Source organism: Cibotium barometz, chromosome 11, assembly GCF_041138505.1.
Source record: "Cibotium barometz isolate CiBa-2024 chromosome 11, ASM4113850v1, whole genome shotgun sequence".
Lineage (NCBI taxonomy): Eukaryota > Viridiplantae > Streptophyta > Polypodiopsida > Cyatheales > Cibotiaceae > Cibotium > Cibotium barometz.
The window spans coordinates 35,355,817-35,499,995 of record NC_141056.1 but is presented as its reverse complement, the minus strand read 5'-3'; the positions used below and the strand labels follow the sequence as shown (position 1 = coordinate 35,499,995).

General features: G+C 45.2%; 1 protein-coding gene across 1 annotated transcript; it reads left to right on the top strand.

The window, feature by feature from the left end:
* The first annotated feature begins 24,441 nt into the window (after positions 1 to 24,441).
* LOC147634120 (fanconi anemia group D2 protein) lies at positions 24,442 to 136,421 on the top strand. Its single transcript, XM_086805234.1, is given in 35 exon segments — positions 24,442 to 24,790; positions 37,995 to 38,451; positions 38,601 to 38,858; positions 38,968 to 39,180; positions 39,297 to 39,428; positions 58,096 to 58,225; positions 58,339 to 58,385; positions 58,490 to 58,594; positions 58,689 to 58,805; positions 76,072 to 76,214; positions 76,584 to 76,681; positions 76,760 to 76,841; positions 76,930 to 76,981; positions 77,104 to 77,184; positions 93,352 to 93,447; positions 93,548 to 93,651; positions 129,804 to 130,017; positions 130,019 to 130,201; positions 130,203 to 130,274; positions 130,368 to 130,409; positions 130,489 to 130,708; positions 130,788 to 130,913; positions 130,916 to 130,944; positions 131,017 to 131,146; positions 131,149 to 131,202; positions 131,320 to 131,552; positions 131,647 to 131,742; positions 131,836 to 131,925; positions 132,028 to 132,060; positions 132,176 to 132,310; positions 135,065 to 135,125; positions 135,212 to 135,267; positions 135,384 to 135,440; positions 135,516 to 135,636; positions 135,739 to 136,421. Coding segments are annotated over 35 exon segments (4,503 nt in total). The 5' UTR covers positions 24,442 to 24,518; the 3' UTR covers positions 135,903 to 136,421.
* The last annotated feature ends 7,758 nt before the right edge of the window (positions 136,422 to 144,179 follow it).

Genomic DNA, 144,179 nt, shown 5'->3' with positions numbered 1-144,179 from the left:
TCAAACCTGCAAACTTCATGTCCTCTCTCACCCTCTCCACCTTTGCCCTCTCCTTCCATCTCCATTTGCTCTCATATCTACTCTACATCCATATCCCATCTCTATTTCTCTCTCTACTACTCCCATATTACTAAATTATTTTTCCAATCTCAAAAAATAGATAAAAATTCAGCATGAATGTATCATATTAACCTCTGCAAATATGGGGTTTCCATCTACAAAAACCCCCATGTTCTTTACTTCAATCAACTTTTGTGGCGTCAAATGTAAGAAAGAGATCGGCGGTTAACTTAAAGATCTACACATGGGAGAATCCAAGCTTCTTCGAGCTTTCAACCACACAAAGGATCTTTCCAAATCTTTACTCCTCTCACTCAACCTCTCAGCCCTTCTCACCTATTTTGTACATTGTATTACTAACCTTTTATAGTGATTACTAACTACTAACCACTAACATTTGTAAATAAGCACCCACTCTACTACTTTTGGAGTAGGCATTACTACAAGTTATTTGCTCAAACCTCTACATCACACTCTCCTCTCATCTTCAATAATTCTCTCACCTTGAGCCCACATCCATGTGACTCAAGGGATAAGAAGAGGCCCACTCTCATTTCAAAATAAAAAATCCATAATCTATGATTTCTTATAATAAGATTGATTAGGCTTAATCCTAATTGGGGCTTCTCAAACCTATAAATAGAGCCTCCTCCATTCCTTGTAAAATGGGGAGATTACACACATTGTACACCACTCCCAACTCTAGTGTGTAAGGAGATAGTGAACTTGTGAGCTTTCTCTATACATCAATACCTTTGATTGTATAGAGAAGCTTAAAGCTTGAAGCTTGAAGCTTGAAGCTAGTTATGTCATTTTGTGAGGGCTTGAGTGATGCCATACTCCCTATCATAATTGTATCTTGCCTTTGTGCATAAATAAGATTAGTAGTTTGGATGCAATTGTGTACAAATCTTGGACTCCTGCATCTCCAAGTTATTTTACCAAAGCGGTACAATGTTGGATTTAAGGTAAACTCGATCCTTATATTTTGTGGTGTGATTTTATACTTAGCGGCTTGAGGGCCTGTTTTTGATTTGTTGCCTTTCATTCCGTGGTAAGAGGGTTGTATGGTGAGAGGGCTCCCGTAACCTTAAGACCATGTGTATACCGACAACAAAATCAAGCTTATATTGTCTCTCTAAGTTCTTCTCCAAGTTTGGTGTACATCCATTTGTGTTATGCTAGTCTCCTCCACACATAATATCATATGTTATGAGTGTTTGTTGAGAGTGTGTGTGCCTTTTGATTGATGTATATGGTAAGCTTGTATTGATTGGCCACAAGGAAAGATCTTTGGTGTCCTAGTTCACACACATAACTAGGTGGTGCCCCTTTTCTTGTTGGGTGTATGGTTTTGGGGTTCTTATGTTTGTGTTGCGTTGTGTCCCAAGCCCATTGAGCAACACGGGAGCCTTGAGGAGTACTTAGAGGTCGCTCTTCTTGTTGCCCGCCCCCGGACTGCCTCATTACGTTTGACAGAAAGTGCAGTCAAGGCATGAGCTTGCGCATCTTTACCATCCCAACGAGCTTGTTCAGCAGTGGGTAAAATAGCAGCAACAGTAGAGCTGCTAGAACTTGCAACATCCTCAACAGATCCTACATCCACAGAACCTGGACGTACATCCATACCCTGCACAATGTTCCACACTCCTTTTGCAACCAAAACATGCTGCATCATGTATGCCCAAAGTGGGTAGTTGCTGTCTCCATCCAGTTTGTCTTCAGTAGACAACATGCGAAATATATCATTGCTGTTATCAGCCATTCCACTGACTGAAACTGATGCAAAAGCTACCTGTAATGAAGCAAAGACTGAACAGAAGACAACTTGTGCTATGTAGCACGGTAGAGTACGTATGCCTGTTTTGCAAAAAACTGCACTGTCGAAATTTCTGCAGCAAATGACGAAAACACCTGTGCAGAACTTGAAATGCAAAAACGGAGCCCGAAACGACCTGGAAACGCTCGTGAAAGCTCACCTCAATCGGAGAACGTGAGTCGGAGGGTGCTGGCGGCGTAGCCCTGGGAGCCGATGCCTGCTCTGATACCAATTGTTGGAATTAGGGTTGCAGGAAAGCACACAAAGCTTGGAGAAGAAGAAGCAAGAATGCACACAACACACAGTGTATTAGATTGTGTCAATGTACAAAAGATAAGTTAGCCCTAGAAGGATGGGCGTATATACAAGCCGGGGGAAAAAACCTCCTAAAGAGGAAAAAAGTGCCCCGACGGTCCTAAGTGTGTTCACACATATCACTGCCTATATATATATATGGCAACAATCCTTCCTTCTCTTCTCCCCTATTATTAACATCTCTTAGTTTCCCAACTAACATAAATCCCATGTAACTCTACTTATGATTGCCAAAAAACAAAGTGAGCAAAAAAAAGGGGGGGGCTCACAAAAATATAAAAATGAAATCATTCGCAAATATCTCCACTCACCCACCCCAATAGGAATTTTCGCTAACCTCTAACCTTTCCATTTACTAACTAACCTTTCTTATTTCTCCCAGAGGGAAAAAAAACTATTGAACATCACTCAACATCTAAACCATCAACAAAGCTTGCCAATTCTCCCCACACAATGGTCTTCAACGAGATCATAGGGACACGATCGACATCAGGAAGGGGAAAATGTTAACCTATTCTTAGAGTTAACAAGAGCTACTACCATTATCTTATAGCAAGGAGTCAAGGTAGATATACCAAAAGTCATACATTCAAGATATGAAGTAATGGTGTCTAAATCTACAACTTGGACGGGAGCTTGTAATGGTCCAACGGAATATCTATGGTAATTTCCACTTCAAGAGCGTAAGGTAGTGAGTTAGGATAAAGTCTCAAGTGATGTACTTCATGGATATATTATGAGAGTAGTCATTGTAATAGCATTAGGCCTCTTATGAGCCTAAAGTGCCCGGCCGGCCACAGTTTAAGTGAGTGTGAATACTTATGGTCATGTATATAAGTGAATATCTCTCATAATACAAGGACTTTTCCATTGTGCAATAGAGTTTTACTCTTGCTAATCCTCTTATTAATCTCTCTCTCTCTCTCTCTCTCTCTCTCTCTCTCTCTCTCTAATGCATGCTAGTGAGTGTGATGCATGCTAGTGAGTGTGTGTGAGTGATGTGAGGTGAGAGGAGGGATGAGTACACATAGTGCAATGCGGCGGTGTGACAACGCTCGCGAGAGATGTGGTGAATTGCTTCTCAAGGAGTTGTAGAGCTTGGAGACTTTGAGGGTTATAAACTTGGCCATGAAAGATCCTCACGAACGACAGTTGCAGTTTACCAGGTAATCTCTTGTTAGATGTGTTTCAAGGAGGGTTAGGGTGAGCCATAACAATGTCCAAGTTCAAGTAGTCCAAGTTCCCATGAGTAATCTCCACAACTCCTATACCCTTCTCGATGAAGAAAACCATAGAAAAGCTCTTTCTGGCAAGAAAACAAATATAAAACATATTTTAATGGTTTTGGGCGATAAAAACATCCAAAAAGTAGTTTTTTTGGAGCGATTTTATGGTTTTTGAAATTTTTAAGGTTTTTGAAATTTTTGTCCATACATGTTCGTATAGCTCCGTATAGGCGTTCATATCGCCCATACATATGCCCATACAAGTCTAGGGCTGACCGTACATCTAAAAAGCAAGTTGAAGAAGGTGTTGATGGTGAAGAAGAAGCTCTCCATGATCATAATGATGTCCACACACACTCCACGATCTCCTTCATGATGCTACAAGAGAGGTTCAAGCCTTTTTATACTTGAAAATGGCTCTGCTTTTTTGCCAAAAGGTTGTCCATGCTTTTGCTTTGCCTTTTTTTTAATGCTTTGCTTTTCCTTTTTGCCTTTGCTTTTGCTCTTTTTACTTTTATTAATAAAATATTACTCAACTTTTGGTGCTTTGCTTTTATGGCTTTAAGGCCTTGCTTTTTGGCCTTAGAGGAGCAGCTTTTTGAGAAAGCATCTTTGAGCTTTTTGGTCCGGCTCAGTCTTCTCTTTCCAATGGTGCCCTTGGCTCGCGGTCAACTTGTTTGACTTTTTTACTTTTTTGACCAAGAATGGTGCTTTTTCTTAATCAAATCTTATGGACCTTGTCCCCATGTCTTCTTTCACTTGTCTGATGTCCAGGCATGGATTTCATCATGTGAAATAGAGCTAGGAGGGCCAAATAGTTACACACTCCGATCGACGAGGACTCCCTGCTGGAGAGAAAGGCAACCGTGTTACCCCTAAGTCTCACAATGTCTAGTACAACCAATTGGGAATATGCGATCCCCCCTCAGATGTTGAACCCTGATCTTGAGGTGTAGCTTGCTATGGAGAATCCACCGAAATCTCCCTCGATTTCGGATGATTGCTCTGCCTGAGGTGCTCGAAGACGTGCCGTGTCAAGTCCAAGAAGAGGAACAAGAGGATCCAACAAGGAACCAAGGAGAGGCTGAGTCGAATTATCCCCAAAAGATGAAGAAGCCTCCTCTGCAATGGAAGATGAAGTCTCATCAACCACCACGTCTATGTTGATGATGACCTTCAAGGTTGTAGGATTGTAGAGCCGATAACCTTTGGATTATGAGCTGTAACCAACCAAAATATGGTGCTTGAACTTTACGTCCAGCTTCCCCTTGTCACCGTCAAGTACATGAACAAATGCATCTGACCCAAAAATCGAAAAGTGAGAAACCGTGGGTTTTCTACCGAGATAGGCTTGAAAGGGGGTTTGCCCTAGAACAACAGTGGTAGGGGACCAATTGAGAATATAAACAGTAGTAGCAATTGCCTCCACCCAAAGCTTTTGAGGAAGACTCTGATGTTACTCCATTCCAATACTAGATCTAATTTGAATAGAGTAGCATCTGGTAGTTCATTATCTACACCAGTGTGGGTAGGTTTTCCATTAGGTATTTGCGACATGTGGTCTACCACCAATACATGTTGTAAACCTTTCTTTATTGTGATAGTAAAGTTAAACTCCATAAATAGCAACAACCCCAGTAAGTAATTTGCCCAATCATGCAAGGTTTGTTGACAAGATACAAAAAGGCTTGATGACACGAAGAAAACTCCATATCAAAGCTTTGGAGTGGAAACTCCTTTGTAGACTTGATAACAGAGATGACATAAGTAGAATGCAAGTGTTTAAAAGTTTTTTTCATATTATCTTTGATTGTCATTTACACTTGAAAACTTTACTTTTTGAACTAGCAGAATCACAAATCTTGGTGTTTGTCCCATGTACACCTCCTCCTTGAGAAGTTCATTTAAAAAGGTTGACTTTACATCCATATGTATAGCTTACCACTCGTCTTGTGCAACTAAGGCCAAGACTATTGTGGTCAATTGAGAGGTTGTTACACATGGTTGCTCGCTCTTTCAACAACATTGTCGCTAGCATCCAAGATGATTGCACCATCTTGATCAAAGTGAATCATCAAGTCACGATCTATGATGGTCGTGATGATGATCAGTAGGTTCCTTCTTTATGTCTGGTACATAGAGAACATTTGAAACCTTTTAAATAAAACCATTATTTTAATGTAAAATAAATAGTACATGTGCCTTTGGTTAGGCATATGACTCATTCTTGACCAATACCAAGATGTCAATTCCTATTGGGTGTAGAGGCGTATAAAGGGGGTCTTATAAAATAAAGCTAGCCAATATCCACCACCGTACAATAATAATAACAAGGGTGAATCACTAATTTCCAATATCTCTTTCATTTATTAGAACCCACATGTTTTTTACATTAGATTAAATTTCATTTTTATCATTGCAGCAGTAAGAAATTTCTCTCTATTGCTTTTCTACAAGTAGTGGTGCGGACATTTGTGTTGATAAAATGAGAGGCCCCAACTCTTTTAGTATTATGTGTATATCCCTTAAAAGGTTTGTTTTAGTGATGAAGGCTCACCTATCAATTTTTCTCTCCAAGGAAGATATGAGTGGTGCTTCTTTATGCATGTGAATACTCCCTTATTTGTTTGTGATCGATTTAACCCCTTTTTTGAAAGCTCTTCATACCATCACTTTGAATGTCTAAGGTCTTAATAAAGGGTTTTAACCCTAAGACACCCAAAAGAAGATTTTGAAGGTAATGTGCTTTCATGATATTGATTCTCACAAAGAGCTCTTGTGGAATTATAGCAGATCTAGTTGTTGAAGAAGGCATTGCTAGTTTTGTCCTTCCTCGTCGACTAAGAGGATAATACCCATATGAGAGCCATTGGTAGATGCTATATTTTGCAGATGCTACTCATGGTTTGAATTGCTTGATGTGATGATATATTAAATACGTCACTCATAATGAAGTACAAATTTGTAGCTCTCTATTTGAAAGCCTTTGCCTTCTACATTGTTGTGACAATTGCAATGATGAGCTAAAATTTCTCTCTTGTTAAAAATGTGGTGATAAAGAGCGGCCATATGGTTTATTGGCTCTTACAATTGTGAATGTAGATGTGGAAGCGGTGAACTCCTCTCTAGAACGGGGAGAAGGTTGTGTATGTCTTGTTATGATTTACGACCACTTATTTATTCATGATTTAGATCACTTGTTTGTGTGATTAGAGCTATAAAGTGATTGTACTTGTGAACATTTATATGAGATCTTGATTGGTGGAATGGTTTAATTTTTTAGTCTCACTTAATCTTATGTCCATCGTTATCCTTGATTAGTATTTTTAATCGTATGTTTTGAGCTTCCCAAGATCCTAGGTCTCTAAGTTGGTATCACTTCAAGCTTCTGCCTACAGAGTCCACTACTTGCCTATAGGATGGTTGCATCCATCTTTTCTCGGGGATTAGTGCATTAGCATTTTGCTATTTTCTCTCATGTCTCTTGGAGCTTCAGCGTTTTTGTCATTCATCTGTTGCCCTCTGACATGGCATTAGAGCCCAGAGGCATCTAGACCTGGAATTGTTGATTGGAGGCTAATTGGTGTTGTATTCACGCAAGCTTCGTGGCTGTTCTCGCAGTGTTTCAAACTTGCATTTCCCTTCTCCAAAGGGGTAGATCTACCTTTTTGTGTTTTTTTTCTCCTCTCCACTCTCTTTCTACCCCGCCCACCCTCCCTACAAGTGTAGAGAGCAGGTCTTGGGCTGATTTGGTGGCTACATTTTTCAAAGGATGTACATCATGACACTCATCCAACCTCGGGCAATTCAAAACCCACTCTTTTGACTCTCTTCAGATGCCAAGTTGGATGGCACAAACTACGAATTTGGAAAGTCATAGTGGAAGCAATCTTCAAGACTTACAATTTTTTGGAGTTCATCACTTGACCATTGCTCTCCGGACCAACCTGGACACTATAGAGGATGAGGATACGAGGGATGCCCTTACACATGAAGTTGCTCTATGGGATCAACTTAATGCCCATTCTAGGTCATTCATTCTTCTCTCAACCCTTAGTCATCGCTCACATCAAACAAAATACCCAGACACATGTTGCCTAGAAGAGACTCTTTGGGATCTACAACCGGAAGACACCCATGAAAAGAGTTTCCCTGGAGATTCAAATGTTGAAGCTTTCACCCACTGATACTTTTTCCATGCGAGATCACATCAACAAATTGGAGTCATTGTGATCTAAGATTTCTGGGTGCGGGAAGGAGATTTCCATTAAGGATATGGCCATCCGGCTACTTGCTGAGTTGCCTTGAAAATATGAGAGCTTCCTTTCTTGACTTCTTACCTCTGGAAGAACGGAAAATATTACCTAGAATGAGCTAGTGCCTATGGTCCTTGATCACGAGAGCAAATTCATGGATTCTTCTTCAAAGAAATGTAACCAGGCTTAGCAAAGGCAAAGGTGGGGCATCTCCCTTTAAGGACTCTAAGGATGCAAAGCCGAAGGGGTCTTCACTCAACGTCTAATTCTTGTGGGAACCAGAAGGTTTGTGGCTACTGCTCTAAGTAGGGCACTTATGGTGACAATGCCAAAGTTGCATGCGGGATTTGGAAGAAGGGAAGTAAAAGGACAAAAGGGCAAGCTCATCCACCAAATTTTTGGAGGGGTTAGCTTTTGTCACCCTAATTGATCTTGAGTCAACTTTTGTTACCTTGATTGATCTGGAGTCCAATACTCCTTATCCAATGGTTGAGCAGGCTTTTCCTTCTTGTTCCCACTCTCCTCGGTGGATTTTGGACAGAAGTGTGTCACATAGCACATGACTTATGGCAAGATTGGATTGATGAGCTGCAACAATGCCACAATAGAGTTGCCATTGGAGATAACTCTACTACCCCCATTCTTAGCGAAAGGACATTGTCCCTCATTCTTGATGGCAATGGAGGGAAGTACACCTCGAGAGTGTTATATGTGCCAGATTTAGGATTCCTTTCTGTACATGAGATCTGCAAATTGGGAACTAAGGTCAAATTTATGGAGGACTTTGTGATCATTCGAGAGCCTCTCACTCGACAAGATCCTACGGCAAGGCATAGAGGACCATGGCCTCTACAAACTCATGGCTCTTTACTCTCATGCAGGTACCCGCACATAGGTGATCTTTGGCATGCTAGATTTGGACATCTTCATTTGGATGTCTTGCTATGGAAGACTTTGAGAGAGCAGCTGGTGGATGCATTGCTAGATGTTGGCACATGTGAGGGCCCTTGTCACTCGTCTCAAAGAGAAACAACATCAGGAGGCCTTTCCAAAGAAGGCTACATGACGAGCTACAACACCTCTAGCGTTGGTTCATGTAGATTTGTGCGGCCCGATGCGCACTTCGTCTCTTGGTTCTACCAGTTATGTTTTCCTTTTGATTCATGATTTTAGCAGGTATACCTGGGCCTATTTTCTCAAATCCAAAGATGAAACTTTTGACATATTCCAAACATGGAGAACCTTGGTGGAGAAACAGTCGAGACACTCTTTCTTGACATTACAAGCCAACAAAGGAGGCGAGTTTACTTCTCACCAGTTTAACCAATATTGTGATACATGGCATTTAACGGGAGTTTGCCAACATAGGCACTCCTTTAGAGAATGGTGTGGTGGAGCGGAAGAGCCGAACGATGATTGATATGGCTCGGTGGAGATTATGCGAAACTTTAATATCACATTAAGACACTCAAACTAAAGACTATCTAGAGAAAGTCATGTAGTTGGACATGTTGGCCATGCTCTTATCTGAAGGCCTTTCTTTTTATCCCTAGTGTTTTGACTGTTGAGTTTTTATAGCAACTTGTCTTTTTGTTGTTATTTTTTCTCTTACCGTTTAGGAAGTTGCCAAGCTGTATATTAATCCTTTTAAAATATAGCATGAACTTTCATTGATTCTCACTTCAATGTGAGACCAGGTATACACATTGATTATGTCACTTCAAAGTGAGACCAAGTATACATATTATAGCTTAATGAGCATTGATCACACATATGCTCCAAGTGATTGGCATAGCCCATTGTTAACCACACTAGATAACATTATTTTTAAGCGTGGTTATGCTTCTTGTAACTCATTATTATATAACCGAGCTAAGCGCTTCATGTAAATGATAAATGGGATGATCGAGCTTACGACATGTGTAATGCCAGCCTAAGAATAAGCCTAGGTGTAAATAGAGCTAGGAAATCAGTTTGGGGCCCTCAATTGTTGAATGAGCGACCGGCCATTGTAACAAGTGAGCTCATGTATATAAGTGACTTATGAAATATGAAAAGAGACAATCCCATTACCACAATTGAGTTTGCCTTCTCTCTCACACACACACACACTCTCGTGTGGCTATGGTGGTAGGCTTATATGTGTTCATGCTTGTTTGCTTGATTGTGGTTATGTGCATGTAGGTGATGGTTCTTGTCTTGCTTCCTCTTCTCCCTTTTCTTGTCTTTTTCTTGATATCACTCTTGCACACACAAAGGCATAGAGTAGAGGTTTAGCTCTCCATAGCTCTCTTCCTCTTTTCTCATTACTTAGCTTGTGGAAGCTCCATTTGAGTGACACAAGTGGAGGTAGAGTGAGCCCCTAGTGGCCTTACATAGAGGAGTTAACCCTCATTAGGGCAAGGAAGTTGACCCACTCACATAAACCTCAATCTTGGTATTTCCTCCTCCGTGCAAAACCAACACACAAGCACTTCAATGTCAACCTAGATGCTCACCAAGCACCATGAACCAAGTAATTCCAAGAAAGCACAACACAAGAATGGAAACAAGAAGCAACAACACGAGGGAATGTAGAGTTCAAGAGTTCCCAAAGTTTAAAGTAGCATGTAGGGTCCATTGAGTGTTGAGAAGTTGGCTTCTATACATGCCCATAAATTAAGTTGATTTCTATACATGTCCATGAATTAAGTTATGGCTATTTCACACTTGTATACATCCCATAACTCCCTTATAACTTAGTCCATCCTCTAAGTCCTTATTCACCTAACTTCTAAAGTTGAAACTATTGGCCTAGGCACATCATCCTAGTGTCATTTTCAGCTATATTCTAATCTGTAAAAATTTAAAGGACACCACGTAATTTATTTCCACCCAAAATCTTAAAAATGTAGTCCATCTTCTTCTTATGAAAGGCAGTACAATAGTTCTTCCCATTTTTGTGCTCCTTATTGGTGTCTCTTCATCCGTTGTCACCCAAAGTTGTTGTCTCGCTCAAAGAATTGAATGGGTTAACATCACTTCCTTCCTAACTAACATGTAGTCTCTTATATGTAAAGTAAGGGATGGCAAGCCATCTCTTCTTGATGCGAATAGAATTACCAGTGTTTTTTTGGTGAGGGTAGGTTTCAAATAGTTGTTCATGGTGGTATGACAATCTCTCCATTAATGAGACCAACAACCAAACAAATAGTGGAGATTATTGATCCACCATTGATCTACATACCCAAGGGCATGTTGTAGAGTTGTTGCAAGCTTGTAAAGGTAAAGGCATTATGAGGTGCGGATAGGTGGGATTCTATAATTTGGGATAATCACTAGTGTGCCTTACGAAGTGTCAATGAACTGAATGAGTGCCTCCATGATTGCTATGTCCAAAGTCAGTAGCTCATCATTTGAATGGAGAAGTTGAATTCCTACTTTGAAGCTACAAAAAGTGTCCAAGTTTGCGTTGTGGAATGAGAAAAAATGTTGGGCTGATGGGTATGATCTCATGAGCATTCCAGTAGAACTTCATGTAGAAGAAAAGGTAGATCTTAACGTGCCAGGACTATTAGTAGATTCATTTATGATTTTTAAGGAAGGGTGGCCATAGATAAAGCCATCTTATTGCTCTAGGAGGTACTATAGTGGAATGCTCCTACTCTAAGAAGCCTTTACATATAACGGGTCCATGTGCTTGCTCATTTATGTATGTTGTGTGTAGGCATCATTTAGTCTAATTTTTTCCCTTTCTTTATTCCTCTTCCCGTCTTTACTTTCAATCCCCCCTTTTTGTATTTTCTTCTTTCCTTTTATCCAAATTTTTTGCGCTTCCTCTAACCTTTTTTCTTTGTTTTTTTCACTCTTTCACTCCTTCCTTGTTCTAATCTCCTTTGGTATTTTTTTTGGAATACACATTCTCCTTCTTTAAATTTCCTCTTTCTCTTTTCTATTTTTCTCTCCCATTGTCCTTGCACTCCACTATCTTCATATTTTTATTTAATTTATTCTCCTATTTCTTCTATTTTTTCATGCATTTTCTTCTATGGAATGAAATTTTACTAAAGAGGGTCAACAAGGGTCATGGAGGATTCCTAATTATCTTATGGTCACACATTTCAGTTTGATCAAAAAAGAGAGTGGCTATTGACACATTGTTCCATTCTCAAGGAAGCAAAAGCTAATTTAGCCAATTGTTTGTAATGGAGTCGCCTTATATATCTCCAGTCCAAGGTTGACCAATTGAACCACCTACGCATCAGAATAGTGTGTAATGGAAGATGGAGCTTCTGATTAAGAAATAAATGAAGTTGAACAAGAAAATAGCCTACAGTGTCCAATCGAGGAAACCTACTGCTAATGCTTCCTGTCAAGAATAGGGGAAAACCCAAAGCCATATTATCATCCCTAAAACAATCTCTCTCTCTCTCTCTCTCTCTCTCTCTCTCTCTCTCTCTCTCTCTCTCTCTGTGGACACCCCCTTCACTGATGTATACCATTTTATACCCCTAGTATGGTACAGGATGGAGCTAGCTAGGTTGCATATCATGATTGTATACTCCATGCATATAGCTTTGCATTCTCCTAGTAGTAGAGCTCTTCTCCTAGTAGTAGAGCTCCACCCAGATTCAGCTTTTTTTTATTCAGTGCTTTTTCATTTTGTTGGGATGACAGAGGATACCCCATACAGGTACTCCGATTTGTCTCATAGGCCGAGTTCGGTCTTTTGGAAGACGTTAATAAAATCTTTCTTTCTTTCTTTCTTTCTCTCTCTCTCTCTCTCTCTCTCTCACACACACACACACACACACACACACACACACACACACACACACACACACCAACATAAAACACATTCACATGTCTACATACCCCCCTCTGCCCCACTTTGAGATAAGTTGAAACTATTGCTCAAGTGTCCATTGAATCCATTTGACTAAATTCTTTTAGTTCTAAGAAATTGTACAAAACTTCAATTGGATACATCAAGATTGGACTTGTTCGAATCCGTTGGGTTAAACAATTGAATCCACCATCTTTTATATTGCTCATGTCTCGATTAGAATCCATTGTATAACCAACATTAAATCTTGTAGTATGATAGACACCATTGATTTTAAAGTTTTAATCCGTTTGCGTTTAAATTCCATGGTGTATGATAAAATATGCCATGAGAAAACTTTAAACTCAACGAGAGAAAAGTTTCCTCATGTAATCTTTCCTTGTGCCTTGTCCTCTTTTTAGACAATTTTACATGATGTGCCCAAAAATCTTTAGCACATGTTTGTAAAAGCTAATTGGATTTTTCTCCTACTATGAGAAAACCTTCCCTCATTTGCACGAGAAGACCTTTGAATTCATATATATGGCTATGATAACAACTTGTAGAACTTATATAAAACTTATGTATAAGCAGCCATGAGAAAACCTTTCCTCATTCCATGAGAAAAAAATTGTTAACTTAATTGTTTGGTGATGTCCCTTGCTTTCATGCCTACAATTGACCAATGAAAAAGCCTAAAATCGATTGGTTTTCCCAATAGAAATGCACCTCCGATCCAAGAAAACTGTTGGAAATAATGATCTACTTAGCTCTAGTGCTTTAAACGGCATGAATGCTTCAGTGTTGGGTCTCACCAATCCAATGATACTCAACAAAGTAGGTTTAGATTTATACTTAGAAGGCAAGAAGAAATCCTTAAAGTTATCTAGCTAGGAGTCCCTTATTAAAATGAGCCAAGGAAGTTCCAATATGGATAAAGTGTTGGATCTCACAAAATGGAGAGACACAAACACACAATGCTCAAAGACAAGAACACAAGGGTGTAGGGAGCTCAAAGGCAAAAGATGAAAGCTCTCTATAAGTACAAAGAGAAAGTACAAATGAGCGAGCAAGACTAAACTGAAAATGAGGTTACTTATAGCTAACCCTATGGTGCCCATTCACACCTGGATGGCCATGGGAAAAAACCCAGTGGGACAAAAGTGCCCATGGCATGAGTGTATGACCTCATGATGGTAAAGTACTACTACCAAATATCTAGCAAAACCCCTGTAGAATAAATGTGAGGTTTACACAAACTGCATGTCACTCTCTAAAAGGGAAGAGGCCCAAACCTTTGCGGAAGGCCTTAAACTTTTCATGTGATAAGGCTTTAGTGAAAAGCTTTATCACATTGTCATGTGTACTGCAATAGATTCGATTGATCTCTCTTGCATGGAGCCTCTCTTTGATATAGTGATAATGCACTTCAATGTGCTTGGTCTTGGCATGAAAAATAGGATTCTTAGCAACTACCATTACAATGTCAGTGAGAATAGGAGTAGGATTGTCTGAAGGGACATAAAGATCCTCTATCAATCTTCTTAACCATACACATTCAATTGTCATAGTGAATGCTATGTATTTTGATGTTGCCATAGTTGGTTGTTTCTTGCTTAGCCAAGATATGCATGAATTGCCAAGAAAGAAATAGTTTCCAAATGTGGAATTTTGTGTATCATAATCACCTACCCAATCAAAATCACTAAAGGCCTACAGTTCTAAATTACCCCCCTTGGCAATAATCCAAAATCTCGCGTGCCTTGCAAGTATCTTAAGATATGTTTAACTACCTGCCAATGCTTAGTGCCTGGGCAATGCTTAAATTTTAAAAGTTGTGACACACCATACATGTCTGGCCGTGAGTTTCCATGATGGACTACCAAAGTAATAACAAATTGGATAATAGTCATACGAGAAGTGTGGGAGCAAAAGTTTCATCATAATCAATCCCTTTCTATCGGGCATAACCTTTTGCAACAAGTCTAGCCTTGAATCTATCAACCGATCCATCTACCTTTCTCTTGACTTTAAAAACTTAGTACCAATAGCTTTCTTGCCAAGTGGTAGATTCAATAAATGCCAAGTACTATTTTTTTTAATGGAATGAATATAATCTTCGTGGCTTTCACTGTTTTGGATCTTCTTGAACCTTTTGAAAAGACTCAAGTTCATCTACATCATGTAGAGAACTAAGAAATGCAAACTCAGCAATATATTTTGAAGACGTGGTTCAAGCACCGGATCTGGTTCTACTCTTTAAGGGACAGACAATTTGCTATCCAATGCAAGGTGCTTCTAACCCATCTAGGTGTAACCCTAGATTCATTGATTGTTGATCTTTTAGCATTTATTGCAACTTCTAACAAATCTAAAGTTGGTGCTTCAATTCCTTGAGCATTTCCCCTTTATAAAACAAACAAGAATCTATAGGCAAAAAATCTATTGAGAATTAACAAAAACTGGTACAAGTAACAACCCATCAAACATGTCTAGAGAATTGGCATAGGCATGCTTGTTGAATTCTATCATTGTGGGTAGATAAAATCCTGTGCAAAAACAACGTCCCTACTTGCAATAATCTTCTTACTGAGAGGATTGTAGAGATGATAATCTTTACTTTTAGCACTATAGCCAATAAAAATACATTTCACTACCTTATAATCAATCTTATTTCTACTTGTTGTCATTTTCAAGTGCATCGTGTAATACATGTATAAATTCATCCTCTCACGGACACACCTCCATAGAATATCATGTTTACCTAGCTTATATAATTGTAATGCTATTAGTTGTTGATATGGTGTTGCTAGCTTGATAAGCTACCATATCTTATCCTTATTTAATAGTCAATCTTGCATAAAACTATATGCGAGGTATCAATATATTGTTTCACTCCAATCAAGCACATCATCTAGGAGATCATCATCGATTCCAATGCAATGAGTTCCTCATTAGGAATTCGTGACATATGATCAGCTAAAACATGTTTCGTTCCCTTTCTTACAATGGTTGTGAAGTCAAACTCCAAGACAAGAAGTAACCATTATGCAATTCAACCCATGGTGCAAGGTTTATTAACAAGACATAACAATGCCTGGGCCATAAGGAATATAAATTTGTTGGTTAAAAGATAACGTATGTATTTCCTCACCACATAAACCATGACCAAGCCTTCTCATTCTATGATTGTCTAGTTCATCTCATCTTCATCTTCAGCTTCAACTTCATTGACTTACTTGCCGGCAAAAAGAATAGTTTAATTTGTGCTTCACTGGTTGTGCCAACACACACCCAATAGAAAAATTTGATGCATTAATATTCACATAAAGATCATGTCCCAATTTGGGGATCTTAAGATTGGTACACTTACCAAGGCCTTCTTCAGTTCATCATATGCTTGGCATTCCTCAATCCATTCAAAGGCTACTAGTAGTCTATACAATGGCCTTGTAATCTCTCTACATAGAATACAATGATTCCATGGAGATTCCAAATATGTCCTAGCAATAGATCCGCAAAAGGTGGAGGTCATTATATCATTAAGTAACCCAAGAAATGCAAAGCATATTAGTAGGTTCCTTGGGCAAATCTGATGGTATAATCGATTTCTACAATACTTGGCTAATGTGGTACACCCATTGCATGCTCATATGAAACAAGATATAGTCTTTGTGTGGTTAGTGGAGTGTGATGAAGCCTTCCAAGGCTAAAGTTGATACTAATGGTAGTCCTAATCTTGCAAGTGCTAGACTAGTCTAGGACTTTTCATATGTTTGTAGATGCCTCGAATGTAGCCATAGGCTATGCATTAATGCAAGAATCTGAGAATAGATGGTTTCGGCCTATCTATTATGCAAGTCGCTTACTTGCTTAGTTACTCTACCAATGAAAGAGAAGCCCTTACGATGATTTATGATGTTAACAAGCTTTGACACTATTTGGGGAATGAATTCACTTTTCATGTGGATCATCAAGCTCTTTTATACTTGATTAATAAGCCAAATTTGATAGGCAAGCTGGCCAAATAGATGTTGCTTCTTCAGGAATTAAACTTTCACATCTGCCACACTCCTGGGAAGGAGCATGTAGGCTAATTTCTTGTCAATAATTGAAATAGGGGAAGCTCCCACATTTGTTATTGATTTCTTGATGTGGGTGTGTTTTAGTGGCCCGCCTCTCCTGGATTGGTATGATGAAATGCTTATGTTTTTAACACAAGGGAATTTTTTGCCTACCTTATCATAGGATCAACAAAAATGATTGACCCTAAGGAGCAATACTTTCGTGATAATTACTAGGCAATTGTATAAAATGGGCATTAACCCAAGTTTTTAAAAGATATGTTTCATCACACGAACAACAAGCTGTCTTGGGGGGCGGAAGCCCATCAAGGGTATTGCCATTGAACATTTCTCCTGAAATATCACAGGGTGGTGGAAAGTATTCCAAGCCAGATTATGGTGGGCCGACACTTTTTAAAGATGCATGGTGGATGGCTAGGGAATGTGATGTATATCAATGCCTAGGCCAGCCTCCTATAGCAACAAGAAATTAAATGCCTCACAGCCCAATTTTGCCCTTAGAGACTTTTCAAAAGTGGAGATTGGATTTTGTAGGCCCTTTTAAATCATTAGCATGTAATACTGGTAAATAAGTATATCTTGGTGGCTACTAATTACTTCACCAAGTGGGTGGAAGCTTGTGCATTACGAGCTAACTGGGTGGATTTGGTGGCTAAGTTCCAGTATGAAATGATTATGACCCCTTTTGGGTGCCTGATTAAATTAGTAAGTGATCAAGGAGGACATTTTCTTAATGCAATAATTTGCAGTTTGACAGGTGTATTATTCATAGGCCAATGGCTAGGAAGATTCTACTTGGGATCAAAAGCTCTATTCTGCATTATGGGCCTTCCAGAGACTACTTTACAAAGTGGCAACTCGGCTTACCCCTTTCTCTTCAGTGTATGGCATGGAGGTAGTGGTACCCATGGAGTTCATTGTGCCAAGTATTCGAGTAGCTATTTCCACTTGCTCTCCTCTAGAAGAGTCCTGTACAACATAGATTGAATCAATTAATGGCCTTAGATGAAAATAGGTTTCAAAGTTCCTAGTGGGCAGAAGTGGTTCAACGAAGGTGAAAACTCTAGGTGGGCACGAATACTAAATTTAACATATTTGAAGTAGGTGACCGATGTTACTTTTCTAGTGATGGGCGTAGATTGTGTGGTAAGTTGAAACTCAGATGGGTAGGCCCTACCGCATTTGGCCAAATTTGGTCTAGGTACATTTTCTTTGGTTATAATAGATGGAGTTCCCTTACCCAAACCAGTTAATGGGTTTTGGTTGAAAAAATATTATGGCAAATTACTAGATGATGAGATATAGGCAGCTCATTCAGCCACACAACAGATTATAATGATGGCTAAAGAAGTTAGAATGATGGCTAAAGAAGTGCCGAACCCTCAGTATCTTCTTAGCAAATGTTATGATGGTGGAATTCACCTAGGCAGATTATGTTCTGAAAAGATCCATGTGGTCGGTCATGGTGGCTAATAACACAATTACTCTCTGCACATGGACAAAACAATCATATGCCTTACACACAGGTGAAATTAATAGACCCTCGAGAAGCGGTCAAGTTGAGGCCACATTTTGCCATGCATTGGTAGTTATTTATGGCTCTCCTTTACAAGCATATGCCCACACCAAGAGGAGTAGTCGCCCTCTTGCCCATCAAAACATACGAAAGGAGCAATATGAGGTGTGGATTTTAGTGGGACCGCCTTGGTCTACTAAATGTAGAGAGGTACATGTAATCATCAAAGAAGAACGCACCACGGTCCTCGAGGGGGAAGAGGAGACATGGAAGCCGTTCGAAGATCTTGGCAATTTGGGCGACTTGCGGTAAGTCCTTTTCCCTTGAAATATTTCAATTTTCTTGTTTCTTATAGTACTGCCATTCAGACGACCTTCTTTGCAATTCTATCTTTGATTCCTCACCTTCCATGTCACTCACACCATCTCCAAAGATGGTGGAGTTCACGAGCCTTGCCACTTTGGCCAGCATCACACGAGAGGGGGGGGGCAAATCAACAATGGCTAAGGTGGGTCCAATTGGATAATTTCCTCTCCTTGCCTTGAAGTGCATAGGAGGTGGATCCCATGCATAGTATCAGCTCAAATCCTTGTTGCATGATTTGGTGGTAGTCTAACCAGATGGAAGCAATACGCCTCCTCTCGCTATGGTGGCCAAGGTATTCTCTCTGCCGCTCGATGGTGCACATCTCACGCACGCCATGGAGGAGGATATGATTTCCTGGTTTGGAACTTTAAAGAAAAATGAGCCTGCTATTCAGAAGTGTGAGAATGTGTAGATTTACTTGCGGGTCTGGTTTTTTGTGGAGATGATGTCCCTGACCCCAAACTCTCCAATGCTTCAAGATAAAGTGGTCGACTAGATATTGCCAATTTAATGGTGGGGAGATGTTGTCCCCGGGGCAAAGTTACTTCACCATCAACTTACCCAAGAGGTTAGGAAGCTTTTGGAGAAAGCCCATACATAGATTGTTTCATATTTAGCAACTTTACATGGTGTCCCCCCACTAGTGTGTTACCACCTCCTCTAGCACTGTGTTTGACACGACCATCACCATAAAATGTAAGCCATGGTGTGATCCCAGCGGTGGCCAACAATGGAAGAGATCTAAGTCTTGCCTTGTTTCGAATCAAGATATTAAAAATTACATGGGCAGATGAGAAGTAGAAAAGCCTATGAAAATTGAGACACTTGTAGAAGCATAAACATTTACAAAACCCAAGAAACTTGGAGAGATTGAAACAGCCAAGTCTACCAAAGGGGAGAAGCTGGCTATGCCGTTTTATTAGAAAATCAAAAGAACAAAGTAGCTGTGCAAGCTAAGTAGGTCAACCCCACTTCCACCGAGGATGTTGGCCTCTCTAACGTGTCTTTTTATTGATTTAGTGAATGTAACTGTGGTGGAGACAAATCTAACCCCCATGGATGTTAAAGCTGAGGTGCCTAAATCGGATGGGAGGCCAGCCAAGTAGAGGTTCTCATTTGATTACCCCAATCCTCCCAATTTTATTTGTGAAATCCAATAGTCATGGGTTGAATAATCTTTAAAATATTTAGCAATTATGGCCCATGCATCGCTAAGTTTAGAGAAAAGCAAATCCATTTTACAAATTCAACTAGCAAATGTGGTGGGCCACAAAGCTTTCCTTGAGCAACTTCATAAAGCATAGGCATTGGAGTTAAGCACTGCATTAGGACTAAAAGGATGATATGTCAAAAACTCTAGCATCAGCTTTGGCAAAATGCCATGATAAAATTGTCCACATCTTTGACTTACAAGAGCAACTTCGGAACAAGGAAGTTGAGCTCGAGAGATCTAAGAGTAGTAAAGTAAAAAAGGGTGGTGAATGGCATGATTGATATGTGCCTCAAGCTTACACAAGTAGAGCAAGAATTGCAATGTCTTTCTAATGCCAAAACTCAAGATGAGCAGCGGGTCAAAGTAGTGGTGACAACTCACCTTGAAACTTTTTCGGAGATCCGTGCTTCAATGGATGTGGATAATTGGGAGCGTAGGGGGTGGCAGATGTAACACAACTTTATAACATGGAAAAACGCCTATTAAAGGCAATGAAACAACCTCCGCCTACCTGAAAAAAAAGCCATGGTGGTTTATTAGCCATTTTAGGCTTGTTCAAATGGTGATAAGGGTAAAGGCAATGATGGAAAAGCCATCCACCCAGCAACTTTTGGTGGAAGTCCACAACTTGTAAGGGCGAAAATGCCCAAACCATAAAAATCCTCTACTAATGGATTGCAAGACTGTGGAAATTTGATAAAAACAACTGGCTTTATTGAAAGGGAAGCTAAAAACTTGCCAACACGGCACCTTCAAAACAACCAATGGAGGAAGGAACAGGTTCAAAGGATAAGCGTAAGCTCATTTTGACCGTCTCGTCAATTACTCTTTGGTGGTTTTAGACATGTCTACTTTAAGAGACCATGCCCTTGTCCTATAAAAGAAGCTTCAAATGACAACGGATGAGAGTGTTTATCTTCATCTACAACTCAAGGAGTATGAGGATGAAACTGAAGAGCTCTCCAAAGAGAACAAGCAAGCAACTGGCAGAGCAAACAGACAGCTTAAAGAACTTGGTCAAGAGCGAGCAAACTCGCAAAAAAGGGATTCCAGACGTTCGCAAGGAGCTCACAAAAGAGAAAGCTACTTTGGAAGCAATAAACATCAAGAATGAGGAGGAACACAAGCTCCAATTAACCCATTTTCAAAAAACTTTTGATTAATTTGATAACTCAACTTAAATAAAGGAGCAAAGAGTTGGTGAGCACAAAGATTAAATTCAACAAGTTCTAGTTCATCCTCAGGAGCTTCTTTCTGTTATACGTGGTTAATACATTAGCTTAAGAAAACAAGTGAACATTTAACACTGCAAACAAGGCAAAGTATCTGAACAAGGAAAAGCAACTAATTGGAGCTTATAGTGTAGAGGGAGGAAAGACTGTCAGGTCTTAAAGACGATTGCTTCCATAGGCAGAATATTTGCAACAATTGGTCCATACATTTATCAAAAGCCTATGTTGCTTTAACTCACAAATTGGAGTGATATCAATGCATTTTTATTGTAATATGCCTAATCTACTGGGGTGATAAGAAAAATGTGTTGAAAAACATGAGTATCTTAAGCCTTTATTTATTACCTTGTAAATTGGAGTGATATTAATGAGTTTTTATTGCAATACGCTCGATGTATTGGGGCGATTAAAAAAATGTGTTGAAAAACATGAGTATCTCAAGCTATGGCTATGAAAGCTTGTGGGCTAAAAAGACGATCTAAGACCCTGGGCTAGGGTGGATGTTGCCTAAGTACACACATAATGATGAAAAGCTGAACTAAATAAGCTTTGGACTCAAGTTCAATTAGGTTACAAGATTGAGACTTATAGTCATATAAAGATTGCTTAAAAGTGACCCCTTTTAAATGAGGTGGGTATATCTTGGCCTTTTTAGCTCATGTGGGACAATTCTTGTTTGTACACGTGGCAACTTGTTAGACTTACCCTCACTCCCTACCTACTTTGTGGTCCATGGCACCATATTTCTCAACACCCCCCCTTGAAGCCATATTCTTATGCTACTACAAGAGGTGGTTGGGATGTGACGTTTACAACTCCAATGTCCCTCTTGGGTGCTTGATTTGCTCCTCTTAGGTGGTAAGGTATGGTTACAACATGTTATCACTCCCCAATAGTGCCATTATAGCTACTTAAGGTGGTAAGGTGTGGGCGAAACAATGTAAGTGAGATGAGATGGGTGTTTACGCATATGGTTGTCCATTTTTACAACACGTAGGTTTAGAAAAAGGCTTGGGTAGTGAGGTTTATTAATGTAGCTTTTAGAGGAGTCTGATGTTGGGAATATCCTCTTTGCTCGATGAAGACTCCATATATTTGGCTTCTTAGTTCTTGAATCTATATTCCTCTTCTTTGTGTTGCTCTTTCTTGTAATGGTCACTCACACTTGGCTTGTGCTTGAGTCTACATTCACTTTGGTAATGACCAATCCTTCGACAGTGAAAGCATTTCTTAGTTGTTGAAGAGTGCATGTTGCACATTGTGCTTCCTTCATTTAGCTCTTTTTCTTCTTCAAGAAGAGAGGAGACACATCCTTCAAAGGTTGGTTCTAGTAAAAAGAATTAGTGTAGTCACACCAATGCATTGTTCTCTTTTGGCATGCTTTTTAAGAGAATGGTTAATGCAACTTTATCTTCTATCTTGGCATCTATGCCATCTAGTTGTGTCATTATGCTTTTCATCTTGCTAATAAATTGTGCTAGTGACTTACTAAATTTGTTGTTGCTCATAGTGAAGGAAGTGCCAAACGCATGGCCTTTGCTTCTCTTAGAGAGATGAAATTGCTCATGAAAGTAGCATTCAGGGATCTTCTTGCAACTTTATAGCCTTTGATAAATAATGTACTCCCACTATTTTTCTTCAAGGAACATTGTAAAAATCAATTTCCCATGTCAATGTTGACTAGAGCAAAAGAAAACTACCTTTTTTTTCTTCCCTAATTCTAATGCCATGTGAATTGATTTTTTTTGGTGGCAAAATTGAAATTGTGCTTCCTTGCTTTCCATAAGCTTTGTTATGCCCACCAAGTTAAGAGTTGCATGAAGAATTGATTGTGATGTCATACATTCACAAAGTTTCTTTCACATTTTATGGTTTAGAGTCAATAGTGAACACAATGCCATACAAAAAAAAGCTAGTAATGCAAGTGCTCACCATAAAAATCTATTAATGTAATTGCTCAATTGCTCATTATAAAAATCTATTAATGTAATCTCTCACTATGTTTCAAAGGACTATGTGAATGTGCAACTATTTATAAAAGAGTGAGAAATACAATCCTTTTCTATTCATGATAACTCTCAAGATGGAGAACTCTTGAGATATATGGATCACAAGTTGTGATAGGGAGATTTTTACTAGTCGTGGATCATAAACTATAAGGTGGATCTTTGTATGGCTTATGCTTTTCATTAAGAGGAGATAATTTTTTTTGGACAAAAGATTGAATGCGAGATAGTTGGTGAGAAGAATCAGGGATGAGCCTTACAACGTCAATTAGTTTTTTCTAATTACTAACTTGGAGAAAAAGGTTTTATGAGAATTCAACATAGGGATGCATGAAAATTATTGCCTTAGCTTAACATCCAACACATGAAAGATTGCTTAAAAAACTTCGGTTTTGAAGAGCGAGAAACTATTGCAAATTTTTATGAAATTCAAACAGTTGTGAATTGGTTAAAGTTTTGAACCTTTGATTAATGGTGACTGATTGAAGAATGAATTAAAGATGTTTAAGTGTCAAGCTGTGATGATTGGATGGGCACACATAAGCTTGGCAGATGTCTCTGCAATCATAGCTAGCAATGAAATGTGGAGGGAACATATCCAAATTTCTTCATGTATTTGGAATTGCTCTTGTACAATGTTGTTACATTACTACACGTGAAAGATGGGTAAGTTGTTGAACCAAAATAAAGACAATGTGGTGAAATAGAATGGAAATAACTAGCTTGGGTGCATTGATGAAAATTGTCTTGGAGGGCCTATATGACATGGGTATAAAGAGGATGCTAGTTTGTGGAAAAATGATGCACAATATAAGCATCTATATTCTCTTTATATTTTGTCCTTGGTTTGAGAAAGTTGTAATGTTTTTTAAAATTTTACAATTATATAAATGTTTTAATCAGCACCACCTCAGTTTCCAAATTTGTACTATAGGGGAGTTGACTCTTTCTCCTTGCATACAATAAAAAAAAGTTAAATATGTTTATTGATAATGCTATCTATTATTGAAGCATTGCTTTTTTCTTAACAATGGTCTTCACTTGCGCAATGTTTGAGAAAGCACCTTGACGTCTTTAGGTGGGATTGAGAATATAAGCTAATAGGTTTATACACTAGGCTGGCAAGAAACTAGAGGAAACTAGTGTGCCAAAGTTTCAAAGGAAATGTGTGTCTCCCAAAGAAAAGTTTCATGAAAGTTGGTTGCAACTCAACCTGATTGTCCATGATCTTGCACGAGAATGGTCAGAACTGCTTGTTTGCCCTCAGATTTCTTCTTTAAATCTCATTGCATGAGTCAAGTTTCAATTGGAAACATGTCATGCAATATTCTTAGGTAGCGCGATGAGAGTAGTACCCTTGTAGTATCCTTGTATGGTTTTTACCTTTCCTTGAGTGCTTCTTGAATGAGAGTTAATTGGGCCATAGGAAAACGGTCTCAACAACTAAAACTTATGAACTCGTGAGTTCATTGGACAATGTGAAAAGGGCTTTAACTAAAATAGCTTAGAACTTTAGCAAGCATGTGTAAAAACAATTTTGAAAATGGCGGGAGAAATACAGTTGTTGATGATGTTGTGATCATCATCTACACACAAGAAGAATCTGGAGCTTCCACAGCTATGGCGTCCTCCACCCCTGCCTCACGGCCTTCGTCTCTTCGAAGGCCTCACAATAGCTTAACCCCGCAGGCCCCCAGCCCTACCGCAGCCTTCCTGTCTCTGCTGGCCGAGTGCGGCTGCACCCTGTGCCGTGAAGGTCTAGTCCTCCCCGCTTGCGATGCCCTCGTCTTCCTGCACAAGCTTGAGCACCGCCTCAAAGCCGACTCCGCCCTGCTCGAGAGCTTCATTGCCGGCCTGCAGGACTTTATTTCCGGCGACGCCAACCTTCGCAGGTTAGAGTTTCTTGCCACCATTCTGTTGAAATCGTCTGCGATGGTTTAGTGTAAAGGGATAGAGGTCAGGTTGAGGGCTCGGTTAGGTCTTGCTATCATTCTGCTTATTCTGCTCAGGTTATCTTTCTCCGATATCATTCCTCGCTGATTAGGGTTTTCCCTTTTCTGCCAGAAGTCACGTTTAAAGCTGCGAAGCACAAAAAAACATCTACACTGTCGAATTAGGGTTTCGTCAGGGTAGGCTTATTGTTAATTGCCCGTATTATGTCAGGGTTTAGCAGCTAACGGATTAGGCTTTGGGCTTACTAGCTAATCGTGTAGGGTGTTTACCAGTCAATGGCTGTTTTCTTGCTTAGGGTAAGTATTTTCTAGCTAATTCCCGGACTTCTACCTAGATTTCAACAGTTCGTGTTTTCAAGTTATTCAATGGGATAGGTTTCTTCAGTGTTTTTTAAAATTAAATTTGAGATTATCCATTATGATACACTTCTCCATACGTTGAAGGCCTGCGAAGCATAAGAACCTTAAGCATTTTCCATTTCCAAAACGGCATGTTTTGGGAATTTTAGCCGTTTCCTTCTATTGTTTTGGTCCTTTTCCTGCAGCTGGTGTTTCTCCTCTATAACTTCCATTCCAACAGGCCACGTGTAGGCCAAATGACTTAGATTTTTCTTTCTTTCTTCTCGCAAGACTTTTTTTTTTTCTCTTCCTTTCCCTCTTGAATCCATTACTTCCCTCACTGCAGATGCTACCTCCGTTGCTGATTATGTTGCCCAACAGAGGCAGCTGCTGGAATAATTTTGGCAAAAATATGAGAAAGCCGAGTGATATATTTGAGAAGAGGGTTTTAACTGTGGGAAGCAAGCTATAATTGAAATGAAAGTGCGGGAAGATTAAATGGCCAAGATCTAGAGAGAAAGGTCAGCTAGACACAGGAAGAATGCTTCTATAGAGCCAATGAGGTGATAGCCCAAGTGGTGAAGGTGTTTGCCTAGGGCCAAGAGGTCTTGGGTTCAAAACCCCACAAGGTGCTTCCTTGGCGGCGTCGCCTACGAGCAGATAAAAAGCTCCTATGGACGGTGACAAATGGTGGTCTTGGGTCTGAGGCTAGTCGGGGGGAAAAGAGAAAAGAATGCTTCTATAGAAGGAAGCCATAAAAATCCTTTGGCTACAAAAGGAAGAAGTCAAGGAAGCCCAACAATTCTTGCAATAAGATCCGGACACGATGATGTTCGTGTGATTCTCTTTCATGTTGGCATATCCTTCCCATTACAAAGCATTGATAGAGTGGCTCTTGCTTAGCCAAAAAAATTATTCGGGTACATTACATGCTTTTCATGTGCTTTAGGAAGGGATATATTCGATACTACCTACAGAGGTGCGACGTCAAGATACCCTTTGCCACATTCTTTGAAGGCTTGGAGGGTTTCACTAGGTTAATTGAGACTATGGAGGATTGCTCGATGATGATGAGTGTGACTGAGATATGTAATACAAGTAGGGGGGTTGATCCCGTTCAAAACAAATTATGAATTGTACAATGTTAGGGTTGTTCCCATTTTTCAAATGCTCATATGACAAGCCTTGCTCTTTGGTATTTCTATTACCCATGCTAGGTGGAAAACACGGCACAAAGTCCATGCTGATCTCAAAAGGATGATTTGGAATCTCTAATGGCATCAACATATTAGGTGTCTTTCCATGAGGCACCTTTATCTTCTAACAAAGTCCATGGTGATCTCAAAAGGATGATTTGGAATCTCTAATGGCATCAACATATTAGGTGTCTTTCCATGAGGCACCTTTATCTTCTAACAAACGTGCGATATTTCTTTTTTTGCAAGAAAGAGACTTCTATTAAGTATGAAAGAATCAATACAAAACCATGGCTAGAAGTCGAAAATCCTCATCACAAAGTGTAAGGTAATTGCAGCCAGTTAGGGACGCGGTAATGCCAAGAGATTTCGGGGGGTGTCGAAGAGAAGATCCCATGATCCCATTCCCTTACGAAGAAAACGCGCTTTGCTTGCATTGATCTACTAGAAGGTCCCTCCTCGTATACGGGCCCAAGTGGCCATAAGGGTATGAATAATATCTCCCCAAATGGTACAAATGCACTGAGTGTCATAGATGTGGGTGCCCTTGATCTTCTTGATACATCTAGCCCTTGATACCACCTAGGAGATTATTGCTGGCATTACTTCTTGGCCACTTGCAATATTTTGACTCAATCATGCAAAAGCTTAGAATTCTGGCAAAGCTTGTGAACAAAGAAGGGATGAAGTCTCTTCTTTATGATGATGCTTAAAGATGTGTTTCTAGCTAACTATTGTCTCTTAAGATCTCAACTCTTTTATGCAAGAGAGGTTAAGGCTAAGTAGAAGGGAAAGCATTTGGTGAAGCGTGTCACGCGCACATTCTATCCATTAGCCAACTCAGAGGTTGAGTGCGTGGTCGAGGCATTTGTTCCAATTCATTCTATTCTTGTCCAAGTGCCCAATGAGGAGCCAAGTGTGGACAACATTATTATTATTATGGTGTGAACACCCTACATTAGGGTTGGCCAGCCAACTCTAGCCCAAAAGTCACAAAAAATAGAGGGCTATCATTCATTCATCATTGAATTATTGAGAGCTTAGGAGTTGTGCTACCATTGAGTATTTTTATTCCATTGTAAATAAGTCATGCATATGAATACATTAGTAGGTTAGGTCATCTCTTTATCTACTGTGTTTGTAGCCACCAAGGGTGCCCACATTGCATTGGGCCGGACCATCTCTGGGCATCACGCCGTAACAACGTCACACCGCCATGCTGTAACGTTGCCATAGTGGGTCAGTCCTATAGGAACCATCGCGGAGCATTCGGTGGACTATCCAGAAGCGGAGGCACACCACCAACGGATACATGAGAGGTGCACGGACCGGCATTGAAGGCATCAAACCGACACTCCAACATAGAGATAGGAGATTCTAAGTCTTAAAGGGGATTGCTAATCTCGCGAAACTCAGGATACAGAAGACGGTGTGAGCATTTGTGTGACAGGATCCTCAATTACGAATACTTCCGTTGCATGTTATAGAGGCCAAGCCAACCCTCTTGGTCCAGCCAATCTTCCTAGCGTGGAACCCCTTTCCACGATGCTTCCAACCTTCAAAGGATCCTCCGTTGAAGATGTAGATGACCACATTCGGTGGTTCATCTCTATATGCAAGAGTCCAGGCCTTGAGCGGGAGGATGCCTTCTTGGTACTCTTTCCGTCCACTCTACAACGCTCTGCAGATAAGTGGTTCAGTCCGTTTCCAACTGACAACTTTGTGGACTTAGCCCTAAAGAACACCTTCCTCCGCACCTTCCATCTTGGTAATTATGAGGACCTCATTCTCCAAGAGTTAGGGAAGTTGTAACTGCTACTAAGGGAGAGGGTGTCAAAACTTATGACACGGACCACAGTTCCGGTAGCTTGCCCACCGGCGTACCCTGGCGACTTCATGGTGCATTAGTGGATGACACGTCTTGCCCAAAATCACCCAACAAAAGATTTGAGAGAGTCGCCTCCCACCAACTACCTTGTTGGAATTCTAGGAGCTAGCCTCCCAACTAGAAAATGCACGACTCATGCGTGAGTGTGATGTGGGCTTTGTACATCTAACGGGTGACGCCACTGGATGATCTCGTGGCTCAGCTGAAGTGGGCGCTGGAGACACTCAAAGTGAGCCAGAAATCTTCAAGTGAGGAAAGTACCTTGTTCCAACTTAGAAGGGAGATTGAGGAATTGAAGACACAAGAAGAGGCCAATAAGGGGCTGTGGTGTGCTATATGCCAGTCACACCCCGTCCAAGAATGTCCAAAGAGGAGGTATTGCTCCTTTTGCAACATGAAGACAAGGATTGGTACTATTTGAAGAGGTTATGTCAACTTCGTTTTGCAATATACAGTAGATTAGGTCTCTCTCTCCTTCTCTTTTGTGTCTTTGCTAAACATAGGATTAGCGTTATCTTCTTTGCTTAGCGTTAATCATGAACACGCTTCTGCAACGCATGTTACAGTTTGCATGATTGTCTGCCTTGAAAATGTATTGGAGTCGGATGGTACCAAGCTCAACTTGTTCCCTGGTAAAATGAAAATGGACACCCACATGCTTGGTACGGTTAGAAAAAATAGGGTTGCCAGCAAGGGCAAGCGCACTCTGACTGTCGACAAAGATGATAGAGGCGGTGTCAATGGGGACGTGCATGTCGGAAAGAAGTTGATGAAGATACATAGCCTAGTGGTGGCGTCATAGAGGGCTCGGTATTCGGCTTCTGCTGATGAACGGACAATGGTGTCTTGCTTTTTTCTAGACCAAGAGAAAGGGGCAGATCCGAGGGAGAACAAATAACCACCATGAGAACGCGTCGGGAATCGAGATCACCAGCCCAGTCGGAGTACGTGTAACCACGCAGGGTGATCCCACGATTGTAGTGAAGTCCATACAAATAGGTACCTGCTAGATAGTGAACAAACCTCATTGCTGAACTCCAATGTGGCCCCTTAGGAGCATTGAAATACTGACTTAAAATGGATGTGCAATAGGAGATATTAGGACGAGAATTTTTGAGCCGAATAAGTTTCCCAACCACTTGTCAGTAGGCTCGCTCTTCATGTGGAGGTGAGTCCACTTCCTTTGACAATTTAACGGTGGGATCCAATGGAGTAGCCATTGGGATAGCACCATCAGGAAAGTAGGAAGTAATGAGTTGGAGACAATACTTCTGTTGAGACACGAAAATACCATCAGGATGTTGGATCACCTCCATGCCAAGGATGGATTGTGGTCATTCGAGCAGTGGGTGCAAAGGTCTCGTTGAAATCAATGCCTTCTTTTTGGTGAAAGCTGTGCACAACTAGTCGGGCTTTGCATTTGTCCAAGGTACCATTGGCTTGAAATTTGGTGCGGAAGATCCATTTGGTTCCAATGACCTTCTTATGACGAGGGCGATCCACAAGGGACCACGTGCCATTACAGTCAATGCTTTCGAGTTCTAGTTCCATAGCCTGTTTCCAAGGTGGAATTTTAATAGCATCTTTCCACGATATTGGCTCATCATGTGCCACATAGTCTGCGGAAAAGACAGAGGCGAATGAGGCACGAGGAGCGAGTCTGGTGGACCGACAAGGATTGTCCAAAGGGATATCAAGGAGAAGCATGCGATAATCACGCATGGTTTGTTGATATCAGCGAGGGAAAGGGTCCCTGATCTTGTAAGAACTTAGTAAATTGATGGGAGATAAATTCACCACCATTGTCACTACGAGCAATCCCAATTGAGACGCCCATTTGATTAGTGACTAACTGAGCCCAGGTGGAAAAATATTGGAAAGCGTCAGATTTATGCTTTAGGAAATATACCCACATGTACCTTGAATAATCATCAGCAATCAACATGTATTAGCGAGATCCATTCAAGGAAGGGGTTGGGGATTGGCCACTCAAGTCGAAATGAATCAACCTGAGGATTCCCGAAGCACGATGAGTAGCATATTGTGGGAATGGGGAGCGATGTTGCTTACCCATTTGACAGGGTTGACAGACATCCTTTGTCAGTTTGAGGCTGGGTATACCTTCAACTAACTTGTCTCGAGATATCTCAGAGAGTGTGGCTGAGGGTAGATGACCATAGCGAAAGTGCCATAGTCGTTCAATGTCGGAGGGAGCTTGGGTCACATAGGCTTGAACCCAATGAAACTCTCAACTAGCTGAAGATGGCTTAGTTAGAAAAGTAGACATCCAGTACAAACCATCCTTTTGAGCTTGACCTCTGGCAACCACAAGACCGATAGTTTTATCAATTACCTCGACAACTCGTTTGTTGAAGTAAACACCACGATCGAGTTGGGTCAGCTGGGGTACAGAAAGAAGGTTGAGGCAATTTAGGGACAAGATAGACATTGTCCAAGGTAGCTTGGTTGTTGGGACCAGTGTTGGTGTCAAATAAGACAGTGCCAATGGATTTATGGGCATCATTGTGTTGTTGCCACATCGAACTTCTCCCTTAACGGGAAACTGAGAGATGAAAATGTTAGCATTGCGTGCCATATGGTGAGTAGCTCCACTGTCAACTACCCAAGTGACAGGATGGCCGCGGGGAAGAGTTGGATGGGCCTCAATGATGGGCACACAAGGATTGTCAGGTAATTGACAGATTTGAACGAAGGCAGAGGCTTTCCCCCGCGGATGGCCGTGTTTAGGCCTTTGTTTCTTCTTCTTTTTGGAGTAGTGGCTATAATCAACCTTAAATGTGACTTGAGCAATATTGGCCAATGGGGCCGGGATGAGGTGTAAGGGAAGACCAGTCAGACATCTCTTCAGGAGTGGTGAAAGAAATTGACTGGGAAGGTGGGGCTTGAGCAACCCGACTATTGGCTCGCCACTGGGAGGAACGCGGCCAAGTAGAACCATTTCCTTGTTGCTGGGTCCTTGGAGGGGAGCTTGGCAGAGTAGGTGGTGGATTGCTACCCCCTTTGGATCTCCAATTTGGAGCATTGCTACCACCTTGGTTGTTTTGGCAGGTGGAGGTAGTGGGGTTGGAGGTGTTGTCTCTATTTTCCTTGGCTTTAAAAACACACTCATCATCAACATGTCCAAGCATTTGGCAATAAGTGCAAAATCTATTCTTTTTGGGAATATTTTGCTTGTGGGGAATGGATGTTGAGGTAGGATTTTTGGAATCAGTATTGTTGCCCGGAGGTTTGCCTTGATTTCCCAAGTTGCTGTTCCCTTTCCCTTGCTGTCCTTTTTGAGTAGAGGTGGTATTGGACACAAGGGCCCCCTCTTGAGTGGAGGAAGAGGATGACTTCTTGGGATGAAATTGGTCATGCAATCGAGCGAAGCGCAAGAGTTGGCACTCACACTCATATAGGTTAGGCATAGGTTCTAAACTAATGGTCTGTGTGACAAAAGTAAAGAAGCTAGGTGGCAACTTGTTTAGTAAAGTGATAACCTGATCTTCTTGGGACTTGGCAGAACCAGTGGTGGCAAACTTGGCGTTAAGGCGCCGATATTCAGGAACTTTGACGGTTAGGTCATCCCCTTCTTTGATAGAGAAAATTTGAATTTGATGCTCAAGATCAATGTGATGCGTACGATCATGTGCGGCATATCTCTCTGCAAGGTGTGCCCATATGTCAGAGACATAGGGGAACTACTGGAGTTGTGAATGAAACTCGGACAAAAGGCCTTGCATGAGCTCCACTATAGCAGTGGAATTTCTAGCTTCCCAATGGTGGCTGATGACTTCAGGAGGTACTAGGGAAGGGTGGGGTTTTGGTTCAAATCCCTTTACTAGGTTCCAGGAACCTTGGGAAGTGAAAACTTGTTCCATAAGATTAGCCTAGGTTGTATAATTAGACCTGTTAAAACGAGTCTTTTCTGTGAAAGCATTTCTGGACATAGAAACATGAAAGGAAGATGGTGGGGGAGTCCAGGAAGGCCGGTGTCCATATCCAGAGTGAGTGTTGAGGAGGGAAACCAAACAGTCCACCAGGACCAGGCATAGGTGAAGGACCTATTGAGGGTGTTCCATAAGATGGAATAAAGTTTTGGGTACTCAGCATAGGTGGAATACTTGGTTGAGGGACAAACCCTGGAGAGGGCACATAATTGGGAAAAACACTAGTGCCAGAGATGGGTTGGTAAACCACCTGATACCCTGGAATGCTAGGTGATACCGCTATGCCAGAGGGCATAGTGTTGAAAGATAATTGGGATGGGTAGAACCCATATGCATGACCCAAAGGAGGTGCGGGCAGTGATGATTGCATGTCAACATTGGGAGGGAGGGTTTTGTTTAAATATGGGCAGTATTCCATAACACATTAGGAGTAGGAACAAAAAGTGAACCAGAGGAGAAAACAGTGTTACCTCCTTGAACACGTGAAGTAGGCGAGTGAATTATACTCCTAGGCCCTCCTCTGTTTGGGTTCACAAAATGCTAGGGATGGAGGGTAGTTGATGGTATCGTTTGTTGAACCTGTGCTATAGAAGAAAATACCCAGGTAGAGTTAGGAACATACGTACTAAAAGGCACATATGAACCTGACGCGGTCACCGACAGGAATGATGATGGATCTCCGAGGTACGTGTCCTTGAGAAAAAGTCCCATACCGAAGTCCAGTTTGTCGGCTAGAATGAGAAGCCGAGCTCTCTAGTTGAGGCTGAATACTTGGGTCCAATACTGGCACACTGGCTGTGGGCATGTATCCTCCTTTGGAAGTAACGGCTGATGAGCTCGGAGAAGAATAAAAAAAATGCCAAGGGTGTAGAGGGTGAGTGGGTAAAAGTAGGCTGGTCGACTCCCAATGAAAGACCTCGAACAGGGCTCTCCAGTGAATAAGGAGTCCCATCCTCCGTGTGATCTATATCAGAATAAGGAGAGTCAATATCTGGTATGAAAGGCGGATCCTCCGGAATCGAGGGTAGGCCATCCATGCTGTGTACTCTCGAGGTCTTCAATCCCTTTGCTCACGATTGCTCTGATACCATGTGAGGGCAAAAGAGACCAAAGGACCAAATATACGAAAGATCAGAGCAAATCACACAGTATGCAATGGTAATATGTATATAAAAGATGAAGTCCAGTACAGGAGCTCTATGTGAGACTCCGAACAAGCAGAGAAGGCTGCTGTCCCAAAAACGCAGATGACAATCCCAAAGTAAGCCTGATGTGAGCGCCGATATATGCCTGATGTAGGGCTGAGAAGTAGGCGCTGATGTATCCCTGATGTAGGGCTGACAAGTAGGCGCTGATGTATCCCTGATGTAGGGCTGAGATGTAAGTGCTGATGTCCTGATGGCTGCTGATGGAAAAACGCACAAGTCAGCTGTGGTGAAAAACGCCGATGTATGCACCATGGACCAGCAGCAGCAAACTGTGATAAAATGCAGAAGAAACACTGTAGATGAACACGTCCAGTTCAGCACCAACAGGGAAGGGTTCCACCTATTTGTAGGCGGCCTGTTCCAACATCAGCAGCCGGTACAGAAGCACGCTGAAGGGCTGTCCTGAAGTGGGTGATCAATCCAGCAAGAGAAGAATGCTGATAAGCGACCAGCCAAGCAGAAATCGTCAGTTTGTGGTGAGGTTTAGGAGGCGCCTCATATTTATATGAGGGCAGGGTGTTGGTCTGCCAGCAGATAAATAATATAAAAGAAAAAGGTGGCCCTTTTTGGGCTGGGTTAAATACCCTTTTTGGGTATATTTTCACACACCCCATCGACATCCCACATCCGACCTCGGGTGCAAAGGCTGTAGGCAGAAGGGTAGCAGGCGGAAGAAAGTGCAGGGGGGAAGGCGACGGTGAGGGGATGCTAGGCGTGCAGGGGGGAGAGCTCCAGCTTTGCTCGAGAACACTTTTTTCATCATGGAGACTTCGTACTACATTTGGTCTCATAGACCATTGAGGTCTTTTGTGTTAGAAGTCATCTCCTGTCTAGATTTATACACCAGGGCCTTTGTTGTGGGTGTGACCGCCCTTATCAGGTGTTTTATCATTTTTCCGCACTCCCCGCATTTTTCCCCTATTTTTCCCATTTTTTTGTGGCTTGGGAGGCAGCCCTGAGTTGGCAGGAGGATCCATTTGTTGGCCGACTACATCAGATGTGTGTACTAGAGCTGGCCGACTGTACTTGATGCAATCGTGGACCCTCAGAGCTGGCCGACTGGTTGCATGCTGTTGGTCGACTGTAGATGCAGTCGTGGAGAATTTTTCAGCAGGCCGATTGCACATGTGGGGGCATATAAATAGGCCCCCACCCCCATACCACTCATTGTATCATATTCGGGATCTTCTTGTGTATAACAGAGCAGAGTTACACGCCTACATCTCTCTCTCTCTCTTGTGCTGTTTTTCTGCATGCGTTTTTTGCTCTTGTGTTCTCAGATCTGGTCATCATCTCCGCTGCGTATTCTGACATGGTATCAGATCCCTAGGCTCTAGATAGGTCTTGGGATTTGTGTGAGCAAGAGGGAGACTGTTGTGTGGCTGATTGGTGGACTGTTTTGGGCTGATCGGGAAGAGAAGGTGCAAGAGGAAGGCGGGCTGATTTGCTGGACAGCCACTTGCAGGTTTTAGTTCTTCTTTGTTCCCACCCACCCACCCTTTTCACAGTACATCCCCGCAATGGTAGATCTGTTTGAGATGGCGGAGAGACATGTGAAGATCCCGACACTCCCCACGTTCCCGGTGGACCATCAGTTGGACGGGAGTAACTACGGCATATGGAAGGTTATGATGGAATCTGTTCTGGAGTCTTACGACCTCGCAGATTTTGTCGTTGTTGGTGTTCCACGGCCGGAAGTAGAGGAAGGGGAGTTACCGTCAACCCGAAAGGAACGGGAGGCTCAGACACAGATGTGGGATCGTGTCAACGCCAGGGTCCGTTCATCGGAGAAGTCTTTTGAGAAGAAGTCCGACGCTGACCGCGAGAAACTGAAGGCAGAGAGGACCTGTAATGATTGTGGCGAGAAAGGCCACTATTGGAGGTAGTGTCCCAAGCGGAAGACCGAGAAGGGTGAAGATTCCTCAGTAGCAATCATGAAGACTCCGGCTTTTGTGCACCTGGAGGTGATGGACACCATTGTTTCATTTTCTTCAGGCAGGGAGGAGATTGGAGGACTCCCCGCGATACTCGGGAGTGGATTCTCGATAGTGGTGCTTCCAGGCACATGACTCCTTCCCGTTCCGGTTTACAGGATCTCTGCAGGCTTTCTGGTCATATTCTTACTGGGGATACGTCCACTATCCCAGTTCACAGTGAGGGTAGGATGGAGATAGTTCCCGATGGCAAAGGGGGGAAGCAATCTTCCCAGGTGTTGTATGTTCCGGCACTTGGTTTTCATCTGTTGTCAGTGCATCAGGTTTGCAAGACTGGCGTACGGGTGGAGTTTGATGAGCATTTTGTTGCTCTCCGGTACAAAGCAACAGGCCAAGTGGTTTGGGAAGGCGGAGTGGAGAATGGAGTTTACAAGCTTTCAGCACTCTCTCTTCCAGGTCCTCAGGTTTGTGATGAGTGGCAGTTTGGTAATGGCCACTTAAGTGTGGATACGCTGCAGGTGCGGGCTTTCTGAGACCAGGTGGTGGATAGCTTGCCAGAAGATGGCAGCAGTTGGTAGGAACTTTCGAGTACTGATGTTGGTAGTTCTTGTGTTCGTCAATCAGAGGAAGCTGAATAGGTCACTTATGCTCTGATGTCTCGTAGTATTCGGGACAAAGAACCTCCAGTAGATGAGGATGTTCTTTCCATGGGGACCTTTCGGAAAGCCAGGCAAGTGGCAGGTGATTACTTGCAGAAGGAGGTGTTTTCTCCGGGCTTTGTGGTTTCGGATTCAGAGGGGGTGGTTGACAGGTTTCATCAGGTTTCTAGGACTTGTTTTTGCACCGTAACAGGTGTTGATCCTTGTGAGCAGTGTGATGCCTCTTTGACTCAGAAGCTGTATGGTTCATTGATCTGGTTGATGGACACCAGATTGGACGGGAGCTTCCTGATGAGGCGGTTGAGCTCATGGTTGCGGATGACTCTTTGGGAGGCAGGATTGCGTTTCCTGTGGTTTTTGCGGCATGTGAAGGATCATGGACTCTTGTACACAGGAGGGGAATTGATTGATGGAGTCTGACTCCACGGTTGGAGTGACTCAGTTTGGGGAGGAGATCCGGACACGAGGAGATCTACTTCATGCCCAGGAGTAGTTTTATGGAGCAGTTGGAGACAGTCATCTTTTGCGTTGTCGAGAACAGAGGCAGAGTACCGGGCTGTTTGTGATGTTGTTTGTGAGGTGGTGAGGATGCAGAGGTTGCATAGCAGGTTTGGGCTTCCACTGGAGGAACACATGGCCATCCAGAGGCACTTTGTTCGTGAAGAGATCGTTGTTGCTGATGACATCTTGCTAGAGTTCTGTTCGACGGAGGACTGTACTGTGGACCTCTTCACGAAGTCGCTATCTCAGGATTTGCTCAAGCGGCACCCCAGCTCCCTGTGGTAGGTTTCACAGCCAGGAGCTGAGAGGGGGTGTTAGAAGTCATCTCCTGTCTAGATTTATACACCAGGGCCTTTGTTGGGGTGTGCCCGCCCTTATCAGGTGTTTTATCATTTTTCCTCACTCCCCGCATTTTCCCCCTATTTTTCCCATTTTTCTGTGGCTTGGGAGGCAGCCCTGAGTTGGCAAGAGGATCCATTTGCTGGCCGACTACATCAGATGTGTGTACTGGAGCTGGCCGACTGTACTTGATGCAATCGTGGACCCTCAGAGCTGGCTGACTGGCTGCATCCTGCTGGCCGACTGTAGATGCAGTGGTGGAGCCTTTTTCAGCAGGCCGACTGCACATGTGGGGGCATATAAATAGGCCCCCACCCCCATACCACTCATTGTATCATATTCGGGATCTTCTTGTGTATATCAGAGCAGAGTTACACGCCTACATCTCTCTCTCTCTCTTGTGCTGTTTTTCTGCATGCGTTTTTTGCTCTTGTGTTCCCAGATCTGGTCATCATCTCCGCTGCGTATTCTGACATTTTGTAGATGTTAATATAACTTTCTTTCCTTTTCTCTTTCGCTATCATCTCATTTTGTTTCATTTCATTTTAATCTAGTTTCTTGATTTGTTAATTCTAGTTTCTTGTTTTCGTAGTTACTTGATTAGTTGAACATCGAAGTTTTATTATGTCCTTGTATTCTTTGCAAAACTTTTATATTTACTCTTTGTTTTATTTGATTTTGTTGAAAGAGTTCTTTGTTATTGCGCTTTGTCAAAATCCTCTGAATCTATAAGCATTGATTCTTTGTTTTCTTCAATTTTGTTGATAGAGTTGTTTGTTATTGATATATTCTAAAAGGTATGTTTGTATGTATGGGTGTATATACAAAATGCGCATGCACACACACACACACACACACACACACACACACACACACTTTTTAGTAAAAATACACACGCGCGCGCGCGCGCGCACACACACACACACACACACACACACACACACACACACACACACACACACACACACCCCGTGTGCAGTGGCTTGCACTTGCACTAGTTGATGGGTCCCAAATGAGGCTTGCTTTTTACTAGGTTGGCTTAAAAATTTCATGATAAATAGATGGAGTCAGTTGCTCAAGTGAGTAAGCCCAGAAATACCATTTGCACTGATTACACTACTTTGGAGCAGGTTGTTGACTTCATTTGCAGGCAGTGGGCAAGAAAGTATAGGGGGAATAGATAGTCTTGCACGGCTGCTGTTGTCCATTGCAACCATCCAAACTCGAGTTGCAAACATCTTTCTGGAGAAACTGCCAGAGTATTGTACAGATGCTGAAAGCTGTTCCTCAGGTTTTCTCCTGAGTCTTAAGGACAGTATACCAAGGCTCATCTTGAGCCAGTTCAGATGGCTAGATTATCTAGTAGACGGTGAGAATGTAACAAGTAAGTTGATGGAAGTACTATCAATCTGTCCAATGGGATTACAAAAGGAAATCATTACTTTGATCCCAGAAATTGTGTCGGATAATGCTCACGAGCTTGTTGTGAGTACACTAGAGCAAATGTTACAAGGCGAATCCCAGCTGATTGCTCCTGTCTTAGATGCTCTTTCAAACCTCAACCTGGAAGAGGGCCTTTTGGACCAGGTATCTACATGGAAAATGCCATAATCTGCTATTGTTAATGAGCTCAACCATGAATGCAAGAGTGGACCATGCAGCTTATGTCAGTTCTACATCAAAAATAAATTCCAGGTAGTAGCTATGAACCTGATTCCTTCTTCTTTTTCTGTCAGGTTGTGTCACTGGCAATAGCAAGTCTGAGATCAGCAGATGCAGAGGATCTGCCTCTTGTGGTCAGGTTTTTGTTGCAATCGGCAACTGCAGCAAATGTGAAGAGGATTGTACATCAGCTTCGAGAGAATCTGCACTTTACTGCTGTTGTTGCCACCAAGGCAGAAAGGCATGACAAGAAGTTGAAGGGCAAAGCAATCTTGACAAATTGCGAATCTCTTGTGCTGGAGGCAATCCGATCAGGCCTGCGGTTCCAAAATGTGGGGAAGGATTCTCAAACGCTTGTGTTTGTTGCTAGTGCTGGCTAGAAGCACCATCTGAAGTGATATGCAGAGTCTAACCAAGTGTTCTTGCTACTTATTTGGGCAGGTTATGAGTGAAGCAATCCTTAAGGAAATCAAAGGTCTTGACCAGGTTCAGGAGCACAAAGTGATTGACTTCTGGCTGCTTTTGATCATCTATGCAAATGGAGGGCCCTACAAAAAGCCTGCTGAATCTATATTGAAAAGAAAAGCTATCGTAGGGCTCTTTGGAAAGAACCTGCTTAATCAATGTATACGTGGAAGAGTAGCATTGTTGCAAGTAAGTGGGTGCATAGAGATTTGATGTGCACGTGCCTTGTAGTCTATGAAGGCAGATATATTTTCCATTCAACTATTGTAGGTTGCTGATCTCAGTGCTTGGTTGGTATCTGCTAGGATTACTTTCAGCCCCTTCTGTCCATGAGCCATGGATTGTTATCTTGCAAGGAGTTTGCTGCCAGGCGATTGGGGTCCCAAGTTTATGTACTTATTTTTGAAGAGTTTACAGATGCTTATCACAGACAAGAGGTATTCATTCTACTTCGACATATATGATGAATTTCTCCTTCATAAGTACTTCTTCAATTCTAGAGTCACCTTGAGAAGATCCATAGTGGCTGGACAAACTAGAGAGTTCCGGATTTGTTTTGTTCCGCCTTCCAGCCTGTTTTTCTTCTGGTTCTGCCTTGCTTCCCTTTTGGTCACCCTCACTGCTTCTGCCCTCTCTTGCTAGCGCGTGCTCTTCGTTTGGCGTTTGAGAATAGCCTGCCCCACCCCTGCGGCGGCCCAACGCCTATGCTCGCCTTTGCGTGAGCTGCCCCTCATCTCTTTTTTCTCTTTCGACCTCTTTGCCTTTGTCCTAGCCTCTTGCTTTAATTTTCTTTCTGCCTTGCTTCCCTTTTTGGCCACCCTCTCTTGTCATAGTCAACCGCTTCTGCCAATTCTTGGCTGCTCATGTGTGCTCTTCATTCTGCGTTTAAGAGCAACTCCCCCTTTCCCCACCCCCCCAAGAAGTGGGCGATGTCCTCACTCCACTCTAGTACGTGGTCAATGTGGAAAAATGGAGCATCGGGAAGATCATCTTCCATTCCTAGAGGGGCTTCTCTGTTTGGAATCCAAGAAAGGTGGTTAGCATGGACATTCACAGATCCCTTTCAGACGGTGATGGTAAAATCGAACCCCAAAAGAATGAGCAACCATATGGTGATGCATCTTGTGTGGTGCAAGGCTTATTCATAGCTAGGAGGTAATGCCTATACTTCTTTACAACATATACTATGGGTAACCCCTCTCTCTCAGTGGTTGTGTAATTGCGTCCAACACCGTTGAGTTGACAGTCAGCAAAGGTCATAGGGAAGTCCATGTTGTGCTCCCTTGGCTATGCTAACAAGCATTCGATAGCAAATGCTGAAGCATCGATATGCACATGGAAAATTAGATCCGAGTTGGGGGATCTTAGGATGGATGCGCTTGCTAATGCCTTCTTCAGTTTTTCATATGCCCATTGACATTCGCACATACATTCAAAGACAATCAACAACTTATACAAAGTTCTTGCATATATGGCATACAAGAAGATAAATCTTCTATAATACCCTACATGTCCCATGAATCTCGACACTCCCTTGTAGTTGATGGGTGGTTGTAAATCCAAGATCACATGGATCTTTTTTTCATCTGCGGAGATGCTGTTCTTGGAGACAATGTGTCCAATGATGACATCGTGTTTTCAACCCAGAATCGACATTTGAGTGGGCTCAACGAGATGCGGTAGAGTCTGTATCTCTCAAAGACTATCCTCGTCAAAGACTAGCTGAGGATGAGTTAAGATGCTCCTTCCACTCCGAGTGTACACACGAGTCATCAATGACTATCTCCAAGATCTTGCGAAGGAGATCCTTGAAGGCTGTACACATCAAGTGTTGGAAGTTGGCGAGAGTGTTGGTCAAGCCGAATGGCATGACACGATGAGCGTAGGTTCCCCATTCCATCGCAAATGCTGTCTTATATGGATCGGATGGTCAATCATCACTTTGCTCTTCTCGCCACCTCCCTTGGTTCCTTTCCATCCTTCAGTCCGCCAGGTGTGGCGAGCTATCTCTCACGCCCGCCCCCTTGGTGCAATTGATGCAAAGGCCTCCTCGGATCATGTACAGATAGATGATGTTTTTGGTTAGAGGGATGTGTCAGCTGATGCATCTTTGCAGAGAGATGATATCTCAAATCAGGACGATTTTGTTGAGTCCTCTCTACTTGAAGGGGGCGATATGCAGGATGTTCAGCACAGTCGGGATCATGTATTGCAGGATTTTTAGCATGATGCCATTGCCCTTGATGCCCCGCAGGGCGAACAGGTTTCTCGTACATATGCACGTATTGTGCATGGCCTCGGACAAGGGCATGTCAGTGGACTTTGCCCCGTGGATTTTCCCGTCCTCCAGCATTATGAGAGGCATTCTCAGGCTGCCCATCGTCTTCTTAGATTGGGGGTCAAACCCTCTTCTCTTCCATGAGAATCGCCTCATGGAATATTTAGGGCCTTGGAGAGCTTCCCACCCGTGGTAGGAAGCGCCTTTTGAAGGACCAGCTTCACCCTGCTGTTACAGGAGGGTCTATGGATGTACTTTTGTTGCAGGAACACAAATTGGATAGATCTCAGTGTGGCAAAATTGGTAAGATGCTTTCTGGCCACACCTTTTGGTCCTCGGCAGTTGGGACTAGAGGGGGTGTTTGCATTTCAGTGGCAACATCTGTTATGCCTCATGTTATTGGGCACGGTGTTATCATCCCAGCTAGAGCGCAGTGGATCTTGATCATGCATGAGGGTCAAAAATTGGGAATCTTGAATATCTATGCACCTAATGTGAGAGGTGAAAGGGTGGCCTTTTGGGACAGCATTACAAATGTCATTCCCGAGGTTGATCATTGGGTAGTGGGAGGAGATTTTACTATGGTTGAGCAACCTTCTGACAAGAAGGGTGGACGCAGAGGGGGTTTACACCCTTTGAAGCGAACCTCATGGGAGAGGTTCACGCTTTCCTTTTTTGGCAAGGATTGCTGGACTATGGATGACTTCCAAAGAAGGCCAAATTCCTTATCTTTCTCTTGGCATAACCGCAAGAGTGGGGATGAGAGCATCTTTGCACGTCTAGATAGGTTTTATGTGGATGATTGGTCCTTGGACAGAAGAGGCACCATTGCTATTATGCCTGGCACCACCAAATCCGATCATTGCCCCGTCGTTTTGTGTCTCAAGGAGCCTGGGGCTCTCTCGACCTCTCCTCGTGTGCGTATCCTTGACTCTCTTTATCTAGATGCTGACATCTCCCTTGAGATCAGAGAGATATGGAGATCTTGTGACGGTCCTGATCCTCGTCTCATAATATTGCACTAGCTCTTGAGGACCAGCCATCATTATCATAGCACTGCCTTGTCCAAGAAGAAGGAGGCTCTGGACAAGGAGAGAGCTATTAGGCATAGGATTGCTGCTCTTCAGAGGGAACATGAAAAGCATCCACATGCGTCTTGGATTACAGACCTCTTGACCACGGTTAGGGCAGAGCTGCAGTTGGCCATGGACAGGAGGGCAGAGTTCGCGTTTCATGTGCGAACGAGGCTTTTTGCACTCAGATGGGTGGCAGATGCAACAAAGAGTTTTTTTCAGCACACATGCCTTCCCGTAGCAAGGATTCGGTGAGGTACTTGCAAGATTCACAGGGTGAGGTTCAGATTGAGCCTGATAAGGTGAGGGGTATTGCTTTAGATTTTTATCGGTCTTTGTTGACTGCAGAGGTGCCCTCTCCTCAGAGAGATGTGGCACGACAAAAAGTTTGGGAGTGCATGTTGGGCTCATTAGAGATGCTATGTGTTCTTCCCTGGATGCCCCTTTCTCGAAGGATGAATTCCTTCACGCACTGCATGCTCTTTCTAGTGGTTCATGCCCAAGGGATGATGGTCTTTCTCTTGGCTTCTTTATTCTTTTTTGGGATCATATTGGAGATGCTATCATTGTTGCCCTTCAGGAAATGTGGTTGTCGGGTATGATGCCGCCATACCTCACGGAGGGGTTGATTCACCTTATCCCCAAGAGTGGGGACAAGACTGACATCAAGCAATGGAGGCCCATCACCCTCCTTGGATCTGTATATAAAATCCTAGCTAAAGCCTTGAGTATAAGGTTGCAGTCGATTCTCCAAAGGACTATCCATGATACACAGAATGGGTTCCTCCAAGGAAGGAGTATATTTGATAACATCTTTTCTTTCTGGGAAGCTGTCGAGTGGGCAAAGTCTAGTCAGCATCCTCTTGCCATTCTTTTGCTTGATTTTGAAAAAAGCTTATGACATAGTGGATTGGGATTTTTTAGAGGGCACAATGGCACACATGGGGTTTTCCCAAAACTGGATCAGAGGGTTGTCCTGCCTATACAGGGAGGCTCATAGCACTATTTTAGCTTGTGGGGGGCATGGTGAGCGTTTTCGGATTTCCCGTTCAGTGAGGCAGGGCTGTCCCCTCGCCCATTTACTGTACCTCATTGTAGCTGAGGCTATGAGCAGATTTCTTCATGCTGCCACTGGTGTTGTGGGTCTCAGGCTGCCTTTATGCACGGAGGAAGAGTTTTTGGACTCTCAGTTAGCAGATGATACGGAGTTGTTCCTTGAGGCTTCACATGCTTGTTTATGTGCTTTCCGGACAGCCTTGGAGGCCTTTTGTTTGGCAGCAGGAGCTACTATCAATTGGCATAAGTCAGTTGGTTTTTGGATCAGTGATTCTCCTCTTGCAGATTGGCGTAGAGATGTTGGTTTTACTTGGAGTGAGAGAGGATGCTCTACCAGATACCTTGGTTGCCAAGTGGGCGTTGACATCTCCCCTCCACAACAGTTTGCTCCAGTGTTCTTAAGCATTAAAAGCAAACTTCATCACTAGAGTAGGAGGAAGCTCGACTTGTCTTCTAGAGCTTTGGTGGTTAACCAAGTTTTGCTAGCCACGGCTTGGTTTATCGCTTCGTGCTGGATTTTTCGTAAGGGTTGCATTGGCCAGCTTCGTTGCCTTATTCGGAACTTTCCTTGGTCAGGGCTTGATGGAAATGCTCACACCAAGGCCATAGTTGCTTGGGAAACCATTATCAAGCCTAAGCAAGAAGGGGGATTGAATATCATTGACCCTGAGGTGCAATGTAAGGCTTTGCTTGGTAAGCTTGTTGTTAGGGCCTTTCTTCCAGGCACCGAGCCGTGGAAGCACTTTCTCATGCAGCAGATCACGAAGTGTGTCCTTGTTCGCGGAGGTGATTGGACTTTCAGCTCACGCTTTATTTTTTCGAATGCAGTTCACCGCTCCCCTTCATCCCCCCTGGTTAGGTCCCTCCTACGGGCCTGGGACTGCCTGAGGGGTTTTTTGGTACACACCCCCCCGCGTTCAGCGCAGGAAGCTAACCGGCAACCCATTCTGTGGAATGATTTGATCTTAGATGTGCATGGTAGGCCTCTTGGGACAATTATGCATATTCTTTGGGTTGGCTGGGAGACCCTATGTCCCACAGTGTTGGCTTGGAAGATGCTTTAGAGCCTCATCGAGGTGCAGAGATTGGATTTCACAGAGCATTTGAGAGGCTCTAGCCGGAGGATTGCACAGATTGATGTAGCCATTCCCAACCATTGGATTACTGGATCTTTCTTGGAAGGCCGTCATCATTCTTGGTTTGGGGTTTTTTCTGGGACAGGTGTTCCTCTTCAAGTTATGGGTCTCCCCTTGCCTAGGGAGGATGATGTACCAGTCTTTTTTTCTGTACAGGATGGATGGCAGCTGGAGAGTTGTGACGTGCAGGTCCTTATTAATGGCCCCCAGATTCATCTAGTCAGAGTTATTGGCAAGTTAGGGAAGCACGTCTTTGTTGACCCCCTCCCCAGGGATGATCACAGAGAGTGTTAGCCTTTGGTTGTAGGGTGGCTGCCCTATCAGACATTTGCATTGGGACCCCGGTGAGTGGGAGTGAAAGGATGCTTGTAACCCTTCGAAAAGCATGCCTTTTTTCAGTTATACGGTGCGGAATGCCAGACATCTTATCTTGGGATACATTCAGAGTGTGTCCCTACTCTTGGACCCCATTGGGAATCTTACGGCATTTCGACTGACATTTAGAGGGTATTTTGGCAGAGATTGTGGCATTCTTATAGGAAGCCACAACTTTCCTCCTTTATCTGGGTTTCTCTTCATGGCGGTTTGGCCACCAATCAGTGGAGGTCAGTTACTGGTGCTTGCGCAGCATGCCCTAGATGTGCAGGAGTTTCGGAGTCAGTTTACCATTGTTTATGGGAATGTAGGGAAGCACAGAGGGTTTGGTCTGCGATTGCGCGCCTCTTTGGTAGGATTAAGAGGGATGCTATCATTTCTTTTGGTTCTATCATTTGTTTGACACAGTCTCAACCTCAGCTGAGATTCGAGGGGACTGACAGGAGCTTGGCCATTATGGTTAGGCAAGGAGTTGCTCGGCAGTGTTGTCTTCAGGATTTGCCACTTTCACACTTTGTCCCTCCGGCACAAAGGTTAGACAGCTCTTGGGAGATTATTGCTAGCATCTCAGCCTGGAATATCTGGAAGGCTAGATGCACAGAGGCCATTGAGGATACTCCCGTTCTTGTTTCTCAATGTCTTTGCAGGATTTGGAGTGATATTATTCACACCATTATAGCTACTTGGGCCAGAATCCAGGGATCTTCGAGGGCTACGGAGAGGAAGTGCGGCCAGTTTATGAGAGAGTGGGACATTGGTATCTTTTTCACATCCTCTCATTCGGGACCCTATTGGCAGCACAGGGCTCCTGATTGGTTGAGATCTCCACCTTGCTTGGTGTGAAATCTCAATTTTGTAAAAAAATTTCATACTTAATAGAAGTCTCCTTTCTGGAAAAGAAAAAATACCCGAAACTTCTGAGACAGTGCAACATTGCATATGGGAGTGTAGAGTTGCTCAGAGGATTTGGGACTCTATAGCTCAACGTATGTGCAGATTGAGAAGAAAGACCATTTACGGGACTCTATAGCCACACTAAGGGTATATATACCTAGATGAATCCAAGAACATGCCCAAATTCACCTTATAAGAATGTGCAATTTATAACCTCATGGTAGCCATCCACAAGACAATAAACCATCAACTCCATTATGCATACATAGTATGGACTAGTAGATACTACGACATCCCCACTAACGTCATCAAAGCCCAATAGTGGATGTAGAACTTGGTATCAATATATGCTCCCACCCCCCCTCCCCCCCCTCCCCCCCCCCACACACACACATAAGAGCATACATTCATAGAACATACAAAGGTTTGTGTACTGAGTTTCTATCAGAGCTCCAGAGATACAAGGCAGACTCAGCCATAATGAAGCCTAGCACTAAGAATTATAACAAATAGAAAGAATTATTACAACAAAAAGGTAGTTGATAGGACATGCACCACTAAAGATAGAAAGAATTAACACAATATCAACTGGTTGCAACTTGGACAAAACGAAAACTTCACAATGTGAAATTTGCATGTCCGCTAATACAACATAAAGATATAGCTAGATGAATCCAGGAACATGCCCAAATTCACCTTATAAGAATGTGCAATTTATAACCTCATGGTAGTCATCCACAAGACAATAAACTATCAACTCCATCATGCATAGTATGGACTAGATACTATGACATCCCCACTAAGGGTGCCCACACTGGCCAAACCACCACCACACCACCACACCGTAACACCGCCATAATAGATCAATCCTAGAGGAACCATCCCAAAGCATTCAGTGGACTATCCAAAAGCGAAAGAACAACACCAACGGATACATCAGTACACACACCGGCATTGAAGGCACTGCACTGGCACTCCAACGACCATCTTCCGGAGATGGGAGATCCCACCTAAGGCCTATTCCTCCGATGGCATAGTATCACAGCTTGGTAGATTTGGAGGGCTAGATGCAGAGAGGCTATTGAGGGCACTCAGATATACGACACTCAGTGCATTTGTACTATATGGGAGATATTATTTACACTCTTAAGGCCACATGGGCTCGTATGCAAAGACCTTCCAGATCTACGCATGCAAAGCGCATTGTTTTCATGAGGGAGTGGGATCAAGGGGTCTTTTTCTCAAAGACCCCCATAGAACTCTCTTGGCACCTTTGTGCCCTATATTGGTTGAGATCAACCTACATTTTGGGATGAGGTTTTCTTTTGCTCCGACTTCCAACCGTGATTTTGTAAGGTTTATTCATACTTGGAAGTCTCCTTTTTGCCAAAAAAAAAAACAACAAAGGAGCGGGGGCAAGACCGAGAACCTCAAGGTTCGCTCCCTCAAGAAGTGGTCAAACTATGTCGAATACCACAATGTTTCAAACATTTTGTGTTGGGTCTAGAGACTACATCTTCGAACGAGTGTTGCCCTACGAGGCAACAGACCTAGTAGACAATCTGGAAGACAAGGACATGGAAGTCATCCACCCAAACCAAGAGATAGGGGATGCATCATCCAAAGCCTCAATGGCTAAGGTGCCCTACTACCGACACCAACTAGAGCCCTAGTCAAGGACATGTGCATGGACGAGTTGGCAAAAAATCCACTAAATTGTATCTGCCGAGTTCTTGCTCGTCCCCTCCTCCTCCGAATCTGCATGTGCACCCTTGCCCTTCCCTGCCTTGGCCTGCACCTCCTACCTCGCCTCTCTAAGCTTCTCGCTTGCAGCTCCCCTGTGCTTGCATCTCTTGCCTTCCCCTCTCCTATGCAGTAGCGCCACACCCCCCCCTCTCTTTGTTGCGCTCTCCCCGCCTCTTCCTTCCGCCTGCGCGTGCCCCCCGGGCCCCCTGGCCTGTTTGCCTGCCCCTTCCCCTCTCTACCAGCCCCTCCCTTTCCTCCTTTCCACCCCACGCACCCCCCCCTCTCTCTACCTTTGCGCACCCTCCCTCCCTTCGCCTGCGTGCGCCCCCCTCCCACCCCCCCTCCTTTCCTCCTTCCTCCTCGCCTCTCTCGCTCACCCTTCACCTCCTCCTTGCCTCCCTTTCCGCTCCAGCTGAGCTCTCCCCTTCCCTTTCGCCTTCTCGTCAGCCCTCTGTTGGAATGCACAACGGAAAATGAGACAAGTGTTGTAAGAAACAAAACACAGAGGTGTAGAGAGAAAGAAGCTATATAAACTCTACTATATACAAAAAGATCCGATACAAGATGAAGTGGGGGACCAAGGGTGGTATTTATACCACCCTACAGTGTTGGTCGGCCAGCCTAAAAGTAACCAACAACAAGACTGCATGTCCACGACTGAGAGAAAGGCCAGTTGACCAGCAAATACCTATTCGGCCAAGACAAGAACAAGTTGACCATGTCAAGAGGAGTCAGACAGCATCAGAGGACCCCCACGACCAAAAACAGGGAGAAAAATGAAGGAAAATGGGAAAACTCCTGGGCGGGCACACCCACAACAAAGGCCCTCACTGAGTAATATGTACAAACAAGAGATGACTGCTAACACCCCCTCTCAGCTCCTGGATGTGGAACCAACCCCAGCGAGCAAGAGTGCTACTGGAGCATCGCCTGAGATAGAGACTTCAAAGTGATATTGTATCTCTATGAACTTGGTCCAAGCATGGAAGACCGAGTTCCGAGGAATAGCTATACAGCTCTGGTTATCGCACTGGATGACCGTGGGTTCCTTCTGTGGAAACCCAATCTCGCCAAGTAACCTCCGCAGCCACACAACCTCGCAAGCAGCACCACAAGCAGCCTGGTACTCTGCCTTTGTAGTAGAAGACAAGGCAATAGTTGGCTACCACTTGTTGCTCCATGAAATAGCTCCTGAGCCAAGGGTAAATCCGTAGCTTGATCTCCTCATGTCTGGATCTCCTCCCCAATCTAAGTCACTCCAACGTTGAAGTCTGACTCATTCCGTCGTTCCCTCTCTAGTGTCATAGAAGAGTCCAAGATCCTTCGTACCGTGCAGATACCGCAAGATCCGCAATCCTACATCCCAATGAGTCTTCAAGGGTGTCTACATGAATGAGCTCAACAGCCCCACTGGAAAGCTCTAGTACAATCTAGTGTTCAACAACCAAATCAATGAACCAACAAGCTTCCGATACAAGGAGGCATCAACCTACTCACAAGGATCATTCACTGTAAGTTTGGTGTTCGGGTCCATCGATGAAGTAGTAGGCTTGTAGTTCTCCATCCCAAAGGTCTCCAGCAACTCATGAACATATTGTTGCTGAGACACAAAGAACCCCCTCTGGGCCTACCAAATCTCCAATCTCAAGAAGAAATGGAGTAAGCCTAAGTCAGTCATCTCAAACTCCTTTGATGAGCTGGATAGGGTTCTCGTGGAGTGGATCCGTGGTGTTTTAGGACTTTACTGCGCCTCTCACGATCAGGTTCTCATTCAGGGAGCCCGTGGTGACAGATTTTTCGTCTCTCACTCGAACCGGCTAGGTTGTTCTCTGGCACCTTATCTTTACTTATTCGTTGCCGAGGCCATGGGCAGTTTTCTCTCAGCTCAAAAGACGGGGCTACAAGGATTGCGTCTCCCCCTCCGTACTTAGGAAGAGTTGCTAGACTCAGAGTTTGCAGATGATACATCAACTTACCTATCAGGAGATGTAGGGAATCTCCAAAGATTCCCTAAGGCGATTGAGATCACCTGTCGCACATAAGGAGCGCAGATCAACTGGCACAAGTCGTGTGGCCTTTAGGTAGGCTCTGCACCCACCCCGACTTGGCGCCCAGTTGAGGCTTTTCAGTGGATCCCGAGGAGCACTCGGGTTTGCTATCTTGGATGTTAGGTGGGCATAGATATCTCTCTGGAGCAACATCTCGCCCCTCTTCTTGAGCATTCAAAAGAGCCAGAAGAATCTTCTTGCACTCTAAACAACAAGGCTATACAACAAGTCATCACATCAGAACACTCAACATTTATTGGAGTTCCACAAGACTCTCCCTCGCTAGTAGAGTGGTAGTGGCGAACCAGGTCCTTCTTGCCACCATGTGGTACATTACTTCTTGTTGGACCACCTCCCAAGCATGTATTGGTCAGATGTAGCAGTTGATCCACAAGTTTTTATGGGCCAGCGGGAGGCCTGCCAGGGCCAAGGTGGCATGGAGAATGATCATTCAGGCACAACGTAGAGGGGGCCTAAGCATCATTGACCCTGCTATTCAAAGCTGCACCCTGCTGGGCCAGCTGATTGCTAGAGGATGGTGAGCCTTGGAAGGATTTCCTGGCTTGAATTTCAGCCGGCACCCGGACTCTAGGGGGCCCTTGGCTGTAGAGTACCAGATGCATCTTCACATAGATGCGGGCCCGTTGATTCAACCCTGCCTTTGAGGAGAGATTTGCAACGAGCTTACTCCGAGCTTGGGACAAGCCGGCCCTTAGGCAGGGCTCCGGTTGCTCCAGAGAAGCGTCTTTGATAGCCATTGATCTGGAACCCCTTGATCTATTTACCTAGTGGCCATATATTGGGGGCCCAACCTCATGTGTCATGGGGCGCATTGAGCTTAGGAACTGCCAAGTCCCTTCGAGATTGGCTTGCACACAGGCAGCTACCCCTGGAGGTTCAAGAGAGAGGTCTAGCAAGGATCCGGGGTATAGACAAGCTTAGCATCAATATCGACTCTGCTATTCCTCAAGAGTGGTTGGCACCTATCCCAGACCCGACCCCCCAACTGTGACTAAGAGTGTTTACTCGGCATGATATTCTTCTAGCAGTCCACGGGGCGGATGAGGACAATGGTTTGCTCACTTTTTCTACTGGTCCCCATGGCAGATTAGAGAGATCCGAGCCCCCCTTGGAGGATTTCAGTGGATGCACCTTATAGAGGGTGAGGGTGATTGGCTTTCAGTGGATGCACCTTACAGAGGGTAGGGTGATTGACTTAGCATGATCCCGCTGATCGGGAGGAGACTCTAGATTCCCCCCTTTTTGGATATACAACACGACTAGGTCACAGGATTCAGATGCTAGAGATTGATGGTACCCTAGCAACATCAGCACATTGGCAATCACAAGGCCTCTCCCCGCGTTTCCTCAGATTTTTGGAAGAGGCTTTGGGATAGTTTTCGGCCTCGAAAGATAACCCTCTTTCTTTGGCTGATGGCACACATGCGCTTGGTGGTTGGCACATGGTTGGTAGTTGGAGGTCGGCCAACAGCTTGCCCGAGGTGATTCTTAGGGATCCAATGAGGTGTGGGCATGCCCATCATCCCCATTATCTAAGGAAAATACCTTAGGCTATGTGCACTAAGTAAATAATACAATGTGTGCATGGACAGGGCCTCGACCTAGATCATTGCATGGGGCAATGTCGCTTGGGCCACAGAGGCAGAGGTGGTCAACGCTTATGAGGAGTATAGTGGAGGGCTAGCCCTTCAGGTCTCTCACCTCCGCATTTCGGCAGTACTAATCTCCATTGGTCCATAGATGGGACTGTGACAAGGCTCATGTCAGAGATGGGAGATTTGCAATAGTATCGCAACCTGGCACATATGGCAAGCTACATGCAACGAAGCCATCGAGGGTATCCACACTCCACCTACAGAGTCCATCGGGAGCATTTGGCTCGACATCATCCATATGCTCCGTGGTCAATGGGGAAAGTTGCAGGGAGGCTCTGATCGCATGCGGAAGCAACGGGAAGCTTTTTTGAGACTCTGGTGGCTTGGCTCTTTTCTCATCGATAGAGGTGGTGATCCCACTTGGCATTACAGACCACCTGTGTGGTTATTCTCCCCTTTACGAGATAGCCTTCTCCTCATAGAGCGGCCAGCCGAAGGGGAAGTGCATCTTTCTCCTTTTGATTATTTGATCCCCGCCCTCTACATGAGGCGAGTTTGTATCTAGCCCTTCGTGGTTGTATTTAGCCCTTTGTGGCTGTTTTTCATTAACTAATAGAAGGATCTTTTTCCCGGGAGAAAAAAAAAGAGGGAAGCATCATAGTACAGAGGAAGTTGAAACAACCATAGACTAGCAAAAACAAGACCATTACCCCCAAAAAAATTTGGGAAAAAAATTTCCCATTTTTTTTTTGTGAAAAATCCGTACGAGTCCATATGGTATCGTACGATATTCTGCACGATTTGGCGTCATATGCCGTACGGAAACAACTATATAACCAAGGATTGTTAGGAGGCCTAGGGAAGCCCAACCAACACTCCTAGGCACAATCCTCATGTTCAAGCTTGCCGACGAAAACACAACCAAATCCTTGGGCATCCTACAAGATGCGATGATCAAGAACTTTCGACTAAGTTTTAACTTTCCACCACACATTCATGGTGATGGATTTCCAAGTGAGGGAAGCAAGGTTCGTTCATGACTGGGAAACCAATCACATTCATATACGCAAAGACAACAAGGCCTTAAAATAAAACATAAAGACAAAGAATACTTATCCCATGGGTCAAGGCATTCTCGCCAATGAGTCTAACACTACTATCCATACTGCTTCGGTCAACATGTGTAAATGTTGAAACAAGTTGTATGGTGAAGATAGAACCAAGACTACGAGCCTCTTCCAGAGCCTGATGACTTTGAGGATTGGGTTCATGTCTTGGCAACCATGGACACTCTTCCACAAAAGCTTGGGACAAGGATTGCAAGACTTGGCAAGACAAAAAGAACCTCCATGGTCATGCTTAGTGCACCATCCCTTTTGGGAGCCAATGACGACTTCAAACCAGGAGTAGCTAGTGATTCATTTAACAAGGACTTCTCCGAAGAAGAAAACTTCTACACTATCCATAGTCACCCGGCCAAGGAGAAGAAAACCACATAGAAGTATATTCTCCCTATGGAGACGGATCTTCATTGGCTTCGCTATGTAGAGGCCGTGGATTCACATGAGACCTACTCCACACAGTGTGAAGCTGACCTAAACAAGCTAACCATTCAAGCCAAGACAGTGGCCAATAAAGGTGAGGAGGAGCCCACGAGCTCTAAGCAAGCCAAATTTTGTCAAGCTGCCAGATGCAGGCTCAACAAAATAAAGGTTGAGACAGAGAAGAAAGCAAAACTCAAAGAGCTTGCCGAGCCTCAAGAGAAAGATTTGAGACAAGTGCCAAAGTACTTCAAGTCCTACGACATCGAGGATAGAGTGATACAACGTGAGAAGGCTCAAAGAAGCCCGAGGGAGAGCCACATGCTTCATACGATGACCTTGTCAAGGTCAATTAAGTGAATCTCGAAGTGAACCTCACTCGCCTAGGTGAAGAACCTAAGCCACTGTTTATTGCCAAAGACCTCACCCCTAAGTAAGAAGAAGAAACGATAGCCTTGCTCAAAGAATTTCAAGATGTTTTTACCTCAAAATACACTGACATGAAGGAAATTCCTCTCGCAATGGTGAAACACACCATCCCTCTCTATGAAGGCGCAAAACCATCCAAATAGAGAGCAATCCAAAGAAAGGATAAATGGTCAAGGAGGAGGTAGACAAGCTCATCGACGCGGGATTTGTATATGAAATCGAGCACAGTGAGTGTGTCACCAATGGTGATCATTCCCAAAAAGAACAAAAAGCTCAGAGTGTGCATTAACATCAAAAAGATTAATGCCACCACAGTTCATGATCACTACTCCCTTGCCTTACACCGACCACATGTTAGAATGTTGGAGATGCAATCCACACTTCTAGAGAGAACCAGCTCATGTGGTGAGATTGGGTTTGAATCTTGGCAAGTTGAGGTTTCTACAAATCACATTACCGGAGGTCACCTAACACCTTAAGGTTTTGGGGTCTGAATGGCTAGACCAATTTGTGGAACACCTCAGTGAAGCGCGCTTGCGCAGGAACATAACTGGGATGGGTGACCTCCCAGGAAGTGGAAGGATCCATGTTTCCAACAACATGGTATCAAAGCCCAGGTTGTGATGTTGGAAGCTAAGACCTCAACCAAAGTGTGACTTGAGGGGGGGTGTTGGAGATGCAATCCACACCTCTAGAGAGAACCAGCTCACGTGGTGAGACTGGGTTTGAATCTTGGCAAGTTGAGGTTTCTACGAATTGGATTACCGGAGGTCACCTAACACCTTAAGGTTTTGGGGTCTAGATGGCTAGACCAATTTGTGGAACACCTCAGTTGAGCGCGCTTACGCAGGAACATAACTGGGATGGGTGACCTCCTGGGAAGTGGAAGGATCCATGTTTCCAACAACAGACTTGAGAAGCACGCTTACGAGGCCTCTTGCGACCTCGAGCTGGAGGGCAATCTCGAGCAAAGTGACCTTGTTGGTGACAAACCCGGCATTGATCGGGTCTACTTGCAATCTCCATACGTTGCTTCAAAGGGCCACAAGGGCCCGGAAGCAAAACATAGTTCTCAAAGAGCTCAATGTCACGGGCAAGAAACATGACCCTGGGGACAGCATCCGCCGAGGCAGTGACCACCTGGGCAGAAGATGTCGGCAAGGCGTGGAGGGGGGACACTTGAAGGAAACGGTTCTAGTCTTCCTCAACAGGGTCAAAATAGCTGGAGTAGGGAAGAAAGAATATCTTCTTCGGGGCCAATGGCAAAGGGCTGCCCTCCAAAACCTCTGAGGCTGCGTCCTCAGAATCAAAATCCACTTGGAAGAAACCTCTTCCAAGCAACTTGACATCTCGAAAGTGTGGAGCGAGGTCGGAGGGCAGAGCCGCCAAGACCCAATCCCGAGCCTGGAGACGGGACGGGTGAGATCCAAAGATTTTGGCAACGAGGGTCGTTTTGGAGTCTTTCTCTATTTCGGTGTAGAGGACCGCGAGCTCGGCTTCGGAAAAAACAATGGTTCACCTCGGTCGAGGGAGATGGATTAGCCATGATGCTAATCGAAGAAAAAGGCCGACTTGAACCTGGATGAGGAGCAATCCGAACCAAGGGGAAGAGGCAGGCAAGGAAGGGAGGGTGGAAAAGGGCAAAAAAGGAAATAAATAAATAAAATAAAATAAGAAGGAAGAAAAAAGAAGAAAAAAGAAGAAGGAAAAAAAAAGAAGATGAAGAAAAGAAAAGAAAAAAGAAGAAAAGAAAAAAGAAAAAAGAGAAAAGAAAAAGAAAGAAATAAAGAGAAAAAAGAAAGAAAGAAAGAAAGAAGAAGAAAAGAAGAAGAAGAAGAAGAAGAAGAAGAAGAAGAAGAAACCAGGCGAAGAAGGGCGGGGGAAGGGCAGCGCAGCTGGAGGAGGCGGAGGAAGAAGGGGAGGCGGCAGGCGAAGAAAGGCTGGGGAAGGGCAGCGCAGCAAGGGCTGCGCAGAATGGAGGAGGCAGAGGAAGGAGGGGAGGCGAACAAGGAGAGCAGGAGGGGACGGGGCGCAGACTGGAGACATCAGTGGGAGGAGGAGGGGCGGGCAGAAGCAGGGGCGAACAACGGGGGAGGAAGGAGGGGGGGCGGAGGAAGGAAGGGGGCCTACACAGACGACAGAAGCGGAGGTTCGGGGAGCTCGGAGGTCTTCAGCACGCCGTTGTTTCCTTCAACTCCCCAGAATGTATTTTTTCCAGTTTCGGGTATTTGAGACAGGCATTGTCTACTCTAAAAATAGCTCTCTACTAATTAATGGAAGGCCACCATGTAAGGATAATCAAAAGAAGTGGGAGATTTGGCTCTCCCTAGGAATTTCTTAACCTTTGTAATTATTAGGGTACTTGGAATTTGTAGTTGGTACAAATTGTATGACAAGAAAATCCTTAAAGGAGATGAGTATGTATGTCCTTACAAGTCTTTAAGGCAATAATCATTGGTTGGTACAATATTAGTTTTACCTTCCTCTAGACTCGTTTTGTTGAATCACGTCTCCAGACCATAGTAACAAAAAAACTCATTTCTAGCTTTCGAAACCTCGAAACTTCGAAACGGTTTTTAAAAACCTCGAAACCTCTCTAGTACAACAGTTTCGTCCAAATTTCAAGTTTTGTTTTTTTTCCCTCTTGATTTTTTTGGGATTTTTTTTTTAATTTTGTTTTTTTCCATAGCCCCTCCTCATCACCTTTCTTCCCTCTTCTTCTCCTACCTCCCTCCTTCCCTTTTTCATCTTCTGCCACTTCTTTCACCTCTCCTCTTGCTTCCTTCATTCTCTTCTTCTCTCCTTTTCTTCTTCCTTTCTCTTTGTCTCTCCTCTTCTTCTCCCTTGCTCTTCTTCTCCTTTTCTCTTCTTCTTCTCTCTTCTTTTCCCTTTTTCTTCCTTCAATGTCTTAAATCTTTCCCAATTTCTACCTTCTCTTCTTCAAACTTAAGAGTCCTTGATTGAACGACTTGTGGCATCTAATCAAGCAAAATTGCTATAATGCCTCACCAAAATAAGGATGGTTTCCCGAGATGGGTGAGAAGAGACCATTTTTTCATCATTACACTATGTTTTTAGATGGTTGCTATAAGTTCTTTAAGTTTTTATACTTCATGAAATTATTGATTTTTCGAAACCTCGTGGTTTCTTAGCAGAGGGATGAAACCTTTCGAAACAAAACCCCAAAAACCTCGAAACGAAAAAAACCTTGAAACGTTTCTTGTGACTATGCTCCAGACTCAAGGCTCACTCATGGCTCATGTCTCCAAGCTCACGTGTGTTGACTCATGTCTTTTTTCGTGGGACTGTTGGCTTATATCTCCCAATCCGAGAGTTGGTTTAGCTTGGTTTTTAGAGTTTTTTGGACTTGATGGAGGGGGTGATTAAGGATCTTAATCCTAGTTATTGGTGGTTATGCAAGTAATTAAGTGTTTTTTGATTTTTTTTTGTTGATTCTGGATGCTTCTAAGCTACTTATTTCAACAATGTATGACACTCCTAATCTAATTGCTAAACTATTTCTTGGCTCATTGCAATGAAATCTAAGCCTTGTGTGCTCTAAAGTCGTGAAAATCACCAAGAAACTACGTTTTTTCCTTCCAAGCTATGAACTAGAATGCCTAATGCAAATAAACTTCATAACAAAATCGAAAGAAACGAAAATAACATATCTAAGGCTCCAAAACTGTGTGTTTTTTGGAGTGTGACCTCTTAATCAATGCCGAGCAATATTGGGTAATCCCAATAGCTTGGAATGGATGGAAGAACGAAGGTAAGTCCTAGTTAGTCCCTGTTTTGACGGCGCCAAATATGTTCAAGTCTAGAGCTTACCTTAGCCTTGCCGAGTCATGTGTTGTTGGGCCTTGCCTTAGAGCTGCAATGCAACTCCTCGATGTGGGTGTGCTAGCTTGTCCGTCACGTCCTCACTCTGGTGTCACACCGGAATGCTCCTTTGCCAATGGGTGAAAGAAGAGCTCCCTATGCCTAGATGGAGGCAGAAAGAGAGAGCCTTCGTGATGGTTCTTTCTCACAAAAGGAAAGGGAAGAGGGAAACCTACAAACCAACCTATTCAAGCAAGCCACCATCTAGCATGCAAGAATCCAATAGAGCACAAGCAAGCAAGAGTAGAGAAGTGAAGAGTTCACAAGTATTCTATTGCTCGGGAATAAATGTATATTTCTTGACTTATAAATGATTGTTTTCACACTAGGCCAACCAAACCTAAAAATGTATGATCACTATTACTAGTCTTAAGCAAGTATGTACATGAAGTCCTTAGACTTTCTGTGTTTGACATTAAGCTCAAGGTAAGGCCGCTTTATATGTTCCAGTGTCGTCTTACAAAAGATAAGTGGTTGGCTTGAGTGGGTAAGATGGCAAAGCACCTTACGGTAGGTCGGGTGAGTGAAGCCATGTTAACCTACGAAATGGTTAAAAATTGTATTGAGTTTACACACAACCCCCTTTTGTCCTTGTACAAATTAAGGCTCACAACATAATACGATTCTCTATAAAAACCGTGACCGCCTTACCCTTACCCTTACCTAACCCTAACAATAACCTTGAAGATAACCCTAACCTTTACCCTAATCCCACCTTGTACATCCTCTCATGTGCATGCATCTGGGGACTTATGCATGTGACAATTAGAAACTTCAAAGACGAGCATAACACGTGCACCATTATGGGTGCCATTGGTGAAACTTGAGTTCAAGTGTTTTGGCAAGACATACAAATACAAGGTGGGTTGTTTTTGATCAAGGTAGTTTAGAAGGCATAGTATCACTCACAGTTTTAAGTTGGTCTTCTAGTAGCACTTACACAGCATCGTGTAGTCTATTAAGTGCTTTTCCAGGTGGTGTTTGAATCTGTCATACTAAAAGGCTTCTACTAGTGAATTCAACTTGGCAGGTTCTAGGATCCTTGGTGACACACACTGGTTCAGGTGTTGATTACGAAGTTGGTTCTGCTTTGGATGCTTTGGTTGTCATCTCCTCAAAGCATTCAGAGGAGCTGCTGCCAATGTCGTCTTTCATAAATGGTCAATGGTTCTTCTTCTACCACGTGCAGTGTCAGGCATAAGTGATGTTTTGTGAAACACTTCTGATAACAAATAAAGTTCTGTTTTTTGAACATGGCTTATGGCATTGACAGGGATCTTAGACTATCTAGAAGGCTTTCAAGACAACCATCTCCACCAGGTTGGTTGTTGCTGATGGTTATTTTCTGTCTTCATGTTATGCCAAGAACTGCTTAAAGGATAATAATTTCAAGTTTTTTGAGAGCCTTTGCTTCTCTGCTTTAGGTATACAAAGTGTTTGGGCAGCTAGCTCTGGCAGCCTGGTCTCATGGACCACTCACAAATGGCTCATCAACAGCAAATGAGTTATCAATTGTGCTTAGGAAACAGGTTATTGCATTCTGGTCCACTTAGATAGCATTCCAACATTAAAATGTTTTTTAGTAGCTTACATGTGGATGCGTGCATGCTGTTTTATGGCCAGATCACTAATCCAGATACAACATACAAGAGGATGGGCATTATTGGTGTAGTTGGGCTGATCTCTTGCTTAGGGGCTGATGACAATTCAAGGTCCATGCCACTGGGCGGAAATGCACAGGTATACTAATGCATGCAGGAAATCTTCTGCCTGTCGATGACAAAAGAAGCAACTATGCATTAATTCATGATTTTGATGTTATTTGGCTGCTGGGATATAATATAATTACAACTCCTAGCTACTCAAGGGAAGCTTTCATTTCAATGAAACCAATTTGAATAATAAAAAAAATCCAAGAAAAAATTCTACGGTTTTAAATTAGTTACATACAAGGAGGATGGTCTAGAGAAGATGAAGAAGACATGAGACAAAAAGAAACAAAGTTCTATTAATGTCTACAAAAATACGAAACGGTCTATGAGACCAAAAGTGTTACAATGTGTCCATGAAATGACTGAATCATGGTAAAAACATAAAAAACCCAACTAAAGTTGAAAGAAAAAACAACCATGTAACTGCTAGTGGTACAATGATACAATGTGAGGGGATCAAAGCGGGCCCTCAACATCTATGATTGTATAGAGGCTCTCCACGACCATTGCCTATGGAGGAGCACTCCTATGTCTTTGGAGGATCTCTCGAATTGCTTGGGGTGCACGTCTGTGCCATCTCCTTGTGCGACCCCTAGGTCTCGGACAACATCTGGCAATGTGGCCATGTTGTTGACAGACTAGGGAGTGGTCTGGTCTATTGGCAATCTCCATCCGCTATCTGCATAAAGAGCATTTATTCATGGCAGCAACACATAATCATCTGCACATGGGAGGGGCCACTGACGAGTATCATGACTACCTGGCCGTGACAATTGCTGTTGCCGTGGAAGGTGTCCTTTAGAAGGGCGGTGACTTCCAGAACCTATTCGAAGGCTGATCTTGTGGAAGCCAAAAACTTCCATAGATCCTTGGGAGCTAGGGGAAATTGAGGAAGATCGTAGTGGCTGATTACTTTAGGTATGGTGCGGTATGGTACGTGTATGGTACGAGTACGTAAAGTACGTATCAAGATAAGGACTTTAAGTACATTCACGTTTTTAGTGTATATATATATATATATATGTATATATATGCGTGCGCGCATGTGCGCGTGTGTGAGTGAAATAAGAAATAGCATCCATACAAAAATAGCATGAAAGACAATGGTAATACTGAAATGAAAACTAATCTATTAACTACTGAGCAATGACCACTGACTAAAATAATTTGAAAACGGGCCAAATAAGTGTTGTACATTGAACCTCATATTTGGTATGAAGACATTATCCGTACGAGGTACGGTACGTATGGAGTGGTACGGAAAGTATTGAAGGTACACATCGGATGAGTATGGGTACGGAATGCAACTATGAGGAAGATCGGACAAAAGTTGTGGTCCTCTAGCATCTGGTCAAAGTTTGAGCGGTATCGAAAGAACAATTTCCTCGGGTCGAGAGGAAACGGGCTGCTCTCAAGAGTCTGTGAGGTTGTCTCTGCCAAATCGAAATTTGCTTGGAAGAAGTCTCTTCCAAGCAAGCGAGCATTAGTAAAGGGCGAGGCAAGCTCTGTGGGGAATGCCACGAGGATCCAGTCCCTAGCTTGAGAGTGTTGAGATATCGAGCTCAACTAGTGTTGTGAACATTGAAGACCTACCTAGGTGATAGCTTCCGCACTTACGCCATTGGCTGGGTTGGTGAGATTATGAGCGATATGCTGCCAGTGGTTTATAGGCTGTGTGCATAGTTGCAATGAAACGCGTTTCATTCCATCTGAATGAAACAAAACGTTTCATTGGAATGAAACGTGTTCCTTTCATGCTGCCTAGGAAAACCTATGTTTTTCAACGTTTTCTATCTAGGAGTACGTTTTTTGAAAAAAAAAAGTGTCTACAGGCAATTGGGAAACTATTTGAAGGAGCTCCTACCTTGCACAAATCAGCTCCTCTAGTTTACTATTTGTCATCATTCATGCATGATTGCATCTATGCTTTACTTTGTGTATTTCAGACTTTAGTTTACTTTTTTTATATCAGCTCAAGATTCAAACTTTTTGTGATCACTTTGAGTGCCATTATTGAGTAGTTGCCATTATTGATGATGAAATCTAGATCTTGATTCTTGATGTTGCCAGTTTATTTATGCCAATTGGTCAATGACTCAGTTGGGTTCCCACTGTAACTGGGTCATCCAGATTCTTTAGTTTTAGCTTGTAAACATGTTTTAATGTGTAAATGATGCATGTTTAATATTGTTTTGCAAGGAAGGCAATATATTTTTAACATATTATAAACCTGTATATAAATTTTGAGGCCTGTACCCCCCCCTTTTTATATGAAACGTTTTTGAAACTTCTGGAAAATGAATGAAATGTTTATGAAACACGTTTCATGAAATGCCTGGCAGCTATGGCTGTGTGATAGTCACTTCGGATGTTGCAAGTGCCAATAAGTCTGGGTATTGTAAATGAGCTCTTGCATTCGATCACAACGAGGAAGCATGTTCTTAAAATGATCAAGGATCCTCGTGGCAAGAAGATATGTTTGGTGGTGGCCAATGATATCATGTGCAAGATAGCCCAAACTATTAGCAGTGCTGAAGTTGTTAATGTGTGTGATGAGGTATGCATTAGTACCAAGGCATGTAAGGCACTTCATCAGTTGCTAGGAGACACCCTTCTCAAGAAAGGTATCATGCACAACCTTTTCCCACCACCTAAGAGAGTATCATTAGCTAAGGGAGTACTAGAGTTATGGCATAGTTTTAGTGTTAGCTCATGTACTCATTCACACTATCGACTGACCTTTATATATTTTAGTGGGAGAATAATTTCCCTTATAGTGTGTACTCTTATCTCTAAATGTTATGGTTGTAGAGAAGAGAAGAGAATAGAAGAAAATTGAGCCATTCATCTCTCTTGTGTGCTTGTCTATTCGTGTGTGTGTTTTCTTGCAAAGCTTATCCTCTCCTTCGCATTCTTCTCATGGTATAGTGTTGGTTTGTGTGAAGAGCTCAAGAGGCAAGCAAAGGAAGCGGTACACATGGAAGGGCAACTTCATCTCCTTTCCTTTGATTTGGAAGCAAATCTTAGCAAGAAGCTGCTAGGCAAGAGCAGTGGGCAAGTGCAATAGTACGGTGCACTGTCACATCTTGAGGTGACGTCTACTAGAGGCCGAACTCGACCTATGAGACAAATCAATGTACAACTGTCAATGTCTTTTGGATGTCCAGAAAAAAAAGGACAAAATGAACATGAAATAAACTATGAAAGTACTAAGCTAAGGGGGGGGGGTGTGATGGATGGAGCACTACTGCTAGAGGCTCAATATGCAACCTATATGCGTAGGGTATACAAGAATGCAATGCAGATCTGTCTAGCTCCAACCAGTACCATAATGGGGGTGTAATATGTGATACATAGGCGATGGCAAGGCAAAAATACCTCGGAGCATGATCTCGGGGTGTGAGTGTAAGTGAGCTAGCTGCTCCTGGATATGGTGCTGATATCGAGCCCGTATTTCTGTGATCTCCCTTTGATGCAGTCTCGGAGTCTGGTAGCCTGGTGCTCTCGGTCTTCGTCTGGCTCGGAGGTCCGTAGCGCGTTGAAGTGTAACCCCCTCATGTGTCAGGGGGTAGGCACTGGGATAGATCTCCGGAAGAAATCAGTCAGCAAGGGTTGACGCCCACATCTCCCTGCGGTATGAGTCTGTAGCAATCTCTCTCTGTGGCACTGTGTCTCTAGCAAGAGCTGGCCAAATCTGCGCTAGTCTGGGGACACCATGATGTGTGAGAGAGAGAGAAATGAAATGATATATTAACGTCTTCGGAAGGCCAAAATGATCTATGAGACCAAAAAGGTTACAACAATTGGTGGATCTGATACAATGTCTGTGTAAGAAAAGCTAAAAACAACTAATTGAAACTGAAACAACTATGAGGAAAAGTACGGTACTAGGAGCTCCTAATGGATAACATCTGGGAGGAAAACTCCAGCAACAAAGGTAAGCATCATACACATCACTATCCAAAGATGTCTCTCATCGGTCGATGGCGGATATCCTCAATGTCCGCCATGGTGAGTACTCTGACTGGACGTCTCCCATGCCGTGATAGTATGGTCCTGATCCTTTGTTGTAGTCTCCGCCGGTGTCGAGATGGGTCTCTCATCTTGGGGCGCTTGGACCGCCCCAGCTCTATAGCTCGATCAATCAGTGTACCTTTGGTGCGCGGCTATACTCTGGGGCTAGCTGCAATGCCTGCTGGCCTGACTGCTCAATAGAGAGAGAAATGAAATGAAATGAAATGTTATATTAACGTCTTCAAAAGGCCAGTGTTGCCAAGGTTGATTGTAACTTGGTTGAACACAATGCTAATCAATACACTTAAATACACTAAGATTTGAAGGACACTTGCTCAAATACAAGAAGTAAATTGCTGAATTGACAAGAGACACACAATGGAACGGCCGACCCCTCCCTTGAGTAAATTGTATTACTATTGGAGAAATTCAATACATAGCTTCACGGGCATCCATTGCCAAATCCTCCATGCCAATGCATATGAAATTCAGCATTTAGAAAACAATGGTATGTCGATGTAGATCACCAAGGAGCTGCCTTGATGCCCGGCCCGACTTCAGTGCCCATATTCTCTACCATTGGCTCTATGTTCTACCAAGCAAGGTAGCAACATCTTCAAGAGCACATAGGACAAGAGAAATACTACACAGGGCGGCTAAACAAGGAGTCCTGTCCTTCTACTGAATAAGTAATGACAACACATTGTCCAATTAGCTTACCAGTCTTCATAGAAGTTGTTGCAAGCGGAACCCTTCGCATTGGAAGCTTTAGAAGTGTTGATATCTTCGATTTGCCGCAATCCTTCACGACAAAAGTCTTCAAGAGGATGAAGGGAACCCTGGGAAAGCTTCCCCTATGGTTCAACTTGAGAAAGGAAGGCTGAAATTAGGGTTTTCAGCAAAAAGACCAGAAATTACAGCAAAAATGAGAGCTGTTTTGCTGAATTTCAGTCATTGGGAGTGAGTAGGAGAGTGATTAGCACTTGGAAACACTCTTGGAAGCTTGGAAAACACCCTAGAAAGTTGGGTATGGCTATGGAGAGCTTGGAAATGGAGAGAAATGGTGGAAAAACAGAGTTTTCAGCCTCCAAAAATCCTCATGAAGAGAACACACGAATTTTCTCTTAATAAGTAAGTGAATTGGGGTCCAATCAGGTGAAGGGACATGGGGAGATGCCCATTTATGAGTAAAAAGGGAGGATCAGGTCCTGGACATTGAGTCTTGTCTGCCTCGGGACTTCAGTGAGTGTGAACTTGGAAGCGGTCATAATTTATAAGTGACTTTTGGGCGCCGAAACTTTAATGAAGTGGGAACGCACTCACTTATAAATATTGGCTAAGTCCTAAGGGCTATTTGAGCCTAGATTGGGTAATACTTACCAGCTGTTCACATGCCACACAACCATGTCAGCAGACAGTTTCACACGCACGGTTTACGGACGGGCGTCCCCTAGCCCGGAATTACACATAGGTCATGCAGGCATGAAAACAGCATGCAATTTCATTTGCAGGCAAGCACATAAAGATGCTATGCAATGCAGCATTGGCATGAGCAATTTCCGTTCATGAAACCATATAAGACCAGGCGTTTCCAGGCAAGTATATGCGATACCAGACCCAATGGAAAGCCAATCCTCCAGGCGTTACCGGGCATGTACACAAAGGCACAAGTCCCAGCGGAAAGCCAAGTCCTCCAGATATTTTGGGGATCTTTGAAAAAATGTAGTAATCTGTGTCCGTTGTCCCCCCCTCTGGAGCTGTCTGAGCCTGTAATGATGTCTCTCTGTGATGCTGTATGTCTAGAATGAATCTCCCCAGTATGCGTTGGTTCGCTGCCTCAAAGATCTGGCGTAGGGAATGTGGCTCTGTGAATAAAATGGGATATCTTTCTCTGATGGCTATATATGCTCTGCATCTGCATACATAATGCTCCTCACTCTCCACCTCTCTGCACAATCTGCATGCCCTCTCCTCTCGGGGGATCCGTGCTGCTCTGCCAGTCTCGATCTCCAATCGATGTGATGAGACTCTAAGCTGACCAATAGCTACTCGGGAGCCGTGTGGTAAGAAGCCCTCTATGTATCTAGGTCTCTCTATAAATCCATCATCAGTGATACTCATGAAGTGATCTCTGTAGTATAGCATCTTCGGTGGAAGAGGCTGTGTAGGTGATATCCATGTCTCTCGTGTATAGAGCTGCCATAGGTCCTGTCTCAATACTTTGTTCCTCTCACTTTGAGAGACGGATATGTGGTGCATCCCTGTCATACTGGAATGGTGGTAGATGATCCATATCTAGGCCATGCTGTGAGAACCAATGTGTGACCTGTGCATAACATGATCCTCTGTCTTCTGCCTCGGCCAGCTGTCTAGATGCCTCAAAAGTTCTGTATGACAATTTGTCATGTGGCATCTCTCTGAATCTGTCTAGCAGGCATATAGTCTGGAATATGGCCTCTACCATCATAGGAGGCGCAGCAAACTCTGCTCGGATAATGTCATGAGGTACTGACGGTTTGCTGCGTGTCATGCGTGTCATCATGAGGGCATGTGGTCTCTCTATCTGTGTCCACCAATGGGTAGCAAGTCCTGGCGCCCATACCGCTGCTCCATACATCAGTGCCGGTGTCACTAATGTGTCAAATAGCCACCCCTTCGTCCAGGGCTCCTGAAAATGCGCCTGGTGGCACTGTCTCTCTAGCATAGCCAATGCTGCATCCCCATGTCAATCTGGCTCTGGCTGCTGAACCCATGGTGAAGCGCATGGCTGCTGTAGAGAAGGTAACCCCTAGGTACACGTATGATGTCACCACCTCCACCTGGCGTCCTGCGAGAGTGAATGTTAGTTGACTCCTGCCCTGTCTCGATGTATGAAAGACCATAACCTTGGTTTTCCAAAGGTTCACAGTAAGACCCCTCTGTGTTGTGCAGAAATCATCGAGTGCATGTAGATGCTGTTGTAGACCTCCTCGAGACTCAGACACTAATACAATATCATCAGCATAAAGCATAAGATGTACTGAGGTACTTGCTAGATCAACTCCATCTCCGCCTCCCCGTGTAATGAAGTCAGCCACCTCATCAATGTATATCCCAAATAGCGTGGGGGAAAGTGGGCATCCTTGCTTCACACCGATGGTGCTAGCAATAGTCTCGGACATACCTCATGGGCATCTGACTCGCCCAAAAACCTGCTCATATAATGCATAGATGCCCCATGTCATATCTGCTGGTATGCCAAGAGGTTGCAGGCGCTGAAAGAGCCTCTCTCGTGGTACTGTGTCAAATGCCTTGCAGAAATCCACAAAGCAGCAATAGGGCTTTCTCTTCCTCACTCTGGCCTGATCAATCATACATCTCAAAGTGAATACATGGTCAGTGGTAGAGAAAGCTCTTCTGAAGCTTGCCTGCCCTGATGAGCGTAAACCTGCTCGCTCAGCATATAAGCCAAGCTCTTGCTCCAACACTGCACCATAGAGTTTGTTGGCCAACACCTGGCCAATCATAACCGTCATGTAGTTGCTCGGATCGAGCATATCCCCTGTTTTGTGGATCGGCACAATGGTGTGCCCTGTTAAACAGGTGTGCAAGAAAAGGAGCCAAAGAATCTACTGCATATATGAGATGCTCACCTTGTAGGCCCATATGGTCGGCGGCCCGTCCATGCTGTAGGCGGTGGATAGCTTCCTTTACCATCGAGTCGGTAAAGAAGCTGTGGTAGGTTGAAGCTCCTGTGGGTTGAGGTATAGGTGGCTGCTGTGGGGCGTGGTATAGGCCCTCTGCATGTGTGCCATGTCTGTGGGTCTGCAATGGGTGTCGGTGTCCGGGGCTCTCTGAAGTGCCGCCATGAGATAGGGCTATCTCTACTCATGAAGAAATGAAAGATCTCTAGCTCTTGTATCTCTTTGCGGCGAGTAAGTCTCCTCATCTCTCTCCTCGACTCTTGCTCTGTGATGGTTCCCAAGGCTCTCTGTATGCGGAGCCGTGAGTATAGGGCTCTGCACTCGTCATCATACCATCTGTTTTGGGACATAGTCCCAGATCTCGCAGGCTCTCCTGAGTGGAGACGATGTGGGAAGCTTTGTAATGTAGCCATGTGTAGGAGTGATGCCAACTAGGCTGTAATAGGTGGCAGGGGATCCATGAGTAGGAGCCCATCCTCTACTCTGCCAGTGTATATGTCTGCCATGTCATGTGTGAAGTAGATGATAGTGTGTGGCGTCGGTATGTGGGGGACTGGAGAGAGAAAGATTTTATTAACGTCTTCCAAAAGACCGAACTCTGCCTATGAGACAAATCAGTGTACCTGTATGGGGTATCCTCTGTCATCCCAACAAAATGAAAAAGTACTGAACTAGAAAGCTGAATCTGGGTGTGCAATAAGTACAATGAGTGGGGGAGGGGATGGAGCTCTACTACTAGGAGAATGCAAAGCTATATGCATGGAGTATACAATCATGATATGCAACCTAGCTAGCTACATCCTGTACCATACTGGGGGTATAAAATGGTATACATCAATGAAGGGGGTGTCCACAGCTCCCTGAAGAACATGCCTGGGTTTGCTCTGAAGCGAGCCAGTCGCTCCGCACCCTCTCTATGGAATTGAGCTCTGATCTCTGTCATCTCTCTCTGGTATAGGCGTGGTGTCCGAAAGCCTGTACCATACTGGGGGTATAAAATGGTATACATCAATGAAGGGGGTGTCCATAGCTCCCTGAAGAACATGCCTGGGTTTGTTCTGAAGCGAGCCAGTTGCTCCGCACCCTCTCTGTGGAACTGAGCTCTGATCTCTGTCATCTCTCTCTGGTATAGGCGTGGTGTCCAAAAGCCAGGTGTCCTCTGTCTCCTACGGGCTCTGAGTGTCTCTGCTCTCTAAAGAAAAAGAGAGAGGGAGGGGGGCCAAAGTCGGCCTATGAGACAAAAAATAATACAACTGTGTTCTTCCAGTCATCGGAAGAAAAGAAACAAAAGAAAAAGTGTGCATGTGTCTGGATACAACTGTGAATCATCATGGATCGGTGGAGCCCATATACAAACAATATAAGGGGGGTGGGGATGTGGATGGAGTGCTAAGGCAAGATGCATCTCTATATGCTGAAGGGGTAGTACAAGCATGCTATGCAGATCTATGTCTAACTCCATCCAGTGCCATAAGAGGGATATAAGATATCATACATCGCCGATGCTGAGGCTGTGAATGGCATGAACATGTACCCTGAGTCTGAATGAAAGCGAGCTAGCCTCTCCTGTGTCTCCATCTGGTGTCTCATTCGGATAGCTGCTATCTCTCGGTGAGACGGAGTCGGGGTGCTCTATGTCCAGTCTGTCTAGGTCTCCTCCTGGCTCTCAATTCCTCTGCTCTCTGTGCGGTCACCCCACGTGGTACATCAGCTGGCACTGGCATAGCTCTCTGGAAGAAATCTGTGAGCTGGGACTGTCTCCCACCCCTAGTGGGAGCGGGTGTCTGGAGGAGTCTCTCTCGAGAACTATGAAGCTCTAGTAGTAGTCTGCCAAGCTGTCGCTGGTCCGAGGCCTCCATCAACTGATGTAGTGAAGAGTGCTCCTCAAACAATCCTGCATATCTATCTCTGACCCCCTGGTGGGCTCTACATCTACATACAAAGCGATCCTCAGTCTCCACCTCCTCGCGGCACAATCTGCATATCCGCTCAGCTCTAGGAACCCGTGCCGCTCTCCCAGCCTCTATCTCTAGCTGATGTGATGAGACTCGTAGCTGTCCCATAGCAACGCGAGAGCTGTGTGGCATGTATACATCCATGTACCGCGGTCGATGTATAAACCCATCCCCTGAGATGCTCATAAAGTGGTCTCTGTAGTACAGCATCTTCGGTGGTAGTGGGCTCTCTGGTGCTGTCCATGTCTCCTGTATGTAGTGCTGCCATATGTCTTGTCTCATCACTCTGTTCCTCTCATTGAGAGAGAGGTAACCCCGTGGAGCAGACTGATCATATTGAAAAGGTGGCAACCGCTCAATGTCTATACCATGATGTGAGAACCACTGTAGCATCTGTGCATACCAAGATCCAGTGTGTCCAGCCTCGGCCAGCTGTCTGGATGCCTCAAAAGCTCGGCGGGATAATCTCTCCATGGGCATCTCCCTCATCCTGTATATAAAGGAGATCGTCTGGAACAATGCCTCCACTGCCATAGGTGGTGCAGCAAACTCAGCTTGAACAATGTCATGCGGGACGGATGGTTTGCTGCGTATCATCCTCGAGAGCATCAAGATCTGTGGTCTCTCCAGCTCTCTGAGTCTCCTCCAAGCAGCAGCAGCATCTCTGCTCATGAGCATGTGATATGTGTCCCAGTACTGAGCCTCCTCATAAGCTCGCCGCTTACGGCGGGTGAGAGTATGCATCCTCTTGCCTGCCTGCCTCCGGGTGATCTCCCCGCGAGCCCTCTGCACTCGGAGACTGCGGTAAAGGTTTCTGCACTCATCATCATACCATCGGTTCTGGGGCATGCTCCCAGATGTAGGTGGCCGTCCTGTCTGTATGTGGTATGGGAAACTCCTCGCGGCTGCGGAGTGAAGTACATGTGAGAGCTGGGAGGTGAGCATGGCCATGGGTGCTGATGGATCTAAGGCAAATAGCTGATCATGAACATGATAGTCGTACACCTCGGCTAGGTCCTCAGTAAAGTGAAAAATAGTGCGTGGTGGCTGTATGATGGGTGGGTGGGTCTCCAATAAGCTCCTGAAAGAAATGAAATGAAATGATATATTAACGTCTTCAAAAGGCCAAAATGACCTATGAGACCAGAAAGGTTACAACAATTGGTGGATCTGATACAATGTCTGTGTAAGAAAAGCTAAAAACAACTAACTGAAACTGAAATAACTGTGAGGAAAAGTACGGTACTAGGAGCTCCTAATGGATAACATCTGGGAGGAAAACTCTAGCAACAAAGGAAGCATCATACACATCACTATCCAAAGATGTCTCTCATCGGTCGATGGCGGATATCCTCAATGTCCTCCATGGTGAGTACTCTGACTGGACGTCTCCCATGCCGTGCTAGTATGGTCCCGATCCTCTGTTGTAGTCTCCGCCGGTGTCGAGATGGGCCTCTCATCTTGGGGCGCCTGGACCGCCCCAGCTCTATAGCCCGATCAATCAGTGTACCTCTAGTGCGGCTATACTCTGGGGCTAGCTGCAATGCCTGCTGGCCTGACTGCTCAATCTCTGGTCGAAAGAAGTTTGTAATCTGCCTCTGTAGGTGTGTCTCCCTCTCTGATCGCGTCCCTCTCAAGAGACCCTCTCTATGTCTACGAAGCTCCAGCAAGTATAATCCGAGGCATCTCTGATCCTGGTATCTCATGACTCTAGAAAGTGGTCCGAAACCCTCTCTAAACAGGCAGTGAAAACGGCCTCGTATCTCATAGTATACTGGACAGTGACATATGTAATGTAACTCTGTCTCTGGCTCCATCTGGCATAGCTGACAAATCTTGGCCTCAGCCGGTACTCCTCTGAATCTGCCAGTCTCAATCTCTAGCTGGTGTGAGGATGTGCGCATCTGACCAATAACACACCGTACCCCATGAGAAAGATGAGTATCCATGTAGCTGGGTCTAATCACAAACCCATCCTGCGTGAGCTGGAGAAGATGATCCCTATAGAAAGCCATCTTCGTACCAAGCTCGTGTGTCGGCTGTATCCATGTCCTCCTAGTGTCCAGCTAAATCAAGTCCTGCCTGATAAGTCTGGTAATCTCTGCCCGTGTGAGAGAGAGTTAGAGAGAGAGTTATATTAACGTCCACGGGAGGCCGAATCCGACCTATGGGACATATCAGGTACATCCATTTACATTCCACTCTGGGTATCGATGCCAAAGAGGCATAAAATTGAAAAAAAATAACTCAAAATGAACTCTTAAGACTCTTAAGAGTTTAAATTACAATGGGTTCTATTGCATCTAGTTCGAAATTGAGGTCCAAAATAAAAATAGCTATATTTCATTCATGGATGGATTTGCTCTTGAGGGGGGTGGGGTACGGAATTCTTTAATGATTGCTTGTCCTCCTCTGTATATTGCCCATTTGCCATTCTTTCTTGCTTCTTTAACTTTATTCAGCTCTGCCGATCTGTTCTTAAGTTGTAGCGGGGTGAGTTCATCAGCTATCCATACCTTTGTCCCTTGGAGAGACCTTGTTTGCTTCATCACTGCTATTTTCTCATTGTTGTCCATATAGGAGACTTTTGCCTCTGTACCCTTTACTATAATAGAGATAGGGTCTCCTAAGTCCACGAAGGGGACTACTTTGCTCAGTTGTGCTGTAAGTACATCTGTATCTAATATGTAGTCTTCTCGAAGCTCTGGAGCTATGTCTGCCCTATCCCAGCCTTGAGGAAGACCACCGACTCTGATTACCTTTTTGTTACTTTCCATTCGTTCCTTTTCTTTGACCGCTGATATGACTTCTTTAACAAAATGTTGTGAGTTAACTGAATTTACCTTTGAAACATGGTTTGAGAGAGAGAGAGAGAGAGAGAGAGAGAGAGAGAGAGAGAGAGAGAGAGAGAGAGAGAGAGAGAGAGAATGAAATGAAATGATATATTAACGTCTTCAGAAGGCCAAAATGACCTATGAGACCAAAAAGGTTACAACAATTGGTGGATCTGATACAATGTCTGTGTAAGAAAAGCTAAAAACAACTAATTGAAACTGAAACAACTATGAGGAAAAGTACGGTACTAGGAGCTCCTAATGGATAACATCTGGGAGGAAAACTCCAGCAATAACAATGTCTGTGTAAGAAAAGCTAAAAACAACTAATTGAAACTGAAACAACTATGACGAAAAGTACGGTACTAGGAGCTCCTAATGGATAACATCTGGGAGGAAAACTCTAGCAACAAAGGAAGCATCATACACATCACTATCCAAAGATGTCTCTCATCGGTCGATGGCGGATATCCTCAATGTCCTCCATGGTGAGTACTCTGACTGGACGTCTCCCATGCCGTGCTAGTATGGTCCCGATCCTCTGTTGTAGTCTCCGCCGGTGTCGAGATGGGCCTCTCATCTTGGGGCGCCTGGACCGCCCCAGCTCTATAGCCCGATCAATCAGTGTACCTCTAGTGCGGCTATACTCTGGGGCTAGCTGCAATGCCTGCTGGCCTGACTGCTCAATCTCTGGTCGAAAGAAGTTTGTAATCTGCCTCTGTAGGTGTGTCTCCCTCTCTGATCGCGTCCCTCTCAAGAGACCCTCTCTATGTCTACGAAGCTCCAGCAAGTATAATCCGAGGCATCTCTGATCCTGGTATCTCATGACTCTAGAAAGTGGTCCGAAACCCTCTCTAAACAGGCAGTGAAAACGGCCTCGTATCTCATAATATACTGGACAGTGACATATGTAATGTAACCGTGTCTCTGGCTCCATCTGCCACAGCTGACAAATCTTGGCCTCAGTTGGTACTCCTCTGAATCTGCCAGTCTCAATCTCTAGCTGCTGTGAGGATGTGCGCATCTGACCAATAGCACACCGTACCCCATGAGAAAGATGAGTATCCATGTAGCTGGGTCTAATCACAAACCCATCCTGCGTGAGCTGGAGAAGATGATCTCTATAGAAAGCCATCTTCGTATACCAAGCTCGTGTGTCGACTGTATCCATGTCCTCCTAGTGTCCAGCTGAATCAAGTCCTGTGCCTGATAAGTCTGGTAATCTCTGCCTGTGTGAGAGAGAGGGAGGGTGCATCCAGGGAGTACTGAAATGGAGGTAGCTTGTCCATACTAAAGCCATGCAGCTAGAACCAAGCTGTCATCTGTGCATACCAACATGATCTGTCTCCCTGTGATGCCAACTGTCGTGAAGACTCCAAGGCTGAGCGAGCATATCTGTCTCTAGGTAGAGCCCAAGTGCTATGTATAAAGGAGACTGAGCGAGCGAGTGCCTCTACTACCAATGGGGGGGCAGCCATCTCTGCACGGATAATATCATGTGGTACAGAGGCCTTGGCCCTAATCATCCGGGAAATCATAGAAACCAAGAGCCTCTCCATACGTCTCCATCCATTAGTGCTACCAGCTCGGCTGTGGTGATCCACTGAGGGTCCCCATATCTCCACTCCATACAGCATGGCTGAAGTGACCAAAGTGTCAAAGAGCTAGAGCTTTGTTCGAGGTTCCTGAAACTGAACCTGCGAACACATCCTCTCTAGTCTCCCCAATGCTACATAAGCTCTGGTCAATCTGGTCTCCGCTGCTCTCCTCAAGGAAAATAGTGGGCCACTAAAAACCACACCAAGGTAAGTATATGCATCTGTATACTCCACTGTCTCCTGACCATATGTAAAGGTGGGTACTGACCTCCTAACCCACTGTGCTGTGGTGTTAAACACCATCACCTTGGTTTTACCAAGGTTAACAGACAATCCCACTGTCCTGTGCAAACGTGTGCAATGCATCCAAATGACGCTGCATCCCCTCTGGAGAATCTGAGATCAGCACAATATCATCAGCATACAATAACAACGGAATCCATGTCCCTGCTAGCTGTGCTCCTTTGTCACCCTCCTGTTCTACATAGTCCGAAATCTCATCCACGTACATCCCAAATAAGGTGGGAGAAAGGGGGCAGCCTTGTTTCACCCCAATAGTGGAGTGAACCATCTCAGATATACCCTGAGTAGTACGTACCTGCCCCACAACTGTCTTGTATAAAGGCATTATCCCCAAATCAGCTCTGTGGGCACTCCCATCTCGTGTAGTCTGCGCATCAGTCTGGCTCTCGGTTCTGTGTCAAAAGCTTTGCGGAAATCCACAAAGCAACAATAAATCCTCCTGCCATATATTCTACCCTCCTCAATAATAGCTCTGAGTGTCAAGATATGGTCAAGAGTGGAGAAACCTCTCCTGAACCCTGCCTACCCTGATGTTGTATGCCCTCTCTCTCTGCCCATCTATAGTTGCTGTAAGAAGGTAACTACATGGAATAGGGCCTCGGTTACTACTGGTGGGGCACCGAACTCAGGCCTTACAATCTCATGTGGTATTGCTGATTTGCTCCGAGTCATGCGGGTAATCATCTTAATCAGTGGTCTGTCCATTTGCCTCCATCCCTCATCTGTCCCTCTCTGAGATTTGTGATGTATACTGGGTACCCAAATTGGAGCTCCGTACAGGAGGGTCCGTGTGACAAGCGTATCAAATAGCCACAATTTGGTTCGTGGCTCTTGAAACTGTGTGCGCGCACACTGGCTCTCAAGTGCCCCCAAGGCTGCATGCCCTCGAGCTAATCGAGCTGTTGCTGCCTCCTTTTGGGAGAAACGCGGTCCTGTGAAAGTAACTCCCAAGTAGACATGACCTGATGTACTTTACCGGCTCCCCTCGGAAAGTGAACTGAGGCTCTGATCTCGTCACCCATGCCTCTGTGGTGTTAAACACCATAACCTTGGTTTTCCCAAGGTTGACTGTCTCCGCACAGAAAGCCTGTAATGCATCCAGGTGCCTCTGTAATCCCTCCGGAGAGTTTGAGATTAGAACAATATCATCAGCATATAACAAGATGGGTATCAACACCCCTGCCAGGCATGGCCGTGGGCCTCCCAATCTGTCTACATAATCAAAGATCGCATCAATGTACAGTCCAAAGAGGGTGGGCGATAGCGGGCATCCCTGCTTCACCCCTATCGTGCTGATCACCCTATCAGATAGTCCGCCTCGAGCTTGGACTGTGCCTGTCATCACAGACTCGTACAAAGCATGTATCCCCCACTGCATATCCTCGGGTACCTCAATGTCATGCAATCTGTGCATAAGCCTGGCACGTGGTACGGTATGGAAGGCTTTGCGGAAGTCCACAAAGCAGCAATATATCCTTCTCTTCTGTGCCTTGCTCTCTTCAATAAGTGCCTGAAGTGTCAGTATGTGATCCAAGGTAGTACATCCTCTCCTGAAGCCAGCTTGTCCATGTGCTCGATGACCATGCCTCTCTGTCCATTGGCTCAGCTCCGACTCCAATATAGAGCCATGTAGTTTGGCCAAGTAATGACCAATCATGATCGTCCTATAGTTGCCTGGTACCATGGGGTCCCCACTCTTAAAGAGTGGTACAATGATGTTCTCTGTCCAGCTTGTCGGGAAATCCTCACAAATGGCACGATTAAACACATGTACGATGAGCGGAGCCAAAGTGTCTCGTGCATATGAGAAGTGCTCTCAAACTAGCCCATCATGATCCTGTGCCTTTCCATTCTGTAACCTGTCTATCGCATCTAGCACCATCCGCATAGTAAAAAAGGTGCAGCTAGCCAGTCTAGCTCCCAGTGGAGGGGGGGTGGGGGCATCATATAGCTCTCTAGCATAAGTATGCCATGCCTCAGGTGCAGTAATCGGAGTACCAGGCTGTCTCTCCTGAAACATCTTCCATGCCCTCTTGCTGTCCTTCCCCAGGAAGAGTCTAGCTTAGCCAGATAGGCTCGTTTCTTCCTCCGCATTCTGCACAAGGTGCGGAAAGATCATCCTAGCCTGTCTATGCGTGTGAGTCCCAATGGCAATCTCACGTTGTAGCTGTGCTTGTGTCTCACGACACTCATCATCATACCAACTGTTTTGTGGGGCAGTGTTGTGGGGGTGGGTGGAAGGGATCATAGTGCAGGGAAATGCATATGAGGTGGATGCATGTAGTACACCTGCCAATCCTCTCGTGATCTCGTCCAGAGGGCTATGTGGGTCTAAAGCGAACAAGCCATTAGATACTGCATCTCGGTAAACCCCAACTGTCTCACGTGTAAACTGATATCTCGGGTACCTAGGTAGATGAGTGGCTGGCCCATCTCTCGGGGATCTACCTACTAGTGTGAAACTCAGGTATGCATGATCGACCGCTATGCCAATGGGCCTATTGGAAATCGTGAAACCACATCAGGTATCAATGAAGGAGATCCCATCAAGAAGTCCAGTGTGCTCGCTCCCCCTTTAGAGTTCCAGTGTGTGAGAGCATCTGATCCTTGCCATCTCGATAAGCCATTGTATATGACCAACCCATGTGACCAAGCAATCTACCCATCTTATCCTGTGTACGCTTGTCTGAGCAAAAAAGGAAGGGTAAATGACGCCCAAATAAAGCCAACCTTTTATAATGGTGGCTGATAAAGAAATATTTATTAGAACTCATTTGCGTCCAATCTGCAGTTTTTAAGTTTTGCTTATTGAGATGGGAGGTTTTTGGTTTTTCCTGTATGCTCTCTGGATAACTATGCTTTGGATTCTGTAACTAACTTGCTGTTGGGTCTTGTTTATACAAAAAGAAAGCAAGCTTTGAGGAGACTTTTGCGTTACTGCAAATGATCATGGAAGTATGCAAGACATCATCTACGGCTAGAGGCTTTTTCTATGATGAGCTTGCTCTCTTATGCGAAACAGTGTCTCTTGATGCCTCAATTGTGGAATGGTAATTTGCTGAACTTTTTCCAAATGTCTCCTTTTTTTCATGAAAATAGAAGGCAAGCAACTGGTGATGTAAAGCCTTCACCGTATGCTTTAGTCAGAGCCTCTAGAATGTCATATTTTCCACTCATACACATGCGCACCCACAGGTGCCCATGATTGCGCACACGCATGCTCATTCACGCACTCATCCACACTTGCATGCATGCATGCACGTGCACCCATGCATTTAGACTAGAAAACAAGTCCAAATCATTTGATTAAAGCTTTTCAGTAGTTATTATGCATTTCTGCAGAGCTTAGGTTGTAGGTATATTTGCAAATCTGCAGTTGCCTTAAGGTAAGGTTGCTGAAACCTTTCTTAACATCTTAGGATCTCAAAGCAGACAATTGAGTTTGAAGCTTTATTCCTTGCGGACCTGGATGCCGGCAACATCCCAGTCGATCTCCGAGAGACTGAATGCTTGGAAGGTACACATCAACGTGTTAGGCAAATTCTATACTGGCTACATGGTTCTCTCATTTAGGCTTAGAGCTGTGGGACTACAGGTGGTGTATGGATGAATTTGGATGGGGAAGTGTCTCCCATTTTACTTAATATTCAGGCTTTATTGACATCCGATGATGTGAGGTAATCCATGCTGCTGCATTGCTATAGCTTTCTTTAGATATACTCTAGATCCAAGTCCCCTCTAAGCACTTGGTTGCTGACCTTTCAGCTCTTCTCAAGCATTGATGTTTCTTCCCTCGAGCTTCCGCCTATTGGCTGCTGTAAGGGAAACTTCTTGCAAGATGTATCAAATGATTTTTTTGCAACAAAATTTACTAATTTTAGTATACAAACTGTACTGGTATTCTTGAGCTGCTTCTATTAGAAATTTTTTTTGTGACAGGTTGAGCGGGCAACCAATCAAGGATCTCTTGGAAATATTGATGCTCTTTTGGGATGCCCTTTGTACCTTCCAAAACATCAGGTCTACCTCTGTATTCCATTCCAGTCAATATGTATCTGATTCTGTGGGTAGAATGAGGTGATTGCTATGTTATCCTGACTGGGGGAACCCTGAAACGTGTGAAATCAGCAAGGAGGGTGGTGCACGTTTATGAATTGATGAGAGGCCTTATGTTAACCTAAATCTTTCTAGGCTTTGCAACTAAGTTATGGTGAGCCTCTTTCACTGGCTTCACATGCTTAATTACTTAATGTAGGTCCGTGGGTCTTGGAGACACTTAATCATTAATATGTGAAATCAGCAAAGAGGATGGTGAACGTTCATGAATTGATGAAAGGCCTCATCTTAACCTAAATCTTTCTAGGCTTTGGAACTTAAGTTATGGTGAGCCTCTTTCACTGGCTTCACATGCTTGATTACTTAATGTAACTAGGCCCGTGGGTCTTGGAGACACTTAATCTTCGAGACAACATGGTTAAACAGGAACCAGTTAAATTCCATTCCAGTCACAACATAAACTGTAAAGATATCAGATATCTTATTATCCAAGGAGTCTGTCAAAGTACAAGCAAGAGGACACCTTTCCTGGTCACCAGAGTTCCAAATACAACAAAGTTGAAAATAACAAATACAAATGCCAACCTCTATGGGGCTTAACCCTGGCCCAATATCTGGAACACACCCAAAGAGTCCTGATTCTAGTAACCTTTAGCAGCCTAAGACCCAATATCTGAGCTCCTGGGCCTTCCTTTTTGGCAAATGCGTTTTCCCTGGGTCTGTCTCCGAACACTGGAATGAAATGGGGAAACTCCTCAATGTGTAGAGAGAGTAGTACTGAGCAAGGAGTGGTATACTGGTGATGCAGGAGGTGGAGAAAAGTGGTTTTGTAGGTGGTGCTGCTGGCTGGACACGTGACGCAGGGCAGAACTGAGTGGCATGGGCGGCAAATGGTTCTGCAAGGTGGCACAACCGCCGGGCTGCACAGAGTGGTTCTGGCAGCAGCTGGCTCTGCTGGGCAGCACAGCCAGGCTCAGCAGGACGGTGGGCTGAGTGGTAGCCTGGTGGAGCAGGGTAGTGGAGCCCAAGGGAATGAAAGCCCAAGGAGGGAAAGCGTACTTCTTTCCTCTACCCCTCCCCCTTATATATGGAAGGAGGAAGGGGCCTTGATAGGACAGTCCCTCCATGTGGAGGAGGGTGGGCTGCCAAATGGCTTGAGTAGCCCATCATACCGAATTTGTTATGGAGGCTGGGTCTATACCACACTTTTTTTTTTTTGGGGACCAATAATAATTACATATATATATAAACTTGGAAGATGTCCAAAAGTATTGAAGTACAACAAAGTAGAACCTAAACTTCCCTACAGACCTCTACAAATCACTATTGTCTTCATTTAAAATTTTACAAAGAAAATCCCATCTCTCCTCCTCCATCAAAAAACAAGAATGCTCCCAAGATATCTGATAGCCCAGCAAGATACATGCCTCCATCATTGCTTCAATAGTGCAGCCTCTAGGGGATTGCTTTTCCAACATTCCCCCCTTCTTGGACCATATCTTTACGGTGGGTCTGGTTCCCACTAGGTTCTCTATAAAGGCAACAAAGTATCATCAACTTGCTTTTCTTTATGATACCACCTCCGAGTTCTAAGGCCGAATTTAGGGAGTCTCTTCTTCCCTTCCCAACACCTCACCTGCAACATACAAATCAGCATTAGGAGTTCACTCCCAGTATGGTTGAAGCTTCACTAAAACCAGGGCAGGAGTCAGATGATGTTCCTCTGCAGATTTAGTAACACCACATCCAGCTTAGTACATCTCAGCTTATTCACATTGCATACAGACCAACACATGCACACACACTTATGCATCAAGTCTGACTCTTGCAAACCAATACATGAGACCTTCATAAAAACAATGGCATTCCTGTTAGACCAGATTTCCCATAGAATACAAGCTTTGATGATGTTAAATAGCAACCCAATCACTGGGAGACCATTTACCCAAAATCCAGTCCCCCCAGAATGTTTGAATGCCCAAGCTCTTCTCAATCCCTTTACAAAACTTTGACCAGGTTACTCTCATTGCTGGGCAGCCCCAAAAAGCATGTTTACCATCGTCAACTGACGATCTGCACCTGGGGTAGATACCACTAAAGATACTTGTCCTTTTTTTTTCCCCCTTCTTTCTTTTCGTGAAAGGAGACTTCTATTAAGTATGAAAAAATTTACAAAATTGAGATTTCACACCAAGCAAGGTGGAGATCTCAACCAATCAGAACCCTGTGCTGCCAATAGGGTCCCGAATGAGAGGATGTGAAAAAGATACCAATGTCCCACTCTCTCATAAATTGGCCGCACTTCCTCTCTACAGCCCTCGAAGATCCCTGGATTTTGGCCCAGGTAGCGATAATGGTGTGAATAATATCACTCCAAATCCTGCAAAGACACTGAGAAACAACAACGGGAGTACCCTCAATGGCCTCAGTGCATCTAGCCTTCGAGATATTCCAGGCTGAGATGCTAGCAATAATCTCCCAAGAGCTGTCTAACCTTCGTGCCGGAGGGACAAAGTGTGAAAGTGGCAAATCCTGAAGACAACACTGCCGAGCAACTCCTTGCCTAACCATAATGGCCAAGCTCCTGTCAGTCCCCTCGAATCTCAGCTGAGGCCGAGACTGTGTCAACCAAATGATAGAACCAAAAGAAATGATAGCATCCCTCTTAATCCTACCAAAGAGGTGTGCAATCGCAGACCAAACCATCTGTGCTTCCTTGCATTCCCATAAACAATGGTAAACTGACTCCGAAACTCCTGCACATCTAGGGCATGCTGGGCAAGCACCAGTAAACAGACCTCCAGTGATTGGTGGCCAAACCACCATGAAGGGAAACCCAGATAAAGAAGGAAATCTGTGGCTTTCTATACGAATGCCACAATCTCCCCTGAAATACCGTCTGAATGTCAATCGAAATGCCGTAAGACTCCCAATGGGGTCTAAGACTAGGGACACTTTGAATGTGTCCCAAGATAAGATGTCTGGCATTCCGCACAGTATAACTAAAAAAAGGCATGCTTTTCAAAGGGTTACAAGCATCCTTCCATTCCCACTCACTGGGGTCCCAATGCAAATGTCTGATAGGGCAGCCACCATACAACCAAAGGCCAACACTCTTTGTGATCATCCCTTGGGGGGGGGGGGGGTGGGTCAACAAAGACGTACTTCCCTAACCTGCCAACAACTCTGACTGGACGAATCTGGGGGCCCTCAATAAGGTCCTGCAGATCACATCTCTCCAGCTGCCATCCATTTGCTGGTACAAAAATAAAGGCTGGTACATCATCCACCCTAGGCAAGGAGAGACCCATAACCTGAAGAGGAACACTTGTCCCAGAAAAAACCCCAAACCACGAATGATGACGACCTTCCAAAAAAGATCCAATAATCCAGTGGTTGGGAATGGCTGCATCAGTCTGTGCAATCCTCTGGCTAGAGCCTCTCAAATGCTGTGTGAAATCCAATCTCTGCACCTCTGTGAGTCTCTGAAGCCTCTTCCAAGCCAGCACTGTGGGGCATAGGGTCTCCCAGCCAGCCCAAAGAATATGCATAGGTGTCCCAAGAGGCCTACCATGCACATCTAATATCAAATTATTCCACAGAATGGGCTTCCGGTTAGCTTTCTCCGCTGAACGCGGGGGGAGGTGTACCAAAAAACTCCTCAGGCAGTCCGAGGCCCGTATGAGGGACCTATCGAAGGGGGACGATCGGGAGCGGTGAACTGCATCTGAAAAAATAAAGCGTGAGTTGAGAGCCGAGTCACCTCCGCGAATAGGGACACACTTCGTGATTTGTTGCATGTGAAAGTCCTTCCACGGCTCAGTGCGTGGAAGAAAGCCCCTAACAACAAGCTTACAACACAGTTTTACATTGCACCTCAGCGTCAATGATATTCAATCCCCCTTCCTGCGTAGGCTTGATAATGGTTTCCCAAGCAACTCTGGCCCTGGTGTGTGCATTTTCATCAAGCCTTGGTGTGAGCACTGGAGCAAACTGTTGTGCAGGGGCGCCCACCTGACAACGAAGGTATCTGGCAGAGCATCCTCTCTCAATCCAAGTAAAACCAACATCTGTACCCCAATCTACAAGAGGAGAATCACTGATCCAAAAACCAACTTATTTATGCCAATTCATAGTAGCTCTTGCTGCCAAACAAACGGCCTCCAACGCTGTCCGAAAAGCACATAAACAAGCATGTGAAGCCTCAAGGAACAACGCCGTATCATCTAGTCTAAAAACTCTTCCTCCGTGCATAAAGGCAGCCTGAGACCCACAACACCAGGGGCAGCTCGAAGAAACCTGCTCATAGCCTCAGCTACAATGAGGTACTGTAAAGGGGCGAGGGGCCAGCCCTGCCTCACCGAACGGGAAACTTGAAAACGCTTGACGCACCCCCCACAAGCTAAAACAGTGCTATGAGCCCGCCTGTTTAGGCAGGACACCCCTCTGATCCAGTTTTGGGAAAACCCTATGTGTGCCATAGTGCCCTCCAAAAAATCCCAGTCCACTGTGTCATAAGCTTTTTCAAAATCAAGCAAAAGAATGGCAAGAGGATGCTGACTAGACTTTGCCCACTCTACAGCTTCGCAGAAAGAAAAGATGTTATCAAATATACTCCTTCCTTGGAGGAACCCATTTTGTGTATCATGGATAGTCCTTTGGAGAATCGGCTGCAAAGTATACTGAAGGCTTTAGCTGAGATCTTATATGCAGATCCAAGGCGAGTGGTGGGTCTCCATTGCTTGATGTCAGTCTTGTCCCCCCTCTTGGGGATAAGGTGAATCAACCCCTATGTGAGGTATGGCGGCCTCATACGTGACAGCCACATTTCTTGAAGGGCAACAGTGATAGCATCTCCAATATGATCCCAAAAAAGAATAAAGAAGGCGAGAGAAAGACCATCATCCCCTAGGCATGAACCACTGGAAAGAGCATACAGTGCGTGAAGGAGTTCATACTTCTAGAAAGGGGCATCCAGGGAAGAACACACAGTCTCTGTAATGAGCCTGGGCATGCACTCCCAAACTTTGTGCCGTGCCACATCTCTCGGATGAGAGGGCACCTCTGCAGTCAACAAAGACCGATAAAAATATGAAGCAATACCCCTTACCTTATGAGGCTTAATGTGAACCTCACCATGTGAATCTTGCAAGCACCTCACAGAATCCTTGCTACGGGAAGGCATGTGTGGTGAAAAAAACTCTTTGTTGCATCTGACACCCATCTGAGTCCAAAAAGCCTCGTTCGCATGAAATGCAAACTCTGCCCTCCTATCATGGCCAACTGCAGCTCTGCTCTAATTGTGGTCAAGAGGTCTGTAATCCAAGGCGCATGTGGATGCTTTTCAAGTTTCCTCTCCTACGCCTAATAGCTCTCTCCTTGTCCAGAGCCTCCTTCTTCCTGGACAAGGCAACGCTATGATAATGATTGTTGGTCCTCTCAAGAGCCGGCGCAATATTATGATGAGGATCAGGACCGTCACAAGATCTCCATCTCTCTCTGATCTCAAGGGAGATGTCAGCATCTAGATAAAGAGAGTCATGGATACGGACACGGGGAGAGGCCGAGCGAGCCCCAGGCTCCCTGAGACACAGAATGACGGGGCAATGATCACATTAGGTGGTGCCAGGCATAATTTCAATGGTGCCTCCTCTTTCCAGGGACCAATCATCCACATAAAATCTGTCCAGACGTGCAAGGATGCCCTCATCCCCGCTCTTGCAGATATGCCAAGAGAAAGATAAGGAGTTTGGCCTTCTCTGGAAGTGATCCTCAGTTCACCAATCCCTGCCAAAGAAAGGAAGCGTGAACCTCTCCCATGAGGTTCCCTCCAAAGGGTTTAAACCCCCTTCGCGTCCACCCTTCTTGTGAGAAGGTTGCTTAACCATATTGAACTCTCCTCCCACTATCCAATGATCAACTTGGGGAATGACATTTGTAATGGTGTCCCAAAAGGCCACCCTTTCACCTCTCACGTTAGGTGCATAGATATTCAAGATTCGTAATTTCTGACCCTCATGCATGATGAAGATTCATTGCGCTCTAGCAAGGATGATAACACCGTGCCCAATAACATGAGGCATAACAGATGCTGCCATTGAAATGCAAACACCCCCTCTAGTCCGAACAGCCGAGGACCAGAAGGTGTGGCCTGAAAGCATCTTACCAGTTTTGCCACACTGAGGTCTATCCAATTTGTGTTCCTGCAACAAAAGTATATCCATAGACCCTCCTGTAACAGCAGGGTGAAGCTGGTCCTTCAGAAGGCGCTTCCTACCACGGGTGGGAAGCCCTCCAAGGCCTTGGACATTCTATGAGACGATTCTCATGGAAGAGAAGAGGGATTGACCCGCGATCTAAGAAGACGATATGCAGCCTGAGGATGCCTCTCATAATGTTGGAGGATGAGATAATCCACAGGGCAAAGTCCATTGACATGCCCTTGTCCGAGGCCCTGCACAGTACCTGCATATGTATGAGAAACCTGTGCGCCCTGCGGGGCATCAAGGGCAATGGCATCATGCTGAAAATTCTGCAATACATGATCCCCACTGCGCTGAACATCTTGCATATCGTCCCCTCCAAGAAGAGAAGAATCAACAAAATCATCTTGTTCTGATATATTATCTCCTTGCAAAGATGCATGAGCTGATACATCCCTCTGTCCAGAAACATCATCTATCTGAGCTACAAGATCTGAGGAGGTCTTCCCATCAATTGCACTAGGGTGGCGGGCGTGAGAGACAGCTCGCAACACCTTGCGGACTGTTTGACCAGAAGGATCCAAGGGATGTGGCGTCTGAGAAGCACACTTGCGAGGCCTCCTGCGACCTCGATCTCGAGGGCAATCTCGAGCAAAGTGACCTTGTTGGTGACAAACCCGGCATTGATCGGGTTTACTAGCAGTCTCCATACGTTGCTTCAAAGGACCACTAGGGCCCGGAAGCAAAACATAGTCCTCAAAGAGCTCAATGTCACGGGCAAGAACCATGACCCTGGGGGGGGACAGCATCCGCTGAGGTAGTGACCACCTGGGCAAAAGATGTCGGCAAGGCGTGGAGGGGGGGCACTTGAAGAACCAACCCAAAGGTGGACATGATGACCTCTAGCATAGGCCAATATGCGCGAGGAAGACCTAGGAATCTGAGAGTAATCGGGAAACGGTTGCGGTCTTCCTCAACAGGGTCCAAATAGCTGGAGTAGGGAAGAAAAAAACCTTCCTCGGGCCCAATGGCAAACGGCTGCCCTTCAAAACCTCTGAGGCTGCGTCCTCAAAATCAAAATCCACTTGGAAGAAACCTCTTCCAAACAACCTGACATCTCGAAAGTGTGGAGCGAGGCCGGAATGCAGAGCCGCCAGGACCCAATCCCGAGCTTGGAGATGGGAAGGGTGAGATCCAAAGATTTTGGCAATGAGGGTCGTTTTGGAGTCTTTCTCGATGTCGACGAAGAGGACCGCGAGCTCGGCTTCGTAAAAAACAATGGTTCGCTCGGTCGATGGAGGATGATTAGCCATGGTGCTAATCGAAGAAAAAGGCCGACTTGAACCCGGATGAGGAGCAATCCGAACCAAGGGGAAGAGGTAGGCAAGGAGGCGGAGGAAAGGAAGGGAGGGTGGAAAAGGAAAAACAAAAAGGAAAGGGAAGCAAGGGGGAGGGGAAGATGGCTGGACAAACAGGCAAAGTTGGGCGGGGGAAGAGCAGCACAACAAGGGTTGTGCAGAGGGATGCGACGGAGGAAGGAGGGGAGGCGGGGAGAGGATGGGAGGCGAAACAACGCAAACAGGAGACAACAGCGGGAGGAAGAAGGGCGGGTAGAGGCAGGGGCGAACAGTGGTGGAGGAAGGATGGGAGGCGGAGGAAGGATGGGGGCGAAACAAGCACAGAGGCAGAGGGGCGCAGGCCAAGGTTTGGGGAGCTAAGCGGTCTCCAATCTTTTAACCGGTGTGTGATGCACCCTCCAATTGTAAATATGCCACCCATGGATAGTCCCATATAATTGTCTTTTGAAGTTTAGAACCAATAGGCAATGCCCACATACCAACCTTGCACATAAAGACCTGGAACTTCTTAGGGATCTGACTATCCCAAAGAAGGTTCCACCTCTTTTTCCAAGAGGAGGGGCTCCAATTGACTTTCCAAATTTTATTGCAATAATCCACATTGGCATCCCCCCTTCTCTCACCAGTGAGTACAGTTCTCTGGTTTTGCCATCCTTTAGCTTGATACCATTGAGCCAAAACCAATCTTTAATCTAGAGTGAGTCATCAGTAGCAATAGAGTACAGCTCCCTTTGAGTCAGATCAAGTACCTGAGCTACCAGGTCTATCTCCCCTACCAGATAAATGAAATTCCCAAATTATGTGGTCCACATCTTTCCACCCTACCACCTCCCGATCCCAACAACCATCCAAGTACCTAAGGCCTTTGTTATTAAGCTTCTTAGCTGAGGATATGTCAAGTAAAGCCAAAGGGGGGTTAAATTTGTGTGTCCACCAAATACCCAAGCTGAACATAGAGTTGCTAGTCACTCTGCAACCCCCATCCCAAGTAATGAGACCCAAGCAGTCTTTCCATCTTTGGCATAGCATTTTGCAAACTGCTGAACTGGTGACCTTAAGAGGGGCAAAGGAAAACAATTTATCCTTCCAACTTAAGTCCATCCATTTACCTCTAGCCAACACATCACAGAGCTCAACCAATTCCCTCATCATTAGTGCCCAATTAGTGTTTTGAGATAGACATTTAGGAAGCATCAAGGCAGTCCTTGCAATACAGTTAGTAGGCATATGAATAATACCAATGCCACCTCCTCTTGGAACTGTCAGTTTGTCCCAGGCTACCCAAGCTGTCACGTGCACCTTGCACTGGGGTACACATTGACACATTGGCATGATCTTGAATGCAGCATTTGTACAGAAGTAGAACCTTTCCTAGGATTATTTGTTGTACGCCGTGACCCCTTTGTGAGCCCTCAGTCTAGGGATAGTCAAGCACGAGCTACGTAGGTTAGTCTCTAAGCTTTAGAGATCAGTCACATGTCAGAACATTGAATAACCAGTTGATCACTATGCTTAAGCTTTAGTCCAATGATGTTTCCATCTCTGCAGACCTTCTCTAAGGAGATCACTAGAGGATGAGAAGCAATAACAAACAAAAGGGTGACCATTGGACAACCTTGTCTCATTGATCTCTTGATCTCAAACCCACCTACAACTCTTCCATTCAGCAACACATTAGAGTAACCACTCCAGGTAAGAGTGCAAATGCAAGTTGCTATTTTAATCCCAAAGCCAAGCTTTTCCATCACTCTTCCCACAAAGAACCAATGAATCCTGTCGTAGGCTTTCTCTAAATCCAATTGGAGCATGATGCATTTTTGTTGGGTTTTGAGAGCCACATCTCTTTCCAAAAATGTTATCATATATTGACCTACCCTTGATAAAACCATGTTGCTTTTTGGACACCACATCTTGCAACACTGGAGTAATTCTAAGAGCATTCACTTCGGCCAAAATTTTGTAAATCACAGTTAGCAAGGTGATGGGCGTCTAGTGGCCAAATATGTTACAAGCAATTTGCTTTGGAATAAGTTTCACCAGCCCTTCTTTGAAGTCCTTATCCATATGCCCTATATTGAAAGCTTTTCTACAAATTTCACCCACAAAAACCTTCAAGGAAAACCAAAAGGCTATAAAAAACTATGTGGAAAGACCATCCCAGCTTGGGGCTTTATCTCTCCCCAGCTTTAACAAGGCACACCAACATTCCTCCACATCTATATCCCTCTCTAACCACCTTGCTTTGTGTGGATCCACGTTTTGGCTCAGTAGGCCCAACAACCTATCTTCAGCCTAGAACCTCCTCAAGGAGAAATCTTCCTTCAAGCTAAGAGTAGATCCCAGAAATTTAACCCATTTCTTAGCAAGAGTATTCATATCATTCAAGGGAGTACCATCTTCATGCAAAATGCTTCCCACAACCTCACTTTCTCTCTTCCCTTTTGGAAGTTTGAATAAACTGCTGTTTGGTTTCCTTTTGTTATTAAAGAATTTCCATTTAGTCCATTTATCGTGCTCTCTAGCCCATCTATGTTCCTCCTCCTTAATGCTAGCTTGGCACTTGAAATACAAGGCAGTATCCTTAGCATTTAGTCCTCTAGTTTGTCTCTTGACAAGGAGTTGCTCTAACAAAGCAGCCCATTTCCTTCTTTTCCCTCTCCTTTCCTCAGCTCTCAATTTACCCATAGCTTGGCACTTGAAATACAAGGCAGTATCCTTAGCATTTAGTCCTCTAGTTTGTCTCTTGACAAGGAGTTGCTCTAACAAAGCAGCCCATTTCCTTCTTTTCCCTCTCCTTTCCTCAGCTCTCAATTTACCCATAGCTCTGATAATCCCTTGCATTTCATTGGCAAACTGCCTCCAAGCACCTTCAGCCCCCCCTCTCTTTTTAAGTTTTCTAATTGATTCTTCTTTATAATCCACAAAGAGAGGGTTCTTAAGAAGCAAGGTATTCACTCTCAGTTTCCTTGTGGGGTAGTGAGAGAGATCAATGTCAGCCCCATCATTTGTGTTCCAGCCCCACTTCAGAGGCAATTGATCAGAGAGAGTAGAACTGCAATCAACAGAAACTCTCAGAGTGTGAGGCACCCACGAAGCCTGATGACTAAAAAAAACCTTGTCAATTGTGGAGGAGGAGAATAAATATCGAAGGCTAAAATAGGTATGGCCCAGATTCTCTCCAGTCCCCTAAATGCTAGCTATCCTTAAGACCCAAATCCCTTCTAAAATCCTCCCATTTTCCTTTCTCCTTCCCGAAGAGGACAGTACTGCCACCACATCTATCCACAACCTTTCCACCATGTTAAAATCACCTAGAATGCAAGGAACTTGAATATTTAGGTTGGCAATCCAATTTCACATATTACTCCTAATTTGGTGATTGTGAGCTCCATATATATTAATAATCCATATTCTTTCCCCATTTACCAAAACCTCAACTATCAAAATCTTGCTTGAGGGTGGTTGGCAATGACACTAGGATTAATCTCTCTCCTCACTAGGGTCATTACCCCACTGTAGCCCAAATTAACCCCTCCATAAAAAATCACCTATTCACTAAACCTATCTCTTCTAGGGATTTTCCCAAAAAGATTATGCTCTTGGATAGCAAAAATCGAGAAGCCCCAAGATTTCACTAACCCTCAAAATAAGACATTCTTCTTTTTATCTTTGATACCCTTAACATTCCACGTACACCCAGTAAACTCTCAATAGTTCTTCATGAAAGGGCAGTCTCCGGGACCATCTCAATCTCCTCCTCATTCCTCGTATTATTCTGTTGATTTTGGATTCCTTTCCAAGCTTCTGTTGGAAATAAGTGCACACTAGGTGTACTATTTCTCTAGTCTAGTTTCAGTTCAGTCTTTGTGTCTTGAGTCTAGTGCCATGTGGCACCTCTACATTTATCCCATAAGTGAGTCTACTCAATCTTGTACTTCTCACCTATAAATTGTAGGTGTCACATCAATGAATATCAATCTTGTGTCTTGTCTACACTCATCTCAAGGTATGTCTAAGCTTTGTGTTTCCTTTTAGTCTTGCTCTCATTTCAGTTTCAGTTTTAGCTTTGTCTCTCCCATTTTTTCCCAACATGGTATCAGAGCAGTGCTACTATGCTGCATTTTTCTTTCCATTTTCTGAACTGCTTCATCACTGCCTCGCCACTGAAACCACTGTGTGTTTTTTATTCTTTCCACTGACCAAAATAAAGGCACGTCTGCTGCCATCAGATCTTTGAGCGCCACTGCAGCCCACCTGTACCTCTCACAATGCTGCGTCGCTTTGCTGCAACGCTGCCCACCTAGCCACTGCCACCTTTGCTTGTTGTCTGTCATTGACTTGCTGCTGCAGCAGGTCACCCACCTCTTTGTGCCTACTGCTCACCTGCTCGCGCCCCGCTTACTCCTGTCCATCATCAATCTATTGTCATTGTACGTGCTGCAACCATTGTCTCTTTCATTTGAGATTGTCACATCTCTCTCTCTCTCTCTCTCTCTCTCTCTCTCTCTCTCTCTCTTATCCATTCACCACAATGGATGCTTTTCACCCTCCATAGCTGGAGTCTCTCCTGGTTGACATGTCTTCTCAAGTCGTGGACCTCCTGGATATTCAACTCATGCAACAACTCGCCATTTTTGGATCTCTGGTCTTCTCGACATCAGCTCGACACCTCCTTTTGTGAAGGTAAACTCCAATGCTGATTTTGGACCTGATTTGCAACATCTGTGCAAAAGGCATTTTCCCCTTTGTTATTTCCCATTTCCTCTCCATCTTCACATGTGGGTTAGCTGTTTATTGGACCAGCCAGACCTGCAGACAGCAGCAAATTTAAAGCAACAATCAAGTGTATGTTGTGTTCTATTTTCAGTCTACTCTCTATCTCTTGAAAAATAAAAATAAAAATAAAAAATAAAAATCTCAATACTGAATTTCATTTACTTCTCTATCTTGTACGGGATTAGACACTGCCAAATATGGTAAGACCTTCCCATCTCTCTCATATTTGTCTATGCTTTCATGCTATCTACCACCATTGATCACCAATGATGTAGATCATGGGGTAATATCATGTCTATTTGTCTACATGGACTTATCTTAGTCCCTATCCAAGAGGCACCCCTGCATTACCCACTCTAGCAGGAGGATTGACCTTGAGGAGGGATTATCTATCTAGGTCCATCTCTCTGTCTATTTACAATCAGTCAGTCTCTGTGTCTATGTGTCTATCCTGTGTGTCTATCCTGTCACATGTCTTTGACACTCTGTCTATCAGTCTATATGCCTATGTTTTGTGGATTAGTTACCCACATGTCTTTGGCATTCTCTGTCTATGTTCCCATTTATCTTCTATCTGTCAGTCTCTCTCATGTCTATCTGAAAAAGTCTCTCTCTCTGTGGGACCACTCTACTGGCTGATTGTCTCTCTCTCTCTCTCTGTCTGTCTATGATCCACTCTTGTCCCTACCCTTGTGGACCCATATGAGGATATCACTTGAGGAGGGGTGTCTCAGGATCTTTTGTCTCTCATGTCTTGTCTCTCAGTCTATCAGTCTTTATGTCTGTCTTCTAGTCTTGTCTTTTTTCTTCCTCCTAGTGTCCACTTAAGGAGGGTGTTGGAAATAAGTGCACACTAGGTGCACTATTTCTCTAGTCTAGTTTCAGTTTAGTCTTTGTGTCTTGAGTCTAGTGCCATGTGGCACCTCTACATTTATCCCAGAAGTGAGTCTACTCAATCTTGTACTTCTCACCTATAAATTGTAGGTGTCACATCAATGAATATCAATCTTGTGTCTTGTCTACACTCATCTCAAGGTATGTCTAAGCTTTGTGTTTCCTTTTAGTCTTGCTCTCATTTCAGTTTCAGTTTTAGCTTTGTCTCTCCCATTTTTTCCCAACAGCTTCTACTATGAAATCAAATCTTTGTTCCAACGAGGGGTAACTATCATTATCATTAAGTGGATTAAACGGATTACAGTAATAGACGGGACTTAGATTCCCAAGAGAGTCCGACCTTCTACCCTCTGACCCCCGGTTAGGTTGAGTTTTCCTAGCTTCTACCTTAGCGTGCCTAACGCTGGGCTTCCCTTTAACCTTAACCCATTCCCCTTCCAAGGTGCCTTTCCCAGACTCATTCACCACTTATTTTCCTTTCTCCTCATTCTTCTGGCTTTCAATAGAGGTTTTAGCTTTGTCCACTCCACTCACATTATCCTCTTTTACCTCCTCCCTTTTAGCAGCAATCAGGTCAGGGCAATCTTTTGCAATATGGCCGAATCCTCCACACTTGAAGCATGCACTTGGGAATGCACCAAATTTAAGATCTAATTCCAAGGTACCCAATTGACCGAGATCCACATCTATTGACTTTGGGGTTTCAATGGAAGTATTCCAGGTGATACAAACATTGTTACCTTACCTCCCCCCACATCTCATCATTAGGGACATACAACATTGGTCCAGAAGATCCCGCAAGGCAAGCCTAAGCCAGGGGGAAGACTGACCACCTCGACTCACACTGGATATGCACTATGCTCTTGTTAACATCAAAAAGCGGGTCTAATGGAAAAACATGCACAAGACGACGTCCAAAAAACAGAGGCCCTTTAGCAAACATCTCAGAGATAGCTTGACCCTTCACAAAGATGACATTAAAGAAACCTTTTCCCAAATAGAAAACCTTAGATACTACGCTATCATGCAAAATACTCTCCTGAATCCATCTTCCTAGTTCCATCCTCGACGGAGGTTTACCCGGACAAAAAATGAAGATGTTGCACATTGAGAATAGCCTGGTTTGGCTTGTGACAAAATCTTGGTTGAGCTTCAAACATACCTTGGGTTTTGCATGCGAGCATAATCTCTCGTTCAGCCAGTCAGGCTCGCATTTCCTCTTAGAGCCCTCTGCCTACGTTTCTTCTCTTTGACGCTTCATCTCCTCCTCAGCCTCCGGTTCCTAGTCCCCCCATCCATTCGATCCCTCTTCACCCCCCTGACTCCACAAACTAGTTGGATTGGCCATGCAGGGCCGGAGTCGTTGACCACTGTCGACGTATGGGTTGCATGCGCTTACGTGTGTGAGATAAAGACTGCACTAACCCACTCTTCCTAATCACTCACATGTGTCGCTCGCTGGCTAGCTCTATACCACACTTTAATAGGTGCACTCTTTCAATAAAGTGTCCGAGCACATTTAAACTTCTTGCTGGTTTAGACTAAGGTTTAAAAATGATATTTACCACTTGTTCAAAATTTCTTGTCAACATACAGTTTCACGCACATGACCACACAAGCCTTCTTTCTGGGCGTCCTTAGCATTGCGGGTAAGACAGACATGTCAATGCAGGCAATGCGAAAATAATTTATTCCACATTCATTAGCCATACATGCAAGATGTGATGCAAAGGTTTAAAAATCTTGCTGGTTTAGACTAAGGTTTAAAAATGATATTTACCACTTGTTCAAAATTTCTTGTCAACATACAGTTTCACGCACATGACCACACAAGCCTTCTTTCTGGGCGTCCTTAGCATTGCGGGTAAGACAGACATGTCAATGCAGGCAATGCGAAAATAATTTATTCCACATTCATTAGCCATACATGCAAGATGAGAGAGAGAGAGAGAGAGAGAGAGAGAGAGAGAGAGAGAGAGAGAGAGAGAGAGAGAGAGAGAGACTTGAGTGCTGCATAGAGACGCCCGTAGGAAGACTTGAGCGCCGCACAGAGGCTGCCACATGCACATAAGGAAAAGCGAAAAAAAAAACGACGTTGACTTGCATCTATTTTTTAACCTATAAAATCAAAAGTGCACGCTCACTATGTTTCCAAATGTTAGTGAACGTTTGAAACATTTGCAACATTTGGATGTAATTCAAACGTAGTTTGGATGCAACTATGGAAGGAATTGGGGAACTGTGTCAATCAAGACTTGTTAAGGGGCAAGATAACACACTCTGTCTATCACTTGTGGGTGGCTCAAGACAGTGTGTCCTCATCCCCTCTCCTAGTGAAGCCATGACATATTCTACTGACCTGTCTGGGGAGGGGGTGGGTTTTAAAGACCGAAATCTTTGGTGGGCTTAGATGTGTTGTTCTCTTCTGATATCACCCTTAGACACCAACCAGTTAACCCTTCTGAAGGCTCTTCTGAAGTGATTCTTGAACATTACAAGGTTTTGTAGTTGAAGGAATTGGGGAACTCTGTCAATCAAAACTTGCTAAGGAGCAAGATAACACACTCTGTCTATCACTTGTGGGTGGCTTCAGACCAGTGTCCTCATCCCGTCTCCCAGTGAAGCCATGACATATTCTACTGACCTGTCTTGGGAGGGGTGGGTCTTAAAGACCCAAATCTTTGGTGGGCTTAGATGTGTTGTTCTCTTCTGATATCACCCTTAGACACCAGCCAGTTCACCCTTCTGAAGGCTCTTTTGAAGTCACCCTTATACACCAAACCAGTTCATGCTTGTGTCTTTTTAAGGAGTTCAGTGATGTTGACAGTAAGCCATGTTTCTAGACATGATAAGATGAGCTTGATGCAAGAATTTTAAACGTGAATGTAATGTCCTTGCAGATTTTTGTGGGAGATGAATGGAATGACTTGTCTCAAAGCTTGAAGGGAACTGCATGCATTGCCCTTTACTATGGTATCAACTGGATCAGAGAGCTGGTAACTGTCTTTCTGGATGTGTCACAATGTGGTTATAATTTATTTGATTACAAAAGCAAAGGTGGAAAATCAATTCACATATCCGAGTTTGTGATTGCAGATAAATGCCTATTCTACACAGATTGAAGGACAAAATGAAAATTTCACACAAGCAACTCGGGAAGAAATATCTGTCAAGCTGCTCAAACGGCTGCGCAACTTATTGTATCTTTCTTATCAACCTCCCTTTTTTTTTCCCTTGGCATTATGAAGACCATCGTTCAGTTAATTGACATGGCTACATGACCTTAAAATGCAGTGTTAATTATTAATATGAGCATATTGAGTGCTATGGGTACGATGAGTGCTATCGTCAATAGGCCCTTTGCCCAAGTGGCTATTGAGGACAGATTTATGACAGGGAGTGCATCTGTACCATTTGAGAAGATATCATCCATACTCTTGCCACTTGGGCTGCCCAAATCAGCGCAAGTAAAGCGCACTATCTTCATGAGAGAGTGGGATCACGGGATCTTCTTCTTCTCAACTCCCTCTGCACTTTCTTGGCATCACCGTTCCCCTGATTGGCTGTGGCTTTCTTACACTCTTATCATGAGAATCTCTGGCTTTCAGCCATGATTTAGTGTTTGTTCTTCCTTACTTAATAGAAGTCTCTTTTTTGCACAAAAAAGTGGCTATTGCACCACACTGCCAGAAGGGGGCTTGAGTTTGAGCCCCAACACCCAACTCACAAGAAAGGGCACAACGAGTGCTATTGCTTAAACATTTTCTCTTAAGGAGGGAGCTTAAAAGCTCGAACTTTTTTAAGGGCTGAATAAAGCTAGTTTTTTGATTGAAACCAAGTCTAGATGGGCTGTTGGGATGGTATATTGCCGTTTGGTGACAAGAGCAGCCGTGAGTGAACCAAACACTTCTGAAATTCCCAAAGGTCAAGTCATCATGATAGGGTACATACTCGTAAGTAAAAATTGAAAGCTTTTGTCTTTGAAGAGGTACCTAAACTTGACCGAGGATGCCCTTGCCAGTTTTTCTGTTTCTTCCAGCTTGACTGTTGCACCACGGGTAGTGGGTTGTTGATTGCTTGTGGAGTATCATGAATTCTTTGGTTAGTGCCTGGATGATTTATTTACACACATGGGGCAGCCGAATTTGGAGATGATTTGTTCGTAGAGAACAAGCTGGTGCTTCAGGCTGAGTTATCGTGTAGGGCTTTCACTTTAGTCCACTTGTTATAAACAATCTAGAGCTTCTGTTGAAATGATCTTAAAATAATGCTGAACGTCTCTAAGAGGCCATAATGGCTTATGAGACCAAAACTGAGAGTACATTTGAAGTTGGTGTCTCATCAAAGAGAACAACCAAATGAAACTAAAAAGTACAATAAATTGACTGTCTTACAGTTATAAGAACTGTAAGTAAGACTCCTAGATGATACTGAGTAGAAAACACTGGAAAATGTATGTCAAGTAGATCCATGTATGCTGATCAGTTGAAGTGTTGCCCTCTCCTCAGATCAAATATCTCTGCCATGGGGCTGTCTAGAATGGAGAGGTGGTAGAAGTGAGGTAGGTGCCTCCGATGCCGAGCAATAATGGCTCTGATCTGGCGATGGTGAGGATGCCGTGGTCGGGATCCTGGTGGGCGTGGCCGAGAGCACGACATAAGACAACTACTCTATCAATGGTGACTCCTTGGGAGCGTGGCTGGTGCCTTGATGGCCCGATGGAGGAGGTATCAGGAGGTGTGTGGGAGAAGGTGCATGAGGAAAGGGGGGGGTTGCTGGACAGAGGGTGAAGGGAGAGAAGCAGGAGCATGGAGCTCTCTCTCTTTCTCTCTGCGCCATGGCATGACCCTCAGCCCCACTGCTGATTGTGCTTTGGCCATCTTCTCTCTCTGCACGCTGCCCACTTAGCTCCACACTGCTCTTCGCCATCTTTCTCTCTTTTCGCCCTGCTCCACTTCGCTTCACACTGCTCTTAGCCATCTCTCTTCGCGCTACCCACTTCACTCTATCTGCTCTTTGCTCTTTCTTGCCTCTGTGCACTGGGCAACTCTGCCTTCCATATCCCACCTGCCCTTTGCTCAGGCCTGCAAGGTAGCAACATAGTCTGAACAGCAGGAGAGCCCTTTAGTCCAGGGGTTGCCATGGCAGGAGCAACACCCGAGGGGAAGACTCGCAGAACAACCCCGGAAGGCCGTAAACGTGGTGAGTGGCGGGAAGTACTCCGCTGTATGGACCTACCTTGAAGCGGCACTGGACAGCAAGCAAAAGAAAGCAATAGACGCGTTGCAGGACATCTGTAAGACCCACGAAAATGACCTGGAGGGGGCCCAAAAGACCACACCAGACGCCATGGCAATGATGTGCACCGAGCTTGCCATAAACCTCCACCGGAAAATGGCGGAGTTGAAAGAGGAAGTTTATGAGGAGATGCGAGCGCATTATGCCTTGTGGAAAGCGGATATTGAAGAGTGCTTGCATGAGCGCAACAAGGTCATTGTGGAGTTGCGGGCAGGAAGTGGCCGCTTGCAAGAAGGAGATTGAGCTCCTCAAGGGGGAAGAAGGAGAAATCAAAGAGGCCATGCCCTCACATGTGACTACGGAGCTTGAAGACATCAAAACACATGTGACTACGGAGCTTGAAGACATCAAAACACATGTAGCAAAGGAGATCCAAACATGGGCGGCGGTGGCCAAGAAGGCCCAAGAAGAGGTGCAAGCCGCATCTGAGTGGATTGTGGTAGAGAAGAAGTGCAAGCCACCGACGAACAAGGAGGAGTTTGTCAATGCGGCCATGGAGAAGGAGAGGAAGAGGAAGATCCACACACCACGTGCGGGTGGTGGGATGGAAGGAGAAGGATAGCCCATTGGAGGATGCCAAGGGCATTTGCGGGCGTGTGGGAGTGACCGACACCTCTATTATTGTCGGTGCATGGAGAGTAGGGAAAGACATTGCCAAGGAGCGGCCACTAATCCTCAAGTTTGAGCTAGGAGCACACAGATTGGCCATACTCAATGGCCTTGCTTGATGGCCAGGTTCAAGAGCCTTCACATGCTTTTCACATAAGGCACACAGTAGGCAGCGGAGAGCGCGCTCCACGACAGATAGACCAGGTGCGAGTACAATGGACTACTCGCTGGGACCATTATCTCTCATACCGGACATACAGTCTTTTACAATCTCACCTCGCCCTATCGCTGTAGCTGCTGATCATGCATACCTTTCCTTCAACATTGCATGTCGCTTTGATCCGATGCCACCACCGAGCGGCCCCGAGAGACAACCCCTGATACCACTTCACCCCAGAGAGACAGCATCCGGCTATGCCAACCACTTGTACAGTGCTCTGCAGGACATGGACCCACATGTACCACTGGAGGACTTCACGACACAGTTTGCCTCGACACTCCACACGTAAGCTGCCCTGTACTTCCCTCACACGTGGCCATTCGTCACACCTCCGAGCAAGAATGTCCCACAAGAGAAAGGCTGGTACGATGATGAATGCCGGGAAACCCGTGCCTGCCACATCCGAGAGGAAGCATAGGGGATCTGTACACATCGCCAGGTGCGCGTGATCTTTCGCCGCCTTGTGCGGAGGAAGAAGCAGTTGTACCATATTTTCTTGGGACATGACAGCAAGGAGGCGTGGCGAGTTTTCCAGACACCCAGAGCCCAGACACCTATTACATCACCTGAGACATGGCATGCTTATGCTACCTCGCTCTACCAAATACCCGGACAGCCACATCTCCCTCGACCACTAGAGAGCCGACTTACCTCCTCCACCTTCTTCTTCGTCGGCATGATCTGCGATGCCATTGATAGGTTGCAAAATGGTCGAGCCCAGGATCATGATGGATTAGTGGCAAAGCACCTTTCGCATGCGAGGGATGTGCTCGCGCCACTCTTAGCGCACCTGTTCAATTGGGCCCTTTGCGAAGGTTTCCCTACTAGTTGGTCAGCGAATACTATAGTACTGATCCTGAAAGCGGGTGATCCTACGGTTCCGAGTAACTATAGGACCATCATGATTGGCCACCTGTTAGCCAAGCTCTATGGATCGGTACTAGAGCTTGAGTTGAGCAAATGGGCAGAGACACATCAACATCGGGCACATGGACAAGCGGGGTTCAGGAGGGGATACTCTACCCTGGATCACATCTTCACGCTTTGGGCCATCATGGAGGAGGGTAGAGCTCATGGGAGGAGAGTATATTGTTGCTTTGTGGATTTTCGCAAGGCCTTTGAAACAGTACCACGAGGATGTTGCAGAGGCTACAGGACATGGGGGTGCCTGCTGAGATGAGATGGGGAGTCTTAGCATTGCATGAGTCAGTCAGAGGCCGGGTCCGGGCTCCGGGAGGGATGTCATAGGAGATCACCAACACTATTGGGGTGAAGCAGGGTTGCCCGCTATCACCCACACTCTTCAGGCTATACATTGATGAGATCTCCGACTACATTGATAGACTAAGAGGGCATGGAGCTGGCTTGGGAGGAGTGTTGATCCCTTTGTTGCTCTATGCCGACGACATTGTACTTATCTCAGATACACCAGAGGAGGTGCAGAGACACCTGGATGCATTACGGACCTTCTGCCAGGATAGGGACCTTACAGTGAACCTTCGAAAGACCAAGGTAATGGTGTTTAACACCTCTCAGCAGTGGGCCGACCGATTGCTTGAGTTCACCTATGGTGGGGAGAGAGTACAGAGAGTCAGGAGTGATGTCTACTTGGGGGTCACTTTTGTTGGACCGTGCTTTACCACGAGGAGGGCCGCGGAGGACAAATTGACTAGAGGATATGCTGCACTTGGAGCCTTGGAGAGCCGGTGTGCACACATCTAGTTTCCTGACCCTCGGAGGAAGCTCTAGTTATTTGACACGTTCGTTACACCAACGCTTTTGTATGGCGCTGCCATCTGGGGGCCGAGTCTCTATCACAGGCGGAGGAGTGGATCTACAACAGAGCAGCGAGCCTCGAGTGGAGGGGAGTTTTATGATGGGTGGGAGCAGATGGAGAGACCACTAGTGATGATGATCTCCCGCATGATTAGGAGTAAATCATCAGTACCACATGAGAGAGTCTGGGCAGAGATGGGAGCCCCACCGATTGTAGCCGAGGCCCTCTTCCAGACGATCACTTTCATACATAGGCTATGGAGCCTCTCTACGCACAAATACTCTAGACTTGTGCTAGTCTCTAGAGCCTAGAGTCGTCCCCACAACTTGCATCATAGGGCGACACGGAGTGCTGGTATGCCCAGACTAGCACATGGTTACAGCTACATGGTATGCATATGGACCGCCTTCCACCTTTATAGTACAGCTTGGACTCCCCCTTCCTAGAGTTGAGCTGGAGTGAGCCCAACAAGATCACTAGCATGGATATCATTCAGCTACACACGGCATGCACATGGATCACATTGGCTAGGGACGAAGATGGATTTCTACCAAGAGCATCTTCTCCACTTATCCCTTGATGGTTTTGTTGTCCGCCCGAGGTACATGGACATTCACCTCTCTCATGGAGTCAGATGTGCTATTGGCCGCGTGTCTTCACATCAGTTGAGGATAGAGACCGGTTGATATGGAGCCGTCTCCCTTGCCCGTGAGTATCGGATTTGCTAGCTCTGTCAGTTGGCCAGAGACATGAGGAGCACTACATATGTCGGTGCCCACTGTACTACGAGATTCGGGAGCACTTTCATTGCCTCTTCCGAGATGGATTTGGGTCGTTGTCTAGAGTGATGGACTACTCAGACCAACGTTGCCTTGGGCTTTTTCTCCTCGAGCTGCGCAGACACCGAGACCACATCCTATGCTCCAGACAAGGGGGACATGTCCGAGACATAGGCCAGTGCACCCTTATCGACTTCTTCAGAGCAGTAGCGACCCCGTGCACCGTTGACCACGAGTCGACTGGGCCCACATAGCCACCTCGAGGAGTCACCCTGGATAGAGCTGGAGAGCTATGTAGAGCACAGCATCCACGACCTGCTGGGCCGTGGCCTGAGGTAGGACATTATCAAAGGATACATGCAATATTGGCACGACGTCGTGCGGCACAACCTCGGTGCTTCAGCCTGTCTATGCTGGATCGACCTATGCGAGACATTATGGGATGAGTCTATCTCAGCTGCTTCCCATAACCTACCATTTTTCCAGTTCCACACTTTTATCAGATATGCCTTTTTTTGGCAGTTGTATCAGGTCACTAGTTCCTCTTTGGCCACATGTTATAGCTAGTTGTTTTTCAGTTTATGCTTTTCATTTTCTACTCAAGACATTTAGTTTCCTTGAGTTTTGGATATATTGGTACTTTTGTCTCATAGGTCACTTTGGCCTCTTGTAGATGTTAATTTATCTTTCTTTCTTTCTTTCTTTCTCCTCTTCAAGACTGTTGGCAGACGGTCTGTCTACTCCACTCGACGCAGCACCATAGTAACATAAAAACCCGTTTCGCCCTCTCAAAACGGTACGAAACGTTTCAAAACAAAACGAAACCTGCCCATTGAAATGGTGTTTTGCCCAAATGTAAAGTGAGGTTAAAAAAACGGGCATAAGTTTTTTTTTTTGGCAAATGCGTTTTTTGCCATTGTTTTCGTCCTTGTTTCCTGCCCATTTGCCACTTCCCGCATCCGACGCTTCTTCTTGGCCGCAACCTGTTGCTCTGCCTCTTCTCCTCGTCCACTCCTCCTTTTCGCTCCTTCACTTCTTCTCCTCCATGCCTCCTCTTCCTCTTCCCTTTTCTTTTTTCTCTCTTCTCCTCCACGGTCCACCCCTCCTCTTGCCTCCTCCTCTCTCTCTCCTTTTCTTGTCTTCCAACTTTCTCTCCTTTTCTTCTCACCTCCTTCCCTTTTCTTCTCACCTCCCTCTTCCCTTCCAACTTGTTTCTTTCCTTCTCTCTTTCTCTCCTTTTCTTGCCCAAATTTTGAAAATACCAAAAAACCTACTCCCAAAATCATGAATTTCATACCCACCTAGTCCCAAAAAATGCATCGTCCTATTTCTGTTGGCTATGTTATAAATTTGGTATGTGTATATAAGAAGTGTCGTTTCGAAACCTTTGCGTTTCGTGCAAAATGGATGAAATGAAACATTCGAAATGATGAAACAGACGAAACGTTTCATGTTCCTATGCGCAACACACAAATGAACTTCTCTTTTTGAGGAATTCCAGCTTTTGGCCTCTTCTATCATTGCCCCATAAAGGACGCCACTCTAGTTGGCGAGCTTGTCGGCAGATCACGCACAATGACAAGTTAAAGGCTTGCTGCAGTTAGTCTTGGTCGGCAACCATGGCCAGATCACCGACGTTCACTTCATGGGCAATGGCTATTTGAGGATAGAGTTCGACTCCTCGACCCTTGCCTCAAGCGTCCTTGACCGGAGTCCACTCCAGTTAGGGAGGCATGGCTATTCTTGGCACGTTGGCAGCATGGACTCTCGCCTGAGTTAGATCCGTTGGCACAGGCTTTCTGGTCACAGTGTGCTTCCCAAGACTCCCCAAGGAATACTTGCTAGTCCTTCTAGCGGTTGGCAGGATCCTTGGTCATGTAGTTGAGATGCCTCCCAAATGGAAGCCTTCGTCGTTGCCCGCGTAGGGGGCATACAGACATTGCGCATCATCGTCGTGACATCCCGGGAGTCTGGAGTCCTCCCGTCGGAAATGATTACGGCGACACAATCGAGAGCACTGATGCATGCAAATGCCGTTGTTGGCGTGGGCGTGTGATGGAGCACGGATGGGTGCCTCAGGCCCCCTGTAGAGGAGGACCCACTCCAGGATCCCCTTCCTTAGGCGCCTTATCATGATTCCTTCTCAGAAGGGAGAATGGTCCTCTGATGAACCATTATGAACCCTTACTCTCAGGGGGCGACCGCCGTAGTCAACCTCGCCTCTGACCATAGCATGACCCAGAGGGCCTCCCCCCTCACCGCCCGGACCCCATCCTGTCTGTGGGGACCCCGCTAGCGCCACACCCTTCGTTGATCGTCAGCCTCACAACTCTATTGTGTGCCTCCTCCTCCCTCAGTGCTGGAGACTGCTGCCATCCCACGCTAGGCACCTCTCTCCAACCTCTCAGAGGAATACCACGTGTTGGCACTCTTTCCAGAGCTTCTTAGACCCGGTGGAGACTCAGATCTATTCTTCACCAGTGACAGAGTGCCCAACTTCCCCCTCAAGAACCCAATCCCGCACCCCCCCCCCGCGCGAAATACCCGGTTGACTATGCCTTCTTCAAGCGTCACCCCCCCCACCCCAAATGATGTAGGAGCCACTGTCTTCTCATTTCCCCTGAGCGTGAGAGCCGGAGTCACCTGGATAGATGAAAGGGTGGAGGCCACTGCATACCACTCCCAGATGCTGCGTGATGCTTGCGTTACTGATGCCATAGATGCGGCCTGGTTGAGCTCTTGCACCTTCTGTGGAAGGGGCTGCATTTATTCATCTACTTTCACCTCACCTTTTTCATTGAGAAGGGCACACATAGGCACCTTCATGGCCCCGAGATCTTGCCTGAAAACGCATGAGTAGAGTCGTGTGCAGTGCAGCCACCTAGCCACCACCATTCGACGTTACATGGAGCAGCTACTACTCCCCCTCGAATCCCGCCCCAAAGGTGCAGTGGTTGATGGAGTCTCTAGCCGTTGTGCACCACCTCAGCTTCCCGCCATGAGGCTTGCCTCGTGGAACATCCGAGGCCTGGGCATGGTCCCTACCTTTGACAAGGCGCACAGAAAATTTGAGAGGAGCGTCAGAGAGCACTCATTGGTGGCGATCTTGATATTCTCATGCTTCAAGAGAATCATCTCACAACAGGCAGGACTCGCAGTTGTGGCAGTATTCTTATCGGCAAGGGCCACACATTGTTGTCCCCAGCTTTTGGCCCCCAAGGGAACCAGGGAGGAGGATGCATGTGGTGAGCCTGACTTGTGTTTCCATCGTGGAAGAGTCAGGCATGATCAGGCTAGTGGCTGATTCTACACATTGGGGAGACCTGACTCGGGTTCCTTAACATCTATGGGGCCGTTGAGCGCATGACCTTCTGGCTTTAGGTGAGACAAGGACTCCTCATGGCACTTCAAAATGCTTGAGGATTTTGAGGACCATAGCGGTGGATGCCGTGACGTGACAATTTCTGGTCCTGAGGGTGCCACTTGGAAGGAGCTTCTCTTTCACATCTGGGGCTAGGACACTTGGCACCTTCCTGAGTGCGACCGCACTCAAGGTAACCTCACCTTCTCCTGCTCTCCGATCGACACGCTGAGAGGCCCACCCTTTCACCTCTTGACTGCTTCTATGTGGATGAGGGTTTGTGATGGGGGAGGCATGATTGGCATGACTCGCACGGCATTCTCTGATCATGCACCAATGATCCTCACCCTTGCAGAGCTTGGCCAGGCGGACAACCATCTCTCAACGAGAGTTCAGACTGCCCGCTCCAAGACCCCTCCATCTCCGCCCAAATTGAGGAGATTGGACCTCCCACAGCTTTACTCCTGGGCAGGCAGCATGACCGATCTGGATAATACTGTGCTGTTAGAGACTAGCTCCTTCCTTCAGACCTCCGCCCAAGAGAGACTCAGCGCTTTCGGAGAAGTAGGGGAGAAACCTTTCGATGCAGCCTAGCCTCTCTTCATTGGCTTCAGAGAAGAGCCCAAAGAGTCCTTGGGTGTTAGAATTGTGCATCTCTGTGTTATGGGGCTCTGCCTATTTTATGGGCTTTTATGCTTTTTATCTCTTTTCTGTAGGTTGTGGATCTGTCGGCCAGCTCCCATATTGCACTATAAAAGGGGCTTCTCATATTCACTTGTAGTTAGTTCATTCCAAGCACACTGCAACACCTCTTGCTGGCAATTGCCATTGTAAAGCTTCATGCTTTTATAAAAGGTGATCTTGTCCACAAGCACTCTCTCCTTTTCTCCTTCTTCTCTCTCTTGTTTTGTCTACGCTTCCACCTGTGCATACTCCAACATGGTATCAATCGCTTAGGTACCTGGTTGCCTTCTACATAGCGAGTTTGATCCTCCCCCCTTGCTGCGTTTTCTGGACAGTGTCTGCGTTTTCTGGAGATCAAACAGTGGCTGCGTTTTCCTTCTCCCGGAGGCTTCTCACTTCTGCATTTTCCTCTTAAGGCTGCCCTGCTCATGTTTAGTTTCCAAGCATCTATTGCAAGCTTCTGTTGGCTGCGTTTTTTGCTTCTACAAGCATTCACATCAGTTGTGAGATCGAAAGGCTGTTTTTACAGCGTGGACTGCAATGGACGGTGTTTCTTCGCGTGTGGTGCATCCCGACAAGCGGCTCCGACATCTTTGCTTCTCCCCCAGCTTCCCCTCCCTCCGGTGGACTGTTCTGTTGCTGTCCAGCCTCTTTCTCTCTCAGATTAAGAAGGACAAGATCAAGGGCAAGTCTTCATCTCAGAAGAAGGGCAAAGACACGACACACGACAGTGATATAAATACTAACATATCTTGGGCTCCCGGGGTGCTTCCGGTTCCGGGAGGACCAAGATGGTGTACTTTTCTAACATATCTTGGGCTCCCGGGGTGCTTCCGGCTCCGGGAGGACCAAGATGGTGTACTTTTCTAGCATACATGCAGTTTCCCCCATGTGCTTCTAGCTAGAGGAAGCTTGTGGGCAAGAGAGGGGGCTGGTAGGAGCTCCATTTGTTGGTGCTGGGAACTGTAAGTTAGAGTTCCAAGCAGTAATGATTTGGCATGACATGGTCATCTTTGGTATAGCAAAGATTATGGATTGGATCTATTATGAGTTCATTGTTCGAGGCTTTTGGGACACGATGTGTTCACAGTCCATTGTTGGGGATTATGAGCGCGGTGTGTCCAGCAGCTTCATTGCACACTTGTGTGGGGATTCGAAGCCAAGCAAAGTTCCTTGTTCGTGGTGGCATTTTGTTTCGAGGAAACAGGTTGGCGGGTGCTCTCGTCGAGGTGATTCTGGTATCTGTAGTACTGGAGGGTCCATGGTTGCATCTTCATCAGTGTATCTTCTTTAGACTCTTGCATCCTCTGGGCTGCAAAGGGGGATGTTAGAATTGTGCATCTCAGTGTTATGGGACTTTGCCTATTTTATGGGCTTTTATGCTTTTTATCTCTTTTCTGTAGGTCATGGAGGTGTCGGCCAGCTCGCATATTTCACTATAAAAGGGGCTTCTCATATTCACTTGTAGTAAGTTCATTCCAACACAGTGCAACACCTCTTGCTGGCTATTGCCATTGTAAAGCTTCATGCTATTATAAAAGGTGACCTTGTCCACAAGCTCTCTCTCCTTTGCTCCCTCTTCTCTCTGTTGTTTTGTCTACGCTTCCGCCTGTGCATACTCCAACAATGTGGAGTTAGCCCGTTCTTCGCTGGAGAGCCTAGCAGATTGAGTACAGATACCACGCAGGGGAGTCCTTCTGGACCCAACTAGGGGACATGGTCTCCTGTGAGTTTTTTGCCGCCGTAGGACCCCACTTTTGGCGAGAGGGGATTCAAGCTCTTCGCCGACCTGATGGATCTATTGCATCATAGACTCATCAGGTCCAGGAGGTAGCCTCAACCTTTTACAACTCTCTGCTCATTGCTGGCCCAGATTCCCCTCTCAGAGAGGTGGCTTGACAAAGAGTTTGTGGAGCAATGTTCAGCTTTGTGTCTCGTAGCACCTGTGAACACACTTGGTTTCCCCGGTCTTTGACATGGAGCTTGCAGCCGCACTGGAGGCCCTTTGTGCAAGAAGTGCCAAGAGAGGATGGCTTGCCGGTGTCCCTCTTCCTTCGCCATTGGGACTTCATGGGAGTAGGCTTTCGGGCTGCTTTCAACGAGGTTATGTAGGCAGGTTTTCTTCGTGAGCGCATATCCGAGGGTCTGATATGCCTTACCCCGACATCTTCATCTTATGGGAGGCTACAGCCACAACTAGACTTAGGGGGGAAGGATATGCTTCTCGACTTCAAGAAGGCATATAATAGTGTTGATTGTGCCTTTCTGGAGGGAACTATGCTGAGATTTAGATTCTTACCTACTTGGATTGGGGGAGTTGTGTCCCTCTATGTGGGAGCCCACAGCCAGGTGATCCTTTGCTAGGACGGTCGAGGAGAGCGCTTTGCCATCTCCCGCTTGGTGCACTAGGGCTACCCACTTGCACCATTCCTCTTGCTTTTGGTGGATGAGGCCATGTGCTCCTCTCTTTGGGCATAGGATACAAACCTTCAAGGGATGCGCTTGCCCATTCGCACTTTGGAGGAGCTGTTGGATGCAAAGTTTGTAGATGACATTGTTGCCAACCTCATGGGGTCGGAAGGGAACCTCCGCCGCTTTGCAGCAACAGGAGTTCTGCTTGGTTTCAGGGGCGAGCATCAACTGGCACAAGTCATGTGGCTTTTGGGTTAGTAACACTCCCAGCCTGACTTGCCTCCAATTGACGAGTTCAGATGGCTCCCTCACGGCACGACTCTGTGCTATGTTGGATGCCAGGTGCGCATTGATATTTCAGCAAAGTAGTAGATAGCCCCACTCCTCTTGAACATCCAGAGGAAGCTTTTATATTGGAGCTCTGTCGTTTATCACTTGTTGGGCGAGCAGCGGTAGCAAACCGTGTTCTTTTGGCTACCATGTCGTACATCTCGTTGGGCCTTCCATCGTTTTTGCATTAGGTGTTGAGATTTGTGGTGCTATGGAGGGCAAGGCATGAGTAGAGGACCAAGATCAAGAGCATGCGGCCACATCACAAGAGGTGTACCCTCCTCATATAAAAGGGGTCATTTTCAAGCAATGAATATAAGCTACTCTCAAGCCTCTCTATGAGTACAAGTCTCAAATCTTGTAACCTAATTGTGCTTGAGTCAAGCTTAATTAGTTTTGCTCTTCATCATTATGTGTATACTTAGATTGCCCTCACCATAGGACTAGGGTTTCCTAATCAAGGTAAATAGGGTTTAGGTCATGCACACCATAGCCATGCTTGAGGTGCCATGCTCAATTCTTGACATGGAATCAGAGCCTCTCTCTCCTCTTTGAGCTTCTCCAAATCATTATCTCAACTCTCAACTCATTAATTCCCATGTCATTAGTCATAATCTCTAGATTAAGCCCACCTTATCCAAACTTCCCTCTATGGCTAGAATTTCTTGAGCTCACCATTGCTCATTGCCTTCACCATTGACCACCAAAACTTGGAGCATCTCAAGCACATCAAGGTGTCCGTATGCATTGGAGGAATTCCATCGTTTCCCTGAATCAGTCGAATTTGTTGTCGCCTTGCTGCATGTATATTCACCTCATTCATCACGCACACTTCTAATTCTTCTAATTAGTCTTAGGCATAGCTAGAGCATAACACGAGCAAGCTACAGTTCAAGCCCCATCCCAAACAATCCACACTGCATGACCCGAGAAGAGAGAAAAGCCAGTTGTCGATTTGCAGGCGTTTGGTGTGTTTTTGGCGTTGATTGAGCTGATTCTTTTCAGTGTACCTTATCTCCTTATCAAGGGCAACACTCTCATGCAAAAAGCCCCATCAATGTTGCCTTCTCCAAGCTCAATTGAACACTCCAAAATTAGTTGGTGTTAATCAAGGATTAAAGCTTGATTAGTGTCATTAACAATCAATTAACTGTTATAAACAGAAACTTTTGTTACAGATCACAAGTGGGAATATCATTTGACACATGCATTCAAATCACATCATTATTTGTGTTTGCACTTAAAAGTTCATGGCCTTGCCAAATTGTATGCAGTGAGACATTGCCAAACTGAAGCGCAGTGAGCTCAGTTGGTAAGACCTTTGCAAAAATGGCAACAAGCATCACAAATGTGGGAAAGTTCTCTAGGGAAGGATTTCACACTTGGGCCACACAAATGAAGTATTTTCTTATTCACAAAAAGGTATGGAAATTAATTAAGGAAAATGCATTCTCTAATCTGACTCAAGATTGGACTGAAAAAGATGAACAAGCACTGTTATTAATTGGATTGCACTTGGGCACCAATTTCATTCATCATATTGATTTCAAAACCACGGCAAAACAAGCATGGGATGAGCTAAATTTAATATTTGGTTCCAAGGCCAAAAATCAAGAAATTCATTTGAAAATAGAATGTTATGGCTTAGAGATGGAATTTCATAGCCACTAGCACAGTTCATAAACAAAACGAAAAGCATCATGACCCAATTGGATGGCATTGATGCATTGATGCAAAGATAGGTGAAAAGGATGCACTTGCCGTACTTCTAAAAAGCATGCCTGAGGAATATGGTGCACTATTGACCACTCTAAAGAATTTACTTGAACAACATTTGAGGGTTGTATTTCATCCCTACTTGAAGAAGAGAAGTGATTAAAGAATGGAACACAAGGTACCACAAGAAAAGAAGCACTCTACACCACCAAGGGTACAAAAGAATGCTACCACTGTGGAAGAAAAGGACACTTTAAAAGCTAGTGCAGACTCAAACACAAGCCCAAATGTGGACACTGCAACAAACTCAGTCACAAAGAAGAGGAATGCAGACTGAAGAACCAGGAAGCCAACTACGTGGAGTCTTCATCAAGCAAAAAGAAGTTGCTCGACGAGCATCTCTTCTAAAACCAAAGCTACATCGACAAGCCTCACCACCTTAGCCCATGATTGTAAAAGGTCACCAAATGAGTAGACCTAGTCTTTTGTTTTTATCACACCCGACCACCTGAGGGTAGCAACTTATGCACCCAGGGGGGGTGATGATATATTGTAATACCACACTTGATCACCTTGGGTAGCATGTTGCACTAAGGGGGAGTGATGGATCTTTTGTAAATCACATCCAACCACCTTGCAGTAGCCTATACATCATGGCATTAAGGGGGGGGTGTTGAGATTTGTGGTGCCATTGAGGGCAAGGCATGAGTAGAGGACTAGGATCAGAAGCATGCAGCCACATCACAGTTGGACATTATCCCACATGAGCACATCTGTAAGAGGTGTACCCTTTTCATATAAAAGGGGTCATTTTCAAGCTTTGATAATAAGCTGCTTTCGATTCTCTCTATGAGTACAAGTCTCGATCTTGGAACCTAGTTGTGCTTAAGGCAAGCTTAATTAGTTTAGCTCTTCATTATTATGTGTGTACTTAGGTTGCACCCACTGTAGGATTAGGGTCTCTTAATCACGGTAATTAGGGTTTAGGCCATGCACATCATAGCCATGCTCAATTCTTGACTTTGGGCAGGTGAAATATTTGAACTCGAACTTTCTTTGGTCTAGAGGACATGGTCACCTAGCTCAGGCGAAGGTGGCTTGATGTGTATTGATTCAACCTCGGGCTAAGGGTTTTTTGGACTTGATAGATCCTGCGATGGGCAAGCCGATTGTGTGAGGATTGCCTCCCGGGGAAGAACCCTAGAAGGATTTCTTGAGCAACGACATTATATTGCGAATTCCTATCTACGAAGGCCCTTGGACACCGAGCATTCGATGGATATTCTTAGAGCCCCCCTTCGTGATATCAGCATTTGTTTCTAGGATAGGTTAGTGGCAAGCGAGCCAGTCGCTCTGCACCCTCTCTGTGAAACTGAGCTTTGATCTCTGTCATCTCTCTCTGGTATAGGCGTGGTGTCCGAAAGCCAGTGTCCTCTGTCTCCTGCGGGCTCTGAGTGTCTCTGCTCTCTGGAGAGTAATTCCCTACTGTGTAGCGGCTAGGAGTGGGATGGATCTCTGAAAAAATGTAGAAATCTGTCTGTGTCGTCCCCCCACTGGAGCTGTCTGAGCCTGTAATGATGTCTCTCTGTGACGCTGTATGTCTAGAATGAATCTCCCCAGTATGCGCTGGTCTGCTGCCTCAAAGATCTGGGGTAGGGAATGTGGCTCTCTGAATAAAATGGGATCTCTCTCTCTCATGGCTGTATATGCTCTGCATTTGCATACATAATGCTCCTCACTCTCCACCTCCTCTTTGCACAATCTGCATGCCCTCTCCTCTCGGGGGATCCGTGCTGCTCTCCCAGTCTCGATCTCCAATCGATGTGTTGAAACTCTAAGCTGACCAATAGCCACTCGGGAGCCATGTGGAAAAAAGCTCTCCATGTATCCAGGCCTCTCTATAAATCCATCATCAGTGATACTCATGAAGTGATCTCTATAGTATAGCATCTTCGGTGGAAGAGGCTGTGTAGGCGATATCCATGTCTCTCGTGTATAAAGCTACCATAGGTCCTATCTCAATACTCTGCTCCTCTGACTATGAGAGACGGATATGTGGTGCATCCCTGTCATACTGGAATGGTGGTAGATGATCCATGTCTAGGCCATGCTGTGTGAACCAATATGTGACCTGTGCATAACATGATCCTCTGTCTCCTACCTCAGCCAGCTGTCTAGATGCCTCAAAAGCTCTGCATGACAATCTGTTTTATGGCATCTCTCTAAATCTGTCTAGCAGGCATATAGTCTGGAATATGGCCTCTACCATCATAGGAGGCGCAGCAAACTTTGCTCAGATAATGTCATGAGGTACTGACGGTTTGCTGCGTATCATGCGCGCCATCATGAGGGCATGTGGTCTCTCTATCTGTGTCCACCAATGGGTAGCAAGGCCTGGCGCCCATACCGTTGCTCCATACATCAGTGCCGGTGTGACTAATGTGTCTAATAGCCACCCCTTCGTCCGGGGCTCTTGAAAATGCGCCTGGTGGCACTGTCTCTCTAGCATAGCCAATGCTCCATATCCCTGTGTCAATCTAGCTGTGGCTACTGAACCCATGGTGAAGCGCGTGGTTGCTGCAGAGAAGGTAACCCCTAGGTACACGTATGATGTCACCACCTCCACCTGGCGTCCTGCGAGCGTGAATGTCAATTGACTCTTGCCCTGTCTCGATGTATGAAAGACCATAACCTTGGTTTTCCCAAGGTTCACAGTAAGACCCCTCTCTATGTGCAGAAATCATGGAGTGCATGTAGATGTTGCTGTAGACCTCTTGGAGACTGAGACACTAATACAATATCATCAGCATAAAGCATAATATGTATTGAGGTACGTGCTAAATCAACTTCATCTCCGCCTCCCCGTGTAATGAAGTCAGCCATCTCATCAGTGTATAGCCCAAATAGCGTGGGGGAAGTTATGCTGAATTCTGGTCGTGCTGAATTTTGATCTGAGGGTTGCCTTGTCCTTTTTTTTTGGTCGCCTTTCTCTGCCCAGCCAACAGGAGCCAACAGGCTTGTGCTGCTCCCAGCCATTCAGGCGCAGCCTATCAAACAGCGTGTCAGGCGCCTACAGCAGCCAGCTCAGCCAGATAGCGCTGCCCCATCACCCAAGTCAAGGCGTGGAAACAGTCGCAGCAGCCAATGCAGACGGGCGTCAACAGCAGCGCTAATCGTGTAGCGCTGCTAGGCGAGCACAGGCAAAGGCAAGAGCAATTGAGGACTGAATTTCAGTCGCATCTGTTGGGTAGAGTCGTTGCAAAACTATACAGGCTGAATTAAGGCACTCTGTGCTACAGGTCAGTGGGTAGCATAAGGGAAGTGAGAGTTGTGTCTGGTCTATCGGCAAGGAAGCTGAGGTATCTGGCAAGGAGGAGGAGAGATCCCGCTGTGGTGCGTGTACCAGCGCTGCCCAGCTATTCAGGCCCAGCCAGGCGTCGAGCGTGGAGCGAACAGCAGCTAGGCAGGCGAGCGAAGAAGAAGGTGGCGGGCGTTGAATCGGGCGCCGTGCTGGAGCCTTCACGTAACCGGAGGAGTCGAGCGCCGTGCGTCGCCGACTCGTTAGTATTCGAATTTTTTTTTTCACGTACGCTCCGCTCCACGTCACCTTCTCCTTTAGCGTTGAGGCGCCGGGCGTGACTAGGCGAGGAGGAGACAAGGGCTGCCCAGCAGCCACGCTGCCCAACCAGGCAACGCAGAGGGCTGCCCAGCCACCCGCAAGCAAAAGCCCAGTGCGAGCAGAACCCCGGTGCCCGTCAACAGCACATTCAACAGAAGCCCGTGCATCAGCATCAGCATCAATAGCATCACCAAATTCAACTACTTTTTTTTTTGCAACAAAAAATCAGAAATTACAAGGTATCTTGCTTCAATTTTTTTTGGGACTTGCAATTGAGCAGGTACAATCATTAATCGAGCAGGTACAGGTGCCGGATTGCTCAATTTCTGAGCAAAATTGGCAAAATTGGGTGACATTGGTCACAATTAGGATCAATTTGCAAGAAATTGGATGTCGAAATTTGGGGCTTTTGATGTAATTGTGCAATTAAGCACTCATACATGCTGTATGATGTGAGAAATCGCACATTTGGGCAAAATTGCAGCAAATTGCAGTGCAAATCAAGGGGCTTTTGTGCCGATTGGATTGATTTGCATGTAGACAATCGCATTTGATGCTTTGGGCAATGTGTTGATGCCTGTCAAGCACTCAATGTGCCTGTAAATCATCATGTATTGGATGTATATGTGGCCAGGGGGAAGCATCGTGAACACTCTGGATGCGTTCATGTGCGTCAATGTACCATGTATGATCAGAAATTGATCTCAAATCAAGGGGCTTTTCAAGATTTTATGCTTGTTAAGCTTGGCAAAGCAACAGGCAAACCATTTATGCCTTGAATCCTCAGAAATCAGCTTGCAGTCAAGGGGCTTTTGCCCAATTTCTGTTCGGGACTGTTGTATGCAGTGTTCGGGACTGTAAAAGTCTGATTTTCACTCATTTGGACAGCCAGGAGAGCATTTATTGCTACTGTACCTACTGGTACAGATTTGGCACAGCTTTGTGCAAGTTTTGGCATGGCTGTACACTGATTTGAGTGAGCAAAAGGTTCAATTTAAGCTGTTGTACTTGCCGGTACAGGTTTGGTACATCATTTGTGAGCACTTGGTACTGTTGTACAGTACTTTGGAAGGGCAACAGAGCACATTTAAGGTGCTGTCCTAAATCTGCAGCAACCAGATTTTGGTGATTTCATCACATACAGTGGGAGAAAAGTTGCATTTGTGCTTCCGCAGTGGGAGATAAAGCTTGGGAGAACAACTGTGAGCACTTTGTGTGCTTTTGGTGCAGTTTTTGCACATTTTGCAGGGAGTCAGGCATTGACAGGTTGCATATTGCTATGGCAACCACAGGTGAGAGCTCTTCATTGCTTCACATCAAGAAGCTTGAAGGCTCACATAACTATGATATTTGGCAAACCCAGTGCTATAATGTGTTGCTCCAGAAAAAGCAGCACAAGCCTATCAAAGAAAGGGGTGTAATGCCCGCTTCTCTTACTGCGGAAGAGTGGGAAGATATGGATGAGCTGGCAAGATCTACTATCATGTTGTCTGTGTCAGACTCATTACTTTTCAGCATTCGTGAAGAGAAGACAGCTTGGGGAATGTGGCAGAGATTGCAGGACTTGTATGCCCAACAAAGTGCCTCAAGCAAAGTGTATTGGTTGAAGAAACTTAGGTCTTCAGATGAAGGAAGGGGCGTCTATGACAGCCCATCTAAATGAGTTTAATGGTATTGTCAGCCAGGTCATTAATCAAAAGTTGGCAATGGACGATGAGTTCAAAGCCACTTTTCTGTTATGCACTTTGCGAGAGAGTTGGGACACATTCAGGACAGCCACTAGCAATTCGAATGCTATGTTGTCATATGCAGATGTTGAGGGTGCTCTTCTTCAAGAAGAGATGAACAGGAAAAACAACTCTGTTGGAAAGTCCAATGCAATGAATGCACGTGGGAGATCCCAACAAAGGGGAAAAAGCCAAGAACGGGGAAGGAGCAAGTCTCGCTCCAAAAAGGATTTGGAATGCCATTATTGTGGCAAGAAGGGACACATTAAAAAGCAATGCTACAGATGGAAAAATGATCAAAAGGAAAAGGGAAAAGGCAAAGACAAAGAGAAAGATGAAGCCAAAGATGTAAAGCCAAAGGACAAAAGTGGAGTCAAGATTGAAGAAATCAATGTGTCACATGCAGGTGACAGTGAGGATGAGGTCCTATTTACGTCTTCACTTGATGCCCATTCACTTCTTACAGGTGGTCATGGTATGCACTCATGGATCATTGATTCAGGTGCCTCCTTTCATGTCACAGGTTGCAGAGACTTGTTTGTCAGGTATACTGCTGGCAATGAAGGAGTGGTTTATTTGGGTGATAACCATGCATGCAAGATTCTTGGCAGAGGTGATGTGAGGCTTGTGTTTTCAGATGGCTCACAGCTTATGCTCCATGATGTCAGGCATGTGCCTGAGATCAAGAAGAACCTGCTTTCTACTGGACAGCTTGATGATGCTGGTTATGTTACCACATTTGGTCGTGGAAAGTGGAAAATTAGTAAGGGCTCACTGGTTGTTGCCAGAGGCTCTAAGGTGGACACTCTTTACTTCATGCATGCAGGTGTTTGTCACCATGCTAATGTAAATGCAACCGAGCTGCCGGAAATTTCTATGTGGCATAGCCGGTTGGGACACATGAGTGTCTAGGGAATGGAGCAATTGTCTCGTTTGGGTTACTTGCCTTCTCTAAAGTTTTCAAGTTTTCAGCTTTGTGAGCATTGTATTTATGGCAGGCAACTCCAGTGCCCCCACAAGAAAGCTCTTGGACAGAGAAATGCTCAGTTAGAGCTTGTGCATACAGATGTATGTGAGATGCCTCAGCTTTCTTTGGGAGGGGCAAAATACTTTGTGTCTTTTATTGATGATGCCACACGCAAGGTGTGGGTTTATCCTCTTCGTTGGAAGAGTGATACATTCTGAGTGTTTCAGAAGTTTGTTGCTCTTGTTGAAAATCAAACTGGCAAAACACTGAAGGCTTTGCGTTCCGACAATGGTGGAGAGTATATGTCCAAACAGTTTCAGGACTTTTGTGATGCTAAAGGCATCAAGAGGGAGCTCTCTACTCCTTATGATCCTCCACAAAACGGGAGAGCAGAGAGGATGAACAGGACCATTCAGGAGAAGGTCCGTTCTATGTTGTCACATGCTGCGTTACCTCATGGTTTTTGGGCTGAAGCTGTTATGATAGCCGTTCACCTTATAAACAGGTCACCTAACACGAGGCTTGGTGGGAAAGTGCCAGAGGAAGTATGGACAGGGAAGCCTCCGTTATACAAGCACTTGAGAGTGTTTGGTTGCGTTGCGTACGTGCACATACGGAGGGAAATGCGCACCAAACTTGATCCTAAGTCTCACAAATGCATATTCCTAGGATATGGTGACAAAGGTGAAATGGGGTATAGACTTTGGGATCCCGTGAATAGAAAGATTATACGCAGCAATGATGTCATTTTTGATGAAACATGCATGTATAAGTAGCCTGCAAGGTAACAGCAGCCTGGCAGAGTCATCTTTGATGATGATGGACATCATGGACAACAACCAAGGGCTGTAAATCAGCCATTACAGCAGCAAAACCAGCCCTTAAATGGTGCTGAAAATGGTCCAAATGGACAGCCAGAGATGGCAGAAGATATCCCTATGGATATACCACAGTTAGAGGAGATACCGGGCATGATTTTTCAGCCTTATGGCATAGAACAGGAGCCACCAATAGGTGATATGCAGGCTGGACAGCAACCTGCAAATGATGGTCATTGGGTACGGAGGTCCACAAGACCCTCCAAAGCCCCTGACAGGTTTGTTCCAGGGGTTGACTACTTGATGCTCACTGACTGTGGGGAGCCCTCATGTTACAAGGAGGCTTTACAAAGGGCAGACAAGGCTCTTTGGAAGCGTGCCATGAAGTCAGAGATGGATTCTCTGCACAAAAATGGAACATGGAAGTTGGTGCATTTGCCTGCAGGCAAGAAGGTTTTGCCATGCAAATGGGTTTACAGGCTCAAAGTTGCACCAGATGCAAAGCCAAGATACAACGCCAGGTTAGTGGCTAAGGGCTTCAAGCAGGAATATGGTGTGGACTTTGAGGAGATCTTCTCTCCAGTGGTCAAAATGACCACACTTAGAGCTGTGTTAGCTTTGGTTGCACATGATGATCTGGACTTGATTCAGATGGATGTGAAGACTGCTTTTCTTCACGGTGATCTCCATGAGGAGATATATATGCAACAGCTAGAGGGTTATGCAGTTTCAGGAGAAGTGACATAGATCTCTGCTTGTACACCAAGAAAGCTTTGGATGGCAGTCTATTGATCCTCATCTTGTATGTTGATGATATGTTGATTGCCGGGAAATCTCGTAAGGAGATGGATGCCTTGAAGCAGAGGCTGCATCAAACCTTTGATATGAAGGATTTGGGTGATGCAAATCACATTTTGGGTATGCGGATACTTCGGGACAGAAATCAGCATGTGTTGTATTTGTCTCGAAAGGAATACATTGGCAAAGTTTTGCAGAGGTTCAATATGGAAGGGGGGAAGAAGACTAGTACTCCTTTGCCTCCATATGTGAAACTCAGTGCTATGGACAGCCCACAGTCAGATAGTGACAGGGCTGATATGGCCAAGATTCCGTATGCTTCAGCTTGTGGTAGTCTCATGTATGCCATGGTTGCTACTAGGCCGGACATTGCATTTGCAGTGGGAGTGGTTACTAGATACATGGCCAAACCTGGCAAGAAGCATTGGGAAGCAGTGAAAGGTGTCATGAGATACCTGAAGGGCACACAGGATATGTGCATTTGCTTTGGCAAACAGGATGCATTAGTGCATGGCTACACGGATTCGGATTATGCCGGTCATCCAGATAACCGGAAGTCTACTACCGGTTATGTGTTTACATTCACAGGAGGTGCTGTGTCATGGATATCCAGGATGCAGAAGTGCACTGGCTTATACTACAGACGCCGAGTATATTGCAGCCACAGAGGCTTGCAAGGAGGCATTATGGCTATCTCGGTTAGTGGTTGATTTGGGTTATACAGGGGATATTCCATTGTTGCATTGTGACAGTCAGAGTGGCATCCAGTTGGCAAAGAACCCTGTCTTTCATGCAAAGACGAAGCATGTGGATGTGAAGTATCACTTCATCAGAGAGGTGATAGAGAACAAGCAAATTCAGCTTGTTAAGATTCATACGGATGACAACCCGGCTGATCTGTTGACAAAGAGTTTGCCTCCGGAGCGGTTTGCTCATTGCAGACACTTGATGGGCATTGGATGAGGCCAGTTTCAGCCTTGATATGGCCTTGTATATTATCATGTACATGCTGATTTTTTCTTTTCCTTCATTTAAGGGCACTTTGCCTTTAAGTGGGAGGTTGTTGGGGTAAAGGCATAATGTCCACCCTTATTATAGTGTGTACAAGCCCATAAGTTATAGTACATAGTACACTTAGTACATTAAATGTACTAAGTGCACTATGTGTACTAGTGCAATATACTTGTGTGATAGGGGAGTCACACACTTATCTTCATGAGTTGACTTATCCCCACAACTCTCTCTCTCTCTCTCTCTCTCTCTCTCCCTTGTTTTCTCTGTGTATGTCTCCCACATGAATCTCTAACCCTAATCTCTTCTCCCATTCACGCGGCCCGTCCATGCTGTAGGCGGCGGATAGCTTTCTTTACCATCAAGTGGGTAAAGAAGCTAGCTGTGGTAGGTCTAGGCTGAGGTATAGGTGGCTGCTGGGGGCGTGGCATAGGCCCTCTGCATATGTGTGCCATGTGTGGGTCTGCAATAGGTGTCGGTGTCCGGGGCTCTCTGAAGTGCCGCCATGAGATAGGGCTATCTCTACTCATGAAGAAATGGAAGATCTCTAGCTCCTGTATCTCTGCGAAGGCCCACATTTTGCGGCGAGTAAGTCTCCTTATCTCTCTCCTCCGACTCATGCTCTGTGATGGCTCCCAAGGCTCTCTGTATGCAGAGCCGTGAGTGTAGGGCTTTGCACTCGTCATCATACCATCTGTTCTGGGGCATATTCCCAGATCTCGCAGGCTCTCCTGAGTGGACTCGATGTGGGAAGCTCTGTAATGCAGCCGTGTGTAGGAGTGATGCCAGCTGGGCTGTAATGGTATCCATTGGTGCCAGGGGATCCATGAGTAGGAGCCCATCCTCTACTCTGCCAATGTATATGTCTGCCATCTCATGTGTGAAGTAGATGGTAGTGTGTGGCATCGGTATGTGGGGGGTTGGCGATACTGGTGATCCGGCTAGTGAAAATGCCAAGTATGTATGATCTGCCCCAATAGGATGAGGTGGAATGGAGAATGAGGTGACAAGCTGTGATGCCTCCAAAGACCCCATAATTTAGTCTACCACCGTGCCTCCGGCCCTCATGTGGGAAGCACGTCAGCCCTCTTGATCCCGGTCACTGTAGCATCCCGTTATAAATAACGAGACGATGCCTGGCTCCCAACTCTAGTAAGTGGTCCCCATAATGTCATTTTTTTGGTCCAGTGTCCTCTGATGCCCGACTAGCCCCTATCTCGTCTGGATCCATTGGGTGGAGGATCTCCATGTCATCATAGTCATACACCTCACACTGTCTGCTTTGTGTGTGGGCATTGAAGTCACCCGTAAGAAATATTTCCCCTAGCGTAGAATAATGCATAATCTCCTCTGACAGACAAGTGTATGGCGAGGCTCCTGTCTCCTCTTCCTGTGGCATGTCCTCTGTAACGATATAGGAGGATCCTGATGGAGGAAAGTAACATAGGGCTATGTATATAACCCTGTCTTGTGAGAGCTGTATGCTGATCCACATGTATCTGGCCCTTGGATCCTGTGCTACCACTCTCAGTCTCCCCTGTAGCTCCCGTCTAAATAGAACTGCTACTCCCGCCGACCCTCTCGAGGTACCTTGGCGTGTGGTCCTCCTGTATGTTGACTCCCACAGGAATTCCTCTATTCGAGATAGCCCTCTCTCTGGGCTCTGATGTGTCTCTGGCAGAAGTATGATGTCTCTCCCACCATAACATGCTCCACTCGTCCAGGGTGCACCCATAGTGAACCATTATAGTTCCATATTGCCATGTGTATCTCTCATGGTGGCCTGGTCTGTGTCCCATAGGCCCCAAACCGCTAATCCATGGGCCGGCCATCAATGATGACCCGACCATCTCGATAGAAGGCCTTCTTGCCTTCTCTCCTCGCGTGTAAGACTCGTGGCATGCAAGCTCTCCTATGCTCTAGTTGCATCCTCCTGAGATCATCATCCAAGAAATTAGGAGCTCCTTCTAAGCCTCGTAGTATGACCCTCTTCCTCATGAAGGTGACCCTCTCCGTCTCTCCTGCAAACTATAGGATGAGTGCTCGTTTGCGTGTTGAGTCTTTCCCGACTCTCCATGCTTTGGTGAAGGGGAGAGGGTCCTCTTCCTTGTAGCCTAGCTTCATGCATAGAAGCTGTCCATCTTTCTCGGGAGTGGAGTTGGGTGTCTCGGCTATACTTGTGACTCGAATGTTGAGGCGGCGGGCATGCCTCATCTTCTCCTCCTCAATGGTGGTGTGAATGATTTGATGTTCTTCCCTTTGAGTCTCCTCCCTCACTTAGAGAGAGAGAGAGAGAGAGAGAGAGAGAGAGAGAGAGAGAGAGAGAGAGAGAGAGAGAGAGAGAGAGAGAGATTAACGTCTACGAGAGGCCAAAGTCGGCCTATGAGACAAAAAATAATACAACTGTGTTCTTCCGGTCATCGGAAGAAAAGAAAAAGAAAGAAAAGGAAAAGAAAGAAAAGAAAAAGTGTGCATGTGTCTGGATACAACTGTGAATCATCATGGATCGGTGGAGCCCATATACAAACAATATAAAGGGGGGTGGGGATGTGATTGATGGAGCATTACTGCTAGAGGCTCAGTATGCAACCTATACGCGTAGGGTATACAAGAATGCAATGCAGATTTGTCTAGCTCCAACCAGTACCATAATGGGGGTGTAATATGTGATACATAGGCGATGGCGAGGCAAAAATACCTCGGAGCATGATCTCCGGGTGTGAGTGTAAGTGAGCTAGCCGCTCGTGGATATGGTGCTGATGTCGAGCCCGTATCTCTGTGATCTCCCTTTGATGTAGTCTGGGAGTCTGGTAGCTTGGTGCTCAAGGTCTCCGTCTGGCTCGGAGGTCCGCAGCGCGCTGAAGTGTAACCCCTTCCTGTGACATGGTAGGCACTGGGATAGATCTCTGGACGAAATCAGTGAGGTAGAGCTGTCGCCCACCTCTCCCTGAGGTATGAGTCTGTAACAATGTCTCTCTATGGCGTTGTGTCTCTAGCCAAATCTGTGCTAATCTGCGGACTCCATGATCTGGCGAAGTGAGGGATGTCCACTGAAGATGGTGGTGTATCTCTCTCTAATGACACTATATGCTCTACATCTGCATACATAATGCTCCTCACTCTCAACCTCCTCCTAGCATAGTCTGCATATCCTCGCTGTTCTCTGGGGATCCGTGCTGCCCTACCTGCCTCAATCTCAAGGTGGTGTGATGACACTCTGAGTGGCCAATCGCCACTCGAGCACTATGAGTTATGTACACATCCATATACCCGGGTTGTTGAATAATTCCATCCGTTGGTGTGATGACACTCTGAACTAACCAAATCTGCGTTGGTCTGCGGATTCCATGATCTGGCGGAGTGAGGGATGTCCACTGAAGATGGTGGTGTATCTCTCTCTAATGTCACTATTTGCTCCGCACCTGCATACATAATGCTCCTCACTCTCAACCTCCTCCTGGCATAGTCTGCATATCCTCTTTGCTCTAGGGATCCGTGCTGCCCTACGTGCCTCAAATCTCAAGCTGGTGTGATGACACTCTGAGCTGGCCAATCGCCACTCGGGCACTCTGAGGCATGTATACATCCATATATCCAGGTCGCTGAATGAATCCATCTGCTGAGATACGCATAAACTAATCTCTGTAGTATAGCATCTTTGGCCGTAAAGGCTGGCTGGGTGTATTCCAAGTCTCCTGAGCATATTGCTGCCGAAGGACTCTGTTCCTCTCACTGCGAGAGAGCTGGATGTGTGGTGCATGTATATCATACTGGAAAGGTGGCAGGTGATCTATGTTGAGACCATGCTAAGTGAGCCACTGTATCATTTGTGAGTACCATGATCTCCTATCTCCACTCTCTGTGAGTTGCCTGGATGCCTCAAAAGCTGTATGTGAGAGTCGATCTGAGATTCTGATGGCATATATTTGTATATATCCCAGTACTGTGCCGCCTCATATGCACGCCTCTTACTGTGTGTGAGGGTCCTTATCTGTCGGCTCGCCTGTCTGTGTAATGGTCCCTAGTGCTCTCTGGGCACGGAGGTGTCTGTATAGCTCTGTGCACTCATCATCATACCACCATTTCTGGGGCATGCTGCCAGATCTATCTGTGTGTGCAATGTGTGTATGATGGGGGAAGCTGCGGCGGGTGGCAGCCGTATATGTAGAGATGACATCTGAGTGGTGAGTGTGTCTAGAGGTGACAGGGGATCCATCTGGAGTAGCCCGTCATATACATGATGCTCATATATGTCTGCCAGGTCATGGGTGAAGTAGAAAGTTGTATGCGATGCTTGTGTGGACTGTATGGGTGCTGGTGTGGAGCTCGCCAGTGATAGCAAGAGGTACATGTGATCCGCACCGATAGGACAGGGGGGGATGGTGAAAGATGTCACTCCTTGTGTGGTCTCCTTGGACCCCATGATGTAGTCCACTATGCTACCTCCCCATGACCGTGGAAAGCATGTCAGTGCTCGTCAATCCTGTCACTGTCTCATCCCGTTATAAATAACGAGATGGTGTCGGGCTCCCAACTCAAGTAAGTGATGACCATATCTGGTGTTATCCGGCCCCATGTCCTCTGACAGCCTGCAAGCTCCCGTGTCCTCCACCTCTAGTGTGTGCATCACGTGGGGGTGCTCGAAATCATAAATGTCGCACTGTCGGCTCTGTGTCCGTGCATTGGAGTCCCCCATAAGGACTTCGCCCAAGTTGGAGTAGTGTATGATCTCATCTGAAAGGGTTGCATATGGTGACTCTCACAATGGCCCTGTGTCCTCCTCCTCTCTACTCTCCTCCTGCTGTCATGGCATATCTCGATCCTCTACTAGGAGAGAAGTAGCATAGAGCAATGTATAACACCTTGTCTGCCGAGAGCTGCAGTCTGATCCACATGTATCTAGCCTCCTGGTCACGTGCTACCACTCGTAGGGGCTCATGTAGCTGTCGCCTGAAGAGTATCGCTATACCTCCAGATCCTCTCGATGTGCTCTTTCGTGTGGTCCCCCTGTGTGTAGACTCCCACTGATAACCCTCTACTTTGGGTAGCCCCCTCTTTGGGCTCTGGTGTGTCTCTGTAAGTAGTATGATGTCCCGTCCCTCCATGACCTCCTCCATCCTCCCAGGATGTGTCCAAAGTGCTGCATTGCAGTTCCAAATTGCTATATGTATCTGTGAATTTGGATCCTCCATAGCCGATGTCCCATAGGCCGCCTGGCGCTAATCGGTGGCCTTGCCATCGATAATGACACGACCATCGCGATAGAATGCTCTCTTGCCCTCTTTCCTGGCCTGTAGGACTCTCGGCATGCATGTTTTCGTGTGTTCTATCTGCATCTTCGTAAGGTCATCATCCAAATAGATGGGATCTCCTTGTAATCCTCGTAGAATCACCCTCTTCCTCATGAAGGTGGCCCTCTCCGTCTCTCCTGCAAACTGTAGGTTTGGTGAAGGAGAGAGGGTCCTCTTCCCTGTAGCCGAGCTTCGTGCATAGAAGCTGTCCATCTTTCTCGGGAGTGGAGTCGGGTGTCTCGGCTATACCTGTGACTCGAATGTTGAGGCGGCGGGCCTGCTTCATCTTCTCCTCTTCAATGGTGGTGTGAATCATTTGGTGTTCTTCCCTTTGAGTCTCCTCCCTCACCTCTTTACGGATGTTCTTCTTCACCACTTCAACCCATCTTGTTTGCTTGGCTTCAAGTTTCCCCTCCATGTCCTTTGTGATCTCCTTGGAGATCTCTTCTTTGATGGTTGTGAGAGTGTTGCCATTGAGAGAAAGAAAGAAAGAAAGAAAGATTTTATTAACGTCTTCCAAAAGACCGAACTCGGCCTATGAGACAAATCGGAGTACCTGTATGGGGTATCCTCTGTCATCCCAACAAAATGAAAAAGTACTCAACAAAAAAAAAAGCTGAATCTGGGTGTGCAGGGGATGGAGCTCTACTACTAGGAGAATGCAAAGCTATATGCATGGAGTATACAATCATGATATGCAACCTAGCTAGCTCCATCCTGTACCATACTGGGGGTATAAAATGGTATACATCAGTGAAGGGGGTGTCCACAGCTCCCTGAAGAACATGCCTGGGTGAGAGAGAGATATATATTAAGCGTCTACTAAAGACCCAATGGGCCCAGGAGACCAAAGTGATACAATAATGTCCATGGCATATATCATCATGGAATGGAAAATAAAATAGAAAGAAAACATAAACATAGCTATCTCATTGGGGTGATATAAAACTGTCCATGGAAACTCATCATGGAATACTAAGAGCATAGAAACATGAGAGCAACATCAGCTCCGAGTAGATGGTATAGCACTCTCCAAAATATCAAGTATGGGGCTAATGAGTATGGCCGAGAGGTCTCCCTTAGCTATGTCATGTGGAAAGGTAGATCGATGGCTGTGGAGCATGTCTTGGATCTGGAGCTGATGAGGTGATCGTGGCTTGCGAGAGAGAAGAAAGAAAGAAAGCTGTATTAATGTCTACTAGAGGCCGAACTCGACCTATGAGACAATCAATGTACAATTGTCAATGTCTTCTGGATGTCTAGAAAAAAAAGGACAAAATGAACATGAAATAAAGTACGAAAGTATTGAGCTAGCAGAAATGAAATGTTATATTAACGTCTTCAAAAGGCCAAAGTGACCTATGAGACCAAAGTTACAACCATGTGACATCTGATACACTGTCTGGAAAAGAAAAGAGATACCCCCACAATACATCAATAGGGGGGAAACTAATGCTACTAGTCAAAATGTGGGGGGGGGGGGGGGGGGGGGGGGGGGGTACATGAGTACATGGATACTTGAATACATGAATATGGGGGAGTACAAAAGTGACAATGAGTACAACAGTATATGGTTGGAGTCGTAATCATCCTAGGAGCTCTAGCATGGGTCTCTGCCGGATGGCCTGGATATCTGCCATAGTGAGATGCTTGGTCGGACGAGCCCGATGCCTCGCGATGATGCTCTGAATCCTCCGGTGTAGGCACTATCTCCGATGTGAGGATCCGCGAACCCTCGGGCGTCTAGATCTGCCCAACTGGATAGCTCTCTCAACTAGAGTCCCACGGGGTGCCCACTGCTGGGCAGTCGGCTGTGTGTCCCCCCGGGTAGTCCCTCTAAAGAAGTCAGTAATCTGTCTCTGTGTGGACTCCCTGCCAGTCGGGCGTCTGCTCCTAATAATGGACTCTCTTAGCCTGTGGATCTCCAGGAGATAAAAACCCAAGCATCGATGATCACAATAGTCCATGACTCTAGCCAGTGGTCCAAATCCCTCTCTAAAAATGCTATGGTAGCGCCCTCGAATGTCATAATATGCTGTGCAGCGACAGATGCAGTGCTCCTCCGTCTCTGGCTCTATCCAACAAATCTGACAAATCCTCTAACCTGGAGGTATGCCTCTAAATCTGCCTGTCTCTATCTCTACTTGATGTGAACAGGTGCGGATCTGCCCAATGGCGCACCTCAATCCATGAGACAGATGGGTATCCATGTAGCTCGGTCTAAGTATAAAGCCATCCTCAGTGGTGTGGAGAAGATGGTCTCTATAGAAAGCCATCTTCGTCACCAACTCCTGTGAGGGCTCTAGCCATGTCCTCCTAGTGTCCAACTGAATGAGGTCCTGTCTGATGACTCTACTAATCTCAGAATGTGTCAAGGTGAGAGAGGGTGCCTCCAGAGAGTACTGGAAGGGTGGAAGTTTGTCTAAACTGAACCCGTGGAGGTCAAACCAGGATGCTATCTACGCATACCAACATGAAGTGTCTCCCTCCATGGCTAGCTGATGAGAGGACTCTAAAGCAAGTCGTGCATAGAGAGAGAGAGAGAGAGAGAGAGAGAGAGAGAGAGAGAGAGAGAGAGAGAGAGAGAGAGAGAGAGAGAGATGATGATGATGAGATGAAATGATATGATATATTAACGTCACTAAGAGGCCATAGTGGCCTATGAGACCAAACCTGAGAGTACATTTGAAGTTGGTGTCTCATCAAAGAGAACAACTAAATGAGACTTAAAAGTACAATAAACTGATTGTCCTACAGTTATAAGAACACAACTGTAAGACTCCGAGATGATACTGAGTAGAAAATACTAAAAAATGTACATCAGGTAGATCCATGTATGCTGATCAGTTGAAGTGTTGCCCTCTCCTTAGATCAAGTATCTCCGCCATGGGGTTGTCTAGAATGGAGAGGTCGTAGAAGCGAGGTAGGCGCCTCCGATGCCGAGCAATAATGGCTGTGATCTGGCGATGGTGAGGATGTTGTGGTCAAGATCCTGGTGGGCGTGGCCAACGAGCACGACATAAGATAACTACTCTATCAGTGGTGACTCCCTGGGAGCATGGTCGGTGCCCTGATGGCCCAATGGAGGAGGTATCAGAAGGTGTGTGGGCTGGGTTGCTGGTTGTGGTGCTGAAGAAATCTGTCAAGGTCCTCTGTCTAGGTACATCATGGCTCGGCCTCCTGTCTGCCAAGAGGGTCTCTCTGTGTCTCCTGAGCTCAAGTAGAAACAATCCAAGGCATCTCTGATCCTCAAACTCCATGACCCTGCGTAACGGCCCAAAACCCTCTCGGAAGAGGCAGTGATATCTCCCTCGAATCTCATAATAGACTTTACATCGGCAAATGTAGTGTTCCTCTGTCTCTACCTCCTAGTAGCATAGCTGACAAATGCGGTCATCCATGATCTGTTGCACATATCGCCCTGTCTCAATCCGCAGTTGGTGTGATGAGGTCCGGATCTGTCCAATGGCACAACGTATCCCATGTGATAGGTGTACATCCACGTACGCCGGGCGGGTGATAAAATCAACCGGTGAGAGGTGTAGAAAATGGCTCTTGTAATGAGCCATTTTCGTGCCCAAGGGCTCATGGGGGCTAGTCCATGTCCTCTCTGTCTCCACTCTGATGATATCCATCTTGATCACGCGGTTTTGCTCCGAGCGGGTAAGATCCAAAAATGGACAATCCAGACTGTAGTGAAAGGGTGGTAGTGCCTCTATCCGCAAACCATGTAGGTCAAACCATGTTCTCATCTGAGCATACCAACAATGAGTATCTCTATCCTCTGCTAACTGTATGGATGAGGTCAATGCCAATCGGGAGTACCTCTGCTGAGGGAGCTTCCATAGCCGTTGTAAAAAGGTAACTGCCTGGAATAGGGCCTCGGTTACTACTGGTGGGGCACCCAGCTCAGCCCGAACAATCTCGTGTGGTACTGATGATTTGCTCCGAATCATGCAGGCAATCATCATGATCAGTGGTCTCTCCATCGTACTGAAGGGTCGGTGTGACAAGCATATCAAATAGCCACAATTTGGTGCGTGGCTCTTGAAACTGTATGTGTGCACACTGCCTCTCAAGTGCCCCGAAGACTGCATGCCCTCGAGCTAATCTAGGTGCGGCTGCCTCCTTCAGGGAGAAACGCGGTCCTGTGAAAGTAACTCCCAAGTAGACATATGACCTGACATACTCTACCGGCTTCCCTCGGAGAGACCCTTGGCCTCGAACCCTCATTTCTGCCTTCCCTTAGGACACATGATTGGCAGCCGATCTGTCTTGGGGCTAGCTCTAGCTCTGGGCACCTGGCAAAGCTACTGTCGACTCACGGAGCTGACACAATAGGGGAGGAGCCTCCACTATGATCCCTGACATTGACTCTGCTTATCCACCTGATTAGCTTCTCCCTCACAAGAGGACCCCCCGACATCCCATGAGTGGTTGCTTTCACCTGCACTGGAGCTCGCTTAGTGGTTTTTGGTTATTCACATGGCCACCTCATCAGCATTCATGAGGTCAGACCGGGTGGCCTCGTCACAACGTCCCAGTGGCAGCTCGGTGATGCCCTCCCATCCCCTCCTTAGTGGGTCGGCGTGGTGGGCCGCAAGGGGTAGAAGTGGGCCACAGATCCCCCCTCCCTTCCTCTTGAGGTCAGAGGGGTCGCATCGTGGCACTTTTGGCTCTGGGAGAACAGCTTGTTGGCATTGCTTTGGGAGAACAGCTTGTTGGCTCACGCACAGTGGGATCCCATAGAGTGGCAACGGAGAGACCCTTTGATTTAGGATCTCAAGGAGGCCATTCCATTCCTTGGGTACTCTGCCCAGGTTGGTCGTGTCGGATCCTCCTCGAGGTCACAGATGGCACCCTGGCAGTGCAGCAGCATTGGCAGGCCCACAAAGTCTCGGCTTCTTCATCATGAATTCTTGGGTAGACTCTGGAGCAGCTTCCGTCCCCGAAAGATCTTCTTTAACAGAGCTATCGTAGAGGGGTTCCCACCCACATGGACTTTACACACTATTGCCCCCATGCATAAGGCTGGTGACCCTATGGATCCGGGTAACTACAGGACTAGGATGGCAGGCCACACACATTGGCCAAACTTTATGGGTCGGTCATTGAGCATGAGCTCAGTAAATTGGCAGAGATCTCTGGATTCAGAGCTACTGGGCAGGCTGGTTTCCGCCGAAACCACTCCACTCTTGATCATATCTTCACACTCAGGAGCCTCATAGAGGAGGCGAAGGCACAGAGGCGTAGATTATATTGCTGTTTTGTGGATTTCCGCAAGGCATTTGACACTGTGCCTCGCGACAGACTTATGCAGAGATTGCAGACACTTGGGGTACCATCAGAGATGATATGGGGGATTATTGCTTTGTATGAGAGAGTTGTGGGTCGTGTGCGATGTCCGGGATGATTATCACAGGAGCTTGCTAGCACTATTGGGGTTAAGCAAGGATGTCCATTATCTCCCACTCTGTTTGGATTATACATTGATGTGCTAGCAGATTTTGTAGGCAGAAGGGGGGGCAGTGGATCATCTTTGGCAGATTTATATGTAGCTTTGATGCTTTATGCAGACGATGTAGTACTTGTCTTAGATACACAGCAGGGCTTACAGCGGCACGTGGATGCCTTGGGAGAGTTTTGTAATCAGAGGGGCCCGACGGTCAATCTTGGTAAAACCAAGGTTATGATTTTCAATACCACGAAGCACGGGCGAGAGACCACCCACATCATATACCAGGGCAGATGTGTGGAAGTAGTGACTTCATATGTATATTTGGGTGTCACCTTTACTAGCCTAGCAGCGGGGAGGTTCTCCATGAGACGGGCAGTTCAGGACAGGGTAGCCAGAGGGTATGCAGCTTTAGCTTTACTTGAGAGGCGATCTAGCACAGATTGGGAGATATCTTGCCCCTAACCCGATGTATGACATCCTACACCCAGTCAATGCACCGGTTGGAGCTAGTTACTGTATTGGATGTATTTACCCCCCCCTCCCTCTCACCCACCCCACAGTAGTTAACCAGAGCCCTGTATGTGATTTATCTCCACATTATAGAGTACTTTGTACTTTTTTTTTCTTTTGTATCCATTTGATGTCCATTGAGAACATGATGATGATGTACAGAGGTGTTGTCTCATAGGCCGTTTTTTGGCTTTAGAAGACGTTAATAAAATCTTTCTTTCTTTCTTTCTCTGGCTCTTAACCCATCAGAGCTTAGCTGTGGGCACGTGGTTGGCGATCCTTGATTAGTTCGCCTGGTTTGGCCGTGTTGGATCCTCCTCGAGACCACAGATGGCACCCTGGCAGTGCAACAGCATTGGCAGGCCTACAAAGTCCTGGCTTCTTCATCATGGTTTTTTGGCAGAGACTCTGGAGCAGCTTCCATCCCCGGAAGATCTCCTTCTTTCTGTAGCTCTTAGCCCATCAGAGCTTAGCTGTGGGCATGTGGTTGGTGTTCACTAGCAGACCAACGAGCTGTTGCCATTGCCCCCCAAGCACTGCAAGAATGGCAGCGCATCCTCCGCCTATTTTCTTCTGATCTGAGCACCACTCACATCATCACATGGGGGCTGTAGCTTGGGTTATAGAGGCGAGCAAGGCCCTACTTTACGAGGATGATGGACGAGACCTCACATTGAGACTCACCCACATGCGCATGTCTGTGATGACTGTAGTGGCAGTTCCGATATGGCCCTGGACTCCACAGTAACACACTAGCTCACAATGGGAGATCATCAGTAGCATAGCAGCTTGGCACATTTGGCATCCCCTGGTGCAGTGAGGCCATCGATGGTTTGATCACCCTCCCAGCTGAGGTCATCTGTGGACCTCGTACACACCCTCCAGGGACGTTTTGAGGTGACCGGTGATTCGGAGTGCATGCAGAGCAGTGGCGTGAGGCTTTCTTCTGTGCCTGGACCCCAGAACCTTCCTATCCAGGGGATACAGTGAGTTTCTTGGCACTATGGACCCCTCCGACAGAGCGGCCAGCTGACGAGCCCCCCCCCCCCCCCCCCCCCCCCCCCCCCCCCCCTTTTCTTCCTTATCTCATATGTATATTTGAACTGCTTTTTGGCAGTGTTGTATTTAGCCAAACGGCTGGTTTTTTCTCTATAACTAATAGAAGGATCTTTCTTTGGAAAAAAATCTAGAGCGCCTGCCACTTTATCAAGGGTTTGAAATTTGTAGATAGCAGCAGTATGCAGGTAACAATAATAAAGTGTTCACTTTATCAGGCTTATAGGTTCATCTTAAGCACCTTACCAAGTTTAAGGTTGTCTTTGTTGGCAGCAAAAACAAAATTTGAAGCAAAGTTTGTAAACTTCTACTCTCTGAATTCTCTCCTTAGGGTCCTCCAACAGAAAGAAAGAAGAGCTATTACATAGAGCCCCATGATTCAATGCTGCAGTTCGAAGGATATTCAACTTTTCCATATAAGTTTGAACTTTGTGTAATTGTAGATTGAACAATCATCATCAGAAGATGAGGTATTGTGAGTCTTTAAGTAGCATTGTGAGGAATTGATACTTTGTTGCTGCAATGTCTGCTTTTACTGTTCGGAAGAAGCCTGAAGGTAACCTCAGTGAGGGCTTTCCTTAATTAAGTGGTGCAACCAAGAGAATTTAGCTGCAAGTGGTAAGAAAGTAATCCAATCTCCTGCTTGCATTGAAGCCAGGCTGGCCAGTCTCGTGTGTTGGTGTCTGTGAGGTTGAAGCTGTTAAAGTCCATATGTTGACTGCTGCCCTTCAAGTATACCCTAAAGTAACACATTGAAGAGGACACTTGCGAATGGCAAGATGCAGATGACCGCTTTGCCTTTAGAACATGGCAATGGCCAGGATGTTATCCTTTTTTGCATGTTGGTTGGTCAATCGTGTTTAAGGGTTTTCAGTTTTGAGACCATATCTGAGTCTTTGGTTGTGATGCAGATTTCTTGAGCACCTTCTGGACAAGTGTATGGAGTCTGTACCTTCATTGTCTCTCCCGCTACTGCATTCAGAAATAGAGGCAGGAAACAAACTTGTCTGCAGGCAAAATCCCCTGAAAGCAGCAGGAGCAGCTAAGAGGGGCAGGAAAAGGAAGACTGTGGATGGTGAAGAGTCTCAGAATGCAGCTGCTAGTCAAGCTGACAGGAACAACTCTTCAGGTCAGCAGGGGCAAACAGAAGCAAACCAAACTCCCTGACTGTTTTGGTAACAAAACAAGAGAAACTGATACTCAAACCTCGAGCCATTCGCAGGCAGCAGCTGGAGAGATGCCGTCGACTGTTAATGGAAACCATGAGAAGGAGGCAGCCACTCTGAAAGAAAGAAGTGACAAAGCTGGAACAGCTGGAGGAACAAAGATGGAAGTTCCGACCTTTAAGTGTACACAGTTTGTCAGTCCTCTGTATTCCCCAGGTTTGTGATGTCAATGTGTTCCTATCCCTAATCTAAAACAAAACTATTATACCATTAGAATAAAGGGTACCTAAAAGGCAGCTGCTTTTGCAGGACAGGCCATCAACAGCATGTTGTGCAGATCCCTGTACTGAGGTACTTGCTTCCCTATAGTCATGCATACAAGACCGCTTTTTGTATAGGATCTAATTCTTGGCATGCCGTCAACCTCCAGCTTCCACTCCATTTGTACATACTACGCGATCTGCATCACAAGCTGGAATGCCTGGACTCACAAAATCGTAAGCCATTCTCTTGGGCTGCCTTACCCAGTAGCACTAAACCTCCTTCTGGTATGGGCTCCATGACATCAACGCAGTTTCTCACAATGCTGAAACCAGTGTTTCCAAGTCTAAGGAAGCATCTGGATACTGCAGCTAGGATGCTTTGTCAAGGTATGGCTGCATCTCATGCAGTGCATTAGGACGTTTTCTTTGCTGTGAGGCTATGTAAATATCTCATTTAATTTAACAGGTTCTGCTGGTGCTGATGCTGCAATGGATGATGCTTGTGATGAGCATTGGAATTCGGAGGCCCTTGCTGCTGGCAATCCAGAATGTGCCTTTCCAATAGCCCCCAAAATTGCCACAGCAGGCTCTGTTTCGTGGTGATAATACGCTGTTTATCAAAGGTGATTACGCTATAAGCAGCTCAGCTGATTAAGCATGCAATGGTGTCGTTAACATAAGAATGTTTCGCTCAGATGTTTGCCAACCCAGAGCTTGTTTGCGAGCACAACGTGCCAACCCTGATGGAGCTTCTATCAGCCTTTGGTACAACAGACTCTGGAGACAAGTTTTTGCTTGACTTGCAGCCACCCCCTTCGCCAGACACTCTGAGTATGCCATGTGCAGCACATACACTCATCTTGATGAATTGTTTGATGCAGGTAGACTCGACAAGCATGACCTGTTGCGTAGTCCAGTTAGAACCGACTCCTGGCTTGAAGTTTAGATCAATTGAAGTTAACTTTCTGCACATTTGTTTTGGGTTATTAAACATGCAGCTGCTTCAACATCCTTTTCAGTCACTACAGAGCTTGTAATGGCACAAAAAGGGCTCGTTGCGTGTGCTGAAGCTTGCATTGAAGTCTTAAGAGAAACCATACGGGGACGGTCTGGTTTCTTCCGTACCACAGGGTTTTTACCTTACCTGAAAAGTAGATTAAGTGTATCTGCAGGCAGGGTATTGCAACATGAATGGGAGGATGATGGGCAAGGGAAAAGTTTGAAGAATAAGGTGAGATACCATGGAACCTGCTAGTAAGGATGATTCAGAAGCCATCTATGCAATATGCACCTAATGTGAAGAGTTACTGTTGTTCCTCAAACAGGGTGATGTGCTTCAGCAGCTTCTACATACCTTCCTACAGTATAATGACTCACCGATTGAGCTACTTGAGGATCTAGCCAGCAACGTCATGCCCCAGGTAGGTATACACTCTGAAACAAGGCATGTATGACAGTTAAATGCAGTTTCGACTTGAAACGGGAGCATAACGTGTCATATACACTCTCCTCAGGTTCCTAGCCAAAAAGCTAGAAGTGGTGATACTGTTCGTGGATATTCAACCCTTTGCTCAGGGACTTTCCTTGTTTGGTATCGTGTGCAGGTTGGCTTTTCTCTACTCTCACTGCGACAAACAAATCCAATGCTGTATGTGGTGAATGTGTTTGATTTTTTCTGATCTTTTTGGTTTGTTATTATCTTACAGTATGAAGAGCTATCGAACATCTTCAATAAAGTGGTATTTCTAGTCTCCAATTGTCGCTGGAACTCAGAGCTTGCTTGATTTAGCACAGTAGAGGATATTCATCTCAGGGTCTCATGAGTATAACGCTCTACCATCTACGCTTGTTCAGGTCAAGGACATTATAGCTTTGCACAAGTCAAGGAATGCAAAAGAGGATGATGTCAGCCTCGTACTAGTTCGAGCTCGACAATGCGCTACAGTCATGGTGTCTTTAGTGAACTTGACAAAGATCCATTATGACAAGGTAACACTTTTGTGTGTGTGTGTGTGTGTGTGTGTGTGTGTGTGAGAGAGAGAGAGAGAGAGAGAGAGAGAGAGAGAGAGAGAAAGCAGGTCTGTAGGGCTGTTGTAGGGCTGTAACGCAAGTTTACAAGGCTGGATATCTGCAAACGCAGGGCTGTACTGGTCTGTGTACCTGCTGGTTATGCTGTATGCACAAACGCTAAGGTTGATGCTGATCTGAGGCCTGCAAGAGTGCTGACTGCAGGCGCCTATGGATTGTATGCTGGCCCTAGGTCTGCAGGGGATTGAAGAGCTGAACTGCTGGGTTAAAAGGACTGCTGGCTGCTGGCTGAAGGGTCTGATGGCTGCGCCTAGGGCCACTACATGGGCTTCAGAAGGGCTGCAAGAAAACACCAACTACCAAAGAGCAGGAGTTCAATCTAGGCTGAAGGCAAGGGTACTCCTAGGGCTGAGGAGGAAAGCTCTTAGCACACTGAAGACACCAACTACCAAGGAGCAGGAGTTCAATCTAGGCTGAAGGCAAGGGTACTCCATGGGCTGTCGGGGGAACTCTCCTGAAGCCACTAGAGAGAAGCAAGACCCCTCCTCAAGCTCGTCTCCTGTCCTCGAAATCCCTCTAATCTATTATGTGCTGTCTCTTGCAAAAATCTAATGATCTCACCTAGGCCCACATCCAAGGTGCATGCAGCAGAGCCTGAAATAAAATCTAGTCCCGCTCATATCTGCTCTATCTTGCTGCAGAGCTTGGGGTCCTTAATGAGGCTATCTAGAATCCTAGTGCTCGTGTGCATGTCCTGCCTCTAGTGGTCCTCTACGAACATATAATTGAAGGTCTCCTTTGAGGATGCCTCGCCTGTGAAAGCATTGAGGGCCCCCTAAACCTTGACTCCTCTGAGGATGAGGTGGAGGGGCTTGGGAGGCGGGGAAGGAGGCCCGGACGAGCTGTGGCATGCCACGACCCTGCCCCCAACAGTTGTGCCCTCACACCCCTCCGGCCCATGCGGAGCCGTGCCCTCACAACGGCCAGATGGGAGCAGGTAGGAGTGATCCATTAGAGAGGGAGAGTGCTGGAACGAGCTCGCCGGGGATTTAGTGGCACCAGCTGGCCTCGCTGGAAACTGAGAACCAAAGGAGTTGTCTCAACGAGGCAGTGGTGGCCAAACCAAAGGGGCCGGAGGGACCCTCGGAGTGACTAGGGAGAGCCCCTCGCCAATGAGTGCGTGTTGCGGTAAATGCTCAAAACAGTTCTTTGACATATCTGAATGTTCTTGTACTCTACTAGCGTGGTGCGCGCAATGGCGGCGCTCAGCTCTGGTATTGGTTGACAGCCCTTGCGCGGGCCAAAGTCCACCAGCCTCCAACAACAGAGGCGTCCGCAGTCGGGTCCTGGTGCTCAGCTGTCTGAAAGGAGGGGGGGGGGGGGGGGGGGACAGAGAGAGACCACTGGGGGCAGTCTCCTGGACTAGTGCCGAGGGCAAGCTCTGTCAAGGTGGCCCATCTACCTGCAAATGAAACACTGGCCGGGAAGGCTTGAGTACTCCACTCGTTGAATGATGGGGTCTCCCCGAAGGCAAGGAATAGATATGACATGGGGCACTGTCTCCGGCGAGGCAACACAAATGCAGAGGGATGGAATCCCGGCTGCCCGTGCAAGGGACGAATGAGGGGGGATTCCATCACTCTCCAAATGGCTCCACCGATCACCAAGAGAAGAGGAAGGTATTCCCTCTCGAGGCCTGGGAAGCAGGCTGTCACGGAAAAGCGTGAAACGCCAGCCAGAGGGTCGGATGCAAGGTTGAATCCATGCTACCACCATGCAAAGAAGGCTTGGCCGTACACAGGGCAACAAGGCTTAGCTGCATGACTCGATCTGACACCGTTGGCGAGTCGAATTCAACCTGATAGTAGCCACGCTCCAGAGGATGAATGTCTATGATCTTTGCAGGTCCACCAAGGAGGCTACCCTACAGAAGATCTCTGAGTTGTCCGCGTGCAAGGTGGCTACCGACAATGTTGCAAACTAGAGTGGAGACCTCTAAGGATGCAACAGTCGTAGCGAGAAGCTGAAGGTCCGCTTCAGAAAAAGATAAGCAAGTTATGGCGGCCTCGGTCGGGGATGATGGAGCTGCTGCCATGGAGTCCTCCTGAGGGTGATGACAAGAAGAGGATGAGACTTGCCGAATGAAAAATACCCAAGAGCTGAAGATGCTGCCGGAAGAAGACGGAAAGGGCGATGAAAAACCAGAGTAAGACGGAGAAGCGGTGAGGCTGGGGAGAGCTAGGAAGAAGGGGGGAGGGAAAGGTGGGGGGAGAGGCACAGGCTGGGGCGGAGGGGGGAGGCGCAGGTGCAGTGGGGAAGCGCAAGGGAAGAAAAAAGAGAAGGGGAGGGGGTGGGGCTAGGCGATGCAGGGTCGCACTGGCAAAGGAGGGGAGGGCAGAATCAGTTGCGCAGGGGGGGAGCTTCGCTGCAATGTTCCTTATAGATTCCTTGTTGACATAGAAATGCTTTTTTGTGGGTGGTGGGTTATTGTTGTTGCTTTTGAATTCATGGATGTGCTGGGCAATGGGTTGGGACTGCAACAAATAATCTATTGTGCTTGAGTCCCCACCATGTGGAAAACATGTGATATCTCTTGACGAGGGCCCTTTGGCCAGTAATATCAATCCACATGGAGTGTCCATGTAATCTCATCATGGTACGAGAGAGAGAAAGAGAGAGAGAGAAAGAGAGAGAGAGAAAGTGTGTTAATTGCAGACTGCAGTCCATTCAGTTGCAGTCAAGTTTGGAGGAAAATTTGTTGACACATTTTTGAAAGGTAAACCTAGCATATTTCATCACCTCATATCCGTTGGACTTTTTGGGATTTTCTGGCAACCCATAGTGATTTCAAACTGGATGCAGGAATGGACTTTTGGCAAGCTCAATACCAGGCACATAAAGATTCTATAAATGCAATTGTAAGTAATGGGAAGAGGTGATCAATAGAGCTAGGAATATACAAGCCTCACATACTAGTCTCACAAGACCTCAGGGTGTCCCTCAAAGATTGATCTTGATATGATGGCCGTTTCAGGTGAAAGAGCTTCAAAAGGCCACAAGAACCATCCAGACATTGTGCTCAGAGGCTAAGGTCTGAACCTGAAGCTTTAGCTGCTACTCGTTGTCACTGAAAGCCACAGCTACTTACATTGGCTTGCTTTGTCAGGGTTTGAAAAAAATGCCGGTGACAAGCAAGATCCCTGCAGTGAAGAGGTCGTTGGAGCGTTATGTTTTCTGTATTAAGGCACTACTCCATAGTGTGTCCCAAGGCAATTCGTTTTGGATGGGTATACTCTCAACTCCATTCAACAGTCACATCTAATTGTCAAAAGTAAGCTCTCCTTGGCAAACGTGGAATGCTCCTGACTTCGTATCTGAATCTTGGACAGGCAACTTGAAGCACAAAAATTTGCAGGGAGAGGAGGTGGGTTCTCAGCTCCCTGTTAGCGATGAAGAGAGAGAGGAAGCAGTGTCAGCCAGTGAGGATGGGGATGCAGATCAGGTAGAGCATGATGGAAGTGAAACAGAGGGGGATGCTAGTGATCAAATTTAAGGCACCCACCAAATATAGTGGCTTTAGCCTCCCGAAGACAAAACTTGTTGGGCCCGTTTGTGTGCATTTTTATATTGATGGGCCTTAAATCGCCATGTCCTGCATACCGGTATGTCATGCTGAAGGCATTGTCTCGATATCATGTATGGCGATTCCCTTGCCAGGTTTGGGGCAGATAACTTGGGTTAGCTGGTGCCATTTTATGGCATTCCCTTACAAAACTTGGCCATGGCTGGCGTACGTGCACCTAAAGGGGCTCCCGTACAAAATCCAAACTAGGCCATGGCTGGGATATCACTTATTAGATGTTTGCAAAGTTGGCCATTGCCCAGTGAGCTGGGCCGTGGAAAACAGGATTATAAATTTGCCCCTATGCCAGATTAGGGAACACTGCCACACTGCATAATCAATTGTATACACTTGGTGTGCACTTCAATGTGAAATAGAAGATGACTTGAGCATGGCTTCACCTTTGAAGCCTCAAAGAGAGCAATTTTAAAAAAAAAATTTGGCCAAGAAGTAAAATTGTGTTTAAATTTATCCGTTGCTGCTGCACCCGAAGACCCTACAGCGCCTAAACCTGCATACTAACACACGGGGGCCTATTATGCCCATAACAAAGGATTGCATTTAAAAGGCTCAGCTAGAGGAGACACCATAGTTTTGCTTCAATTCAAGGTGCATAACACACGCGTGATGTGGAGGGCATCACCGTTGTATTTCCTCCCGGCACTGTGTGCAACCGAAAGTGCTCAAGGGGAGAAGCAATGGATAACAGTTAACCACCACGGATGTTATGCAAGGGGAGAAACAATGGATTACGTTTAACAACCACCAATTCTTATGCTCGAAGGGGAAAACAATAGATAGAAATCAGCGTCTACCACTTGAAAATAAATGCTTGTGTTACATATTGAGAATTGTAAGTATATACAGAATGATTCAAGATTCATACCCAGAAAAAATGTGTAAGAAACTAATCAACAGTACAACCGCTTGTAAACGTAAAATTTGTAAGCAGAATTGATTTGAGAAAGTGCCAATCTTCTCTGCAGTTAGGTGAGATCATTCAATTTTCTTTGATTAGGTCACCTTCTCTCTCTCTCTTTCAGTGGACAACACCATTGGTACCATAGCTAGGGCTCGCTTCTCTTTGAACGATGCAAAGGAGGGCTTAGGTCATACATCATACTCATATCTAAAGTAGTGTAAACCATCGCAAGTTCCATGAGATATCATAGCTCTCTATTCAATACTTCGAGTATGTCAAATTCCTCCAATTGCATAGATCCTAGCATAGATCCTAGCGAGATCTTCTCAAGACATTCCTTTCTAATTTCTTGGGGTGATGCAAATTTCCATATGAGATTACAACTCCTTAGTCAAACTGTCATTCATCACAACTTTAGCTAGAGATTTTTAGATACAACAATAGGGGCTTTGAAAGGTCAATCTACATAGTTTCTCTTATCTAAAATTCATCACATTATTGTTCATAGTCTCTGAGTTTTATAGCCTTAATTTTTTGCATAATTATGTATGTTGAGCTAAGATACTTTGTATACTTAAATTTTTTTTGGACTGTCCCTTTGTCTTTAAATACTTGCCCATAATTTCATTCAAGTTTTCTCCCATTTAAGTGCAACTTAACAATTGTATTACCCATTGAACTTCACTGTGGTCTATGGGGTTTTAAACCTTTCTTTAAGGACTCTCTCTCTTACTTTTTCCACTTATGAGATATAGTCCCACACCTAATTAAATTTTACTCTAATCGGTCAAATTCCTTGTTTTGTCCTTGGGTTTGATCATTTTCTTTACTATTTTGTAGAGAGAGAAAATGTGAAGTCCATGATTTCCTAGTGATAAACTAGGTTCTTATGGGATAACTATTTCTCTTCTCTTCATAAAATGAGCAAGGAAATTATTCATTCTCATGGGCGATTGGCACATTTATGCCCTTAATTAAAGAGCATTCTAACAGTTTCTCTCACTATAAATTTGCATAAATTTTATTTTATCTTGCAAATAAAGCTCAATTATCTAAAAGTCATTTGCATTTCTATCCCACAATTAATAGACCTTTTTAAGCAAAGCATGCATATTAATGCTTCTCTATCTATACTTTTCAAGGTTAACTCAAGACTAAGTTTATTAAATTATTTTTGAGGGCTAGGTCAATTAACCTATCCATGCTTTGAATTAATTTAAGTCTACAAGTAAACTCATAAATTTATAGGATGATTCAAGGTTATAAGCCTTCCTTTCTCTAAGATCTATTTAATTATTTTGACCTTTGTGTTCTCTATTTTGGGGTCGTGTAGAGATTTAATTTAATCGTAAAAATTAGTAAAATATCCTAAATTAATAAAGTTTGATTTATCCTTTGGGAATTGAGAGGGGGAGAGGGGGAGGGGAGGGCTGTTTGTATACACTCTCAATGCTCGCCTTTCTAGCATGTATCTCACATCAATGTTTGGTGTACATTTAATTAACAAGATATCCTAAATTAATAAAGCTTGTTTTATCACTTGGGAATTGAGGAGGGGTGTTTGTATACGCTCTTAATGTTTGCCTCTCAGCATGTATCTCACATCGATGTTTGCTACTTTGTAAAGGTTCCCATTATGAGGATAAGGCATTGGTGGCATGTGTCTTTAGTGGGAACCTCGACTTAGACGTTGATGGGATCATTATTTTGTGACCATAATGGTTAGGATATGGTCAAGGGTTTAAGCATTAGTTGGGGCCTAGGGTGTTAGCCCCGACCAAAGTCCCACGGGGGCCACGATTCGAGGACTCTCGTCCTCGACCCAACGATATGGGTTCAATATTAGTGAGTGGTAGGTTAGGGCCACGTTGAGAGTGGTGAGACCTTGTCTATCCACGTAATTGCTCACATTATATACGTGCCTACCATACCACGTGCAATACTATACATGGGACAAAGTTATCACAAGCTAAGGTATCTAATGCTTCTAAGTATCCACACCCTCTACACTTGGTACATCCTTTGTCTAGAGTTTATCATTGTCATCTAAGCTCTACTTGAGAGCACATGGGTGGACAATACCATCACATAGTACCTATCTCGGAATTTTAAATTCTCTCCATTCTTTATCTACTGTGCTTTGCTATCTATCTTCTCATTGTGATATATTCTTATAAGCTCTCTACAAGTATTATGAGAAAGTACAAATGAGAAAGCAACCCTAAACTATGAATGAGATTGTTTATGTACTAGCTAATCCTAAGGTGCTCGTTCACACCTAGATGGCCATGGGAAAAAACTTGTGAGACAAAAGTGCCCATAACATAAGTTCATGTCCTCACAATGTAATATTATCAAATATCTAATAAACTCCTTGTAGTATAAACGTGAGGCTTACAGAGAATGCAAATCAATCTCTGAAAGGGAAGAGGTCCAAAGCTTTGCAAAATGCCTCAAACTTTTCACATGATAAGCCTTTCGTGAAAAGATCTTCCACAATATCATGCGTGCTGCAATAGATTAGATTGATCTCTCTTGCATGGAGTATCTCTCTAATATAGTGGTAATGTACTAATAATGCACTTCAATGTGCTTGGTCTTGGCATAAAAGGCATGATTCTTTGTAATTACCATTGTGCTCTAAGTATCAGTGAGAATAGGAGTAGTGGTGCTTGAAGGAACATAACATCAATCTTCTCAACGATACACATCTAGCTATCACAATGAGCGTTGTTCTATATTCAGCTTCGCAGAACGATGTTGTCACAGTTGGTTTTTTCTTGCTTAGCCAAGAGTGCATGAATTGCCAAGAAAGAAACAATTTCCATATGTGAAATGTTGTGTGTCACAATTGCTTACCTATTCAAAATCACTGAAGACGTGTAGTTCTAAATTACTCCCCTTGGCATAGAATATTCTAAGATCTTGAGTGCCTTGCAAGAATCAGAAGATACATTTAACTGCTTGTCGTGCTTAGTGTCTAGGTAATGCATGAACTTTGAAAGTTGTGACACACCATACCTTGATGTGTGGTTGTGAGTTGCACAAATAGATTAGGCATCCAACAACTTGATCATAAGTGGTGATGTCGAATGGTTCACACACCGACATCGTGCATACTAAGTTTTACATTGGGTTCCATTGGTGTAGAGATTGGTTTGCAACTTTCCATATTGAACCGTTTGAGCAGTGCCTTGATGTACATAGATTGCTTAATTACCATACCATGATCTTGCTATATAAATAAAGTGGTACCCAAAATAGTAGTACAAAAGATCAAGATCTGACATCTCAAAATTTGATACAAGGTCAGCTTTAAAAGCTGTAATGGAATCCTCATTGGTGAATGTCATGTCACCTATAACGAGAATGACAAGTAAATCTTGCTTGTCCTTTTTCACATATAAAGTGCTTTTCATAGGAATATTTTGAAATCCATGTCCAGCCAAATAGTGAATCTTTTGGTACCATCAAACCATATAAAGCTTTATAAAACTTGCATATCTTCTATTCTTGACCGGTTTAGGTAAATCCAGCTGATTGACTCACTTAAACTTCTTCCTATGAGTCACCATTGTTTCGATGTGCAATTGGTGCATTTTTTATCCATGATGGGATTGCCAAAGCAATAGCAAATCGGATAACGGTCATACGGGAACTAGAAGCAAAAGTTTCATCATAATCAATCTCTTTCTATTGGGCATAATCTTTTGCAATAGGTCTAGTTTTAGATCCATTTACCTTTGACTTAACTTTGAAAAATCACTTCGTACCAATATATTTCTTGCCAAGTGGTAGATTCACTAAATCCCAAGTACCATTTTTTGAATGGAATGAATCTCATCTTGCATGGCTTTCATCCAATTTGGATCTTCTTGAGTCTCTTCAAAAGACTCGGATTGATCTACATCATGTAGAGAACGAAGAAATGTAAACTCAGCAATATCTCCCGAAGAAGAAGTTCCAGTAGCGGATCTTGTTCTACTTTGGAAAGAAGCAAACAATTTTCTATCCTACAAGGTGCTTTTAACCCATCTAAACATAACCCTACATTCATTGATTGATGATCTTTCAACATTTATTGCATCTTCTAGTTGATCTGAAGTTGGTGCATCATTTTCTTGAGCAGTTTCCCTTGTAAAATAATCTATTGCGAATTAACAATAATACTGATATAGATAATAAACCATCAAACATGTCTAGAGAATTGGCATAGGCATGATTATTGAATTCCATCATTGGATAGACAGAATCCTATGCAAAAGTAACATCCCTACTAACAATAATCTTCTTAGTGAGAGAATTGTAGAGATGGTAACATTTGCTTTCAGCACTATAACTAATAAAAATGCATTTCATTGCAGCTTAGTTTTGCTTTGTACTAGCTCATGTGCATATGCCATTGCTTTCAGTACTATAAAATGCATTTCGATGCAGCTTAGGTTTGCTTTGTGATGGCATATGTGCATATGCCAAACAATTAAAAAACACGCATATGTTCACAACCTTAGGTTCTCGATTTAACCAGGCCTCATATAAGGAGTGAGTCTTAAAAGCTTTAGTGTTGCACGTGTTAAGTACATAGGTAGCACAAAGAACTGCTTCCATCCAAAACTTGTGTGGAAGCTAATGTCCTTTAATCATGCATCTAACCATCTCCATGAAAGTCATGTTTCGTCTCAGAGAGCAACACATTTTGGTGTGATGTATAAGAAGTTATACATTGATTCTTAATGCTTTTTTGTTCTTTAAAAAACGTTTAAATGCATTGGGCCATATATCCCCTCCCTCCCCCTTTGTCTGAATGGAGAGTTTGAATTTTTAAGCTAATTTCATTTTCAACCATAGCAACAAAGTGGTAAAAATAAGAAAATACCTCTGATTTTTCCATCATAGGGTAAGATCAGCTCTACTTGTTGTAATCATCAATGAGTGTAATAAAATATATATTTTCTTCCAAAGAAGTCCTCATTGAAACACACAGATCACTGTGTATGAGCTGTGTGATCAATTATACAAGGCGTGAGTCCAGCTAAGACGAGAGACATGAGATTTAAGTCAACCAAGCATAACAGAGTTAATTCACAAAAAAAAAACTAAAAAAAAATCTCAAACTAAAAAAAAACTTTTGTTTTTGCAACATGGATAGAGAACACACATGTCTGAATCTATTTAGGCTTGTGCGATTCACTCGAGAGAAACCCTTTGATATGAACTCTCAATCTGGAACTATTTGGAAACCGATTATAGTGCATCAAACCTTACCTCCCCACACTAACCCTACCTTCGGTCCTATCAAATTTTGGAGTTAGTCTGGAGTCTAGCCAAGTGTCCTTAGTGGTGAGAACATACTAGGTGTGAACACCCTCTTAATTAGGGTCAAAAGATATGGAGTTTGGTCAAGTGTCCTTAGTGGTGGTGAGAACATACTAGGTGTGAACACCCTCTTATTTAGGGTCAAAAGATAAGGCCTTGGTGCCTATAAAAGCATTGTATATGGTGCAAGTATGATTATATATAATCATTCTTATGTGGTGCACAAACTTGCTCTATTGGCTTGAGTATCTCTCTCTATCTCTGTCTCCTTGCTTCATCTCTCTTCTACGCATTACAACGGAGCACTTTGTTGATTACTAGTCATTATTGGATATCACAAGAGATCACACATGAAATATCATCATCATGGTGGAGTGTGTAGAAGAGAGATGAAGCAAGGGGCGAGAGAGAGAGAGAGAGAGAGAGAGAGAGAGAGAGAGAGAGGTACTCAAGCCAAGATAGTAAGTTTGTACCACACAAGAATGATTGTATATAATCATACTTGCACCATGTACAATGCTTTTATAGGCACCAAGGCCTTATCCTTTGACCCTAAATGAGACTGTGTTCACACCACTAAGGACAATTTAAACAACTCTAGACTAGCTCTGAAATACCCAACAAAACCCCTTTAGAGTGATGGTAGAGTTGCATGTATAACCTTCAAAAATAATCTCCCACTTTAACACAAGAAAAGACTAGACATGAGACCCTTGGTACATTAGCTCATGAACATGGCTTAGAGGCTAAAAGTATGGCTCTAGGTGCATAAAGCATGGCCCAGTGCAAAGGACTCACGGGTGGTAAGTCCTGCCCGGGGAAAAAGATGGCTTACATGGGTATACCAAAAGCATAGCCCAATGCAAAGGACTCATCAGGGGTCAAATCCTACTGGTGCATCAATGAGGAGTGTTTAGGTGGCTGTCGGCTACGAAACGCTCTGTTGACTTAATGTAGTAGAGAAACGCTGTGCTGAATTAATGCAGTAGTGATGATGATGAGGCAGCATGTAGCTACATGGCTATGGCAGGGCTGTGATGTGAAAGTGGCACAACAGTAATAGCCATGTAGCTACATGGCTATGGCAGGGCTGTGATGTGAAAGTGGCACAACAGTAATAGTCTCATCAGCAACCCGCTCAAGATGATAAGGAAAACGTAGATGTGCTATTAAGGCAAGTGTTGTTGAAGGCAGGTGAAAGAGAAGAAGACGTGCACTGATATCGTAACAAAGGTAACCATTGCTCTCATACCATATTGGATATCACAAGAGATCGTACATGGAGCTATGGAAATACCATATTGGATATCACAAAAGATCGTACATGGAGCTATGGAAGATGAAATATTATCATCATGGTGACTCAATTCCGATCTACCTCAAGAAGAGAGGAGATTTGGGAAAAAATGAGCCAATTAAATGCATATATGGGCAAATAAATTACGAAGCCCTCATGAACCACTACGGTCCTCCGAGCCAAATATTCATCAACAAAATAGCATCTTCATGAAAATGGCATTAAATCGTCCTATCTTTGGGGTGAAGCTCTAGTGAAGGAGTGGGAGCAAGACTAAGACCATCAAGGTTCACTCTAGCCAAAAGTGCTCCTCAAACCATGTCAGACACCACAACTTTTCAAACTTTTAGTGTTTTTTCCCAAGCTAGGCATGTCCATGTAGCTAATAACCACTTTTGCAAGTATGATTATATACAATTATTCTTGTGTGGTACAAACTTACTCTCTTAGCTCGAGTATCTCTCTCTCTCTCTCTCTCTCTCTCTCTCTCTCTCTCTCTCTCGCTCTCTCTCAATCTCTTCTACACACTCCACCATAATGATAATATTTTATGCTCAGCTCCAATATCCAATAACAACCACTACTCAACAAAGTGCTCCCTTGTTAAGGAGGTAAGACTCCTTTTGATCTACTTCAAGGTGAAGCTCTAGTGAAGGAGTGGGAGCAAGACCAA